At 41.8% G+C, this 115,903-nt stretch overlaps 5 protein-coding genes and 3 long non-coding RNA genes across 17 annotated transcripts; 5 read left to right on the top strand and 3 right to left on the bottom strand.

Annotated features, from left to right (window-relative positions):
- Positions 1-22,112: 22,112 nt before the first annotated feature.
- On the bottom strand, positions 22,113-27,112 carry LOC110488070 (uncharacterized). Its single transcript, XR_002468341.3, has 3 exons — positions 26,967-27,112; positions 23,799-23,884; positions 22,113-23,033 (listed from the first exon to the last, which is right to left on the bottom strand). It is a non-coding gene; the product is annotated as an uncharacterized LOC110488070 (long non-coding RNA).
- Positions 27,113-29,516: 2,404 nt separating this feature from the next.
- Positions 29,517-39,517, bottom strand: cfap69 (cilia and flagella associated protein 69). Of its 2 annotated transcripts, none has more exons than XM_021560050.3 (23): positions 37,186-39,517; positions 36,995-37,054; positions 36,803-36,868; positions 36,333-36,442; positions 36,174-36,250; positions 35,913-36,089; positions 35,645-35,797; positions 35,131-35,308; positions 34,843-34,966; positions 34,653-34,701; positions 34,371-34,492; positions 33,973-34,204; positions 33,531-33,695; positions 33,289-33,404; positions 32,725-32,843; positions 32,552-32,633; positions 32,263-32,455; positions 31,915-32,055; positions 31,086-31,162; positions 30,704-30,901; positions 30,493-30,579; positions 30,291-30,395; positions 29,517-29,909 (listed from the first exon to the last, which is right to left on the bottom strand). In XM_021560050.3, the coding sequence occupies exons 1-23, from the start codon at positions 37,321-37,323 to the stop codon at positions 29,736-29,738; spliced, it is 2,943 nt and encodes a 980-aa protein (XP_021415725.1). In that variant the 5' UTR covers positions 37,324-39,517; the 3' UTR covers positions 29,517-29,735. The 2 variants fall into 2 exon arrangements, with proteins under 2 accessions (XP_021415725.1, XP_021415726.1); XM_021560051.3 differs by having other exon boundaries at positions 35,991-36,089.
- LOC110488069 (uncharacterized) lies at positions 37,578-40,933 on the top strand. Its single transcript, XR_002468340.3, has 4 exons — positions 37,578-37,712; positions 39,409-39,498; positions 39,871-40,007; positions 40,268-40,933. It is a non-coding gene; the product is annotated as an uncharacterized LOC110488069 (long non-coding RNA).
- A 4,843-nt stretch (positions 40,934-45,776) lies between these two features.
- Positions 45,777-51,363, top strand: LOC110488067 (uncharacterized). Of its 5 annotated transcripts, none has more exons than XR_016493539.1 (9): positions 45,777-46,080; positions 46,166-46,294; positions 46,609-46,764; positions 46,885-47,052; positions 49,749-49,856; positions 49,998-50,147; positions 50,259-50,426; positions 50,563-50,708; positions 50,922-51,363. XR_016493539.1 is itself a non-coding variant. In XM_021560047.3 (9 exons), the coding sequence occupies exons 1-9, from the start codon at positions 46,062-46,064 to the stop codon at positions 51,005-51,007; spliced, it is 1,143 nt and encodes a 380-aa protein (XP_021415722.3). In that variant the 5' UTR covers positions 45,777-46,061; the 3' UTR covers positions 51,008-51,363. The 5 variants fall into 5 exon arrangements, 3 of the variants coding, with proteins under 3 accessions (XP_021415722.3, XP_021415721.3, XP_021415723.2); XR_016493540.1 differs by having other exon boundaries at positions 50,891-51,363; XM_021560047.3 differs by having other exon boundaries at positions 50,547-50,708; positions 50,925-51,363.
- A 5,299-nt stretch (positions 51,364-56,662) lies between these two features.
- ccdc127b (coiled-coil domain containing 127b) lies at positions 56,663-59,734 on the bottom strand. The gene is made up of 3 exons (XM_021560045.3): positions 59,436-59,734; positions 58,862-58,993; positions 56,663-58,534 (listed from the first exon to the last, which is right to left on the bottom strand). The coding sequence occupies exons 2-3, from the start codon at positions 58,986-58,988 to the stop codon at positions 57,849-57,851; spliced, it is 813 nt and encodes a 270-aa protein (XP_021415720.2). The 5' UTR covers positions 58,989-58,993; positions 59,436-59,734; the 3' UTR covers positions 56,663-57,848.
- Positions 59,676-73,550, top strand: LOC110488064 (succinate dehydrogenase [ubiquinone] flavoprotein subunit, mitochondrial). 2 transcript variants are annotated; one of them, XM_090227757.1, is made up of 16 exons: positions 59,679-59,808; positions 63,442-63,519; positions 63,717-63,878; positions 65,180-65,323; positions 66,140-66,206; positions 66,511-66,675; positions 66,867-67,015; positions 67,221-67,345; positions 67,719-67,887; positions 68,412-68,607; positions 68,858-69,032; positions 69,183-69,301; positions 71,997-72,108; positions 72,263-72,393; positions 72,686-72,799; positions 73,003-73,550. In XM_090227757.1, exons 4-16 carry the CDS (start codon positions 65,310-65,312, stop codon positions 73,087-73,089), a joined length of 1,623 nt encoding a protein of 540 aa, XP_090083883.1. In that variant the 5' UTR covers positions 59,679-59,808; positions 63,442-63,519; positions 63,717-63,878; positions 65,180-65,309; the 3' UTR covers positions 73,090-73,550. The 2 variants fall into 2 exon arrangements, with proteins under 2 accessions (XP_021415718.2, XP_090083883.1); XM_021560043.3 differs by lacking the exon at positions 66,140-66,206 and having other exon boundaries at positions 59,676-59,808.
- Positions 73,551-74,420: 870 nt separating this feature from the next.
- LOC110488063 (proteasome subunit alpha type-2) lies at positions 74,421-87,518 on the top strand. Of its 4 annotated transcripts, none has more exons than XM_090227760.1 (9): positions 74,421-74,571; positions 76,181-76,396; positions 81,640-81,716; positions 82,004-82,136; positions 82,388-82,510; positions 86,663-86,744; positions 86,842-86,915; positions 87,035-87,092; positions 87,239-87,518. In XM_090227760.1, the coding sequence occupies exons 2-9, from the start codon at positions 76,296-76,298 to the stop codon at positions 87,353-87,355; spliced, it is 765 nt and encodes a 254-aa protein (XP_090083886.1). In that variant the 5' UTR covers positions 74,421-74,571; positions 76,181-76,295; the 3' UTR covers positions 87,356-87,518. The 4 variants fall into 4 exon arrangements, with proteins under 4 accessions (XP_090083886.1, XP_090083884.1, XP_021415717.1 ...); XM_090227758.1 differs by having other exon boundaries at positions 74,560-74,686; XM_021560042.3 differs by having other exon boundaries at positions 74,570-74,686; positions 76,207-76,396.
- An 18,024-nt stretch (positions 87,519-105,542) lies between these two features.
- On the top strand, positions 105,543-109,300 carry LOC149970231 (uncharacterized). Its single transcript, XR_016493771.1, has 2 exons — positions 105,543-106,122; positions 106,296-109,300. It is a non-coding gene; the product is annotated as an uncharacterized LOC149970231 (long non-coding RNA).
- The last annotated feature ends 6,603 nt before the right edge of the window (positions 109,301-115,903 follow it).

Below are 115,903 nucleotides of genomic sequence, written 5' to 3'. Positions count from 1 at the left end.
TAACATAAGAAAAAAATCCCCATCAAAATCCGTCTGTTTCGGCTAGAGATACAGTTGAAGTCGGAAGTTTACATACACCTTAGCCAAATACATTTGAACTCAGTTTTTTCACAATTCCTGACAATTAATCCTAGTAAAAAGTCCCTGTCTTAGGTCAGTTAGGATCACCACTTTATTTTAAGAATGTCAGAATGACAGTAGAGAATTATGTATTTCAGCTTTTATTTCTTTCATCACATTCCCAGTGGGTCAGAAGTTTACATTCACTCAATTAGTATTTGGTAGCATTGCCTTTAAATTGCTTGACTTGGGTCAAACGTTTCAGGTAGCCTTCCACAAGCTTCCTACAATAAGTTGGGTGAATTTTGGCCCATTCCTCCTGACAATGCTGGTGTAACTGAGTCAGGTTTGTAGGCCTCCTTGCTCGCACATGCTTTTTCAGCTCTGCCCACAAATTTTCTACAGGATTTAGGTCAGGGCTTTGTGATAGCCACTCCAATACCATGACTTTGTTGTCCTTAGGCCATTTTGCCACAACTTTGGAAGTATGCTTGGGGTCATTGTCCATTTGGAAGACCCATTTGCGACCAAGCTTTAACTTCCTGACTGATGTCTTGAGATGTTGCTTCAATATATCCACATCATTTTCCTACCTCATGATGCCATCTATTTTGTGAAGTGCACCAGTCCCTCCTGCAGCAGGGCACCCACCCCCACAACGTGCTTCAGGGTTGGGATGGAGTTCTTTGGCTTGCAAGCCTCCCCGTTTTTCCTCCAAACATTATGGCCAAACAGTTCTATTTTTGTTTCATCAGACCAGAGGACATTTCTCCAAAAAGTACCATCTTTGTCCCCATGTGCAGTTACAAACCGTAGTCTGTCTTTTTTATGGTGGTTTTGAAGCAGTGGCTTCTTCCTTGCTGAGAGGCCTTTCAGGTTATGTCCATATATGACTCATTTTTACTGTGGATATAGATAATTTTGTACCTGTTTCCTCCAGCATCTTCACGGGGTCCTTGGCTGTTCTGGAATTGATTTGCACGTTTCGGACTAAAATACGTTCATCTTTAGGACACAGAACGCATTTCCTTCCTGAGTAGTATGACGGTTGCGTGGTTTCATGGTGTTTATACTTGCGTACTATTGTTTGTACAGATGAACGTGGTACCTTCAGGCGTTTGGAAATTGCTCCCAAGGATGAACCAGACTTGTGGAGGTCTACAATTTTTTAATGAGGTCTTGGCTGATTTCGTTTGATTTTCCCATGATGTCAAGCAAAGAGCCACTGAGTTTGAAGGTAGGCCTTGAAATAAATCCACAGGTACACCTCCAATTGACTCAAATGATGTCATTTGGCCCCCTGGTTTGGCCCCCTGGTGGCCATGGGCAGGGTTAGGCACCCCTTTTCAGGGGGTCGGGCCCCCCTCCCTGGGTCATTGTCAGCCCTCTCTGGCCTTCTCCTCCATATCAATGGGGAAGGGAGCTGGCTCGCTGTAGTTGCGCCCCCTAGTTGCCTTGGCGAGCGGTGTGGGGGGGGGGGGGGGGGGGGGGCGACCTCAGAGGTCGAGACTCTAGACAGAGTCTCTGGGTTAGAGCGTTAACATCACCTATAAATGCACACTGGACAAGTGTAATGAACATGTGTAAAAGTTACCTTAACAAGCGTTCTAATCCCCTGTAATGCGCACTGGACAGACAAGCAAAATCACGTGTACAAAAAATGATATTTGACACTTGAATAAAGCAAGTGTAAAATTATCATAACAAGTGTTCAAATCACCTGTAAATGCACACAGGACCAAATACCCCTGACTGCAGTGTGCAATTCGGGGCCGGGCTCAACGTTTGACCCCTCCCACTTTTTTGTCCCACACACTGAATACAAACACACGTTTGCGCAAGGCACATGTTGAATACAAACATATTTCATTTTTGAAGATCATAAGAAATATTATATGAAGTGGTACCAGCAGATGTGTTAACACTTTTTGCTTCATGCTATATTTGAGACAAGCTCCTGATATTGTTGCAGTGAACAGTATGTCATGTACTGTTAAAATTGTGTTGATAAATGTTATAACTTTAATTATATTATTTCATTGAGCATACTGTCACTACCTATCCTGATTTATAATGCTATTTACTTTCCTGATGAGAATGGAGGCTGAATATACCATACTGACAAGCTGAATGTGCTTTGTACATTAATTAAGTTATACCAGCTCCAGTAAAGAGATCAGAGACTCGGGTGACTTCTACGTCATCTTCACTAAACAACACAATTATCAATTGAAATAATTAACACAGCAGACAAAAACCAGGTTTGACCACTCCTCAAAAATGGCTTCACTCCTGCTCCTCAAAAGAGGCAAAGACTTTTCTTGTTGTCAACTGCCTCCACATAGAACATCTCATAATCTCTCTGTAACTGTAATGGCTCTCGTTTGTAGGTCCTGTTAGGTGCAGAAAAACAAAACATAAAACAACTACCCACAAACACCAGGTGGGAACAGGCTACCTAAGTATGGTTCTCAATCAGAGACAACGATTGACAACTGCCTCTGATTGGGAACCATACCAGGCCAAACACATAGAACTATAACACACAGAACAAACATAGAATGCCCACCCCAACTCACGCCCTGACCAAACTAAAATAGGGACATAAAAAAGGAACTAAGGTCAGGACGTGACAGTACCCCCCCCCCCCCCCCCCGGACTCCGGCCGCAAAACCTAAACCCATAGGGGTGGGTCTGGGTGGGCATCTGTCCACGGTGGCGGCTCTGGCACGGGACGTGGACCCCACTCTACCTTAGTCTTGGCCCACTTAGGTGGCTCCTTTGGAGCGGCGACCCTCACCGCCGACCCCGGACTGGGGACCCCGACAGCGGGCCCCGAATAGACGGGAGACTCTGACAGCGCCGGACAGGCGGGAGACTCTGACAGCGCCGGACAGGCGAGAGACTCTGGCAGCGCCGGACAGGCGGGAGACTCTGGCAGCGCCGGACAGGCGGGAGACTCTGGCAGTGCCGGACAGGCGGGAGACTCTGGCAGCGCCGGACAGGCGGGAGACTCTGGCAGCGCCGGAGTGAAGGGAGACTCTGGTCGCTCCGGAGTGAAGGGAGACTCTGGCCGCTCCGGAGTGAAGGGCGGCTCTGGCAGCTCCTGACTGACGGGCGGCTCTGGCAGCTCCTGACTGACGGGCGGCTCTGGCAAATCCTGAATGACGGGCGGCTCTGGCAGCTCCTGAATGACGGGAGGCTCTGGCAGCTCCTGACTGACGGGCGGCTCTGGCAGCTCCTGACTGACGGGTGGCTCTGGCAGCTCCTGACTGACGGGCGGCTCTGGCTGCTCCTGACTGACGGGCGGCTCTGGCGGCTCCGGACAGGAGGGAGACTCTGGAGGTGCCGGACAGGCGGGAGAACCTGGAGGGAGGAGACGGAGAGACAGCCTGGTGCGTGGGTGATTATAAGGATGCAAATGAAAAGTTTTTATAATTTTCAAGACTTAGGGTATTGGAAAGTTCTGCAGGAGAACTAGGCACCACTGTCGCCTAATTTGCTGCATGTTTTCCTTTGAAAAAGAAAATCACTCAATCGGATGAGTATCCCAAAAACATTGTATCCACTAGTGATGATCATTTCATAATTTATACATACCTAAGTGAAATCACACTGTGCTTCCATTGCAATGTACAGAGCATACTGTAAGTTAAGAAAGAGTAGGTTGTTAAGTTTGATAGTTATGATAACAACAATAATAATGATAATAGTAAATCATAATAATAATACCACCCCCCCCCCAAGGAATATTATTATTTCAGGATTTAGCAGACCCCCCCCCCCCCCCAAGAAGCATGTCACAGCATGTCACATCAGCATCCAGCTGTTTGATGTATGAATTGTGTATGTAGTGTAAAATCTCTAGGAAATAGGTCCCAAAAAGTGTCAAGAAGAATAAACAAGAAAAAACATGAGCAATAGTGTTATAATGTCTTACTGAGCATTTCCATAAGTCCACTCAAGTTTCTTCAACTGTCTAATGACTGTGATTAGAGCGATGTTGATGTTGTGCCGTGCTGCAAGCACAGAAATAATAATAACTTTTCATATGTTATAACAGAAAATAGGACTAATATAATATACTGAATAGCATCTTACGATCACAACAAACACCCCACAGTTGTTTGAGAAACCTTGCTTTGGTAGATCCTGTGGTGTGAACAAGGTACCATTTTCCATAAAGGCCTGACAATCAAATGGTACAGTTCAGTGGAATAATTTAAAGGAATATCCAAACTGAGCATCATCCACACCAAAAGTCCTCCAAGGTCCAGGGGACAGGATCCGAGCAATGTTTCTGTGAACACAGTGTATGTGAAAGTAAAGAAAAAGTACAATTCAACAGCTTTTTAATACTCCAGCATGCATAACAGTTTTGAACATAGTTGGAACTGAATTAGCCCAAGAATTGTTCACAACATGTGTGGGTGTTGCTGGACCAGAAAATGTATTTTCGACTGCAAACACACCATTTCTCACATCAATGCACTCACTTGCCAAAAGTCTTTAGATATTTTTGTCAGATGTCAGTATGGAATATTGAAGTATAATTACAAGCATTTCATAAGTGTCAAAGGCTTTTATTGACAATTACATGAAGTTGATGCAAAGAGTCAATATTTGCAGTGTTGACCATTCTTTTTCAAGATCTCTCCAATCCGCCCTTGCATGCTGTCAATTAACTTCTGGGCCACATCCTGACTGATGGCAGCCCATTCTTGCATAATCAATGCTTGGAGTTAGTCAGAATTTGTGGGGTTTTGTTTGTCCACCCGCCTCTTGAGGATTGACCACAAGTTCTCAATGGGATTAAGGTCTGGGGAGTTTCCTGGCCATGGACCCAAAATATCGATGTTTTGTTCCCCGAGCCACTTAGTTATCACTTTTGCCTTATGGCAAGGTACTCCATCATGCTGGAAAAGGCATTGTTCGTCACCAAACTGTTCCTGGATGGTTGGGAGAAGTTGCTCTCGGGGGATGTGTTGGTACCATTCTTTATTCATGGCTGTGTTCTTAGGCAAAATTGTGAGTGAGCCCACTCCCTTGGCTGAGAAGCAACCCCAGACATGAATGGTCTCAGGATGCTTTACTGTTGGCATGACACAGGACTGATGGTAGCGCTCACCTTCTCTTCTCTGGACAAGCTTTTTTCCCGGATGCCCCAAACAATCGGAAAGGGGATTCATCAGAGAAAATAACTTTACCCCAGTCCTCAGCAGTCCAATCCCTGTACCTTTTGCAGAATATCAGTCTGTCCCTGATATTTTTCCTGAAGAGAAGTGGCTTCTTTGCTGCCCTTCTTGACACCAGGCCATCCTCCCAAAAGTCTTTACCTCACTGTGCATGCAGATGCACTCACACCTGCCTGCTGCCATTCCTGAGCAAGCTCTGTACTGGTGGTGCCCCGATCCCGCAGCTGAATCAACTTTAGGAGACGGTCTTGGCGCTTGCTGGACTTTCTTGGGTGCCCTGAAGCCTTCTTCACAACTATTGAACCGCTCTCCTTGAAGTTCTTGATGATCTGATAAATGGTTGATTTAGGTGCAATCTTACTGGCAGCAATATCATTGCCTGTGAAGCCCTTTTTGTGCAAAGCAATGATGCAGGCACGTGTTTCCATGCAGGTTACCATGGTTGACAGAGGAAGAATAATGATTCCAAGCACCACCCTCCTTTTGAACTTTCCAGTCTGTTAATCGAACTCAATCAGTATGACAGAGTGATCTCCAGCCTTGTCCTCGTCAACACTCACACCTGTGTTAACGAGAGAATCACTGACATGATGTCAGCTGGTCCTTTTGTGGCAGGGCTGAAATGCAGTGGAAATGTTTTTTGGGGATTCAGTTCATTTGCAGGACTTTGCAATTATTTGCAATTCATCTGATCACTCTTCATAACATTCTGGAGTATATGCAAATTGCCATCATACAAACTGAGGCAGCAGACTTTGTGAAAATTAATATTTGTGTCATTCTCAAAACTTTTGGCCACGACTGTACATTTAAAACCAAATACTTTTAGACTTTTACTCAAGTAGTATTTTACTGGGTGACTTTTACTTGAGTCATTTTCTATTAAGGTATCTTTACTTTTGATCAAGTACGACAATTGAGTACTTTTTCTACCACTGAAGGTTGCCAACAAACAATGCATTCAAAGTAGCATGATCAATTCACCTAGCTAACTAGCTGCCGAATAGGCATCAACTCAACACATAGCTTATTCTTAATGTTTGTCCATAGGCTACCAGAGTGAGGACAGACATTTTTCAGAATAAACGTGGTGAGTGAAAAACATAATTAAATAGCCCACTTCCTATCTTATTCTGCAGCTTATACAACTTTGTATGTGTTGTTTGTTGGCAACCTTGTTATTTACAAAGTTTTTGGAACAGATTCCTATTGGAACGTTCCACAAATTATACCCACCCTGCCATAGTAAAGATGTCACCCTTTTCTGACAAGTCATTTGTAATTTCATGCAAACTGTCAGCCCAGCAACTTGTGATAGAAATGCATGGCATAATCGTTACTGAAACTCACTTTGCTATCTTGTTAATGCCAGCTACAATGTTAGCTAATTAGTGTGCTAACCCAGCTAGATATTTAATGTTCAAAGGCAGGAATGAGACACTGGATGTACAGTGCCTTGCGAAAGTATTCGGCCCCCTTGAACTTTGCGACCTTTTGCCACATTTCAGGCTTCAAACATAAAGATATAAAACTGTATTTTTTTGTGAAGAATCAACAACAAGTGGGACACAATCATGAAGTGGAACGACATTTATTGGATATTTCAAACTTTTTTAACAAATCAAAAACTGAAAAATTGGGCGTGCAAAATTATTCAGCCCCTTTATTTTCAGTGCAGCAAACTCTCTCCAGAAGTTCAGTGAGGATCTCTGAATGATCCAATGTTGACCTAAATGACTAATGATGATAAATACAATCCACTTGTGTGTAATCAAGTCTCCGTATAAATGCACCTGCACTGTGATAGTCTCAGAGATCCGTTAAAAGCGCAGAAAGCATCATGAAGAACAAGGAACACACCAGGCAGGTCCGAGATACTGTTGTGAAGAAGTTTAAAGCCGGATTTGGATACAAAAATATTTCCCAAGCTTTAAACATCCCAAGGAGCACTGTGCAAGCGATAATATGGAAATGGAAGGAGTATCAGACCACTGCAAATCTACCAAGACCTGGCCGTCCCTCTAAACTTTCAGCTCATACAAGGAGAAGACTGATCAGAGATGCAGCCAAGAGGCCCATGATCACTCTGAATGAACTGCAGAGTTCTACAGCTGAGGTGGGAGACTCTGTCCATAGGACAACAATCAGTCGTATATTGCACAAATCTGGCCTTTATGGAAGAGTGGAAGGAACAAAGCCATTTCTTAAAGATATCCATAAAAAGTGTTGTTTAAAGTTTGCCACAAGCCACCTGGGAGACACACCAAACATGTGGAAGAAGGTGCTCTGGTCAGATGAAACCAAAATTGAACTTTTTGGCAACAATGCAAAACGTTATGTTTGGCGTAAAAGCAACACAGCTGAACACACCATCCCCACTGTCAAACATGGTGGTGGCAGCATCATGGTTTGGGCCTGCTTTTCTTCAGCAGGGACAGGGAAGATGGTTAAAATTGATGGGAAGATGGATGGAGCCAAATACAGGACCATTCTGGAAGAAAACCTGATGGAGTCTGCAAAAGACCTGAGACTGGGACGGAGATGTGTCTTCCAACAAGACAATGATCCAAAACATAAAGCAAAATCTACAATGGAATGGTTCAAAAATAAACATATCCAGGTGTTAGAATGGCCAAGTCAAAGTCCAGACCTGAATCCAATCGAGAATCTGTGGAAAGAACTGAAAACTGCTGTTCACAAATGCTCTCCATCCAACCTCACTGAGCTCGAGCTGTTTTGCAAGGAGGAATGGGAAAACATTTCAGTCTCTCGATGTGCAAAACTGATAGAGACATACCCCAAGCGACTTACAGCTGTAATCGCAGCAAAAGGTGGCGCTACAAAGTATTAACTTAAGGGGGCTGAATAATTTTGCACGCCCAATTTTTCCGTTTTTGATTTGTTAAAAAAGTTTTAAATATCCAATAAATGTCGTTCCACTTCATGATTGTGTCCCACTTGTTGTTGATTCTTCACAAAAAAATACAGTTTTATATCTTTATGTTTGAAGCCTGAAATGTGGCAAAAGGTCGCAAAGTTCAAGGGGGCCGAATACTTTCGCAAGGCACTGTATGTCAGAGACACATACAGTTGTAACCCGCTGTAGCATCCCTGTATGCTTACTTGACATCTACCAAGAGGTCTGGACCTTTATGGCACAGAAAGAATAGGATAGGTCTACACAAAGATACTGGTGATATAGCTATTGGCAAGTGTGTTTAAACTGAACTGGACCAGGGCAAGAAGCCCTGGTCCCACTCCTCTCCCTCAATCACTACAGTAGCATTACACTACAGTAGCATTACTTGAACTTCTATCGCTGCATAATGGCTCTGGTATACTGTAAATACCATCCTCCTGTACCACCAACAGGTTCGAGCGGTGGTCACCACCATTCCCGGTACACAACACTTTTGTTTTTCATTTCAAATCAAATGTTATTTGTCACATGCGCCGAATACATGCTTACTTTCAAGCCCTTATCCAACAATGCTGTTTTAATAAAATACAAAAAAAGTATGAGAATAATGAATAGTTAAAGAGCAGCTGTAAATAACAATAGCGGGGCTATACACAGGGGGTACCGGTATAGAGTCAATGTGTCAATGTGCAGGGGCACCAGTGTCGAGGTAATTGAGGTAATTATGTACATGTAGGTAGAGTTATTTAAGTGGCTATGTGTAGATAACAGAGAATATAAGCAGTGTAGGGGTTGGGGGCAATGCAAGCAGGGGTTGGGGGCAATACAGGGGTTGGGGGAAATGCAAATAGTCTGGATATCCATTTGATTAGCTGTTCAGGAGTCTTAAGGCTTGGGGGTATAAGCTGTTTAGAAGCCTCTTGGACCTACACTTGATGCTCCGGTACTGCTTGCCGTGCGGTAACAGAGAGAACAGTCTATGACTAGGGTGGCTGGAGCCTTTGACAATTTTTAGGGCCTTCCTCTGACACCACCCGGTATAGAGGTCCTGGATGTCAGGAAGCTTGGCACCGGTGATGTACTGGGCCGTACCCACTACCCTCTGTAGTGCCTTGCGGTTCGAGGCCGAGCAGTTGCCATACCAGGCACTGATGCAACCCGTCAGGATGCTCTCAATGGTGCAGCTGTAAAACCTTTTGTGGATCTGAGGACCCATGCCAAATCTTTTCAGTCTCCTGAGGGGGAATAGGTTTTGTCTTGCCCTCTTCACGACTTGTGCTTGGACCATGTTAGTTTGTTGGTGATGTGGACTCCAAGGAATCAGTTATGTTACCAGCAAAAATATTGTAATCAGATTACAGATACTTTTGAAAAACTTGATGAATACTTCTTGGATTACTTTTAAATTCAGAAAGGATGTTTGCAGAAAATAATATATGTTTTCTCAATGACATTCAATTCAGCTTTGGAGGAAAGGCGCAAGTTTAAGTTTGTTCCACCTGAGCGAGTCCGACCACAAGCCAAAGACGTCTAAGATGACAAACTGTTGGGAAAATTATGATTAAATGACTGAACAAATAATTTAAATGGAACTGTAACTAAGTAAACTTATACTCTGTTTTATTATATCTGATTAACAATATGAGTTCATAAGAAGGGATTGTGTGACACGGAAAAGGAGTAATTAAAGTTAATGAACACCATTCCAACTAGGCAGAAACGAATGGGTTGTGGATTAAGTAAGCAGATAAGGTAGTTAACCTATGGTTGAACCGACGAAACTGAGCTCTGGGGTGTTTTATATAAGGCTGTGAGTGCATTCCTAGGTTCTCTGTTAATTAGAACTGTCAGCTAAGTGGTGATCGATAATGTTGATGGGTCAAAAGTTAATTCAGTTAAGTTGTGTGACCTGTGTGTGTGTTAGTAAGTTAGAATGAACTATTAACCTCACTTTGTCCCGGTCGAGAGGAGGGGATTCTGTTAAGCAATGAAATGGCGTCATGTTATTGTACTCAAACTGTTGCTTGTGGTAACGTGGGAGCGCGCTCCGAGAATAAATTCTGTTACCTATTATTGAAATGGCTGGTCTACGTCTATTTTATGCAAACAAGAATCTTACAAATTCTCATAAAATATATAAAGGGTTTTCAATTAATGAAAACACATTGGCATAATTAAATTACAGTAACACAAACCAAATGCATTTGATGGATCCATTTTTTCTTCTTCTAATGCCTCTTAATGGGAAAGCAATCCAAAAGTAAATGAAAGTAATCAGGTTATGTTACTGAGTTTGGGTAATCCAAAAGTTATGTTACTGATGACATTTTTGGACAGGTAACTTGTGACTGTAACGTATTACATATAGAAAGTAACCTATCCAACCCTGATAACAACCGGGCGGCCACGGCCATACCAAACAGACAGACTACTATACCAACCACATTAAAGGTTGGATGAACCCAATGAAAGGCAAAGAGGAAGACACCAGGAAACAGAGGCTCTGTATGGGAGATCCCATCATCTACAGCGGGCACCCAATGTGAGCCGTGTAGGAAAGCTTTGCCCTTCCACCCCCCCACCCCCCCCCCCCCACCCCCCCCACATACACACACACACACACACACACACACTAAACGACATCATAACCGCCATCGATAAGAGACATTACTGGGCAGCCGTATTCATCGACCTGGCCAAGGCTTTTGACTCTGTCACAGCCTTGGTTTCTCAAACGATTGCCTTGCCTGGTTTACCAACTACTTCTCTGATAGAGTTCAGTGTGTTAAATTGGAGGGTCTGTTGTCTGGACCTCTGGCAATCTCTATGGGGGTGCCACTGCGTTCAATCCTCGGGCCGACTCTCTTCTCTGGTGATTCTCTGATACACCTCTACGCAGACAACACCATTCAGTATACTTATGGCCCCTCTTTGGACACTGTTAACTAACCTCCAGACGAGCTTCAATGCCATACAACTCTCCTTCCGTGGCCTCCAACTGCTCTTAAACGCAAGTAAAACTAAGCGCATCACTGAATGCATCACTGATCACTGCCCGCACCTGCTCGCCCGTCCAGCATCACTACTCTGGACGGCTCTGACTTAGAATACGTGGACAACTACAAATACCTAGGTTTCTGGTTAGACTGTAAACTCTCCTTCCAGACTCACATTAAGCATCTCCAATCCAAAATTAAATCTAGAATCGGCTTCCTATATCGCAACAAAGCATCATTCACTCATGCTGCCAAACTGGTCACCATAGCAGCACCCACTCATAGCACATGCTCCACCAGGAATATCTCACTGGTCACCTCCAAAGCCAATTCCTCCTTTGGTCATCTTTCCTTCCAGTTCTCTGCTGCCAATGACTGGAACAAACTGCAAACATCTCTGAAGCTGGAGACTCATATCTCCCTCACTAACTTTAAGCACCAGCTGTCAGAGCAGCTCACAGATCACTGCACCTGTACATAGCCTATCTGTAAACAGCCCATCAAACTACCTCATCCCCATACTGTATTTATTTATTTTGCTCCTTTGCACCCCAGTATCTCTACTTGCACATTCATCCTCTGCACATCTACCATTCCAGTGTTTAATTGCTATATTGTAATTACTGCACCGTCAAGGCTTATTTCTTGCCTTAACTCCCTTATCTTACCTCATTTGCACTCACTGTATAAAGACTTTTTGTTTCATTTTGTTCTACTGTATTATTGACTATGTTTTGTTTATTCCATGTGTAACTCTGTGTTGTTGTATGTGTCGAATTGCTATGCTTTATCTTGGCCAGGTCACAGTTGCAAATGAGAACTTATTCTCAACTAGCCTACCTGGTTAAATAAAGGTGAAATTAAAAATTAAAAACACACACACACACACACACACACACACACACACACACACACACACACACACACACACACTGTGATTTTTCATTTAGGTATCTTTCACCTCTTTCCCAGGTGGGAGAAGGCAGTGTGAAGTCTAAAGGAATGAAAAAGATAACACTTTATATGATTCTGCCATCAAACCAACTGCAACTCCCTTGTCTACCAATGCAGTCTCTGCACTGCTGAGTTCCTCAGAGGAATGTTTAGTATCAGTTAGTCCAGTGATGCATAATGAGGACAGTGCAGGACGGTGTAGTGTTGTGTCCCCCAATGCAGTCCTGGCTCCTGTCTGTTTATCCCGTCTCCTGCTGTCACCCCATGTCATCCTTATCTGTTTGATTGTCTGCCCTGCCCCAACCCAACGACAGTAAAGACAACAGTTCATACCATTAGGATTACTGTTTAAATAGGCACAGTATTCTTCCTCAAACATGGTCGGTTCCCACAGAATCACACTGCTATTCCCAGTATGTGTTCTCACAGTAGACTCTGGCTCACTGACTGACTAACTGACTGAGCTTCAGGCAGATGCTAAGCTTCGAAGCAAGCTCCAGATGCTTCTAGCTCCTAAGCAACTTTGAAGGATTTCGTTTTTTTGTGTGTTATTTCGTACATTATTAGCCCAGAACGTTTTTTTTTGTGTTATTACTTACAGCCGGAAATAACTTTTGGATATCAGAGCGGCGGTAACTCACCAGCATTAGGACCAGAATTACAACTTTTCCAAATTGGATCCTTTGTTCGCACCCCCAAGAGCAGTTGAACTTATTCCAGAGGCTGTTCCAAGATGCCGCCGGTGGAGAAGAGGTATTCGGAGTGGACTTCTAGTCCGACTCAGGAGGCAGGCACACCATCCTCCGCTTTTCAGTATTTTAATCGCTAATGTTCAGTAAAGTAGATGAGCTCAGGGCGAGGATCTCCTTCCAGGGAGACCTCAGGGGCTGTAACATACTCTGTTTCACGGAATCATGGCTCTCTCTGTATATACTGTCTACGTCCAGACAACCAGCTGAGTTCTCAGCACATCCCGCAGACAGGAATAAAGAACTCTCCGGGAAGAAGAGGTGGTGTATTTTTCAGGACTAACCACTCATGGTATGATTGTGATAATGTACAGAAACTCAAGTCCTTTTGTTCACCTGGCCTAGAATACCTCACAATCAAATGCTGACCGTCTTACCTCCCAAGAGAATTATCTTTTTTATATGACACAACCATAGTAGGCCTGATTATCAACATTGATGAGACAGCATACAGGGAGGAGGTGAGGGACCTGGCGGAGTGGTGCCAGGAAAATAACCTCTTCCTCAACGTCAACAAAACGAAGAAAAAACAGCTTCTATCTCAAGGCCGTCAGACTGTTAAATAGCCATTACTAGCACACGGTTACTCAATCCTGTGCCTTAGAGCCTGCTGCCCTACATTCTGTACATAGACATGGAATCACTGGTCACTTTAATAATGGAACACTAGTCACTTTTGTATTTGTGTTTGTATTTATTAGGGATCCCCATTAGTTGCTAACAAGGCAGCAACTACTCTTCCTGGGGTTCAAACATATTAAAGCACAATACATATAAAACAAAATATACAACAATATCACAATGTATGCGTATGTGTGTGTGTCTGTGCCTTTGCGTTTGTCTCTTCACAGTCCCCATCTAATTCTACTGCTTACATCTGTTACTTGATGTGGAATAGGGTTCCATGTGATCATGGCTCTATGTAGTCCTGTGTGCCTCCCGTATTCTGTTCTGGACTTGGGGACTGTGAATAAACCTCTGGTGGCATGTGTTGTGGGGTGTACATGGGTGTCCGAGCTGTATGCAAGTATTTTAAACAGACAGCTTGGTACATTCAGCTTGTCAACACCTCTTACAAAAACAAGTAGTGATGAAGTCAATCTCTGAGCCATGAGAGATTGACATGCATGTCATTAATGTTAGCTCTCTGTGTACTTTTAAGGGCCAGCTGTGCTGCCCTGTTCTGAGCCAACTGCAATTTTCCTAAGTCCGTCTTTGTGGCATTTGACACACTACTGAACAGTAGTCTAGGTGTAACAAAACTAGGGCCTGTAGGACTTGCTTTTTTGATAGTGTTGTTAATAAGAAGGCAGAGTAGTGCTCTATTATGGATGGACTTCTCCCCATCTTAGCTACTGTTGTATTAATATGTTTTGACGTCAACTTGCTCAATTTACATATTATTCATTACGAGATGTAGATGAGGTTTAGGGTTAAGTGAATGATTTGTCCCAAATACAAGGCTTTAAGTTTTGGAAATATTTAGGACAAATGTATTCCTTACTACCCATTCAGAAACTAACTGCAGCTCTTTGTTAAATGTTGCAGTCTTTTCAGTTGCTGTAGTAGATGACGTGTATAATCTTGAGTCATCTGCATACAGGGTTGGGGAGTAACGGATTACATGTAATACGTTACATGCAAGGCATTACAAAAAACTGTAATCCTTTACGTTACCAGCAAAAATATTCTAATCAGATTACAGATACTTTTGAAAAACTAGATGATTACTTTGAGGATTCATTTTAAATTCAGAAAGGATGTTGGCGAAAAATAACTTTGAGTGTGACCAGAAGTCAGAGACCACTATGATGACACAACAAATGTGTTTGATGGATCACGGGAAAAGAGCAGGAACAGGCTTTTGTAGGCTACAGTCCAAGCCATGTCTTCCAATGGTGTGACTGCTGTCGACATTCAAAGATTATCCAACTTGAATAAATGCTTGGAGGTAACAGCAAATAAAATCAAATCAAATGTTATTTGTCAAATGTGCCGAATACAACAGGTGTAGTAGACCTTACAGTGAAATGCTTAATTACAAGCCCTTAACCAACAATGCAGTTTCAAGAAAATACAACAACAAAAAAGTAAGAGTCTGGGTAGCCATTTGATATGCTGTTCAGTAGTCTTATGGCTTGGGGGTAGAAGCTATTTAGGAGCCTCTTTTACCTAGAATTGACGCTTTCCATGCGGTAGCAGAGAGAAAAGTCTATTACTAGGGTGGCTGGAGTCTTTGACAATTTTTAGGGCCTTCCTCTGACCCTGCCTGGTATAGAGGTCCTGGATGTCAGGAAGCTTGGCACCGGTGATGTACTGCACTGTACGCACTACCCTCTGTAGTGTTTTGCAGTCGGAGGCAGACCAGTTGCCATAACAGGCAACCCGTCAGGATGCTCTCGATGGTGCAGCTGTAAAATATTTTGAGGATCTGAGGACCCATGCCAAATCTTTTTAATCTCCCGAAGGGAAATAGGTTTTGTTGTGCCCTCTTCACGACTGTCTTGTTGTGCTTTGGGGATTTGTTTGTTGGGGATGTGGACGCCAAGGAACTTAAAGCTATCAACCTGCTCCACTATAGCCCTGTCGATGAGAATGGATTCGTGCTCGGTCCTCCTTTTCCTGTAGTCCACAATCATCACCTTTGTCTTAATCACATTGAGGGAGAGGTTGTCCTTGCACCACACGGTCAGATCTCTGACCTCCTCCCTAAAGGCTGTCTCATCGTTGTCGGTGATCAGGCCTACCACTGTTGTGTCATCAGCAAACTTAATGAGGCTGTTGGAGTCGTGCTTGGCCGTGCAGTCATGAGTGAACAGGGAGTACAGGAGGGCACTGAGCATGCACCCCTGAGGAGCCCCCGTGTTGAGGATCAACGTGGCGGATGTGTTGATACCTACCCTTACCACCTGGGGGCGGCCCGTCAGGAAGTCCAGACTCCAGACCCGTCAGGAAGTCCAGACACAGTCGTCCAGAACAACTGATGTTCTCATGCATGTTTCAATGTTACTTGCCTCGAAGCAAGCATAGAAGTTATTTAGCTCGTCTGGTAGACTCGTGTCACTGGGCAGCTCTCGGCTGTGCTTCCCTTCGTAGTCTGTAATAGTTTACAGTCCCTGCCACATCCAACAAGCGTCGGAGCCAGTGTAGTACGATTCGATCTTAGTCCTGTATTGACGCTTTGCCTGGATTTCTCATAAGCTTCCGGGTTAGAGTCCCGCTCCTGGAAAGAGGCAGCTCTACCCTTTAGCTCAGTGCGAATGTTGCCTGTAATCCATGGCTTCTGGTTGAGGTACGTACGTACAGTCACTGTGGGGACAATGTCCTTGATGCACTTATTGATTAAGCGAGTGACTGATGTGATGTACTCCTCAATGCAATCGGAAGAATCCCGGAACATATTCCAGTCTGTGCTAACAAAACAGTCCTGTAGTTTAGCATCTGCTTCATCTGACCATGTTTTTATAGACCGAGTCACTGGAGCTTCCTGCTTTAATTTTTGCTTGTAAGCAGGAATCAGGAGGATAGAATTATGGTCAGATTTGCCAAATGGAGGGCGAGGGAAAGCTTTGTACGTGTCTCTGTGTGTGGAGTAAAGGTGGTCTAGAATTATTTGCCCTCTGGTTGCCCATTTAACATGTCGTCATGACTTGGCCCTCTTTGGGTATAGTGAGTTCCTTCCCCCGCTCTCTCCCTATTACACCCAGGCTCTGTTATCTCAGGTCGTAAATTCCATGAGGAGACTATTTTTCCCCTGCTATGCGGTATAGAGGGAGGGTTCACAGTAGATCAAAGGAACTTCTTCTACCTCACAGAACTTGAGAACTGAACAATATCCATGTTTTGGAGAATGTGTAAACGGTCAGTGGAGAATCCAGCTACGACCTGTCCATTTTGTTTAATGTTTGTGACCTCATGAGAGACAATACAGCCACATTACCATAACTCAGTTCTCCGTTATGAGATTTGCATCTAATTCTTGTATAAAATGAATGAGTAAAGATGAAATTATTTGTGAAATTATGTAATGTGATTTTAAACTGTTTAATGAAAGATAATCTAATTCCCTTTAAAGTTTAACTAAGCCCTTGGCCCGCCCCATGAGCATAGACATTGATCTGGCGTCATGGGACAGCCTTTTCTGCTGTTGCGAATATAACCCCCACCTGGAGAAGCCCACTTCAGACCATGCGTACCTAGATTACCGAGAGGGCTAAGGTTTGAGTAGAGACCATGCATTCCTCGGTCATCTGAGGGAGCTAAGGTTGTAATGATTGTTTAATTCCTAACCAAACCACGTGGAGCATTGGCTACACTGGTGGAAATAGTTCAACTCTGAGACTATCGATACCGACAGAATAAGAGCAAATCTTCGATACTAATTACTAGTCTGCAGCTAGAATTTATGTTGACCTGGAATGCGAAGACCGACAACCGTCGAAACATATATTCTACAGGAACATTTCTGAATGGTACTCTGAAGTATCCATTCTAACCATGAACAACTCCAGGGACGCAAAGAGAAGTTCAGATGAACTTTTCAACAGAAAGACTGACGATTCCAACAGAGATCACGACGACACACTGAACGTAAATATATATATATTGATTGCAATTATTCCAGAATAAGTGAGCATTCATGTGCAAATTATTAGTATTTCTATCAATATAATTATCAACTGTGTAGTGTCTTTTGTCTTTCGCGCCCTTCTCAGTCCCTTTGTCTACCAAGCCACCATATCGGTTTAGCACACTCGGGTACATCCCCTATCATTTAACAAAGATTATAACCATTATCCAAAGAAATACATTCTAATAGACACGTATATCACATAAACATATTATGCAATACAGCATCTTAATTATCTATGTTACACAACTAATGCTGATTCAATCACCACACTACCTAGAGAGTTTTCATCTGAATTTTTCGTAGCTGTCTATATACCACCATAGACCAATTGTATCAACATTGTTGTGTCTTTGGCATCATTAAAGTGAAGACTGTTATTTTATCAAATCAATTCTCTGTAATTATTATTACTTGATTAAACAAATCATGTAAATGTAATTAACTAGGAAGTCGGGGCACCAAAGAAAATCTTCAGATTACAAAGTTATAATTTTCCTAATATAACTCTTCAGATATTTTAATATCTGATCAATTAGTCTTCTAATTAATTAATTATTCTTTATCTCACGTTAGTCTCATTTCAAACGTCGGAAATTGTTGGTTATCTGCACGAACCCAGCCTTCACTATGAATCATCCATACATCAATTGTCTTAATAATTTATTTACAAACAAAATAATCACAGAAATGCATAACAAACAAACAGTAGATATTGTAACCATATCTACTGTTTGTTTGTTATGCATTTCTGTGATTATTTTGTTTGTAAATAAATTATTAAGACAATTGATGTATGGATGATTCATAGTGAAGGCTGGGTTCGTGCAGATAACCAACAATTTCCGACGTTTGAAATGAGACTAACGTGAGATAAAGAATAATTAATTAATTAGAAGACTAATTGATCAGATATTAAAATATCTGAAGAGTTATATTAGGAAAATTATAACTTTGTAATCTGAAGATTTTCTTTGGTGCCCCGACTTCCTAGTTAATTACATTTACATGATTTGTTTAATCAAGTAATAATAATTACAGAGAATTGATTTGATAAAATAACAGTCTTCACTTTAATGATGCCAAAGACACAACAATGTTGATACAATTGGTCTATGGTGGTATATAGACAGCTACGAAAAATTCAGATGAAAACTCTCTAGGTAGTGTGGTGATTGAATCAGCATTAGTTGTGTAACATAGATAATTAAGATGCTGTATTGCATAATATGTTTATGTGATATACGTGTCTATTAGAATGTATTTCTTTGGATAATGGTGTTGGCAGTTGCACTTTTCCCTCAGCTGGGGCTCAGTCACTCGGGGCCCAGAGAGGGGAGAGGTCAGGCTTGTATTTCACATGTCCCTGGTGCTATGCAGAATATCAGAAAGGGAAGAGGACAGGGTGGAACATTGTCTTCATAGGTGAATGTATCTGTTAAACAATGTGAAGGGATGGCGTGATTAAGGCGGAAACCAATTACTTGTCTCCACAATGTCTGTGCGTAAGTCACTCCCTCCTTTGGCATTGGGGGGAGGTGTATGGCAGTGTCTGGAACCATTGTATGTCCTCTCTGATGTTACACTTATCCTAGGATAGTGTATGACCTAGAGGCTCACTCCCCTCAGTGAGCTTGTGCAGGAGTGGGGTCAAGAGGGGGTTTAATTGAGATGGGAGTATCTAGAGTTGACAATTGAATTATGCCATTGGAGGAGGTAATGGTTCTGTGCTATGAAGTACCAGGAACGAGATTAGAACCTTGTCTTAGGGACCAAACTGAACGATAATTTATAGCGAATGTTATCTGGCTAAGGGATACTCCTTTCTCAATTATAAAGTCCCTTTGTGAAGTGTTCTTAAGATCTGTGGTTCGTCATGTAGGTTGAGAGGGTATAGTGGCTATAAAAGATCTTTGTACTTTTGTATTGGCACTCTCAACGGTTCATTAGAAATAGCAAATCGTTTGAAAGTCAGTGCTATCTTATTATTATTAAAAATGTAGTTTAAGTATAACTCTGACTGGTGTGTGAAGTTTGTTTCTCCTCATTTGGTAATGCAGAAAATTAGCCACCACAGTAGATAGTGTGGTCTACAGCTTATCATAAGATACTCTACCTCAGGCGAGCTGTTGTTTACATAAATGCATATGCCCCCGCCCCATGTCTTACCAGAGGCTGCTGTTCTGTCCTGCCGATAGAGTGAATAACCCTCCAGCTGTATGTTCTTAATGTCGTCGTTCAACCACGACTCGGTGAAACATAAGATATTACAGGTTTTAATATCGCGTTTTTCAGTTCGTCCCATTTATATTCCAGCAATTGAACGTTAGCTAGCAGGACAGAAGTCATGGGCAGATTAGCCACTGGTCGCCTGATCCTCACAAGGCACCCTGATCTCTTTCCACAAAATCTGCGTTACCTTTTCCAGCGAATAACGGGGATCTGGGCCTGGGCGGGTGTCTGTATTATAGCCCTCCCGTCCGACTCATTGAAGAAGAACTCTTTATCCAATTTGAGGTGAGCAATCGTAGTTCTAATGTCCAGAAGCTCTTTTCGGTCATAAGAGATGGTAGCAGCAACATTATGTACAAAACAAGTTATGAACAACGTGAAAAAACAATCAAAATAGCATGGTTGGTTAAGAGTAATCGTGTAGTCTACAGCAATTGTTTTAAACAGAACCAGGTAAGTCAATTAAGAACAAATTCTTATTTACAATGACTGCCTACCAGTGAACAGTGGGTTAACTGCCTTGTTCAAGAGTAGAGCGACAGATTTTTACCTTGTTAGTTTTTTGGATTCAATCCAGCAACCTTTCGGTGACTGGCCAAATGCTCTAACCACTAGGCTACCTGCTGCCCCGATAGGGATATCACTTATTATTTGTATCTACATAGCGCCTTGATGTGACACTGCTGCTCTCTCATTTAACTATTTGCGCCTTACTGAATGTGGTTGTTGTGGATGGCTGTTCAGAAATCTAAATGTGTATTTGAACCCAATAATGCTTGAATTCAAGAAGTTTAAGCTGCTTATCAATCATTGCTTTTGAAATCAGTGGACAGCCAGTGAAAATACACTCTTGCAATAGCTACATAATGCGGATCCAAGTCTATGGAATAAAAGTGACGTTTTTATTGCTCAATCTAATTCATGCTGATATAAAAAAATCGATAGGCCTAATGGACACATGCTCAAACTTGCACACTTTTGATAGACTTAAAGGTGCAATCTGTAGTTGCTACATCCATTTTTTGACTTATAAATGATATATATAAATATATATATACATTGATTCTTGAAGAATATAACGTATAAATTCCTAACGAGCTTAGTTCAACTGTCACACTCCAGGAGAAAAATATAAACTTGTTTTTCTCAAATGTTTGTAAACATTGTAAATGTAAACAAACACTGTAAAGCATCATAACATGGTTAAAACAATGATTTTCATATCATGGATGGTCAGTCCTTGCATCCATAGCTCTGTCTATTAGTCTGAGATTGGTTACATTTCTCCAAGCCCATCCCTCAGCTTTTTACCAAAACAGAGGCGGGGTGGCGGTGTTGTTAATGTTTCTTCTGTGGATTTGGGCTTTAAACAGCTGCATATTATCAAGATATCAAAGTGTCACCAACAAAATGGTCAAAAATAGGCCTGTAGTAAATGCAGCATATGGCATTAATTAATGCTCAAGTAAAACAATTTGGCTAATCTACACTTCCGTATTATTATATTTTAACAGCATTATTATATGTTGTAGCGATGGGTTAGATTAGGAGAAGCCTACATAACCAACCCATGAAGTTACATTTTACATCCATATGGCCAGCTATGTAAACTTTAACGTTGATTTATCATGCAATAGATGTTGTTCAATTGGTAACATACATTTTTGTCTTCTTCTAATGCCTCTTAAAGGGAAAATAATCTAAAAGTAGCGGAATGTAAACAGATTACATTACTGAGTTTGGGTAATCCAAAAAGGATGTTGCTGATTACAATTTTTGACAGGTAACTAGTAACTGTACCGGATTACGTTTAGAAAGTAACCTACCCAACCCTGTCTGCATTCATAGACACACTTTACTCAAGTGGCATGTTGTTAGTAAAGATAGAAAAAATTAAGGGGCCTACACAGCTACCCTGTGGAATTCCTGATTCTACCTGGATTATGTTTTAGCGGCTTCCATTAAAGAATGGAATGTATTGAACCTTTCTGGAATTTTCCAGCCCTGAATGGGATATCTTATTCATCTAGTGTCAAAACCACATTTTCCTCCTTTAGCTTATTTTCACATGAATCACCCAATACATTCAGTGCAGCTGTGTGACCATATCACTCCCTAACCTAATGTACTGTACCTTCCACATGGATAACCCCATAGAATTAGAAATATTTTCACCACAACACTTTGGTGTTGCATAACTGTTTCAAAGACTTGAATGACAAATACTCAAGTCTTGATAGGTCACATACCACTGACATATACACACATTTATCAACAGAAAAACCCCCATAAAAAAATCAGTGACTTTGATGATTATATTACATTAAATTATTTTTCGTATATGTACTTTACAGCCAAATAAATCATTGAACCTTCTTTGAGTAAATAGTGAGTTTTATTTGGTATTTAAAAATGTAAACTATTAAAAATACTTGTTAATAAAATATACATATAAATGTCATTGAGAGTCAGTTTGGAAGTGGCATACGTTGAGGAGACCACCGATTCTGTCAGAACCACAGAGCTACAGTATTATCATGGCATCCATGTTCAACTGATAAAGCGCTAAAGCAAATACTAAACGCTTACTGGGGTCCCGCATTTGTGATGTGCATTCATGCTATGTTCAAAGACATTCTAGTATGGAGCCTATGTAAGTATGCTAGGCCTACATGTTGAAATCTTTCAAATAAGCAGATATGTGTAGATCACCTCATATCTTCCAAAAAATGTCTTTAGGTAAAAATGTTGTTAGGTCATTTTAATCTATTGGGCATTAGTACTGGTAATTCACATTTCCATTTCCCCACAGTACACTTACATTTTCCCGTTATCATAATACAAAAAAGATAAACGTATGTCAAACCCAGCAGTTGTTTATTAAAGACTGCATGGTCTCACAAGACAAAACGCTCCTGATACCCATCCTCTTCCATCAAACACAGACATTCTCTCGAACAACAACAACAAACACTCAGCCCACAGAACCATCTTGGCATGGCATCTTTGAGTAGGCCTGAATTCTAGTGAAGGTGCCAAACGCTGCAATGCAAGGTGATGGAGTGCAGCACTGCAGCCTACTCTGATTCTCTTCATCTCTCTCCCCCATCTCTCTGGTCCAGTTGAGGGGCCACACTGTCCAACTGTTCAGGGAGCATTCTCTTTCAGATGGAACTTCTCCGCCATCCGCCGGGCGCTGTAGAAGGACACACTCATGCCCACCATGGCCATCATCATGGCGATCTGGTTGATGAATCCTTTCTGCGGCTGTATCTGGACTTCACCTGAGACCTGTCTCTGCCAGGGGGAAGAAACGAGCACGCACACACACACACACACAAACACTCAAACATACACACACACACCCCGACACACACAAGGTTTGGTCAATTTATATTGGCATCAATTCACACAGCCCCTACTGTTTTTGAACTGTGAAACAATCCTGTTCTATTGTTGCCTACTTTCCAAGTTTCCTTTACGCTGGCACTCACTATGAATATTTGAACAAGGAAATTAAGGATTTGAGTTAAGGGCACACAGTGCTCTTTCCACACACATTAGCAATGGCACTGATAATAAAGCCAGTAGGTAGGAAACAGTGTCCCATAGGTTGCATGTCTTTCATATTTACAGCTCTCATAGGACAGATCCACACCACGGTAACAGAATTCTGTTTCCTGATAGGAATAAGTCTTTGGTATTGTTTTATTCACATCTGTGAGGCAGGCATGCAAGATAATACGCTAACATCAAAATGATCCTTTATTTAAGAAAGTACAATTCAGCAAAAGCTTCAAACGACATGAGCTGGTTCTTTCAGTGAGAAAAGACGTCATAAGTGTTGTATTATATAATCACTTAAGGTCTGCATCTGTAGTTCACTATGAAATGTTAATGTCCACTTTTCACTGTGTTGTTATCCATCACAACTAGCCTACAGTACAATGGATCCCTATGCTAATATATCAACTTTCCAAATAAACTCTAAAAACAAACAGTGTGTGCAGGAAATAAACTATAAACCAAGGTTTAAAATCATCCCTAGATAGACAAGGTCACCTGGAGGAGACGGAAGTATCCAGGGGTCAGGCGTCCCAGTCTAATGAACATGTCTTCAACTGTGAGTTCTCAGATTAGTCCAGCACCTGCCAGCAGAGAAAACATAAAATATAAATATAATCACCATAGTCCTCAATAGACACTGAGGCAAAAACATCGACAACACAATGAAAAATGTAGTTTTAACTACAAGACTCAATAAGCAAGCCCTCTTCCCATATCAAGCCAAAAGCACAAACTCAGCCTTGGAGGTAAACAAGCTAATCAAAAATATGTTCCACTGTTAACATAGACGAATAAGGACCAGAATGATATTCTGAGACATTTATCAAAGGACAGTACTACATGAACAAAAATATACATGGATTTCACATCACTGGGCAGCAGCGCACCAGCCAGTCAGACTGAGTTTTTCCCCAGACAGAAATATTCCTCAGCTTCAGCCGTTCGGGTGGCTGGTATCAGACGATCTTGCAGGTGAAGAAGCCAGATGTGGAGGTCCTGGGCTGGCGTGGTTACACGTAGTCTGATGTGAGGCCAGTTGGACGTACCAGCAAATTCTCTAAAGCGACTTGAGGCGGCTTATGGTAGAGAAATTAACATTAAATTCTCTGGCAACAGCTCTGGTGGACATTCCTGCAGTCAGCATGCCAATTGCACGCTCCTTCTAAACTTGAGACATCTGTGACATTGTGTTGTGTGACAAAATAGCATATTTTAGAGTGACCTTTTATTGTCCCCAGCAAAAGGTGCACCTGTGTAATGATCATGCTGTTTAATCCGCTTCTTGATATGCCTGTCAGATGGATGAACCCCTCAACACTGTCATTGGTTGCACTAATTGCACTGTTTGTCAACAACCTGGTTCAAGTGTTCATGACGTTACACTGAATAAGGCAGGCACAGTGTTACCGAAAATTTGGTGTTTTACCCAATAAATTACAGGGAGTTTATGTATATACAGTACAACTGAAGTCGGAAGTTGACATACACTTAGATTGGAGTCATTAAAACTCGTTTTTCAACCACTCCACAAATTTCTTGTTAACAAACTATAGTTTTGGTAAGTCGTTAGGACATCTACTTTGTGCATGACACAAGTAATTTTTACAACAATTGTTTACAGACAGATTATTTCACGTATAATTCACTGTAGCACAATTCCGGTGGGTCAGAAGTTTACATACACTAAGTTGACTGTGCCTTTAAATAGCTTGGAAAATTCCAGAAAATGATGTCTTGGCTTTAGAAGCTTCTGATAGTCTAATTGACATCATTTTTTGAGTCAATTGTTGGTGTACCCGTGGATGTATTTCAAGGCCTATCTTCAAACTCATTGCCTCTTCGCTTGACATCATGGGAAAATAAAAAGAAATCAGCCAAGACATCAGAAAAACAATTGTAGACCTCCACATGTCTGGTTCATCCCTGGGAGCAATTTCCAAATGCCTGAAGGTACCACGTTCAACTGTACAAACAATAGTACACAAGTATAAACACCATGGGACCAAATCAAACCCAGAACAACAGCAAAGGACCTTGTGAAGATGCTGGAGGGAACAGCTACAAAAGTATCTATATCCACAGTAAAACGAGTCCTATATCGACATAACCTGAAGGCCGCTCAGCAAGGAAGAAGCCACTGCTCCAAAACCGCTATAAAAAAGCCAGACTATGGTTTGCAACTGCACATGGGGACAAATAATGTATATTTGTAGAAATGTCCTCTGGTCTGATGAAACAAAAATAGTACTGTTTGGCCAAAATGACCATCGTTATGTTTGGAGGAAAAAGGGGGAGGCTTGCAAGCCGAAGAACACCATCCCAACCGTGAAGCATGGGGGTGGCAGCATCATGTTGTGGGGGTGCTTTGCTGCAGGAGGGATTGGTGCACTTCACAAAATAGATGGCATCATGAGGCAGGGAAATTTTGTGGATATATTGAAGTAACATCTCAAGACATCAGTCAGGAAGTTAAAGCTTGGTTGCAAATGGGTCTTCCAAATGGACAATGACCCCAAGCACACTTCCAAAGTTGTGGCAAAATGGCTTAAGGACAACAAAGTCAAGATATTGGAGTGGCCATCACAAAGCCCTGACCTCAATCCTGTTGAAACTTTATGGGTAGAACTGAAAAAGCGTGTGCGAGCAAGGAGGCCTACAAACCTGACTCAGTTACACCAGCTCTGTCAGGAGGAATGGGACAAAATTCCCCCACCTTATTGTGGGAAGCTTGTTGGAAGGCTACCCGAAAAGTTTGACCCAAGTTAAACAATTAAAAGGCAATGCTATCAAAAACTAATTGAGTGTGTGTAAACTTCTGACCCACTGGGAATGTGATGAAAGAAATAAAAGCTGAAACAAATCATTCTCTACTATTATTCTGACATTTCACATTCTTAAATTAAAGTGGTCAGCCTAACTGACCTAAAACAGGGAATTTTTACTCGGATTAAATGTCAGGAACTGTGAATAACTGAGTTTAAATGTATTTGGCTAAGGTGCATGTAAACTTCTGACTTCAACTGTAGAGTGTGCGACTCTCTTTATTTATTTCTATAGACATGGGATCCTACCACCACATTTTGCTAAAAGGGAACTAAACTCCTTGGCAACAATACCCAGCATAAACTTCTGTAGAATGCACTTTTAGAATCTCATGTCCATGCAATTTGTTCTGCAACAAGGACTGCATTCATGTTGCAAATTAATACAGGAGTTAACCAGCAAATCACAAAAAAATGCAGCCCAAAAGTACACAATAGCTGCCAACATAGCCTCTTTTATCTAATTTTCCACTGAATGGCGCCCTCTTTCTTACATCACAGAGAAACCAATGAGTCCTACATTTCAAACTCAAATTCAACATTTAAGAAAGACATGATCCATTGGAGCTTTTATAAGCCCAGAGTCAAGCAAACTTCAACTCATGATGACAGCAAAATAACAAAACCAGCAATAACCATGACATGAAACCAATACCACAATTGAGAAATAACTTCAGAAATACCCTGAATTTTAGGAGAAGTGTAGAATATAATCTCACGGAGAGAGAGAGAGAGAGAGAGAGAGAGAGAGAGAGAGAGAGAGAGAGAGAGAGAGAGAGAGAGAGAGAGAGAGACAGAGAGAGACAGGACAGGATCCAAAGGAATCCCGGTGAATCCTCACCTTCACCAAGCCCTGCAGCAGCATCAGCCCAGACACCATCCGAAACACTAGAAGAAAGTGAAAGCCTGTGATACTGAGGAAGCTCCTATGTGCCCCTGGTCTTTGTAAACCCCAGTCCCATCCAATTGGCTCAATAGACTCAAGCTGAACACACAGACACAGTCTCGCACAGACAGACACACACACACACACACATAGACACATTCTCTCGCCTTACTGCATAAAAGCCTCAGCCTGTCAGATTTGGTTTTGTCATCCAGTCCAAAAATGGGAGGATGAGGAGAGGGGAGTGTGCTTCTGTGCAGCATGGTCCACGCTTGAAGAAACATGTGTGTTAACACGCTGCAGGGGTGTTATGTAACACTTCGGACTCACCAAAACAGGACCCTTTCCAATAGCATCCACTGTAAGAAGCAGTCAATGATCCCAGCAGGAAGTCATTATAATGACTTCTAATTATGAGAACATATCTGACATTTCTGGAAGACTTCTTGCATTGTATATGTTCAAATTATTGTCTGAAGGCTTGGTTCTAATGTTACATACTAACCACACCACTCGGTTGTGTGTGAGAGCGTTGCAAAATAAATGTACACTTACATGTTTATTCAATCATTGCACCCACACCGCTTGCGAGCGTCAACAAGCATGCGTAGCCATGCGCTAAAATAGAACTTTGTCATATTTGTGATGCTCGAAGCACTGTAAGTCCTGCCTCTCCCATCTCCTCATTGCTTTTTAGGAGTATATACCCACGTGGCATCTTATCATTGGTTTTTAGGAGCATATGCCCATGTGAGTGATTGAAAGACGAACTGAGTTCCACACTCCAGTCCAGGTGGTTGTGGGAATGCACCTTAAAGTTGGTTGCCAACCGCCATATAAAGTCCAAATAAGAAGAAGCCTGAAGGAGGAGAGATTAGAAACAAACTTGGTTTACTGTTTTATCTGTGGATTAATTGTCGGAGTAGAGGACCTTGTGCATTTCAGGTAAAATAACAACCCAATGTTTATATCCCAGGACAAATTAGCTAGCAACAGCAAGCTAGCTAGCTAAATGACCGTAAATGTTTGTTTTTTGACCTGTCCCCAAATTAATATCATTGGTTCAGAGTTTGTTTTGATATTTAAACCTGCGTGTCCTGATCGTGTCTGGTGTGGTTGGACAAAATCAACTTGCTCAATGATGTATATAAACCCTGGATTGCTGATGCTATTTCATTGCCATTGAGAGGCTTTGAAGTCACCAACATATTGGTACTCCCCAGTTGGAGCAGTCCTCCATAGGAATGAATGGAATTCGACAGTATTTAAATTAAATGTTTCAAGGACCAAATTACATGTATTAGTAAATGCATTTATATAGCTTCCAAAATATTTTTTACAACGGTGGGAGAGTGCGATGGCTTCAGCACAGCACTGCAAGATGGTGATGCGCAAGTTGGTGGCAGGACAAGGAGGAGTTCTTATAGTACTCCAGCAAAAAAAGGCTCTATTTACATGTTGCTTGTGGGTGCATTTCACACTATTTTTGAATTATAAATTTGATTTTAAGGCTTTTATAAATGTCATGCTTAATATGTTTATGTCATCATCGCAAATCAACTGCATTATATATATTTTTTAAACACTTCAACCAGTAAAATGTCTCTTTTTCTTTTGCTACAGCCTATAATCAATGAGCGTTAGCATTATAGCTAACAACTGCTGCATCCAAAATAGTTATTTTGCAAAGATCACAACCAAATATAATCTTTGCGACTGTTCAAGCAAGAATCAAAACATTATTGTAAGCGTATGACAACCCCAGAAAGTGATTTTGTTCAGAAGTAATAAAAACATAAATCTAGGCTTTGTTGAATGGGAGTATGATGGCAAAGGCTTTCTCACTGCCGCCAAAAGTCACACGCATCTGTGCATGACGTCAGTGTGTCGTGTACTGGAAAGTGGTATATAACCTTTCATTATGTGGGGAAAAAAAAAATGTATCTTCATCCAACACATCCAGAACTAGTGGCCTGACCACAGCACAACCAAATACATTTCCTTTATGGAAACAATATTTTCAAACCAAAGGAAAGCAGGAAAGCGCCATCTTCCCCATCTTGACACACTAGTAGCCTTGTTTAGTATGGGTCTTTGTCTATAGTCTGCAGAATACAAACATGTGTAGTCATGTTCAGTTTGGCCACAAAAGGCAGTCAATTCGGAGGGGGAGGTAGACTACAGGATGCTGATTGTGGCCTCCTAAATGACTTCATCCGTCAGCCTGCACACTCAGTAAATTGAAACATTATTGCCAAAAGCAGATGCTGGTAACATACTGGTCTTGATGTAAACTGCTAATCACATCACAAAATAGTTTATACCATCACGAAACATGTGAGGAAGTAGAATATTCATCATAAAAAGTATCTCTGACATCACAAATGAAACACCTTGTGCACTGAAGGTCAAAATGAGGTGATGTCCTCACAAATGATTGTGAATTCTGTCGATTGCTACATCAATATTTAAATCAAAAAATCAGTCCTAGGCACAATGACAAAATTCAGTTGCAGCACAATTTTAATAATTTCAAATCTGTTTAATCCATCCATTAATATCTGTCCCTAGTAGATACTAGTAGTCTAATTTTGGTTGTTCATGCTGGATTGATGAATTCCTGTCTGTATGTTCACTCTGAAGCTAACACACCAAATTGTACATGGAGACCTGTAGTAAATAGTGAACAAACACTGAGCAAAGCTATAAGAGGAGGTGGGGTATTTATTTGACTGATACTGTGTTGAAATACTCTGGGTCCTCAGTGGCAGTGGGGAGTTTCCTCAGGGCTCCACCCTGGATGGGCACCCTCTCCAGTGCCAGCTCTGTATTGGCCAGGGGCCCTCCTGTCAGGTGGGCTGGAGTGCTCTCTACAGTCATCACCCGCCCACAAAATTTCTGAAACACACACACACACACACACACACACAATTGTTTTAAGGCGGTGGGGAAATCAGAGCAACAAATTAAGCATGGAAACAGGGGGTCATGGTATATGGCCAATATAGCACGGCTAAGGGCTGTTCTTAAGACAAGATGCAATGCGGAGTGTCGTAGGTCGTGGTATATTGGCAATATACCACAAACCCCCGAGGTGCCTTATTGCTATTATAAACGGGTTACCAATGTAATTAGAGCAGTAAAAATAAACGTTTTGTCATACCAGTGTTATACCTTTGATATACCACGGCTTTTAGCCAATCAGCATTCAGGGCTTGAAGCACCCAGTTTATAATTATCAATATAGTACAGTACAATATCTGCATCACAATGACTTACTGTAATTTGTAAGCCATGAATTTGTGTAGGATGGAATATAGCTTCCTTATGCTTTGGTTTAGGTCTGGAAGAGTCAATAGATCTCTCCTGATGCTCTTTTGTCTCCTGAAATAGACATTGATAAAGTAATCAATCACAAAGTCTTCCCTACAAATAGCACTTTCAAATAAAGATTAATTGCTTGAGGCGGACATAGGACAACCTTTAAAATCTTGTAGTTTGATGTCTTTGCCACAAAATGCTCCCAAGACTGGGCTGTAAGCTCCTGCTGTTTCCAGTTGGAACGTATCTGTGAAATTAAGAAATAAACAGAATAACTTAGTCAGACCTTAATTATTTTAGAGCCCTTACACACATTGGGGCCATTTGACCCCAGCTGATATAATGTCACGGGCACGGGCACGCACGCACACCTCTGTATACATGCGTTTCTCCTCACTGACGTCCTCCTTGTCCCGTTGCTCCAGCATGCTGCTCTGCTGTGTGATGACTCTCCTGGCTGTGTCCTCTGTCATCTTAGCAATGGTATCCAGGGCCTCTTCGTCAGGGGTGACTGGTCTCACTCCCTCCAGACTTAACTCTTTGGAGATCTCATCCCACACCTCGCCAACCTATTGAGATAGCTTACCGTTCAAAAAAAAATGTTTTTCTTCATGATTTGACATGGTCTTTTTTTCTTTGTCAGTTTGACACTGTTCTGACTGATACGGATATCATATCAAGCTTATTTGTGTGTGACTGACCTGTTATAAATGTACATTCTAGGATAGGCTAAGAGAGGACACAAATGTTCACCTTAAAGTCCAGATATCTGGTGACAATGCTTAGGGTGATATAATCTTCCGTTGACAATCCAGGCAGGGCTTCAAAACCTGGAATCAGAAGCATTATTTTACCCAAGGAAACAACTCACAAACACACATTACTGTAAAGCATACACTTGTGTTAATTTCAAAATTTCAGGGTGTTGGTATGGCAACTGCTCGGCATCGGTAAGGTGCTACAGAGGGTACTGCGTACAGCCCAGTACATCACTGGTGCCAAGTTTCCTGCCATCCAGGACCTGTATACTAGGAGGTGTCAGAGGAAAGCCCAAAAAATTGTCAGTGACTCCAGTCACCCAAGTCATAGACTGTTTATTCTGCTACCGCACGGCAAGTGGTACCGGAGTGCCAAGTCTAAGACCAAAAGGCTCCTTAACAGCTTCTACCCCAAGCCATAAGACTGCTGAACCTTTAATCAAACGGCCACCGGACTATTTACATTGACACCCCCCTCTCTCCATTTGTTTTGTACACTGCTGCTACTCACTATTTATTATCTATGCACACCCCTCACCCCTACCTGTACAAATTACCTCGACTAACCTGTACCCCCCCGCATACTGACTCAGTACCCCCTGTATATAGCCTCATTATTGTTATTTTATTGTGTTACTTTTTACATTAGTTTATTTGGTAAATATTTTCTTAATTAACTCTTCTTGAACTGCACTGTTGGTTAAGGGCTTTTAAGTAAGCATTTCACGGTAAAGTCTACACATGTTGTATTCAGCAACATGTGACAAATAAAGTTTGATTTGATTTAATCTGTCCCTTGAAAATAGTAGTCAATTGTCCTTTACCAAGTTTACAGAAGACAGAGTAGATCTTGGAGCGAAGGTTCTCAGACACATCCATCACTGCAGCACTAGGCCTGTTAGCAGGCAGTGATACCTGGGAATCCTCCTCCTCTTGGTAATAACACAGAATAGGCTTCTTGGGATCTAGCCATAAAACAGAAAAAAAAGAAGAAAAAGTTCTAGCTTTAGTAGTTTTAGTAGTAGGATGTTACTGTAGCTCCATTATGAAACAGAGGCAACATTTACTGTATTATTCAAAGAGTATTGACCTCACTGCATAGCATTTCACTGTCCTTGTGTGATTGTTAACAGCAGTAATCCCACTTAATTTGAATGATACCATGGACCCACCTGAGATCCTTCCATAGAGGTCTCTGCTCACCCCCAGCTCTGCCTCTTCCTGCCTCCAGAGCTGTAAGAGTAGCCCCGGGGTGGTCAGGCTCTTCTGCCCTCGCCAGGCCAGGATGTGAGACATCGTCTTGGGGTTGTCACACAGCTCCAGCAGGGTTCCAAGGACCACGTTCTGCATGTTCCTAGGGCTCGACTGCAGGTAAGATGGGTTCAGAAATTCAACATGGTGCAGCAGAAAAAGTACTGCTTGAGCTACACCTAAGGATGCCACACCAGATAGTGTACTTACATGAAGCAAGTCAAGCAGAAGGAAAATGCCTTCTTTTTCCAAAAACACATCTTCTGTGGTGTAGCATCCAACAATACAGGACCTACAGTAAAACAACAGCCCACAAATGAGAACATACAGTACAAGAGTCACAGGTGGAAGAAGTAAACTGATGTATTGGTAAGTGAACTGACCAGACACAATCCACGGTGGAGAGGATGAGTTTGTTGTGTCCCAGGCCACTGTAGAACTTCTCAGTGCTCATCTTGAGGAAATGCACCGTCATCTCAACTCCCTCCGATCCAAACAATTCCTGAGGCATATAATAGCATGGAGTTAAACCCATTTTAGTCTCCATTTAAATTCAATGAAAGCGAAAACATCATAGTGCATTGAGGCTTTTTAACTGCTGTTACGAGGGTGAGTAACACATAATTCTCCAATATCCTCTTTGAAGATGCTGTATTTGTATATATTAGGGATCCCCAATACCTGCTGCCAAGGCAGCAGCTATTCTTCCTGGGGTCCAAACACACTAAGGCACTTACATAACGTATAAAACAATATATCATATAACATTATTACACCACTACATATCTATAATACAAAATGTATAATACCACCATACAACAATATTACAATGTATGTGTGTGTAGAGTGCGTGTGCTAGCGCTTGTGCACGTATGCGTGTGTCTGTACCTTTCTGTGTGTCTCTTCACAGTCCTCGCTGTAATCAAGGTTCTTGACCTTAGTTTTACCTTTCTGTGTGGATTGTTCTCGCAGAGTGCTGACAGGATCAGCTGAATGTCAGCCTTGATCTCCAAGGTAATAACGTCCTCCTCCTCAGGACTCCCCTCCATCTGCATAATGATCACTGGGAAAGTTGTGCTCAATATTATGGAAAAACACAGATACTTTGAGAAGCTTGCATTTGGAATCAAAATCCAAATATCCATAATAGCTGTAATATTCCAAAAGGGGAGGTAACGCCTGTCATTACCAAGCAGCTGGCTGATGGCTCCTTGATCAAAGAGGTCCTGGTTGATTGCTTCGTTGCCTAGAGACACCATGGATCTCAGCAGCCTCACACAGTAACGCATCTGAGCCTTCTTACTGCCCCTCCCTCCAGTGCCATGGAAACTATGGCCCTGTCCAAAGTAGGCATCTGTTGGGCATAAACAATGTGATACAAACAATAGTTGCAGATCAAACTAAGTGACCAATTTCAAGTTCCATTAAATTCATAGCTATGTCATCATAAGTGGCCAAACAAATGTGAGGTACCAGTCTCTGAATTACTCCCACCATACAAGCCAATATATGAAATTAAGAACATTGCTTTGGAGAAGTCCATCTGCAACTAACGTTGTCTACACACCACTACATCTGTTCAACTCCTGTCCAAGTTCGTGGTAAGTTCCCAGGGTGCCCCCTCTCCTCACCTCGCTCAGTGCACCACTCCAGCAGCAGCAGAAGGCAGGTGTTTCCCTGGCAGATCATATAGTCATCCAGCATCAGTGGAGCCACGGTGGCCAGAGTGGCCAGAGCCTGCAGTTGCAGCTCCTCCTGCTGGACAGGGGTCCAGTTGCGTGGCCCTGACTGGCCTTCAGGAGGAGCAGCAGTGGGCTTCACTAGGTGGAGCAGGGCCAGGACAACATGGCCCTCTTTGAACAGCTGGTAGACACAAACATCATGTATGAAGTTACAGTTTATAACACATCAGAGAGTATGAATAATTTGTATGTACTCTGGAATGTTTTTCAGACTATCAATGGCACACTAACATTAAATAATGCAGCTAATCGATCGTTCACATTACGGAAGTAAAATACTCATTCACCTGCAGAGCAGATAAGTCTTTTGACATGACAACAACCAGATTTAGTAGCAACCTTTTCATCTCAAAATCTTCATTGTTATAGGATAGCTTGAGGTTGCGGACCAACGGGTTGTGACTCTTGACTTGGATACAAAGAAAAATAATATCAAAATAGTTCATGACCATTCAACTTCATTTGGAAGATAAAGTAAATCTGTTACATGTTATAATGCATCAAACATTATCACTACTTACAAACACATCATTTATTTATTTATATATGGCAAAAAAAAAGAGGCTTACGTTCTGGAAATGTAACAAAAAGAATGAGTTGCTTGGCAAATAAACTCTCCTGTAAATGAGGACAACCACTGATGAGAAGACAAACAAATATCAATAACATGTGATGCTTGAAGTGTGGTATGATTATTGACAATTGATGACATTCCTGTGATTTACTTCCTGCTTTGATTTAGTAATACAATTTGCTTACAATGAGTGGAGATTTGGGGTTTTCAGCTATGAGAGTTGTGATCACCAGTAGATCATTCCTGAGTTGGAAGTCGTAATGTCGAAAGCCATTCAGCAGCTGGTGCAAAAATGCCTCTTTCAGAGCCCTATGTTTGAGACGATAATAATCATTAGTACTTCATTTCCCTTCACATATTACACAGTTAATTTGTAATGGTTGTAAACACTTTTTAATGTGAGTACAGTTTATTGCACTCACTCATGCAGAATGTGAATGAGCTCTTAAAAAATGTAGGTAAAAGTCACATACATAATACAGTCCATGTTGCTCAATTGAGCTGTAACCTCCTCTTTGCAACCTCTCTCCAGCAAGTTCCATAGGATCTCCGAGGAGCGGAACAGGACTTGCCCTGAAGGGTCTGGCTCATTCATATGGAAACAGATCTGCTGTGCCCCCTGTGCCTTTAATATTAGGCTACAGTTCACATCTGTGTACAAAACATACATGTGACTGTATGAGGTGGATTAAATAGAGAATGACTCCTTGACATTGACAGAGGTAAACTGTAAGTTACTGCTATGATTGGTCCTTCTTTAAAGAGCTACATTATCTCAAGAGCTACTTTCTCTGATGAAGGATGAAGGGCTCCAATCCAAAGTAGTGCACTATAAAGGGAAATAGGGTCCCACACAACCAATGTTCTGACTTTCTCTAGGTCTGGGATTTCTGAGACTATGCCAGTTGGGAAACATACAGAAACTAATTCATACAGAAACTAATTCACCAGTCCTTTATAGCAATTCATGTTTGAATTGTTATTTACCAGATGAGCTGGAGAGCATCTGAAGAGTCTGTAGGACCTGGAGCTTGACTGCAGGCTGGTTCTCCAGGAGGGCCATGGACAGGACCAGAGTCTCAGCCAGCCCACTCTGCTCCAACAGCTGCACCCTGTAGCCTAGGCTGGTAGGGTGGAGTCCTACAGAAAATAGGATATTACAACGGAAGACATATTTCTATGAAGTGGTACACCATTTCAGACAGGTGAATGTCTTACAACGAACACAACCTCAATATCATTTAAAATGGCTCACTCATTGACTGTTTAGAGAATCTGTGAGAGGCAACAGCTGGCTTTGAGGCAGCTGCAGGCTTTGAAAGACTGTCCATACCATCCACACTGTGTTTTGATGTCACAGAGCTGTACACGGATATAATAGAGTGGCAGATTTGGTTCCTCACTTCAGCGTTTGGCACCCTCATCAGGAACCCTGCAAACATAAAATAAATTGGTATCACTTTTGGATGACAATAGATGCTTGTATGACCACAGCAGTACTGCATGCGTTACGTACCCATCTGAGAGAATGATTCTTTGACAGTCTGTGCATAGGTCACTTCATCAGAGGTCTTTTCCTTTAGAAAAGGAAGCCTAAGTAATACAAGTTATAGTCTGTAAGCTTGTATTTGGTTTGAATAAGCAAGAATAACCGATTAAACAAGCAACAACTTACCGACAAATCTTCAGTAAGTCACATAGCACTGAAGTATATTCAGGATGATCTTTGGACTTCTCAGCACAGATATATAAAATCTTAAAAACATCTGCCAGCTCTTTCAAAAGCTTGAAAATGTAATTTTAAGGACAAATAAGCACATGAAGAAGTAGCCTAACTATGGAAATAATGATGTCTAAAAATACCCCATGGAGACATACAATATCTCATAAGTATAATTATTTCTGGGCAATAAAAATGCTGAACCCAAAAATAATTAGCTGGTAATTGGGATCTAGGGAATTCAATGTGTCTACATTTGGTACTCGGAGGACATGACACTGCCTAACAACATAGGCTTATCTATTTCCAAAACATCATTAGGGGATATGAGTCAGAAGAGTTTACACCCTGGCACAATTAGTTCTGAACCAGAAAATAATCAATCAGCCCAATGAAATCAAGAAAAAGTCAGGTAAGAAGGATACAAAGCCTTTTTGACATCTCTTCACTACTTTCTTCAAAGCAAAAATCTGTCTCTCTTTCAAAGTAGCCTGAAGCAGAGATAGAAATGTTTGATTAACATTTGGCATTTCCATTGAATTAATAGCTTAGTTTATGATTTCGTTACTAACCTAGTAATAGTTTAATGATTATGTTGACAAATATTTTCCACTTACTGCTAAAGGATCCTCAAGAAAATGTATCACACGACTGAGTTCAATAGGTTTAGTGAGAACCTGAAAAAACACATGAACGCATTTGATAAATTCACATGAATCCAGATTCCTAAGACAAAGTGAACTTTTATTTGAAATGCATGACAAAGTAGTTTAAAACATGTCAAAGTAGAAAAATATAAACAACTTACCTCCTGTTTCTCTTGATCATTGTCTTTTGCTATATGTTTGATAACTGGGATCGCATGTTTTCTTCGATGCACTTTGGCTTTCGATCCAGTTGAAGTTGTCAAATAACTTTTAGTCATTGCAGCCTCCGATGCAAGCATTGCAAACGCGTTTGTGCAAAAAAATACCTGCTTTACAGAGTTCCGCGTGTACAACTGAAATGTTTCAGTTAGTTGACATAACAAATATTACAAATACATGGAAGAAAATAACTACAGTCGATGCCTCACAAAAACACCGACTTCTGTGTTGGCCTCAGACCTACCTATGTGCGCTTGTATCCGTTACTATGGTTATCTCCCTACTACCACAAACAGAAAATACCACATCTCGAAACGCCTACTTTTCCCGTTCTGACACACCGGAAGTGGGGTTTTGGTGACAGCATTCGCTGGCAGATTGTAAGAATTAATTGTTATCAATCGTCTCAAACAAATTAATAAACTCTGAATCGGAAAAAGAGCACAGTCTGCCGTGCTGCCAGATGCAGGTTAGTGCGTATATATCCAAATTGCACGCATCTGTTAGTTGTGGACAGCTGATTAATGATCAATTGGGCAGCAGGTTAGCTTCATGTTGGCAATCTCTATTACAATCATTAAATATGTTTTATAACTAAACCTCATTGTTCTATCAGTGCTATAATGTCCCTGTGTTTTCATATTAAAGCCGATAGTATAGCCGCTAGATCTGCACTATAATCTAGGATTGATGTGCCCAGCCGGTAATACCAAAGATTTGTATAACTAAACCAATATTGACCATAGCCTGTCGTTTCCAATGGGAACAAATTAGTCATAATGGGCAGAGCCAAGCACGAGCTAGCGAGATCCTATTGGCGCGTTTTGGCATCATCTGCATATTGCCATTAGGGAACGCCTCCTTTGTGAAGTGCTCTTGTGCAGTAACTCAATTCGCCTTTGCACTCGTTCTAAACAACGCGTTTTTTATTTCATTTTGCAAAGGGTAAAGTCGACAAAACTTAGTCCACTCTGTTTATAACAGATTGTATTGAGATCAAATGTTTAATCGATGAGAAAATGTGCAGAATCTCGGCCAAAATCCATCTCGTTCCATCTTCTTCCACTGCAAGCCAGTGAGCAGCTTCTTCTTCTACTTCTATGGTATAATGGCGTAACAATCAAATGTACAGTCGGCCACCAACTGTGCGGGTGGGTAATAAGGATCCGTCCGCAAAAATAAAACATTTGCGTTAAAATAAAAGATCAAACTACCAAAAAAAAAATATGAAAAAAGACAAAATGAACCTGCTTTTCTGTAAAAAAAAATTAAAAAAACGTTTTTTTAAATCAGGTCCCAACACAGGTTCAGAAGCCTCCTGTGAGGGCGGGACATTTCCTAGCAACAAAAGTCCTTGTAGTGTTTCTGCCGTGAAGGCTTGGAGCCCCAAAAACTTCTCAGTTGCAGATATAACGATATCCAGGTTATTTGACTTCTTAGACACTTGTGCTGTACAATTAATCACTGTGGCTATAAATGCCACAAAAATCCACCTTCACAATGAGTGTATCCAGATCACCCGATTGACTTAAAACACTAGCAACTGATTGCCAGGACTACCTGGCATGATGACGCCTTGCTGTCCCCAGTCCACCTGGCCATGCTGCTGCTCCAGTGTCAACTGTTCTGCCTGCGGCTATGGAACCCTGACCTGTTCACCTGTCCCAGACCTGCTGTTTTCAACTCTCTAGAGACAGCAGGAGCGGTAGAGATACTCTTAATGATCGGCTATGAAAAGGCAACTGACATTTACTCCTGAGGTGCTGACTTGCTGCAACCTCGACAACTACTGTGATTATTATTATTTGACCATGCTGGTCATTTATGAACATTTTAACATCTTGGCCATGTTCTGTTATAATCTCCACCCGACACAGCCAGAAGAGGACTGGCCACCCCTCATAGCCTCGTTCCTCTCTAGGTTTCTTCCTAGGTTTTGGCCTTTCTAGGGAGTTTTTCCTAGCCACCGTGCTTCTACACCTGCATTGCTTGCTGTTTGGGGTTTTAGGCTGGGTTTCTGTACAGCACTTTGAGATATCAGCTGATGTAACAAGGGCTATATAAATACATTTGATTTGATTTAAAAGAAACTGGTTTATCCTGTCACCAAAAACAGTGTCTTGACACACCTAATCCGCAAATTGCCGTTCCCATACCGCTTTTAGGACGAGAAGATCCAAGGTGCAGACTACTTTGGCCACAAAGATGTTGCTGGTCAGTGCATGAAGGTCCTGCGTGAAGTCTTCAATGAGCAGGTAATGGAATAACCCTCTACTAGGAAGAGAATATTGCGCAGATGACATTAATACACAGATTATATTACATTACTACACAGATTACGTTAGTTACTACACAGATTAAATTAGTTACTACACATTACATTACAACACAGATGGCATTACTACACAGAGGACATTACTACACAGATTATAGTACTACATTACATTGCTCCACATATTACATTACTACACATTAGATTTTCAAGATATTCAAGGTCTCCCTTGTAAAAGAGGTCTCCTATCCTCAATGGGACTTCCTGGATAAATAAAAGGTTAAAGCTGCAATATGTACCTTTTTTTGTATTATCCTGTACCTTATCCTCATTACTTTTCCATTGTCTTGGCCAGGAGTTCCTAGAGAAAGTGAAGTACTTTGATGTGGTAGAGCAGACATGTGGTCTCAGATGTCATATGTCTTTGTGAAGACTGGAGGCCTATGACATCGTCGCTGAAATGTCCAAGGAAAAGTGTTCTTTGCTGGGGAGGTAAGATCCATTTTATCATTCTAACCCAATGTATCACACTATAGGGCTCATATTCATAAAGTGTCAGAGTATAATTGATAATCTAGGATCAGGTTCCACCAGTCCATGTAATCTTATTCTAAAAGGCACAACCTATCCTGGATCAGTACTCCTACTCTTGAGACACTTCATGGATATAGGCCCAGGTCTTCACAGCAAAGATAATATCCGTGAGAGTAGATTTTCAATGCATTTCATTCTTTGTCTTTTTCTCTCCCCAGGAAACATTCCTATTTGAGTGGCGTCCGTGAAGCAAGTAAAATCGCCTTACCTGTGAGCAGTCAGTCACACAATACCAGCATGACTACATCTCAGTCGTACAGAGCAACGCTTCAGTTCCTCACTCAACTGAGTCACTACGCTTTTAAGTGGTGTTTTCAACCAGTGTGTCCTGTACCTCGAGTGTGAGCAGAGATGACCAATGCTGTTTGTAATGCGCCAATGTTATGGACATTGAATCAATGTGGAAAACTGATTGGATTTGCACAAATTAACATAAGGGAATTTCATAATTTTCTTACCCAGCTTTTAACCTAAATGTAATGACATTACGAAATGTTTTGTTGATTTCACGTTAATTGACAACTAGACATGGAACTGACATCTGTGCCCAGTGGGACACCTCATGTTGGTTTAGTTGGAGATCACTGTAATAAGAAATTAAAAGATTGGCAGCGCCAGTATGCTTCTAAACAATTAATTTTGATGTACAAATGGACATACAGTATTTCTGTTATATGTGGATTGTTTGTCAATAACTATTTAGTGAGGTGCATGCCAATGTCGTGCACACATCATCAATAGCTTTCAAAGTTCCAATGTGTTGGTACAATGAGCGCTTAACTGTTGAAGTAATAAAAGTTGATAACTTAAATGGATAAATGAGTACTTTTGCAGTAGCACGTTTGTGTTTTATAATGATGAATTAATTATAATTTCTGTTTTCAGAACAAAACTGGGCCTGAATATACTTTAAATTAACAAGATAGAACTGCCAAAGGGGAATGAGTTGCAATCTACTGCAGAGATAGCCTGCAAAGTTCTGTTATACTTTCCAGGTCGATGCCCAAACAGTTAGAGCTTCTAATTTAAAAAAATAATCTCTCCAGAAATAAGTCTCTCACTGTTGCCACCTTTTATAGACCCCCCCTCAGCTCCCAGCTGTGCCCTGGACACCATATGTGAATTGATTGCCCCCAGTCTATCTTCAGAGTTCATTCTGTTGGGTGACCTAAACTGGGATATGCTTAACACCTCGGCCATCCTACAATCTAAACTAGATGCCCTCAATCTCAAACAAATCATCAAGGAACCCGCCAGGTACAACCCTAAATCCATAAACATGGGCAACCTCATAGATATTATCCTGACCAACTTGCCCTCCAAATACACCTCTGCTGTTTTCAATCAGGATCTCAGCGAACACTGCCTCATTGCATGCATCCGTTATGGGTCCGTGGTCAAACGAACACCCCCCATCACTGTCGAACACTCCCTAAAACACTTCTGTAAGCAAGCCTTTCTAATCGACCTGGCCCGGGTATCCTGGAAGGATATTGACCTCATCCCGTCAGAAGAGGATGCCTGGTTGTTCTTTAAAAGTAATTTCCTCAACATCTTAAATAAGCATGTCCCATTCAAAAAATGTAGAATAAGAACAGATATAGCACTTGGTTCACTCCAGACCTGACTGCCCTTGACCAGCACTAAAACAACCTGTGGCGTACTGCACTAGCATCGAATAGTCCCGCGATATGCAACTTTTCAGGGAAGTCAGGAACCAATACACACACTCAGTTAAGAAAGCTAAGGCTAGCTTTTTCAAACAGAAATTTGCATCCTATAGCTCTAACTCCAAAAGGTTTGGGACACTATAAAGTCCATGGAGAATAAGAGCACTTCCTCCCAGCTGCCCACTGCACTGAGGCTAGGAAACACTGTCACCACCGATAAATCCATGATAATCGAGAATTTCAAAAAGCATTTCTCTACGGCTGGCCATGCATTCCTCCTGGCTACCCCAACCCCGGCCAACAACTCCGCACCCCCCGCAGCTACTTGCCCAAGACTCCCCTGCTTCTCCTTCACCCAAATCCAGATAGCAGAGGTTCTGAAAGAGCTGCAAAACCTAGACCAGCTGGGCTAGACAATCTGGACTTCTCGTTCTAAAATTATCCACCGCCATTGTCGCAACCCCTATTACTAGTCTGTTCCACCTCTTTCGTATTGCCCGAGATTCCTAAAGATTGGAAAGCTGCCGCGGTCATCCCCCTCTTCAAAAGGGGGTGACACTCTTGACCCAAACTGTTACAGACCTATATACATCCTGCCCTGCCTTTCTAAAGTCTTCGAAAGCCAAGTTAACAGATCACTGACCATTTAGAATCCCACCGTACCTTTTCCACTGTGCACTCCGGTTTCCGAGCTGGTCACGGGTGTACATCAGCCACACTCAAGGTACTAAACGATATTATAACCGCTGTCGATAAAAGACAGTACTGTGCAGCCGTCTTCATCAACCTGGCCAAGGCTTTCGACCCTGTCAATCACCGTAATTCTTATTGGCAGACTCAACAGCCTTGGTTTCTCAAATGACTACCTCGCCTGGTTCTCCAACTACTTCTCTGATAGAGTTCAGTGTGTCAAAGCGGAGGGCCTGTTGTCCAGACCTCTGGCAGTCTCTATGGGGGTACCACAGGGTTCAACTCTTGGGCCGACTTTTCTCTGTATATATCAATGATGTCGCTCTTGCAGCGGGTGATTCCTTGATCCACCTCTACGCAGACGACACCATTCTGCATACATCTGGCCCTTCTTTGGACACTGTTAACAAACCTCCAAACAAGCTTCAATGCCATACAACACTCCTTCCATGGCCTCCAACTGCTTTTAAATGCTGGGAAAACTAAGTGCATGCTCTTCAACCAATTGCTGCCTGCAACCTCCCTCCTCTGGACGGTTCTGACTTAGAATTTATAACTACAAATACCTAGGTGTCTGGTTAGACTGTAAACTCTCCTTCCAGACTCATTAAGTATCTCCAATAAAAAAGAAAATCTAGGATCCACTTCCTACTTCACAACAAAGCCTTCTTCACTAACCCTGCCAAACATACCCTCATAAAACTGACTATTCTACCGATTCTCGACAATGTCATTTACAAAATAGCCTCCAACACTCTACTCAGCAAATTGGATGCAGTCTATCACAGTGCCATCCGTTTTGTCACCAAAGCACCATATACCACCCACCACTGCGACCTGTATGCTCTCGTCGGCTGGCCCTCGCTACATATTCATCACCAGACCCACTGGCTCCAGGTCATCTAGAAGTCTTTGCTAAGTAATGCTCCGCTTTATCTCAGCTCACTGGTCACCATAACACCCACCCGTAGCACATGCTCCAGCAGGTATATCTCACTGGTCATCCCCAAAGCCAACACCTTCTTTGGTCACCTTTCCTTCCAGTTCTCTGCTGCCAATGACTGAAACAAATTGCAAAAATAACTGAAGTTGGAGACATATCTCCCTCACTAACTTTAAGCATCAGCTATCTGAGAAGTTTACTGATCACTGCAGCTGTACACAGCCCATCTGTAAATAGCCCATCCAACTACCTACCTCGTCCCCATAGTTATTTACTTTTTTTGCTCTTTTGCACACCAGTATTTCTACTTGCACATCATCATCTGCACATATATCACTCCAGTGTTAATTTGCTAAATTGTAATTACTTCACTTCTATGGCATATTTTTTGCCTTACCTCCTTATTCCATTCGCACACATTGTATATAGATTTTTCTATTGTTGTCACAATCGTCATAAGGAGCAGACCAAAATGCAGCCTGGTATGTGTTCATGATGATTTTTTAATTAAAGAATTCACTATTCACTGAATAGACTATACAAACCAATAACAACCTTGACACTATAATGATAACTATGCTGACACAAGCAACTAACATAGACACCCACAACCCAAAATGACAAAACAGGCTACCTAAATAAGGCTCCCAATCAGAGACAATGACTAACACCTGCCTCTGATTGAGAACCATATCAGGCCAAACACAGAAACAGACAAACTAGACATCCAACATAGAATGCCCACTCAGATCACACCCTGACCAAACAAAACATAGATACATACAAAGCAAACTATGGTCAGGGTGTGACAATTGTGTTATTGACTGTACTTTTGTTTATCCCATGTGTAACTCTGTGTTGTTGTTTATTGTCACACTGCTTTGCTTTATCTTGGCCAGGTCGCAGTTGTAAATGAGAACTTGTTCTCAACAGGCCTACCTGGTTAAATAAAGGTGAAATAAAAAATAAATGTAAAAATTTGGCTTTAATTATTGACTGGTTCTTGTAAAGACAGTTGTGTATTGGTTGTACTTGCATTGTTTTAGCAAGTAACTTGGACTAATGTCTCTGTAGGAAAGGGATATAATATCCTTTTCATACACAGATCAGATTCCAAGAAATTTACCATGGATGCTTTTTTTATGTTTTTTCGTATATCTGATACCAGTACCCATTTCAGACAAAATATGTGGTATATTACCTTTCAAACAGACCCTTATTTACCACTTTCTTGCAGGTATATATATCCCTTTTAGGGTTGTCAAACCATGGGGCTGTTTACATTTCAAAGTAGGGAGATGTTTTTAGCAACAAAACCGAACATTTCTCTCAGATTGTTGACAACATATAAAGTATATTTTGTATCCAATGTTTATTGAAAACATTCCTACATTTGCACAATGAGCACTTGTCTCTCAAATACATCGTTACAGTTGTTGGTTTGCTAGCTAGAGAATTTTTGCCATATTAGCAAAGACGTCAAAACAAGACATGGTATCAAGAACAAGATAAAACTAGCTGAAACGCGAGCCACCTACGATTCCCCACATTGCAGCTCTTTGTCACTAGGGCCGGTAACCCGAAAGGTTGGTGGAACGAATCCCTGAGTTGACTAGGTGAAATCTGCCGTTCTGCCCCTGAACAACACAGTTCCCCGGTAGGCCGTCATTGTAAATAAGAATTTGTTCAAAACTGACTTGCCTAGTAAAATGTGAGAACGTTTACATGCACCGTAATAATTCGATATTAAACTGATTATGGAAGTAGGGAGATTATGCAATAGTCATGTAGACACTTTACTCTGCTGAGCTTAATCGAAGTAAACATACATTTATTAAAACACCTGGTTTTCTGAGCAATCTTTCAAATTATTAGAACATGTAAACCCCTTACATGTAAACCCCTAGTAGTTATATATGTCCCAACTCGGAATCAAATACGTTTAACAGTATACCTTCTGTCCCCTCGCCCCTACCCGGGCTCGAACCAGATACCCTCTGCACACACAGACAACTGAAACCCACGAAGCATTGTTACCCATCGCTCCACAAAAGCTGCGGCCCTTGCAGAGCAAGGAAACGCTATTACCTCGCACCACCGCTAACTAGCTAGCAATTTCATATACATATGCTTACATATGCTTCACAAAAATAACATGATTTCTGTAGTATAACGTTTATTTTGATTGTCTGCATTTATTAGAGTAGCCAGATTTCAGATGTGTCCATGTAAACAGGATTATTAGCGACATAGTTTTTCCTAAAACGTGCAATACCTGTTAACATTTTAATCTAACTAGTCGTTGTGTACACGTCTCCTCGCCCATACCTGGGCTCGAACCAGGGACCCTCTGCACACATTGCCACTCTCGAAGCATCGGTACCCATCGCTCCACAAAAGCCGTCCCTCCCCGTTTCGTTCTGTTTGCTTCCGTTTAAGAAACGTTTTTGCAACAAAATCGGCGTAATGAATACGTCCCACCAAACGCTGGACGTCATGACGTCATCAAAAAGGACAGCGGGCTATCTCGCAATCGTAAACAAAAGGAAATTTTAACCTTGCAGTTTTTCTACTCCTGGAAAGTCTCTCCGCACATAGACCTTTGCTTAAACAGCTAGCGACATTGTCATAATATTACAGGGCGAAAACATGGTGGATATACGCACAGGTGAATATGCCTTTTGAATCTACACAATGACCGATATTGGTTTTATTCTTTGTGTTCACATCTAACATGTTTTTTTTTTTTTTAGCTGTACGGTCCTTAAAGTCCTTAAATAAAAGCTCCGATTATGAACCTGTGATTACATTAATAAACAAGAAGCACCAGCCCAATGAGACCCAGTGTAAAAATAGCCAGAATATCACTAGACACGATTCAGGTGAGAGAACATGTGAAATGAAAACGTTTATAAACACCTATTCAATAAAGTAACACGTACAAAAAAAGATTGCAGTTTTCAAACTGCAGTAAAAGTGCAGTAATTGCAGTTAACTGTGGTATTTTGGACGCAATAACTGTAGAATATACTGCAGTTATGCTGCAAAACTACTGCAGTCATTTTTTTGGGATGCAGTATTTGCAGCATACTGCAGTTATACTGCACTCTAACTGCAGTTATACTGCAATCTTTTTTCGTAAGGGAATTTACCTTATTTTGAGTAATATGTTGATATTTGCTGCTTGTGTGATTAGGTTTAGATGACACTTCAGATGATGAACCCTTGACAAAGTTGGAGAGACTTCCCAGACCTAAAAAAGCCACTGTACAAGCAAAGGGGCAAGGGACTACTTCTTATATCAAAAGAGGAACAGGTAATGGCATCCAGAAGACAAAGAACAAGATCGCAGGTGAGAACCTCTCTCAAGCCTCTCTGTCCTGAATACTGTAAAATACACACACACTACTACTATTCTGAATGGATGAATGGAAGGTGGCATCAATTTGTTTGGTCTTTGTTGTAATTCTAGGTTCAACCCAGGATGAGGACTCCTATGACAGCTCAGACAATGAACCCTTGATAAAGATGGTTAAACAGACATCGTTGCCATTCAAAAAGAGACCCTTCAACACAGCCAGAGAGGTTAACGATGTGAAGAGCAGAAATAACGTCCAGAACACTCAAAACATATGCACAGGTGAGACTAGTTCCTCAATTCTTGTATCAAGGCCATATTTCTAAGATACAGGACAGTTTCGCTAGCACAGACTGGAATATGTTCTGAGATTCATTCGATGGTATTGAGGAGTTTACCACATCAGTCACCGGCTTCATTAATAAGTGCATCGACGACGTAGTCGCCATAGTGACCTTACGTACATATCCCAACCACAAGCCATGGATTACAGGCAACTTCCGTCCTGAGCTAAAGGCTAGAGCTGCCGCTTTCAACGAGCAGGACACTAATCCAGACACTTATAAGAAATCTTGCTATGCCCTCTGACGACCAATCAAACAGAAAAGCGTCAATACAGGACTAAGTTTGAATCCTACTACACCGGCTCTGATGCTTGTCGGATGTGGTAGGGCTTGCAAACTGTCATAAATTACAAAAGGAAAACCCAGCCGAGACCTGCTCAGTGACGCAATCCTACTAGACGAGCTGCCGAGGAAGGACGGCTCATAATAATGGCCGGAACGGAGCGATTAGAATGGCATCAAACACATGTTTGATGTACAGTGCCTCCGGAAAGTATTCAGACCCCTTGACTTTTTCCACATTTTGTTACAGCCTTAGTCTACAATTGATTAAATTGTTTTGTCTTCAATCTACACACAATACCCCATAATGACAAATAAAAACCGGGAATATGACATTTACATAAGTATTCAGACCCTTTACTCAGTACTTTTTTGAAGCGCCTTTGGAAACGATTACAGCATCGAGTCTCTTGGGTGTGACGCTACAATCTTGGCACACCTGTATTTGGGAAGTTTCTCCCATTCTCTGCAGATCCTCTCAAGCTCTGTAAGGTTGGATGGGGAGGGTCGCGACACAGCTATTTTCAAGTCTGGCACTGGCTGGGCCACTCAAGGACATTCAGCTACTTGTCCCAAAGCCACTCCAGCATTATCTTGGCTGTGTGCTTCGAGTCGCTGTCCTGTTGGAAGGTGAACTTTCGCCCCAGTCTGAGGTCCTGAGCACTCTGGAGCAGGTTTTTATCAAGAATAACTGTGTACTTTGCTCCATTCATCTTTGCCTTGATCCTGACTAGTCTCCCTGCCCCTGCCACTGAAAAACATCCCCACAACATGATGCTGCCACTAGCATGCTTCACCGTAGGGATGGTGCCAGGTTTCCTCCAGGCATTCAGGACAAATAGTTAATTATTGGTTTCATCAGACCAGGGAATCTTGTTTCTCATGATCTGAGAATCTTTAGGTGTCTTTTGGCACCTACTCCAAGCGGCGTGCCATGTGTGTTTTACTGAGGAGTGGCTTCCGTCTGACCACTCTCAACCATAAATGCATGATTGGGGAAGTGTGGCAGAGATGGTTGTCCTTCTGGAAGGTTCTCCCATCTCCACAGAGGAACTCTGGAGCTCTGTCAGAGTGACCATCGGGTTCTTGGTCACCTCCCTGACCAAAGCCCTTTTCCCCCGATTGCTCAGTTTGGCCGGGCAGTCCAGCTCTAGGAAGTCTTGGTGGTTCCAAACTTCTTCCATTTAAGAATGATGGAGGCCACTGTGTTCTTGGACCTTCAATGCTGTAGATGTTTTTTGGTACCCTTCCCCAGATCTGTTTCTCTACACAGTCCTGTCTCTGAGCTCTACGGACAATTCCTTCGACCTTATGGCTTGGTTTTTTGATCTGACATGCAGTCAACTGTGGGACCTTATATAGACAGGTGTGGGCCTTTACAATTGATGTCCAATCAATTGAATTTACCACAGGTGGACTCCAATCAAGTTGCAGAAACATCAAGGATGATCAATTGAAACAGGATGCACCTGAGCTCAATGTCAAGTCTCATAGCAAAGGGTCTGAAAAATAAATGGAAATAAGGTGTATATATATTTTAATACAATTGGAAACATTCTAAAAAACCTGTTTTCGCTTGGTATTGTGTGTAGATTGCTGATGATTTTTTATTTATTTAATCCATAACATAACAAATTGTGGAAAAAGTCAAAGGGCCTGAATACTTTCCGAAGGCACTGTATTTGATACCATTCCAATCATTCTGCTCCCTTGGTGTCCCTATCACTAAGAACCATGGACGATCTTAAAGGATTTGTCATGGGCCCTCAATCCTCAAAAAGTTATACAGCTGCACCATTGAGAGCATTTTGACTGGCCGCATCACTGCTTGGTGTGGCAACTGCTTGGCATCCGACTGCAAGGCGCTATAGACAGTAGTGGGTACGGGCCAGTACATCACTGGGACCGAACTCCCTGCCTTCCAGGACTTCTATACCAGGGGGTGTCAGAGGAAGGCTCTAACTATTGTCAGACTTCAGCCATCCAAGTCATAGACTGTTCTCTCTGCTACCGCACAGCAATTAGTATTGGAGCTCCAAGTCTTGGACCAACAGGCACCTGAACAGCTTCTACTCCATGCCATGAGACTGTTAAAAGGTTAATAAAATGGGCAACCGGAGTATTTACATTGACACCCTTTATTTATTTATCTTTTATTTAGTAAATAATTGTCTTACATTTTTAACTCTGCATTGTTGGGAATGGGCTCGTAAGTAAGCATTGCACTGTGAAGTCTACACCTGTTGTATGCAACGCATTATACCAATAAAATTGGATTTGATTCATGTACTAAATGGCTTTAGCGGGGAATAAACTTGCTTTTCCTGTTCATCTTATTGTCTATTTAACCAGACTCATCAGGTGACAGCTCCGATAATGTGCCACTGATCAAGATGGTAGACAAGCTGAAGACACAAACCCGAACAAAGACACTCCCTACAACAGCCAGAGAAACACCCAGTAAAGTTCTTAAAAACCACAACAGGAGGATAGTTGAGAACACACAGCATCTCTTGTCTCTATACTTTCACTATGGCATAATATGTCTGACAGTTGTATCATTGATTCTAATCCAATAGTCTTTTCTGATTACATGGCCAGAATCCTCCGATGACAGCTCAGAGGATGAACCATTGATTAATCTAACCAGGTCTCCATCTAAAGACACTGTGAGGACAATACTGAAGAGCTGTGTTGCTAAAGAATCCAACAGCAACAACTGTAGTGAAAGAAAAGGCAAAACCAGCAGAGGTAATTTATCCTACAGAGCACATTTTTACAAATGTTGCTGAGTATGTATGCTGACAGATCATTTTTTGATGGGTCTATAATGTTTTTCCTTTATCCTGTTTGAATTGTCAGAGGAAGAGGTGAATTCTGATTCTGATGACGAGCCCTTAATAAGCCTAGTTAAAAAGCCTCTTAAAGCTGTAAAGAAGACCACGACACCAGCGAAGAAGAGTGTGCCAGGAAAGACAAACAAAGCAGTCAACAGATGGAGCACCAACATTGTTCAAAGCACAAGTGAAGGTGACAATAATTTTTCAGCACATGTCAAAGCATGGATTTAAAAACATCCAAAATACACCCTAGAAGATTAGGTTAGGGTGAGTCTTGTTATGCAACGGTTGATTTGTATTGCTTTATCAGGGTCTTTGGATGATAGATTAGATGATGAGCTGTTGATCAAGAAGATGGTGAGGAATCCATCAATGAAGACCCTGATGGTTATTCTGGAGAGGTGTGAAACTAAAGAAGCCTTGGAAGATTACTATAGAGCCAATGTGGGAAACGCAGGCGAAAGAAGTGCAGGTAAGAATTCCACTTATTGTATATTTCCCTTCCCATTTGGATTATCTTTGACATAGTCGAGAGCTGCACTGTTTGATAAATCACATTGGAATCTGTCAGTGTCTACCTATTATGCAGTACTCATAGTTTTTTTGTGTATTTATTTGGAAGAGGAGAACTCTGATGATTAACTCTTGTTAAAGATGCTCACGAATCCCCCTCATTCTTCACCAGAAGCTATGGCAGAGAAGAGAAATCGGTCACAAGACTGCTCTGACGATGAACCTTTGATAAAGATGGTTGGAAACCCAGAGTCATGATTATGGACTTGTATAGATACCGGAATAGTATTTCATTTTAGGATTTTTTAAAAATTGTACCTTTATTTAACTAGGCAAGTATGTTAAGAACAAATTCTTATTTTCAATGACGGCCTAGGAACAGTAGGTTAACTGCCTGTTCAGGGGCAGAACGGCAGATTTGTACCTTGTCAGCTTAGGGGTTTGAACTTGCAACCTTCTGGTTACTAGTCCAACACTCTAACCACAATGCATTACAGCATTCAGTAACAAACTTGTCGAAGATGGCACAATAGTTACTGACACAACCACTTTTTTTCTTGCTTGAGTTTACTGTGTTATGGTGAAAATAAATGTGTGTTGTCTAACTATTAGGTGATTTGGGATAACTATTTTCATTTTTTAACCTGTGTTTTTCTAACTTATTTATTTTTGTATCATGTTTACCACATGGACGTTCGTGGTAGCATGTTTTATAGTATATTTATGGCCATGCAAAAGTTCAACAATAGGCCTGATTATTTTTAATTGTTGCCAATTATGGGTCTCCAGCTTAATGAATTAGAGTACATTTGTGATTAATAGGGAGGAGTCAGGTACTCAATTTCTTTTGACTAGAATGTACCATCAAATAGGGAGCAGTACTATTCATTTTCAAACACTGAAACTGTAGATGTGCTTGTCACAGTCCACACGTAATTTTGTGAAATTACGTTCTAAAAAAAATATTCATGAATTGTTTTCACAATTTTAATTAAAGAACAGAAGTTTCCCATTTGTCTTAGTCATCAACAAAAAACACACCTTCATTTCTATGGGAGATATTAAATTGGCAAAGGATTCCAGCTTCTAAACTGAGACGTCTGTAAAATGAGGCTTTTTTTGCAACTCTAACTAGAAGGCCAGCATTCCAGGCGTCGCCTCTTCACTGTTGATGTTGAGACTGGTGTTTTGCGGGTACTATTTAATGAAGCTGCCAGTTGAGGACTTGTGAGGCGTCTTTCTCAAACTAGACACTCTAATGTACTTGACCCACTTGCTCAGTTGTGCCCCCTCCCACTCCTCTTTCTATTCTGGTTAGGGCCAGTTTGCGCTGTTCTGTGAACGGAGTAGTACACAGCGTTGAACGAGATCTTCAGTTTCTTGGCAATTTCTCACATGGAATAGCCTTCATTTCTCAGAACAAGAATAGACTGACGAGTTTCAAAAGAAAATGCTTTGTTTCTGGCCATTTTGAGCCTGTAATCGAACCCACAAATGCTTATGCTCCAGATACTCAACTAGTTTAATGAAAGCCAGTTGTATTGCTTTAATCAGAACAACAGTTTTCAGCTGTGCTAACGTAATTGCAAAAGGGTTCTCTAACATTACCTCCTGAATAGCTAATCAAATGGCTACCCAGACTATTTGCATTGCCCCCCGCCCCCTTCCACGCTGCTTCTACTCTTTGTTATTATCTATGCATAGTCACTTTAATAACCCTACCTGCATGTACATAATTACCTCAACACCAGTGCCCACGCACATTGACACATTGACTCTGTACCGGTACCCCCTGTATATAGCCCCGTTATTGTTATTTACTGCTGCTCTTTAATTATTTGTTATTCTCTTACTTTTTTGGGGAGGGTATTTTCTTAAAACGTAATTGTTGGTTAAGGGCTTGTAAGTAAGCATTTCATTGTAAGGTACCTGTTGTATTCGGTGCATGTGACAAATAAAATGTGATTTAATTTAATGCCATAATATACAGTGCATTCGGAAGTATTCAGACCCCTTGACCGTTTCCACATTTTGTTAGCCTTATTCTAAAATGGATTTTTAATAAAGTCCCTCAATCTACTCAGAATACCCCAAAATGCAAAGTGCAAAGTATTTTTTTGCCATTTTTGCAACATATTAAAAAAGCAAAAACAGAAATGACCTATATACATACAGTTGAAGTCAGAAGTTTACATACACTTAGGTTGGAGTCATTAAAATCAGTTTTTCAAACACTCCACAAATTTCTTGTTAACTATAGTTTTGGCAAGTCAGTTAGGACTTCTACTTTGTGAATGACAAGTAATTTTTCCAACAATTGTATACGGATAGATGATTTAACTTGTAATTCACTGTATCACAATTCCAGTGGGTCAGAAGTTTACATACATTAAGTTGACTGGGCCTTTTAACAGCTTGGAAAATTCCATAAAATAATGCCATGGTTTTAGAAGCTTCTGACTAATTGACATAATTTGAGTCAATTGGAGGTGTACCTTGGATGTATTTCAAGGCCTACCTTCAAACTCTGTGCCTCTTAGCTTGACATCATGGGGAAATCAGCCAAGACCTCAGGAAAAAAATTGTTGACCTCCACAAGTCTGGTTCATCCTTGGGAGCAATTTCCAAATGCCTGAAGGTACCACGTTCATCTGTACAAACAATAGTTTGTCTTAATAGCTTCTTAATAGCTTCTACCCCCAAGCCATAAGACTGCTAAACAGCTAATCAAATGGCTACCTGGACTATTTCCATTGACCCCCCCCCCCCCCCCTCTCTTTTTTTTCACGCTGCTGCTACTTGCTGTTTATTATCCATGCATAATTACTTTACCCCTACCTACATGTACATATTACCTCAGTTACCTCGACTAACCTGTACCCCCGCACATCGACTCGGTATCGGTAGCCATGTACAGTGCCTTGCGAAAGTATTCGGCCCCCTTGAACTTTGAGACCTTTTGCCACATTTCAGGCTTCAAACATAAAGATATAAAACTGTATTTTTTTGTGAAGAATCAACAACAAGTGGGACACAATCATGAAGTGGAATGACATTTATTGGATATTTCAAACTTTTTTAACAAATCAAAAACTGAAAAATTGGGCGTGCAAAATTATTCAGCCCCTTTACTTTCAGTGCAGCAAACTCTCTCCAGAAGTTCAGTGAGGATCTCTGAATGATCCAATGTTGACCTAAATGACTAATGATGATAAATACAATCCACCTGTGTGTAATCAAGTCTCCGTATAAATGCACCTGCACTGTGATAGTCTCAGAGGTCCGTTAAAAGCGCAGAGAGCATCATGAAGAACAAGGAACACACCAGGCAGGTCCGAGATACTGTTGTGAAGAAGTTTAAAGCCGATTTTGGTTACAAAAAGATTTCCCAAGCTTTAAACATCCCAAGGAGCACTGTGCAAGCGATAATATTGAAATGGAAGGAGTATCAGACCACTGCAAATCTACCAAGACCTGGCCGTCCCTCTAAACTTTCAGCTCATACAAGGAGAAGACTGATCAGAGATGCAGCCAAGAGGCCCATGATCACTCTGGATGAACTGCAGAGATCTACAGCTGAGGTGGGAGACTCTCTCCATAGGACAACAATCAGTCGTATATTGCACAAATCTGGCCTTTATGGAAGAGTGGCAAGAAGAAAGCCATTTCTTAAAGATATCCATAAAAAGTGTTGTTTAAAGTTTGCCACAAGCCACCTGGGAGACACACCAAACATGTGGAAGAAGGTGCTCTGGTCAGATGAAACCAAAATTGAACTTTTTGGCAAAAATGCAAAACGTTATGTTTGGCGTAAAAGCAACACAGCTCATCACCCTGAACACACCATACCCACTGTCAAACATGGTGGTGGCAGCATCATGGTTTGGGCCTGCTTTTCTTCAGCAGGGACAGGGAAGATGGTTAAAATTGATGGGAAGATGGATGGAGCCAAATACAGGACCATTCTGGAAGAACCTGATGGAGTCTGCAAAAGACCTGTGACTGGGACGGAGATTTGTCTTCCAACAAGACAATGATCCAAAACATAAAGCAAAATATACAATGGAATGGTTCAAAAATAAACATATCCAGGTGTTAGAATGGCCAAGTTAAAGTCCAGACCTGAATCCAATTGAGAATCTGTGGAAAGAACTGAAAACTGCTGTTCACAAATGCTCTCCATCCAACCTCACTGAGCTCGAGCTGTTTTGCAAGGAGGAATGGGAAAACATTTCAGTCTCTCGATGTGCAAAACAGAGACATACCCCAAGCGACTTACAGCTGTAATCGCAGCAAAAGGTGGCGCTACAAAGTATTAATTTAAGGGGGCTGAATAATTTTACACGCCCAATTCTTCAGTTTTTGATTTGTTAAAAAAGTTTGAAATATCCAATAAATGTCGTTCCACTTCATGATTGTGTCCCACTTGTTGTTGATTCTTCACAAAAAAATACAGTTTTATATCTTTATGTTTGAAGCCTGAAATGTGGCAAAAGGTCGCAAAGTTCAAGGGGGCCAAATACTTTCGCAAGGCACTGTATATAGCCTCGTTATTGTATTGTTGCTCATATTTTAAAACTTTTGTCTATTTAGTAAATATTTTTCTTAACTGCATTGTTGATTAAAGGGCTTGTAAGTAAGTATTTCACGGTAAGGTCTACACTTGTTGTATTCTGCGCATGAGACAAATAAAATTGGATTTGATGTCAAGGCTTAATTCTTGTGACATCAATAAAGGATCTTACCTTTCAAATGGATTCATCCGGTCAGTTTTTCATGGAAAGAGACTAATATTTTGTACATTCAGCACAGGAGGTTGGTGGCACCTTAATTGGAGAGAATGGACTTGTGGTAATGGCTGGGGCGGAATTGGTGTAATGGTATCAAATACAGCAAACACATGACAGTCCATCACTTCGTTTCATCCATTATTATGAGCCATCCTCCCCTCAGCAGCCTCCACTGACACTCATTGTATGTCAGGTGTGGATTTGCCATGCCAGAAGGGTTTTCCCCAGGTTAATGAACAATGAGGATATTTAATGCAATTTTTTTGTGAGAACCTATGTCCAAATGCTCCAGACAGGCTTGATGCAAACTAGTGCCTGCTAAACATGGTTTCTTTCATTTATTTTCATTTGATTACATTGTGAAAGATGTCTTCAATGATCACACTTGGGATAGAAATGTAATGCTAAGTCAATTTTAATGGGTTGTGCAAGTTTATTGCCTCTTGAGAAATCAGTGTAATGTACTATAATTTACAGTACTGTAGCATACTATATTCAAAGGCAATTTTGAAACATGTATCTTACATTTTTTGATATTGGAGTAACTGGTTGTTAAAATAACTAAATTGAGAATATCATTATTTTGTGTTTGTGATTAAACTCATTTCACAGATCAATTGTTCTGTGAAAGATGTCTACAAACAAAATGAATGCTCAATGAAAGCTTTTGAATGTAAGACTGGCTGTGTTAAGTGTTACCAGTTTGGAGTTTTGTCCTAAGAGTTTTAAAAATTCATCAAACTTGTGAAAATAGGATCAAAGCGATATAAAAACCTGTAATGAAACATGTTCAAATAGTTTGTATGCTCCTCAACGTAGCTCCCCAGCAACTGTTCAATCCATACACTGTGTCGTGTCTCTTCTTTAATGTGATGACAAGCTATTTTGTTTGATTGATTACGTGATTGAATTAAATCATGCAACAATGAACTCGTCAATAACCTGGAGCACCACGGAAGAGTTAGTTGATATAGAGCGGTTACTTAAAGACCCCTAGATCTTTTATGTCAATAGCAGTCAGTCATTAATTATTCTTTACCTAATATCAGTCTCATCTGAACGTCGTAAAATGATTGGTTATCTGCACGAACCCAGCCTTTACTATGAATCATCCATACGCAAGTTGGCTCAATTGTTTATTTAACTAATTAAACAATTACAGAATATACAATACATTATACAGTAAATACCGTCCCCAATGGACTAAACAAAAAACAATTTGGTTATAACATGACAGATTCAGAGTGGAAGGGGGGGGGGGGGGGGGGGGGGGGAGGCTCTGGTTTGCCCAGTCGAGGTCGCCATTGTCCTTTGTAGATTCTACCGGGTCGTCTTAGAGTGAGATGTGATTTTCTGCTTCGGTCAATGTTCTTACTAGATGTGCTACCTTTGCAGCTGCAGTCTGTTAGACTGTAATCTTGGACACACTTGTTCTTGAGTGATCAATAGTTCAGAGTTTATACCATTTCACGTGTGGCGCAAGGTCTCACGTTTTCTGGCCTGTAGAGTTGAAATTAGAATTAGCCCTTTTTAAACAAGTGACTTTCGTCACGGGGGCTTTTATTCTAGAGTGGAAAAGGGGTTGGTTCATTATTTCCAACCAATTTCTACTCACTTGGGCGGGGCCACTGACTGGGCACACATTACCATAAAACAAACACTTTTCATTTTAGAAGACTAAATCACATTATCTTTTCAAAAGTATTCTTCTACTTCGTCAAACATTTTATCCGACATTCACATGCAAGCCTCATAACTGAGGAACCTGTATAAACAGAGTTAGGGTAACGTGCCTGTATTGTCTTTCATTAGGTCACAAACATGAAACAAAACGTTGGCTTCTCCACTAACCGTTTCCACTTTCTCTAAATTAGGAACAATGTTTAATTAGGAGTATTTGGCGGGAGAGTTCCTTTGTTCACATCTCTGCTAACTTATTCATTGAAAGGGCTAGCGTCATGACAACTGATATACACAGTGCAAGTGCGGTACTTTATTTGCATACCCCACAAACACAGGTTTGAGATGAGATGTACTGTATGATGGAAACATTTAGTTTAATAAAAAATAAAACACTATAGGATTCTATGAATAGGATATTGGTCATGCAAATAACATTTTAGGTTCAATAAGTGCTTTACAGGGTTAACCATATTGTTTACAGTTTTTATTTTTACTTTCTCTTTCAGATACACATTTTTAGATTATCAACAATAATTTGCTGTACTCATTTTAAATGCTTGTCCTTCCTCATAGGACATATTACACATCATTAATAAATATCACTTTGGCTCATAATCCCAGCGACATCATAGATTGCTAGACTGTGTTCCCAACAACGTGGCCTCTGCTCTCCTGTGTTTCTGTAGTGTGACCTGCAGCTGCCAGTATCTGAGGTAGATCCACATCAGACTACCGTTCTTGCGCTTGTCAGTGTTCAGGTACTGTGCACAGTTGCGGTCATTTTTAAAGATGTCCTTGAGGCCGGTGTCCATATCCAGCTGGGCGAGAGCCCGTTCTCTGCCAGCTCTGACCAGCAAGTCCTTCTCCATTTCCAGCCTCTTCTCCCGGGGCACCAGGATGCTGCAGAAGGCCCCCTGCCTCTCCACCAGACCCTCCTCCACCTCCCTCAGAGCAGCTATGGCTCCCCGGTGCCACTCGCTCTCCCTCTCCAGAGCCGTGTGGAGGAGGGCCCCAGCTCCGCCAGCCTGCAGCAGTCGGCTCTTCTCGCCAGTCAGGGCCTCCCGCTCCTGGCTAAGCCTCCTGCGTTCCTCCATCAGCTGCTGGCTCTGGGAGGCTATGGCCTGGCGGTAGCCCTGCACGCGGTTCTTCTCCTTCTCCAGTTCCAGCTCCAGGTGGACCGTCTCCCGTCGGTTCTCTCTCAGCGTGTCCTTGTACTTCAGCTCCATGTCATCACGGATGGTCTGCATGCTCTTGTCAAACGTTTCTTTCACCTCCAACACTTCCCTCTGTGACTCTCTGGACCATATCCACCCTGAAAGATGTTTGCATTTAGCTTGCTATCTACCTGTGCCTTACAAGTTGTGGATGCACAACGTTGCCACTTACTTAGACCTTATCTTACCAAATGAAAGTAAGGAAAGTTTGTCATCAGACATGCCAATCTTGGATTTCAGGATGAGCATTGAGAGTTAATGCATATGGTAAGACATCAACAGTATAGTACATTTACATTGGCCTAACATTTATGTATGTAAACTGAGCACAGTGGCCCTCTGATTGCCCAGTAATGCAGTCAGTAACATTGTTATTATGTCTAGTCATAACAAGCAACGTGCAACTTGTGTAATACAGTACTTACGGAAGGCAGCGAGACCAATCATGGGCACCAGTAGGGCATAGTTCCACTTGTTCCCATCGCTGCCACCACCACCCCCCCTCTGCTCTGGCCTGATGTTCCATTCCTGGGGGTCATTCAGGTTGTTCATCTGGCCTGCAGAGGTAGCATAAATGTAATGAGTGACATCATATCTGCATATTAATAATGTGCATGAACTGCTCACAATCTTGGCTAAACTGCACTGGTGAAAACACAACCAATAAATTATTTATTGACGCAAAAGCATTTAAATATGGGGTATTACAAATGAGCATATTCGTCATGATTCTGAAGGGTGCGTTTCTACTGTTCTTCCTTACTATCTACATGAACTACAAGTTGACAGAAAGGGCTCGATGGTTGACTGTCAAACTGGAGTTTTTTATAAGCTTGAATCAGAGCTAGTTTGTTAGCTAACTAGCTTTATTTACTGATCTTGGATCGATGCATTCTGAATTCAGTTCCGTTCAAACTTAGTTAATAGGACCTGATACATAACCTGCAGAAAGTGTTCGCGACCAAAAGGAAAGCATGGTTTAAGTAATATTGCAGATACCTTCTGTTAAAGAATGATAACGTCTCTTCAATCGAACTGCATTCGTCTCTCTTCCGGGTTAAACATAGCGTAATTTCCCAAACTAGACTTTGCAGAGGTGAGTTACATTTGAGTCAATTTATATATTGTCAATATAATGACGTAAACCGAATTATGAGTTGTGAAATATCAAAACAGTAATAAAAAAAGTTATTTGATGATTTAATAAATATATAAATGAGGACTATTTATTTTCCTTTTGAGATGGTATGCTCCGGCACGTGTCAGAGCAGTTTGGTGACGTAGATTTCCCCAGACGAAGCGAGCACCCACCATGGCCGTGGTGTGTACTGCCTCCCGTGTCCTCACCAAAAAGATCCTGTCAGCTAAGGCGGCAAGTATTTGGAGATAAACTGTTGCTATCGAATATCACTATGAACTAATTTATATTTTGGACTCATGAATGTGTTCATATGAGCTGGTATTCGCAGAGAATTGAACTTTAACCCACCCTGTTTTGTAACATCAGCTTGTCAATGACGTCTCACCATTGACGGAGTTTCGTAGCTAGTTACCTAACTATAATTTGCTATGCAATACTGGGAGCTAGTTTAATTTGTCACAGCTTAAATAGTTTTCATAATAAATATCCATGGCAATTCGATTCTGAAGAATAGCTTAATAAATATAATTGGTGCTGCTCGTGTATGACGAGTGAATTAAACCTTGCAGTAGCCATTACCATTAGTGTATTGAAGGTCAATCAAGGCATGTTAGCTAAAAAGCTGTTAACGATGTGGCTGACCAAGCAGGAGGCTAGTTCCCAGTGTTGGCTGAATCTGTGATGAGTTGGTTTGTGTTGTCTGTCAAACATTGATTTATGTTTGATGACAAATGTCTCTCGGCTACCTTTTGAATGCGTGCTGTGTTTTAAGAGGAGATGTTGAGACTGGCAAATATTGATACCTTTGACTGCTTGGCCAGCTCTTAATTGTAAGTGTGCAACTGCAGCCTGGAATTTGGGGCGCCCCCCCCCCCCCAGCACCCCATTGGTTCGTGCATGAACGAGCACAACATCGTCATGCTGGTGACACATTTGGATGTGGGTCAAAAGGGAAATAATACTTATGAGGTTTTTCGCCCCCACCAGGTGTGTACCGGAGTCATCTTTGCTGGCTAACTATCTCCCGCCTGCTCTCTCCGTCGTTAACATAACTGTGGGAAAACAGTTCCTGAAAGGCAGGGGAAAAGGACATTGTATACCGGTTGAGGCTGGAGCTACACTGTGTGTTAGCTAGAACACTGTGTCGCTCCAACATACTGGGTACCGTAGAAAATTATACCGTCAAGCCTTCCGCTCGCTAATCCGGTACACAGTAGGCGGGGGCGACACTGCTAGCTAACACACGATGTCGCCTCCAACTGCTGTGTACCGGAGTCATCCATAAGCTAGCACACAGTGTCTTTCGTTCGCGCCTGCCAAACACCTTCCCTTGCCATCGTTAACCTCTCTAGGGTATGTGGGAAGCTAGCGTCCCATCTGGCCAACATCCAGTGAGGTTGCAGAGCGCCAAATTCAATTACAGAAATGCTCATTGTAAAAATTCAGAAAACAAAACATTTTTTACATATGTTTAAAGATTAACTTCTTGTTAAACCAACCACAGTGTCATATTTATAAAATGCTTTTCGGCGAAAGCATACCTAGCCCAGAACATAGCCCTGTTGACAAATTATTAAACAGTAACCAGCCAAGCAGAAGGGCTACAAAACTCAGAAATAGAGATTCATTTAATCCCTTACCTTTTGATCTTCATATGGTGGCAATCAGAAGACATTCATTTACTCAATAAATGTTCCTTTTGTTCGATGAAGTCTCTTTATATCCTCAGCTCAGAAGATAGATGGGGGGCAATCAGTTCACATATAGTATCAAGGGCACAGCTGGGGGCAGAGGGAGGTCTATAGCAAGCGGCAACAGTGAGAGACGTCAATGGATACTGTAATGGCATTGAATAGAAAACTACAAAACCAACAACAAAAAAACTACTTCTTGAATGGATTTTTCTCAGGTTTTCGCCTGTTAAATCAGTTCTGTTATACTCAGACACTATTTTAATAGTTTTGGACACGTTAGTGTTTTCTATCCAAATCTACCAGTTCTATGCATATCATATCTTCTGGGCCCGAGTAGCAGGCCGTTTAATTTGGGCATGCTTTTCATCCAAAATTCCGAATGCTGCCCCCTACCCTAGAGAACTGCGGGATAACAGTACTCGACAGGCAGGGGCGAAAGACATACTACCGGTAGCTGTAGCTAACTCCCGTTTTCGGCCCGGCTTCTGTGGGATTTATTGACGGTTGGCATCCAACATTATGGTGCATTACCGCCATCGACTGTACTGGAGCGCCCCTGCTTCCCGCCTATGTACCGGAGTTATAGCTCAAAAATGTACCAACAAAGGTATAAAGATGGGTTCCTGCAGATGCTGAAATGCCCACATGCAGGAATGCCCTGAAATGCGGGCTGCTGTTACACCCTTCTCCTGAATTTGGGACTGGGTGTGTTTTGAGGATGTTTGCTGGATAAATAAGCAAGGAAGTTATTTGTTTAGATTGGAGGACGTGAGAGAAAATATGTTCCTAGAGAGCATTTACCTAGTTATGATTTTAAATAAATCTTTGTCGCAAAATATGTAAATGTTTAACACTTTACACACCCACACGTGTATCTCTCATATCAGACATATTGGTTGGGATGCTGCTAAGCACTAATGCATGTTGTGAAGTTATTTTTAAAACAATTACGCGGAACCCAAACCGGCTGCGTGAGTGCGCCATCGTACATAAATGTATTTTGTCCCCCTACACCAAACGTGATCACTACACAGCAGGTTAAAATATCAAAATGAACTCTGAACTAATTACATTAATTTGGGTACAGGTCGAAAAGCATTAAACATGTATGGCAATTTAGCTAGCTAGCTTGCTGTTGCTGGCTAATTTGTCCTGGGATATAAACATTGAGTTGTGCATTTCAGGTAAAATAACAAGGTCCTCTACTCCGACAATTAATCCACACATTAAACTGTCAACCGACTCGTTTCTAGTCATCTCTCCTCCTTCCAGGCTTTTTCATATTTGATTGGCATCTAAACTTGCATAGTATTACCACGACCACCGGCAACAAAGTTAGTCTTTCAATCACCCACGTGGGTACCTGCTTCTATAAACCAATGAGGAGATGGGAGAGGCAGGACTTGCAGTGTGATCTGTGTCAGAAATAGGAATGACTTCTATTTTAGCCCTTGGCAACACAGATGCTCGTTGACCTGCGTGAGCAATAATTTAATAACAGATTCCTAAATGTATTTTGCATGCGATGTGAGCGGTGTAGTCAGGGTATTATAGGTAGACCACACCGCTCGCGTATCTTGCGCAAGCGTTGGATGAAAAAGCTTGGAAGGAGGAGAGATGACTAGAAACGAGTCGGTTGACTGTTTTACGTGTGGATTAATTGTCGGGGTAGAGGACCTTGTGCATTTCAGGTAAAATAACGACCTAATGTTTATATCCCAGGACAAATTAGCTAGCAACAGCAAGCTAGCTAAATAGGACAAATTAGCTAGCAAGCTAATACCATACATGTTTAATGCTTTTCAACCTGTCCCCAAATTAATGTAATTGGTTCAGAGTTTGTTTTGATATTTTAACCTGTGTGTCGTGATTGCGTTTGGTGTAGGGGGACAAAATAAATGTAGGCACGATGGCGCACGCACGCAGCCGGTTTGGGTTCCGTGTTAGGGTACATGTTGCTGCAGCAGTCTCACCTTAATTAATTATGTAACCATCAGCTGGCTGTGTTTTCACTGCATTTTAAAACATTGAGCAAACTACACTAATGTTAGAGGCCTATAGACAAGTCATAAATTGACTTGACATTTTGTGGATAAGTCTAGTTCTTGCAATTGAGTACATTCATCAATAGCTATGCATAGCCTATGTTCTATATTCTTTCTCCATTTAGCTTCTGGCAGTATCCCAGAGCTCCAGGAAGCTCCACTTCTCCATCTACGGGAAGAACGAGGCTAAAGTGTCAGATGGCGTAAGTCTGCGTACTCCATGTTCATCTTTGACATTACTGTATGAATGGATTCAATATGTTTGCACAAAATATATTGTCTTTTAGATGTATTTAATTTGTGTCGGTGCTTGTAGAGACAATTTGTATTATGCAACTCTAGCTAGAGAAAATACTGAAATGTTAATGTTTTGTGCTTGTGTTTTTACTGGTTTCTACAGATCTCCACACAGTACCCTGTGGTAGACCATGAGTTTGATGCCGTGGTTGTGGGTGCCGGTGGGGCAGGACTACGTGCTGCTTTTGGCCTGTCTGAGGCTGGCTTCAACACAGCTTGTGTCACAAAGCTGTTCCCCACCAGGTCGCACACGGTGGCTGCACAGGTATATATCAAGTTATATATTCTACAAGATTCAATGGGAAATGACCATGTAACAGCAGGAAATATCCCAGATTGTCCCCTTAAACTTCTTTGGGGTAGCCCCCTTTTTAATTTTTCTTTGCCTAAAATGACATACCTAAAACGAACTGCATGTAGCTCAGGCCCTTAAACAACGATATGCATATTCGTGGTACCATTTGAAAGGAAGCACTTTGAAATTTGCGGAAATGTGAATTGAATGTAGGAGAATATAACACAGATCTGGTCGAAGAAAATACAAATATATATATTTTTCTACCACCGTCTTTGAAATGCAACAGAAAGGTCCCACATCTAGCCATCACTCTGTAATTCTGATGGTGTCCATAAGATGGCAGCAGTTTATGTGCAAAGTTTCAGACGATTAACTTGAAGTATGAGCAAACTACATGACATTTAGTGTGAAGTCACCCAGGTACATTTGGGCAAATCGTGATGGAGACATTTACATTCTTCTGCAAGAATATTGTCAAATCTGTATACTTGGACTTTGATTTAGCTTTCCCAGTATTAGTAGCCATATTATAAGTTCAACATTTGCAAAACACCCAGTTTTCATAACTTCATAACTCTCCATATTCTTATAATTATTGTCCAAAAGGAAAAGGCTTACTGTCGCACAAGGTTAGCAGCTAAATTTTGCGACATACAGGGTTTCCCCGATTGGTGCTTATTTGTCAAAGTTACAGTCGATCAAGTGAAGACCGCCCGCATTATCGGTGTGCCATGAAGGCGTCGCTCTCTGACCCAATTTGGTGTTCTATAGGATATACTACACCCCTAATGATATAGTGAAGTCTGGTTATGTTCTAGGATCTCTGAGGAATTAATATGAACGTGATTTGACTGGTTGAAACAACGTTTAGGGTTAGATTTTCACAGATTCCTTTCTTTGCAAATTGAACAAGTGGAAATACAAAATCGATCATGCATGCTATATGGACCTTTTTTAGGACATGAAAAATGATTTTATCTAACAAAACGACACTTCATGTTATCTCTGAGACCCTTTGGATGATACGCCTATCCCCAAGAAGTTTTTAAATTCCTGTGTTGCATGATAACAAGTCTCATCAACTCTGTTTGCATTATACACAGAAGGCAGCAATGCCATTTTTTAAATTCACAATGAATTAACCATATCCCACTGCAGTGGCTTTATCAGCCAACTTAATGTTTTACACTTGTATTAGGCCTATCTCCATGTAATATCTACAAAAGAAGTCCATAGTTCAAGTCCTGAACAGTTGTTTTTGCATTTAGGGCGGGATCAATGCAGCCCTTGGAAACATGGAGGGAGATGATTGGAGGTGGCATTTCTACGACACAGTGAAGGGATCTGATTGGCTGGGAGACCAGGACGCCATACACTACATGACAGAGCAGGCCCCACATGCCGTTGTGGAGGTGAAACACACACACAGCTTTTTAGATATGGCAAAGAAAACAAAATGGTAAAGCAGGATATTCACTAACGTAAATTAAACTATGCTGCTGATGGTTCTTTGTGGAAAAATAAATGTATTGAAAGGTAACCAGCCTCTTGAAAGCGGAGTTGGTAGAAGGGTCCAGTAGGGGAATGTGGCAAGCGTGGGGCAGCAGGTAGCCTAGTGATTTAAGAGCGTTGGGCCAGTAACCAAAAGTTTGCTGGTTTGAATCCCTGAGCCAGCTAGGTGAAAAATGTGTATGTGTCCTTGAGTAAGGTACTTTACCCTAATTGCTCCTGTAAGTCGCTCTGGACAAGAGCGTCTGCTAAATGACAAAAATGTAATGTAAAAATACATGCTAGTGGTGGTGTAAGCAAAAGTCCCATGCTTAAAGGTGCAATATGCAGAAATTGCTCCGCCATTTCCTGGTTGCAAAAATTCAAATTCTAGTTGGCCTTTCAGTTTGGGAAAAAATCATTGTACCATCAAAACCGCTGGGAAATTTATTTTCAATATCCAAAAATATTGTATTTTCAGCTGTTCGAAGCTGGTATAGAGAACCGGATGTAAAAGATGCAAAACGAAAGTTAAGAATAGGAAGCATAGACTTAGAAATAGCGTACATAGAACAGATCTACTGCTTCTTACGCTTGCATTCAATTAGTGACAGATCTATAACTCACATTTCTATGTGAATTTGGTTGGGTTGCCCTACATATTGCAGCTTTAAAAGCGCTGCAGCAGAATTCAACGGCCCCTCCGACTAATGAATTAATGCTGTGTCCTGTCCTTTCAGCCCTTCTGATGTACCAAAACGAGTGAAAGTGCCCTTTCAATGCCCTTATTCTTCTCTGCAATGTTGTGTAGGTGCCTTTACATAGACTCAAACAATTTGATTTAATACATTCTGTGTAATTTAATAATTGGCTAAAGTGCAAGCGTATTAGTGTATTATGTAACCTATAATTATTTTGGGATTAAGTTGAACCCCCTCTCCCTCCCAATCAGAAAGGATTGTCACAACATCAAAACAAGCACTGATAGGCTGGTAAAATGAAAACATTCATGTATTATTTATTGGCTACCTTACTATTTCTAGCTTTCTGTTGTGAAAATAACTGAAAGCTGGTGTGCCAGTGATTTAACAGGTCTTCTTGATGTCCCCAGCTAGAGAACTTTGGCATGCCCTTCAGCCGAACCGAGGATGGCAAGATCTACCAGAGGGCTTTTGGTGGCCAGAGTCTGAAGTTTGGCAAGGGAGGCCAGGCCCACCGGTGCTGCTGCGTAGCTGATAGAACCGGCCACTCCCTTCTGCACACACTCTACGGACGGGTACGTCACAATGTCTTGACTCAAAATTCCATAATCCACCACTTGCAGTCGTGCTAAATTTCCATACCCTTTCTCTGCTGTTCCTCTGAATTCCATTTTACTGACAAACTCTGCTTTTAGAATCTCATGTTCTGTCCTGTTTTTGCTGGATTCACTAATCTATCACTCTTCTACCCTTCTCACCTTTTTAGTCTCTGAGGTATGACACCAGCTACTTTGTGGAGTATTTTGCCCTGGACCTGCTGATGGAGGAAGGAGAGTGTAAAGGAGTGATTGCTCTGTGTATGGAGGATGGATCCATCCACCGCTTCAGGTCCAAGAACACAGTCATTGCCACAGGGTATGTAGATGTTTCTGTAGTGAATACGTTTACAGTTAGAAGGCTTGTTCCAAGTAATCTGGGAGCTTTGTCTTACCTATTATACCAGTTGTAATGTTAACTTTTTAACATTCTCACCCTGGGCAGAAGGTGCCTCCTTGATGACGATGTAAAGTTCAAATATTTTGCCCTGATTCTTACTCCTGCCACTCTGCTCAATCTGCAGTGGCTACGGCCGTACCTACTTCAGCTGCACGTCAGCCCACACCAGCACAGGAGACGGTAATGCCATGGTGACCCGTGCAGGCCTGCCCTGCCAAGACCTGGAGTTTGTCCAGTTCCACCCCACAGGTCAGTGTCAGATTGGCAATAGAGGCCTGTCTGCTAGGGAGTGAAATTAAGAACATGAAATAAACATTTATTTGAGAAGAGTTGATAAACACTCAGAATAAGCCTATCCATTGGAAATGTAATCTTGAAAGTGTTTCTGTCCTTAGTCTGAAGGTAACTGAATTATCATGCGTGTTTCATGACATAGTTGGTGACAATGGCTAGTATCGTTGGTGACAATTAAATCATATGGTCATAGAAGTCAGAGGGCTGGGAGACATGTCTGTTTACATACTGTGGATACATAATCATACTATAAATATCATTGGGAGTGAAGTGGAGTCCATCGGTGCCCTCAGTGCTGGTTTCATATGACGTAACGTAATCCCTCTAGGTATCTATGGAGCTGGCTGTCTGATCACAGAGGGGTGCCGTGGTGAGGGAGGAATCCTCATCAACAGTGAGGGCGAGCGCTTCATGGAACGATACGCCCCCAACGCCAAGGACCTGGCCTCCAGAGACGTTGTGTCCCGCTCCATTACCATCGAGATCCGAGAGGGCAGGTAAGATCACCACCAAGGCTCTGTCTTCCCTGAGCACCCATAGAAGTATTGTGCTGATGCTGGATAACTGATGTGTGACTGCATGCTCTATCGATGTCAGATCATTGATTTAATATTGGCATGCACATTTTTAAAAACAGTGTCAAATAGATGGTCAATCTAGAATCCATCTATTCATGCTTTGGTAAACTAAAATCGACCTCAAGAATGTTACATTTTAGTCATTTAGGAGATGCTCTTATCCAGAGCGACAGAGCGACAGGAGCAATTAGGGTTGAGTGCCTTTCTCAAGGGCACATCGACAGATTTGTCACCTAGTCTGCTCAATGATTCGAACCAGCAACCTTTTGGTTACTGGTCCAACACTCTTACTCTTAACCGCTAGGCTACCTGCTGAATGACAGGAAATGGAATTCGCATGGAATCTACCCACAAATTCTAATTGAGATGTTTCCACCTTGCTATGAGTTTCAGGTGTGAAAGACAACTGTCATGCTAACAGACTTTTATCTGTGTGTTCCTAGGGGATGTGGCCCAGAGAAGGACCATGCGTACCTGCAGCTGCACCATCTCCCGCCACAGCAGCTGGCCACCCGTCTGCCCGGCATCTCTGAGACTGCCATGGTCTTCGCCGGTGTGGATGTCACCAAAGAGCCCATCCCCGTCCTGCCCACCGTCCACTACAACATGGGAGGAATCCCCACCAACTACAAGGGACAGGTAACTAGCAGCATCCGTTGAAAAGAAATGTCATATATTTGTATATTTTCTTATTAAAAGTCCTATGAAATAACCCTAATATAGGTAAGCAAATCTAATGAGACAGATATAGTGAGTCTTTAAACTGGACCTCTCTTAGGTTTAATGTATTCAAACGATCTTATCATATAATCTATATATTACATCACAGATGACAATACGTCTGCTGTACCGCAGATCATTTTATGATTTACTGTCCTGTTCTCCACAGGTCCTCACCTACACGCCTGAGGAAGGGGACAAGGTGGTGCCAGGGTTGTTTGCCTGTGGTGAGGCTGCCTGTGCCAGTGTCCATGGTGCCAACCGCCTGGGAGCCAACTCCCTGCTGGATCTGGTGGTGTTTGGACGTGCCTGCGCCCACACAATTGCTGACATCTGCAATCCAGGTACCAATTCTCTTCTTTAACCCTTACCTGTATGTCAAGACAAAAGCACATGCAATAATGCATTGTCCCACAACTTCTTAATGTAATGGCCAGGCCAAGGCTCCCTTGGAAAAATAGATAGACAATCCTGGCAATGTGGTGTTTCTGCAGGAGAGAAGCTCTCCCCCCTGAAGCCCAACGCAGGAGAGGAGTCTGTGGCCAACCTGGACAAGTTGAGGTTTGCTGACGGCAGCATGAGGACCTCCGAGATCAGACTGAACATGCAGAAGGTATGGATTAAAAACAATTTTGTGGGGGGAATGGAACTGATATGCCTTGGATGGTCATCAAATCTACTGGTAATGAGCGTTAATCTGTAGTGACGCCCAGCCCGTGAACGGGACCGTTATCATCATCTGACACTAATTAGCATAACGCAACGGACATAAATCTTCCTAGTCATGAAAATCACAAGTGAAATATATTGGAACACAGCTTAGCCTTTTGTTAATCACCCTGTCATCTCAGATTTTCAAAATATGCTTTACAGCCAACAAGCATTTGTGTACGTTTATCATAGCCTAGCCTAGCAGGCAAACTTGTCACGGAAATCAGAAGAGCAATCAAATTAAATCGTTTACCTTTGAACTCCGGATGTTTTCACTCACGAGACTCCCAGGTAGACAGCCAAAGTTCATTTTTTCCCAAAATATTATTTTTGTAGGCAAAATAGCTCCGTTTGTTCTTCATGTTTGGCTGAGAAATCGCCCGGAAATTGCGGTCACCACCACACAGAAAAATATTCCAAATTAATATTCCAAATTAGCTCCATAATATCGACAGAAACATGGCAAACGTTGTTTAGAATCCATCCTCAAGGTGTTTTTCTAATATCTATTTGATAATATATCAGTCGTGACAATTCGTTTTTCACTCTGACTGATTGGAGTAATGGCTACCTCTGTATTTTACGCGAGAATCTCTCTCGGAGCCACCATGTGACCACTTACGCAATGTGGCTGCCTACGGCTATTCTTCAACAGAAATGCGTAAAACTACGTCACAATGCTGTAGACACCTTGGGGAATACGTAGAAAGCGTAAGCTCGTTGATGGTACATTCACAGCTGAATAGGGAGTCATTGGAACGCAGCGCTTTCAAAACCTGGGGCACTTCCGGATTGGATTTTTCTCAGGCTTTCGCCTGCAACATCAGTTCTGTTATACTCACAGACAATATCTTTACAGTTTTGGAAACGTTAGTGTTTTCTATCCAAAGCTGTCAATTATATGCATATTCTAGCATATTTTCCTGACGTTTTTTTTTCCAAAAATGAAAATACTGCCCCCTAACACCAAGAGGTTAAATACACTGCTCAAAAAAAATTAAGGGAACACTAAAATAACACATCCTAGATCTGAATTAATGAAATATTCGTATTAAATACTTTTTTCTTTACATAGTTTAATGTGCTGACAACAAAATCACACAAATTATCAATGGAAATCAAATTGATCAACCCATGGAGGTCTGGGTTTGGAGTCACACTTAAAATTAAAGTGGAAAACCACACTACAGGCTGATCCAACTTTGATGTAATGTCCTTAAAACAAGTTAAAATGAGGCTCGGTAGTGTGTGGCCTCCACGTGCGTGTATGACCTCCCTACAACGCCTGGGCATGCTCCTGATGAGGTGGCGAATGGTCTCCTAAGGGATCTCCTCCCAGACCTGGACTAAAGCATCCGCCAACTCCTGGACAGTCTGTGGTGCTGGTGGATGGAGCGAGATGTGATGTCCCAGATGTGCTCAATTGGATTCAGGTCTGGGGAACGGGCGGGCCAGTCCATAGCATCAATGCCTTCCTCTTGCAGGAACTGCTGACACACTCCAGCCACATGAGGTCTAGCATTGTCTTGCATTAGGAGGAACCCAGGGCCAACCGCACCAGGATATGGTCTCACAAGGGGTCTGAGGATCTCATCTCTGTACCTAATGGCAGTCAGGCTACCTCTGGCGAGCACATGGAGGGCTGTGCGGCCCCCCAAAGAAATGCCACCCCACACCATGACTGACCCACCGCCAAACCGGTCATGCTGGAGGATGTTGCAGGCAGCAGAACGTTCTCCACGGCGTCTCCAGACTCTGTCACGTGTGCTCAGTGTGAACCTGCTTTCATCTGTGAAGAGCACAGGGCGCCAGTGGTGAATTTGCCAATCTTGGTGTTCTCTGGCAAATGCCAAACGTCCTGCACGGTGTTGGGCTGTAGTAAGCACAACCCCCACCTGTGGACGTTGGGCCCTCATACCACCTTCATGGAGTCTGTTTCTGACCGTTTGAGCAGACACATGCACATTTGTGGCCTGCTGCAGGTAATTTTGCAGGGCTCTGGCAGTGCTCCTCCTGCTCCTATTTGCACAAAGGCGGAGATAGTGGTCTTACTGCTGGGTTGTTGCCCTCCTACGTCCTCCTCCACTTCTCCTGATGTACTGGCCTGTCTCCTGGTAGTGCCTCCATGCTCTGGACAATACGCTGACAGACACAGCAAACCTTCTTGCCACAGCTCGCATTGATGTGCCATCCTGGATGAGCTGCACTACCTGAGCCACTTGTGTGGGCTGTAGACTCCGTCTCATGCTACCACTAGAGTGAAAGCACCGCCAGCATTCAAGTGACCAAAACATCAGCCAGGAAGCATAGCAACTGAGAAGTGGTCTGTGTTCACCACCTGCAGAACCACTCCTTTAATGGGGATGTCTCGCTAATTGCCTATAATTTCCACCTGTTGTCTATTGCATTTTGCACAACAGCATGTGAAATGTATTGTCAATCAGTGTTGCTTCCTAAGTGGACAGTTTGATTTCACAGAAGTATGATTGTCTTGGAGTTACATTGTTGTTTAAGTGTTCCCTTTATTTTTTTGAGCAGTGTACTTGTACAGTACCATCACTTCTTTGCTAAAACTTTGTTCCTCTCTCTGTCATCAGACCATGCAGAACCACGCCGCTGTGTTCCGTACCGGCAAGGTCCTGAAGGAGGGATGTGACAAGATGGATGCTGTCTACCAGACCCTGGACGACATCAAGACCTTCGACAGAGGTCAGCATCTCATTCCCTCTGCTGATGTGAATTGTCTTTCAATTGCCCCATCTCGCAAGGGCAGAAGGTCTTTATTGTCTCATTGTTGGGCTTGATTGCAACAGGGATTATGTTCTGAAGCAGTGTTAAAGTTCCCTCTGTCTCCTCCCCTTAGGTATTGTGTGGAACACTGACCTGGTGGAGACCCTGGAGCTGCAGAACCTCATGCTGAACGCTGTGCAGACCATCAACTCTGCCGAGCAGCGCCAGGAAAGCAGGGGAGCCCACTCCAGAGAGGACTTCAAGGTAAGAACTGAAGAGACAGAAACCACTGCTATACTAGCCTGGCCTGCAATGACAATTTGTTGTCTGGCAAAGTGATATTGCTCGTATGCATACAGTTCCATTTTGTTTCATGGTAGGGGCCTCGATGTGGACATGTTTTTTTTTTTGGAGCTGAAAGTAATGCATATGAACAGACACTGCTATTGTTATCACACAAACAACCACTATAAACTATAGGAGCTCTCTCCAGTTGTAGTTTGACCAGTCTGTAGACTGATGTTTCATTCTGAAAGAGTCCTTTGTACCATTGCAGGACCGTATGGATGAGCTTGACTATGCCAAGCCTCTGGCGGGACAGGTGAGGAAGCCCATTGAAGAGCACTGGAGGAAACATACCATGTCCACTGTGGATCCTAAGACGGGAAAGGTAAGTATGCTCACAAAACACAAAAAAAGTCCAGTGCCTAATGTTTGTTTAACTACAGATTTTTTTTTTTTTTCTAAATATAAATGACAGGATTAATTGTAACCTTTTTAATTCTTAACAACACAATAATAGCAGAGTCTGTGCTTGCCAATTTTAATTTGCTATCACTAACCCATCTCTCCCTTTTTGTGCTTCTGTTATAGGTAACTCTGAAATACAGACCGGTTATTGATAACTCGCTTGATGCAGAGGACTGTGCTGCTATCCCTCCCGCCATCCGTTCCTACTAAGCTCATAACTATCTGATGCTGACTCTTTTATTTATGATCAAGATTTATGCTTTTGCAGTTATCCTTTATGAAGTTTCAACATGATTCTCATATTGCTGCTAATAAATACTATAAGTGGAATGTTTGATATTTTCGATAATAAACCTTACTTGTGCAAATGTGAGTTTTGTGTATTTTAAACTTCTAACACATTTGCTATTGTTCTTTTTGGCAAATAAATACATTTCATTTTAAAATATTGAATAATTGTAGAATTCTGTGCAAAAAATAAAGTCACGGTTTGAAAAAAAATTAACCCCAATTTTTAAGATATCTACACAATGCCAATACAATTTCTTCACTCAGTGGCTATGCTTGGTTAAGGAAAAACTAATTTCTAATTTGTATGTCGAGTTCTGTTTATCTTGCGTGCTTCCTGTTTTGTAGGATTTATCTTGAATAAAGATGCTGAAATAACTCAATCCCTCCTGTCTGTGTAGTGTGTCAGTTCTTCCAAATACCATGTCAATGTTCCATCTGAAATACAATAATCAGTCGCTGGAGGAAGCACCAGCAAGCACCCTGTAATTGGAAGATGTCTTTGATTACAGAAAATAACGATGGTTTAGAAACTCTCGACTTGTGTATTTTAAAATGTAGGCTTTGTGATTAACTTTTTTTGGAAGGGGGAATGGTATGCAACCGGCTACATACTGGTGTGGACCGGTTTATAAAACATTCTCCATTGAGGCTGCTAAGGCGTCAATTTCCTCAACACAATTTAATGGCAAAAAGGTGGGGGAAAAAACAATATACGTACTTTATGAAGTACCATTTTCCACTACCATGCTACAGTGGCTAGTCCTGGTCCACATTAGTGTTTTAAAACTATATGACTATAAAAAAATGACTGCTGCAACAAATACAGGGTCCTTGCTATCTGGGTTCCTTGGGACATTACAACTCTGACCGTTGAAATTTAAAAAGTTTAGGGTAGAAAGCTATAGGCAACATCCGGGACTAGCATTAGCCACTGTAGCACAGATGGTTGTAAAACATCTTTGACTGTAGCATGTTGGTGGAAAATAGTGTTTCATAAGGAAAGTAGCTATGCATTTTTCCCGCCATTCGCTTTTGACTAAGATTAAGCAACTCTATATCGCCATCTGCAGGCCTTGGGCTTTGTTGGAAACATCCACAGACAGACAAAACCCCAGTACCACAAGAACAGAACAACTCAATATAAAAGCCCAATCAATTGTATTAATATTTGTAAACAAAAAATAAAGTATATTTTATTAATTCAGAGGATCATCTGAAAGTTATGTGCATGTTTCGCAGAGAAATTAGTAGGTTGTTAAAATGCAGTCTCTCGAGAGGGCAAGAACAATATGTATGTCAGAATAAGTGCAGTATTACCATAAGGAGACGTATACTTGGAAAACGGAGGAGGAATGTGGAGAAAATGCGAGGCAGAGGAAGTTCGAGATAAGGAGGAAGAGGGTGAGCTTGAAACGGTTACAAATGGCGGGGAAAAGGGAGATGGTTTGTTAAAGAAGAATGGTAGAAAGTGTAAGCAGGGTGAGCTGTACACCGGATCGAAGACAGGAGGAGAAATGTGAGTGAGGGCGAAGTATCGGAGGGGCTAGGTGTGGGTGGTGAAGTTCTCGGGAGCCCGAGGCTTGCACCGATGGTCAGGATAAAGATGAGTCTGACAGTGGGAGTGACATTTTTGGAAAAAGTAAATCCTTACCTTTTGGCTGATCCATTTGTGGTTTCATGTTGGGTGAAAAGAAAGTTGGGTACTTTGGAACCGGTGAAGGTAACCAGATATGGTCTTGTGATAATTGTTTGTGTTTCTGCTGGTCAGAGGAAGCAGGCGCTCCGCGTTAAACGACAAGAGGTGTGAATTGTTTTGCTCTCAAGACAAGGGCGCCATTGAAAGGAGTGATTACTGAGGTAGCGGTAAATGTGAAAGTTGACCAACTGAAGGGAATGATTCCCGGTGTTTGGGATGCTAGTCGTTTGGTGCTACGCAGACAGTGGCGTGAGTGGTCAAACAGAAGAGTCGTTGCCTGTTCTTTTGAGTTTTAATATTGAGTCTTTGACCGCAAAAGTGGTGTTAGGATATATAGAGCATGAGTCAAAGGAATGTGTAGCTTTGGGGGAAGCAGTGGTATGTGTTAATTGTAGGGGTACCCATGGGGATCAGAAATCTCCGGTGCGAGAGAGGCAGGTTGAGGTTTCCAGGCTTAGAGTAGTGCAGAAGTTGTCGTATGCTGAGGCAGTGAAGAAAGTAGCGGAAGATAGGGCGAGGGACCCTGAGAGGAGTGGTGTGAGTAGTAGATCTGTACCAGTACAGGGGAATAGGCCAACAAGTGATATATGCTTCAGTAAGATTTAATTTGTAGTGTTTATTGCAGTGGTTATCAACTGTACTGCAGGGATGGAACGCAAGTCGCAGAAAATTGGGGTTGTGGTGGCAGCTGCAGAGAGGTATTTGGGTGTACGAGACTTGAAGTCAGAAGTGTCCAGTCCTTTCAGGCTGTTGGCTTAAGGGATGACTAGATATATTTAAATGCCGTTTGAGCATGCTTTTGCGGCACAGTTGATAGCGCGCTAGACTTCGGGATAGAAAGTCGAGGGTTCGAGACCTGCTCCCTGCTGTTTCATCGCAATACCTACAGGACTCAAGTAAAAGTCACCCAGTAAAATACTACTTGAGTAAAAGTCAAAAAATATTTGGTTTTAAGTATCAAAAGTAAATGGAATTGATAAAATGTACTCTCCAATACGTAGACATAATTTACAAACAAAGTATTTGTGTAGGTAGGCATTAGGGATGACCATTGATGTTATCTTGTTAAGTGAATTGGACCATTTTGAATTGGACCATTTTCCATTCAAAATGTAACGAGTACTTTTGGGTGTCAGGGAAAATGTATGGAGTAAAACGTACATTATTTTATTTAGGAATGTAGTGAAGTAAAAGTTGTCAAACATATAAATAGTAAAGTACAGATACCACAGAAAACTACATAAGTAGTACTTTAAAGTATTTATTTTACCTTACACCACTGGGTATTTGTTTATTTTATTTTTTATTTTCAAGGAAAGTTTAAGGGAGTTATACTTCAGTCCGGTAGGTGGCGGTAATACATTATTTATTGGATGCCAATCGCGGTTAAACCTCATCGAAGAACAAACAGCGCAATGAGCGGAACTTCATGAAGCTCATTTCCGCCATCTGGTCCGTCCAGCAAAGCTTTCCCCAAGACAGATCAACAATGGCTGAACGAGGATACAGCTTCTCCCTCACTACTTTCAGGTAACTTAAAATAACAATATATTTCTGCGTAGCAACACAAGACGTAATCAATTAACACCTTACTATGAAGCCATTTTCCGCGATAGTTGTGATCTTTCTCTTACTATATGGCCATTAAATGCATTTGAGGCAACACTTACAAGAGATGCAGTGTCACGCCGATGATAGCTAACGTTAATGCTTAGCTAACTAACGTTATCTTCCTACCGCTAACTGTTGAGTTGAAGCCACTGATGTATAGCTTGAAGCGGGTTAGTTAGCGTAAGCTAATTCATCTCCAAGATGGTTAACATGTCTAATGTAGGCTATCTAATGTCAGAATATGTGTACTGCAGTTGCTGTTTTGGGTGTTAGCAAGTTAGATACAATTCCCATAGCTTCTGTGTAACGTTAACTGGCTGACGTTAGCTTGCTAACGTAAACTCACCCCATTCCGTACAAATGTGCGCAACCGCAACATTCAAACGAGGCTACAAATAATACTAATGGGACTGTAGCGACTGTGTTGACTTCATAATCTGGGGTGTGAACTAGGTTTCTATTCCAGCGTTGATCGACATGGTAATGGCTCTATAGTATTGGAGAAAAGTAGAAAAAAACGGACCCTCCGTTACACCGGGACGTGTCATGTCCTAACGTACAGCAAGCGTAAAGCAACTATTTCTGTCTTACAATCTCTCTCCACCTGGTGTTGCACTACTCTCATCCTTTAAAAACAAGAAATGGACAGTGAGGGGGGTAAGGGGGATGGATACCTAGTCATTTTTTGCGTCGTCATTGCATGTGATCATTCTCAAAGCTGCTGTTTATTCACGGCCCTAGATTCAAATTCGACACAAACCTTCAAATAGGTATGTAATGACACATTATATAAACTCTTTATAGTGTTTTCTTTACATTTTAGAGGCGATAAGGTGATAAGTTGGACAGATCGAGTGGGGGGAAAAAAGCAATTTTCCCACACATCTTGTAATATTCATGTGTAAACATACTGAATTGTAATTGGATGCATTTTACTGCCATATCATACTGTGCTATGATTGGTTAAGACCACCCAAATGGTTAGGCCATCGGCAGTTTGATCCTGGTTGGCGATACGTGAACATGCCAGTAATAGCTAGCTAATAAAGAGCTACGTTAAGAAATATCCTGTAGTACTGCATTTTATTATTTTGTACAAAGTGTGCAAAACAAGACATGGTGTCAGAGTAAAAGGTCTTAAAAGATGAATTTTTCTGGAGTTCCTTCACCTCGAATGGACTGGGAGTTTACAAACTTACCCGATGCATGGCGTAAGTACAAACAGCATGTAGAGCTAATCTTCACAGGTCCTCTGAAGGACAGAGGAGAAGAGGGAAAATGCAGCTACTTGCTACTCTGGATCGGTGAAAAGGGGAGAGATATTTACAACACATGAACACTTACCGAGGCTGAATCAAAGGTACTGAAAACATACAACGATCGTTTTGAAGCATATGTTGTGCCAAAGACCAATACGATTTTCGCTAGGTACAAATTCCATGAGAATGTACAGGGAGCTAGCGAGTCTTTTGAACAGTTTGTGACAGAGCTGCGTCTGCTTGTGAAAGACTGTGATTACGCAAACAAGGATGAGATGGTCAGGGACCGTATTGTATTTGGAATACACTCACCGCGAGTGAGAGAGAAACTTTTGAATGTTGGGTCTGAGGTAACGCTGGACAAAGCTATCGACATAGCCAGATCTCACAAGCTAGCACAGGCTCAGATGAAAACCATTTTGCACGGTAGCACGAGCGCATCACGTGAACAAGCAGCCAGGCAGACCTCAAAGCACACCTCCGGTGCACAGAGAGCGGGTTTTAGAACGGAGAGAGACATAACTCCAAAACAGAGCGACACAGACTCAAAATGCCACAAAACGTGGATATTGTGGATACAAAGTGCATGGCGAACAAGGAAATTGCCAAGCTAAATGCAAACAGTGTACTAAATGTGGAAAATGGAATCACTTTGCAAAAGTGTGCAGAGCTTACCGTGGAAAAACAGTACACACAGTGAGTGGAGATGAAATGTCAATCAAAGAGTCAAACGCTGATGAACTGTTTATTGATTCAGTGACACAGAAAAGTGAAATATCAGAGACAGCAAGCCTTTGCTGACATTGAGATAGGAACACAAGGCACAAAGCTAAAGTTCAAACTAGACACTGGTGGACAAGTAAACATTATTCCTCTGAATAAGTGCCACAGCTTGACATCTGAGTGTGAGCTAAAGCCCACCACGCGCAGACTGACTGGTTATGATGGTGAACAGCACCCAGTAAAAGGCACATGTACTTTCAAATGCAAATACAAGGAAAGTGACATGATGTTGGACTTTTATGTTGTTGACACTAGAGCACCTGCAGTGCTAGGTCTTAAAGCATGTTTAGACATGGACCTCATCAAGCTAGTTTTATCTGTGACAGCACCAGTAGAGACAGACAATTTACTGGAGGAGTTTGCTGATGTTTTTACAGGAATAGGATTATTCCCAGGAGAATGTACCATTCACCTTGACCCAGACGCAACCCCTGTGGTCTACCCACCGAGAAAGATTCCCCTTGCTCTCCGTGCCCATCTGAAGAAAGAGTTGGAGAGCATGGAGCAATCTGACATAGTCACCAAGGTTACAGAACTGACTGACTGGGTAAATGCGTTAGTGGTGGTAGAGAAACCACGCACAGGCAAGCTCCGAGTATGTCTCGACCCAAGAGACTTGAACGCGGCTATCAAACCCCCATTACCCTTTACCGACGCTATATGGCATCACACACAAGCTAGCGGGAGCACACTACTTCAGTGTCATGGACGCTAGATCAGGCTACTGGGCTATCAAGCTCACAGAAGAGTCATCTAAGCTCACAACATTCAACACACAGTTTGGACGCTACAGGTTCCGTCCCCTGCCTTTTGGGATTATCTCAGCCCAAGACGAGTTTCAGTGAAAGATTGACGAAGTGTACGAAGGCCTCGACGGAATTGTGGCCATTGTGGACGACATCCTTGTCTATGGTCGAACCAAAGAGGAGCACGACCGAAACCTCTGCGCAATGCTGCAAAGGTCCCGTGAGAGAGGAGTCCGGCTCAACCCCCACATGGGCATGGAAAAGTGCAAACCGAGAGCACGGGACATTTTGTTTTGGCCCGGAATGTGCAAACAAATATAGGACATTGTTGGTAAATGCGCCATATGTCTTGAACGACGCCCCTCAAACACCAAAGAGCCAATGTTACCTCACTGTATCCCAGACCGACCCTGGCTGGTCGTGGCAACTGATCTGTTCAGCTGGAACAACGAGGACTACATCGTAACAGTGGACTACTACAGCAGATACTTCGAACTCGACAAGCTTCACAGCACCACATCTGCAGCTGTGGTACACAATCTGAAAGCAGCCTTTGCCAGGCATGGCATTGTAGAGACTTTAATATCTGACAATGGGCCCTGTCACAAATCAAATGAGTTTGAACCCTTCACAAAAGCATGGGAGTTCACACATGTCACCACAAGCCCACATTACCCTCAAAGTAATGGCCTTGCTGAAAAATCAGTGCAGATTGCTAAATCACTCATGGATAAAGCAAAAGCAGACAAGAGAGACCCCTACCTCAGTCTCCTTGAATACCGCAACACTCCAGTTGACAACTTCAAATCCCCGGCCCAGCTATTTATGAGCCGCAGACTTCGCTCAATCCTTCCCAGAACCAACCAGCAGCTGCAACCTGAGGTCGTCAGCCACAAGGAAATGCATGGAAGACGTGCACAGAGACAACAACAAAAGTGATACTACGACAGGTCAGCTAGACCACTGCCACCACTGATCGACGGAGAGTCAGTTAGAATCCAGGAGCATGGCCTCTGGAAGCCAGCATTCGTCATCCAGCCAACTGACTCTGAAAGTTCATATCACATCCGCACCGCAGAAGGAGCGGTGTACCGCCGCAATCGTCGTCACCTACTGAATCAAATCAAATGTATTTATATAGCCCTTCGTACATCAGCTGATATCTCAAAGTGCTGTACAGAAACCCAGCCTAAAACCCCAACAGCAAGCAATGCAGGTGGAGAAGCACGGTGGCTAGGAAAAACTCCCTAGAAAGGCCAAAACCTAGGAAGAAACCTAGAGAGGAACCAGGCTATGTGGGGTGGCCAGTCCTCTTCTGGCTGTGCCGGGTGGAGATTATAACAGAACATGGCCAAGATGTTCAAATGTTCATAAATGACCAGCATGGTCGAATAATAATAATAATAAGGCAGAACAGTTGAAACTGGAGCAGCAGCACGGCCAGGTGGACTGGGGACAGCAAGGAGTCATCATGTCAGGTAGTCCTGAGGCATGGTCCTAGGGCTCAGGTCCTCCGAGAGAGAGAATTAGAGAGAGCACACTTAAATTCACACAGGACACCGAATAGGAAAGGAGAAGTACTCCAGATATAACAAACTGACCCTAGCCCCCCCGACACACAAACTACTACAGCATAAATACTGGAGGCTGAGACAGGAGGAACACAAAAGAACAACACACTGATGAGATGAACTGTTCCCCTGAAAGAGAACTTGATGTACTAAACACACACAACATACACCATACTTACCTGCAACACCACAAGAACTGTTGACTGACACAGAAGCATGCTCAGCATCATATCGCACAAGGTCAGGAAGAGAGGTCAAGCCCAGAGCTGTCCTAGACCTGTGAAATGTCAAAGGGTGTAGGCGGATCGCTGCCCTAAAAGAGTTCCAGACTGTAAACTTGTTATTGAAAGTTCACTTGAAATGCTTTGGTATTGTATTTGTTTGAAATGTTAAGATGTTATTTCTACAGTGAAAGCTGAGTTGCGGAGAATTCCTTGTTTGAAAAGTAACAGTATGTTGGATTATTGTTTCAGTCTGTTGATTCAGTTGGTGTAGAATGCAATATAAATGGTTACTTACCTTGAGTTCAAACTATAGAGCATGTATTCAAAAGAATCCCTTAGAATTCCAAAACAAGACATCTCCGTCTCACTATCACGCATTAGTTTCGCTTCCCCACTCTGCATTTTTAAAAAGACCCGACGGGGCTCATTGCGTGCTTGAATAATGAGGGCAATTGTACGGACGTTACATAGACACAACTATTCGGGTTTTGACTACACAGCTAACTAGTTAGTGAGATATTTAGCTAGTTAAGTTAAATGGTTGTAACTAAGATTGAATACCTTCCCTTTTTCCAACAGCCCCTCTGGGAAACTGGTCCAAATTGAATATGCCCTGGCAGCTGTAGCCGCAGGTGCTCCCGCTGTGGGAATCAAAGGTAAGTACCTAGCTAGTAAAAACAGCAGTTTGATGCAGGTAGTTTACATCCACCCTGTCTATTAAATTGTGTAACACTTTTAAAGCCACTTTGATACCGAAGTGACTTTTTCGTAGCAGTTTAGTGGAAGTGTCCCCTGTTTATTCAGTGTTTCATTCATCACTACCCACCCAATTAAACACATCAACAGGGTTGTACAAGTCACTACTCAACATCACCTTCTTAAGTAGCCTAATGAGAGCTGATTCCAAGCATTGAATTTTCATGTATTTTTGTTCCCCTTCCAGCCTCAAATGGAGTTGTCTTGGCAACAGAAAAGAAACAGAAGTCCATCCTGTACGACGAGACTAGTGTTCACAAAGTGGAGCCCATAACCAAACACATCGGCATGGTGTACAGTGGTATGGGACCTGACTACAGGTAATGAGACCTTCTGCTTAATGGAATTTAACTTCAACACAACATGTACTATTCGTATGACACTCCCTAGGCGCTCGAGTATACTGGCCACTTCATAGGCACATTGTTGTTTTTCATAGAATAGGCCTATTTGTAAGATGTACGATCTCTTAGTGTACATGATCAAATAAGGTAAATAAACAAAGTGAACTAAAGCTACAGTCCTTGACTGTATTGAGTACTCAGAGAGATGCTTTTTGTTGTGTTGACAGGGTGCTGCTCCGGAGAGCCAGGAAGTTGGCCCAGCAGTACTTCCTGGTGTACCAGGAGCCCATCCCCACAGCTCAGCTTGTTCAGAGGGTGGCCTCTGTCATGCAGGAATACACACAATCAGGGTATGGAGTAGGTTAAAAGTCAACTGTTTATTCAATGTTTGTTTTCAGACTGTTGAATAAGAATGGTAGAAAAACTATATTAAAGCCCAATTATGATAAGTGTACCATATTAGGTATTAGATAATGTAACATTTTTGTAGTTTAACTATCTTGTAGTTTACCAATAAAATGGGCTGGTGGTGACTTAGACATACTTGGTATTCATATTCCTAAAGATAAATGAACTTACCCCAACCAATTTCAATAGAAAGTTAGCAAAAATAGATAAGATTCTATAACCATTTATGAAAAAATCACCTTGATTAACTCTAGTGCCATCAGATTACTTGTTTTTTAATTCATATGAGCAAAGAATATTTACATTAATATACTTTATTTGGCACTCTAAGCTAGAAAATGTAAACGTACCTATTTATATAATGAATATGAGTTTGGGGGGCTGAAATTTTTCAATTTTAAAGCATTAAACCTGTAACTAAAAGCTTCACTGATACGCTTAAACCTGAACTGGTTCTCCAGTAGATTACTAAGAAAGGCTCATCCTTTGTTAAAAAGTGATTTATTTTGCCTTTAGGTAACTTCTCATTTTCAATTATTTGAAAATGAAACTGTTCAAAGTCGCTGTTTTTAAACAAGCCATACAAAGTTAATTTCAATTTTATTCTCCAGAAAGACAGAACAAATATAATTGTTAAACTGAAATAAGCTTCTTTATGGAATACATTTTATTTTTATTAATGATATTATGAATAGGAATGGTGGAGTTATGTCATGTGCAGCTATGGAAAATATATGAGAATGTTTGCTCAATCCAAAGTTAAAACCAACTGATTGAAGCATTACTGTGAAAAATGGAGGAGGAAAGTAGAAGAGGGAGAAGGTAGGGAACTTTTTGGTCTGCCATATATCAAAGACAAATTGGCTGAAAAATATAGTCATACAGTGGCTTGCGAAGGTATTCACCCCCCCTTGGCATTTTTACTATTTTGTTGCCTTACAACCTGGAATTAAAATAGATTTTGGGGGGGTTTGTATCATTTGATTTACACAACATGCCTATTTTTTAAAAATTGTGTAACAAACAAGAAATAAGACAAAAAACAACAACTTGAGTGTGCATAACTCTTTTCCCCCCCACCCCAAGTCAATACTTTGTAGAGCTAACTTTTGTAGCAATTACATCTGCAAGTCTCTTTGGGTATGTCTCTATAAGTTTGGCACATCTAGCCACTGGGATTTTTGCCCATTCCTCAAGGCAAAACTGCCCCAGCTCCTTCAAGTTGGATGGGTTCTGCTGGTGTACAGATTGGATTGAGGTCTGGGCTTTGACTAGGCAATTCCAAGACATTTAAATGTTTTCCCTTAAACCACTCAAGTGTTGCTTTAGCAGTATGCTTAGGATCATTGTCTTGCTGGAAGGTGAACCTCCGTCCCAGTCTCAAATCTCTGAAAGACTGAAACAGGTTTCCCTCAAGAATTTCACTGTATTTAGTGCCATCCATCATTCCTTCAATTCTGACCAGTTTCCCAGTCATTGCTGATGGAAAAACATACCCACAGCATGATGCTGCCACCACCATGCTTCACTGTGGGGATGGTGTTCTCAAGGTGATGAGAGGTGTTGGGTTTGTGCCAGACATAGTGTTGTTTTTGATGGCCAAAAAGCTACATTTTAGTCTCATCTAACCAGAGTACCTTCTTCCATATGTTTGGGGAGTCTCCCACATGCCTTTTGGCAAACACCGAATGTGTTTGCTTATTTTTTTCTTCTTTAATAAGCAATTGCTTTTTCTGGCCACTCTTCCGTAAAGCCCAGCTCTGTGTACGGCTTAAAGTGGTCATATGGACAGATACTCTGATCTCTGCTGTGGAGCTTTGCAGCTCCTTCAGGGTTATCTTTGGTCTCTTTGTTGCCTCTCTGATTAATGCCCTCCTTGCCTGGTCTGTGAGTTTTGGCAGGTTTGTTGTGCTGCCATATTCTTTTAATAATGGATGTAATAGTGCTCTGTAGGATGTTCAAAGTTTTGGATATTTTTTTTATAAATCAACCCTAATCTGTACGTCTCCACAACTTTGTCCCTGACCTGTTTGGAGAGCTCCCTGGTCTTCATGGTGCACCTTACTTAGTGGTGTTGCAGACTCTAGGGCCTTTCAGAACAGCTGTGTGTATACAGTTGAAGTCGGAAGTTTACATACACTTAGGTTGGAGTCATTAAAACTAGTTTTTCAACCACTCCACAAATTTCTTGTTAATAAACTACAGTTTTGGCAAGTCATCTTTGTGCATGACACAAAGTAATTTTTCCAACAATTGTTTACAGACAGATGATTACACTTATAATTCACTTATCACAATTCCAGTGTGTCAGAAGTTTACATACACTAAGTTGACTGGGCCTTTAAACAGCTTGGGAAATTCCAGAAAATGATGTCATGGCTTAAGAAGCTTCTGATAGGCTAATTGACATAATTTGAGTCAATTGGAGGTGTACCTGTGGATGTACTTCAAGGCCCACCTTCAAACTCAGTGCCTCTTTGCTTGACACCATGGGAAAATCAAAAGAAATCAGCCAAGACCTCAGAAAAAAAATAGTTGACCTCCACAAGTCTGGTTTGTCCTTGGGAGCAATTTCCAAATGCCTGAAGGAACCACGATCATCTGTACGAACAATAGTACGCAAATATAAACACCATGGGACCACGCAGCCGTCATACCGCTCAGGAAGGAGACGCGTTCTGTTTCCTAGAGATGAACGTACTTTGGTGCGAAAAGTACAAATCAATCCCAAAGCAACAGCAAAGGACCTTGAAGATGTTGGAGGAAACAGGTACAGGTACAAAAATATCTATATCCTCTGTAAAACGAGTCGTAATCGACATAACCTGAAAGGCCGCTCAGCAAGGAAGAAGACACTGCTCCAACACCGCCATATAAAAGCCAGACTACATTTTGCAACTGCACATGGGGACAAAGATTGTACTTTTTGGAGAAACATCCTCTGGTCTGATGGAACAAAAATATAACTGTTTGGCCATAATGACCATTGTTATGTTTGGAGGATAAAGGGGGAAGCTTGCAAGCCAAAGAACACCATCCCAACCGTGAAGCACGTTGTGGGGGTGCCCTGCTGCAGGAGGGACTGGAGCACTTCGCAAAAAAGATGGCATCATGAGGCAGGAAAATAATGTGGATATATTGAAGCAACATCTCAAGACATCAGTTAAAGCTTGGTCGCAAATGGATATTCCAAATGGACAATTTTCCCAAGCATGCTTCCAAAGTTGTGGCAAAATGGCTGAAGGACAACAAAGTCAAGGTATTTGAGAGGCCATCACAAAGTCCTGACCTCAATCCTATAGAAATTTTGTGGGCAGAACTGAAAAGGCGTGCGTGAGCAAGGAGGCCTACAAACCTGACTCAGTTACACCAGCTCTGTCAGGAGGAATGGGCCAAAATTCACCCAACTTATTGTGGGAAGCTTGTGGAAGGCTACCCAAAACATTTGACCCAAGTTAAAGAATTTAAAGGCAATGCTACCAAATACTAATTGAGTATGTAAACTTCTGACCCACTGAGAATGTGATGAAAGAAATAAAAGCTGAAATTAATCATTCTCTCTAATATTATTCTGACATTTCACATTCTTAAATTAAAGTAGTGATCCTAACTGACCTAAGACCGAATTTTTACTCAGATTAAATGTCAGAAATTGTGAAACTGAGTTTAAATGTATTTGGCTAAGGTGCATGTAAACTTCTGACTTCAACTATATGTATGTATGTACAGTACCAGCCAAAAGTTTGGACACCTACTCATTCCAGGGTTTTTCTGTATTTTTACTCATTTCTACATTGTAGAATAATAGTGAAGACATCAAAACTATGACATAACACGTATAAATTAATGTCGTAACCAAAAAAGTGTTAAACAAATCAAATATATTTTAGATTTTTCAAAGTAGCGCCCTTTGCCTTGACAGCTTTGCACACTCTTGGAATTCTCTGAACCAGTCTAATGAGGAATGCTTTTCCAACAGCTATTCTAATCTGATATCATTAAATTAATGTAAAATATATATATTCCCAATGAAGGCTTTCGCAAGGGAGTCAATTTGTTTCATATAGGCTTAAATGTTTTGTCTATTGCTGCAGGGGTGTCCGTCCTTTCGGAGTATCCTTGCTGATCGCTGGTTGGGATGAGGACAGACCATACCTTTTCCAGTCTGATCCATCTGTAAGGGCTCGTTATCACATTTTGCTATCTGAACAAGTTTACCTTCTGTATTTCTTGTGAGATTATGATGACATCATGGTTTGATTTCTCTACACAGGGAGCATATTTCGCCTGGAAAGCAACTGCTATGGGGAAGAACTACGTCAATGGTAAAACATTCCTTGAGAAAAGGTATTTCAATCTATTTCTCCCCCAGTCCAATTGGCACCATACTCACAACAGTTGAGGTTAAACTGCAGCTGTTAGTAACCCTTTGTATACATTTGAGGTAAATTTAATGTCTTGCTCAGATACAATGAGGACCTGGAACTGGAGGATGCCATTCACACAGCTATCTTGACTTTGAAGGTGAGTTACTCTCTTGAAAGCCTCTCCTGCTGGGCTTCTATGCGTTGATGTCTGATGTCACACACGTTTATTAAGAGACCAGCCTCTTGTGATCTTCTTGCATTTGGGTCATGAGCAGAATCCTGAATGCTATATTTTATTCACAGGAAAGCTTTGAGGGTCAGATGACCGAAGACAATATTGAAGTGGGGATCTGCAATGAAGCCGGCTTCAGGCGACTGTCACCCGCAGAAGTGAAAGACTACTTGGCGGCTATCGCTTAAAACAAATGTGACTTGTGTTAGTGTGATTTGATTGTTTATCTTTGGTTATTGCAAAAATAAATTGACTCTACTGTATTTTCAACACAACAGCATTTATTTGTTTGTATTCCAGTCCCTCCCTTCTGACAAGCTCAGTAACTTTCAATAAATTCCAGAAAGTAAAGAAGCTATCATGTCTTTATTTTACATCTATAACTTGAGCTTCTCACAAAATAAAAATAAACATTTCACACAATAAACAAAATACACTACATGGCCTTGTCAAAAATCTCATTACAAAATTATGGGCATTCATATTTTTGGTATTTTATTAGGATCCCCATTAGCGGTTGCAAAAGCCCTTCCTGGGGTCCACATGAAACATAATACAGAACATCATTGGACAAGTTGTCATTGAACTGTTCTTATCTCAGCAAAAAAATAAATGTCCTCCCGCTGTCAACTGTTTATTTTCAGCAAACTTAACACGTAAATATTTGTATGAACATATCAAGATTCAACAACTGAGACAAACTAAACAAGTTCCACAGACATGTGACTAACAGAACTGGAATAATGTGTCCCTGAACAAAGGGGGGATCAAAATAAAAAATAACAGTATCTGGTGTGGCCACCAGCTGCATTAAGTACTGCAGTGCATCTCATGGACTGCACCAGATTTACCAGTTCTTGCTGTGAGATGTTACCCCACTTTTACACCAAAGCACCTGCAAGTTCCTGGACATTTCTGGAGGTAATGGCCCTAGCCCTCACCCTCTGATCCAACAGGTCTTAGACGTGTTCAATGTGATTGAGATCTGGGATCTTCACTGGCCATGGCAGAACACTGACATTCCTGTCTTGCAGGAAATCACGCACAGAACGAGCAGTATGGCTGGTGGCATTGTCATGCTGGAGGGTCATTGTCAGGATGAGCCTGCAGGAAGGGTACCACATGAGGGAGGAGGATGTCTTCCCTGTAATCCACAGTGTTGAGATTGCCTGCAATGACAAGCTCAGTCCGATGATGCTGTGAAACACCGCCCTAGACCATGACGGACCCTCCACCTCCAAATCGATCCCGCTCCAGAGTACAGGCCTCGGTGTAACGCTCATTCCTTAGACGAAAAGCATTAAACATTATGGCAATTTAGCTAGCTAGCTTGCACTTGCTAGTTAATTTGTCCTGGGATATAAACATTGAGTTGTTTTACCTGAAGTGCACAAGGTCCTCTACTCTGACAATTAATCCGCACATAAAAGGGTCAACTGAATAATTTCTAGTCATCTCTCCTCCTTCCAGGCTTTTTCATCTTTTAATTTATATGGTGATTGGCATCTAAACTTTCATATTATTACCACGACGACCAGCAACACCGTTCATCTTTCAATCACCCACATGGGTATAACCAATTAGGAGATGGCACGTGGGTACCTGCTTCTATAAACCGATGGGAGAGGCAGGACTTGCAGTTCGATCTGCATCAGAAATAGTAAGGACTTCTATTTTAGCCCTTGGCAACGAAGACACTTGTTGACGCGAGCGAGCAGTGGGTGCAATAATTGAATAACAGATTTCAAAATGTATTTTGCAATGTGTAGTCAGGGTAGAGTATAACACGGAACCCAAACCTGCGCGTGTGCACTATCGTGCATACATTTATTTTGTCCCCCCACACCAAACGCGATCACGACAAGCAGGTTAAAATATCAAAACAAAATCTGAACCAATTATATTAATTTGGGGACCGGTCGAAAAGCATTAAACATTTATGGCAATTTAGCTAGTTAGCTTGCACTTGCTAGCGAATTTGCCCTGGGATATAAACATTGAGTTATTTTACCTGAAATGCACAAGGTCCTCTACTCCGCCAATTAATCCACACATAAAACGGTCAACCGAATCGTCTCTAGTTATCGCTCTTCCTTCCAGGCTTTTTCTTCTCTTGACTTTATATTGCGATTGCCAACTTTCATAAATTAGGTGCATTACCGCCACTGACCTCGTTCATCTTTCAGTTACCCACGTGGGTATAACCAATGAGGAGATGGCACGTGGGTACCTGCTTCTATAAACCAATGAGGAGATGGGAGAGGCAGGAGTTGCAGCGCGATCTGCGTCAGAAATAGAACTGATTTATATTTTAGCCCTTGGCAATGCAGACGCTTGTTGGCACGCGCGAGCAGTGGGTGCAATTATTGAATAATATAGATTTCTACATTTATTTTGCAACGCAAGCGGTGTACTCAGCCTGTAAGGCACGTTCATGCAGATGAGCAGGGACCCTGGGCATCTTTCTTTTGGTGATTTTCAGAGTCAGTAGAAAGGCCTCTTTAGTGTCCTAAGTTTTCTGAACTGTGACCTTAATTGCCTACCGTCTGTAAGCTGTTAGTGTCTTAACGACCGTTCCACAGGTGCATGTTCATTAATTGTTTATGGTTCATTGAACAAGCATGGGAAACAGTGTTTAAACCCTTTACAATGAAGATCTGTGAAGTTAATTCGTAAAAATCCAAATATCTTTGATAGACAGGGTCCTGAAAAAGGGACTTTTCTTTTTTTGATGAGTTTACATACATCATAGAATTGGTCACCCCTTTGCTGCTATAACATCCACTCTCTGGGATTGCTTTCCACTAGATGTTGGAACATTGCTGCGGGGACTTGCTTCCATTAGTGAGGTTGGGCACTGATGTTGGGCGATTATGCCTGGCTCGCAGTCTGGGATGAATTGGAATGCAAAGGCGTTCCTTGGTTGAGGTCAGGGAACTGTGCAGGCCAGTCAAGTTCTTCCACACTGATCTCGACAAACCATTTCTGTATGGACCTCACTTTTGCACCCTAAACTGTTGCCACAAAGTTGGAAGCACAGAATCGTCATCACTCCAGAAAACACATTTCCAGAGTGGTGCCGAGCTTTACACCACTCCAGCCGACGTTTGGCATTGTGCATGGTGATCTTTGGCTTGTGTGTGGCTGCTGGCCATGGAAAACAATTTCATGAAGGTCACGATGAACAGTTCTTGTGCTGACGTTGCTTCCAGAGGCAGTTTGGAACTCTGTAGTGAGTGTTACAATCGAGGACAGACAATTTTTATGCCTTTTCGGCTCTTGGTGGGCCCGTTCCGTGAGCTTGTGTGGCCTACTACTTCACGGCTGAGCTGTTGTTGCTCCTAGACGTTTCCACTTCACAATAACAGCACTTAGTTGACCAGGGCAGAATTTTGACCAACTGACTTGTTGGAAACGTGGCATCCTAAGATGGTGCCATGTTGAAAGTCACTGAGCTCTTCAGTACAGGCCATTCTACTGCAGAGGTTTGTCTGTTTGCATGGCTGTGAGCTAACTTTTATACACCAGTAAGCAACTAAATGGCTGAATCCACTTATTTGAAGGCGTGTCCACATACTTTTGACCATGTAGTGCATATTAATTGCTTGAAATTACATTAGGATGGATACATTGTAAAACTGTCGTCTCCGAACACAGTTTTTGTTGCTTCATTAAAATGGATTGTTTAAGACCCTGATCAGTCTGAAAGGCTTCTTTTGTGTAAATATGAAAATAACAGGAGAAAGGTAGGACAGTATCCAGGTCATAAATAAAGCTTTGTTCCTGCTGATTCTGATGTAGTAGAATAACGTGATAATCCTACAGAGAATGATGAATCTTATATAGCGACCATTGTAATAGTTGACAGTTAACACATTGCCATTTGGCCTTTTGATAAATCTAAAATGTCTATTTCACAATGCTAAAAGGGCAAAGGTGGCTTCATCCGGTTTTCTAATTCTGGATTTCTATATCTGTGTGATAATGAAAGCCAAGGGACTTGATGACAGTGCCTACCCAAACAACAGGTTAATCTCCATGACCGGACTTCTATTTCCACATAGGGATCTGAGAGGAATGGAAATTCATAAGAGTGAATGGTTATAGATTCACATTTCACAATCACTAGGCAATTTGATGACCTAGCAACAACTCACCATTCTTTCATTTGATATAAAGACTGCATGCACATCGTCCAAAGGTGTTTTGAATCTTGATGTGTACACATAGTTTCCAAACATTTTCCTCACTGAAAAAGCAATATTTTTTAAATGTAATTAATGCCCCCATTGTGTGTATTTTGCTTAATGTTGATCATGCATGCATTGCTGACATTTATTAGTAGCAGCTTGTGTAAACGCATTCATCCCCGAATGGAGTTATGCTGGCATACTTTAAGGAAACGTGTTCTGTATGCATATCTTCCCAGCAATTACAACAGACTGACGCTACAAAACAATTGCATTTAAAAACCTCAGACAACGAGCAGTCGATTTTGCGCCAGTCGAAATATTTTGGTGTTACATTAAGTGTCCGGCAGAGGACGAGAGTCATCTGTACATGTCGCCCGACTTTGACGTTGCCACATCGTTCATGCTACACATGTTTTTGTCGGTATGGGGGGACATCACATTGCAAAATGTGAACTTGTCCCTTATCCATTTCCAGAATTTGTTTAAATTGGCTTATTGGCGTTCATAGCCATGGTTATCAACTGTACCGCGGAAGTGGAACGTAAATCACAGAAAAAACATGTTATTGTGGCAGCTGCAGAGAAGTACTTGGGTGTACGAGATTTTACTGCAAGATGTAGATGTTTTGAACAATAGTGTCTTAGCCCCATTTTGCCTGGCAGCCTGGGAGGACAAGTAGTGGAATAGTGGTGAAAAATATATATTTTTTAAAATTAATGTCAAATGTATGATAAAAATGAATGACCGTTTATTGTGACGTGTAGCAATATTGATGTTACTCATATTGATGTTACACAGGAAACAGAAACCAATTGTTACTTACAGTCTTCATGTACTTGATGTGGTGGTTAACAACATGCATAGTAAAGTTTGCGTAACTATATATCTTTCTTTTGTGACTACAACACAAAGCATATTGAAACATGGTGGGAGTGCCACTTAAACGAACCTGGATCTCATTTATGTAAAGGAAGAATACATTCCAGGCAGCAGTTTGGAAAAGTGTCACATTTACGAGCTAGTCATCGCGCCGAACATCAACGCTAGCTGGCTATCGTGAGTGACTGCTAAAAGCTAAATGGCTATTGGACACAAGCAGATTTGTGAGTAGCTAACATTCCATTTTACAACTAAATCTCCATGGAAAATGCCTTGGAATCTCTGGGAAAAATAAACTTTGATGATTGGAATTTAGCACTTACCTGGAAAGGATGGAAAGAGGAATTCAATTTGTACACAGCTCTTACAATGAGAGAAAAACCTGATGACTACAAAGTGAAGCTAGTGTATTATCTCATTGGAGAAAAAGGCAGAAATGTGTGAGACACTGTGTGGGCAGTACAAAAGACAGTCTCTTTGTTGAGGAAGTAATTGCAGCAATGGATGCATTTTGTGTTCCCAAGAAAAATTAAACAGTTGAGAGATTTTTTTCATGCGCAGTGGCCACCTGCAACTTTGGAGTAATCACAGACTCTTATCAGGGACAGGATTGTGTCACACTTAAGAGAGAGCTTACTCAGAGACTGATCTCAGTTTGGAGAAATACATACAGATTGGAAGAGCTGCAGAACTGTCCAGACAGAGCTAAAGTCATAAATGTGCAGGGCCCTGTAGCATTGCATGCAGTAACACAGACAGAGGGAGAGGAGACCCAGAGGGACAGAGCATAATACCATGCAGATACTGTGGATGGACACATGAGAGAGAAAAAATAAATCATGCCCTGCATATGGACAAAAATGTAAATCCTGTGGAAAAAAACTATCACTACTCGACAGTTTGCAAAAGTGTAGGGACCAGCAATGGAAAATGCGTCAGCTTACTCAGAGCGGTGAGGATACATCACACTAGGGCCAAAGTCAGAGAGCATCAAAATAATAAAGGAGAACGCCACAGACCCCAATGCAGCTCTTTTTGCAACCATGCTGGTCAACAAAACAGTCAGATTTCAGCTAGATTGTGGTGCTAGTTGTAATGTTATCCCTGCAAACCTTCCAAAACACAGCCACCTAGAGCCCTGCAGTCAGGTATTGGTGATGTATAACAAGAGTACTCTGACGCCACTGGGGAAGTGCACACTTAAAGTGATCAATCCACGCAATAAGAACCTACAGAATTGAGTTCATCGTTGTCAACAAAGTGCACAGGCCCATTCTAGGCAATAAGGCCATCCAGGCAATGAAGTTGATTACTGTGCAGCATCACAATATCTGGCCATCGAGAAAACGACAGGATCCTGGACTAAAGAGCAAATAAAGTACGCTGATGTATTCCAGGGAGACTGATGCTTACCCGGCAAACTAAAGTTGGAAGTGGATGAGCAAGTGGAGCCTGTCCAGCTGCCAAAGAGAAGAGTGCCAGAGTACTATATAAACCAATCAAAGAGGAGCTTGTGGAGAAAAGAAGGATGATAAAAGCAGTTGAAAAAAAGCACAGATTGGATTAGCAGCCTGATCGTAGTGCAGAAACCGTCCGGAAAACTAAGAGTGCGTATTGATCCAAAACCTCTCAAGGCGCTCAAGAGGAGCCATTACCCACTTCCCACTATTGAAGACGTGCTGCCAGACCTGAACAGAGCACGTGTGTTCTCTGTTTGTGATGTAAAAACTGATTTTGGCATGTGGAACTGGACGAGGAATCGAACCACGTTCTCTGCTCCGATGGGATGCTAAAGGTGGCTGCGCATACCGATGGGAATCAGTCAAACCCAGAGATCTTTCAGAGGAAGTTGAACCAGGAAATGGAAGGTCTTCCAGGAGTTAAAATCATTGCATATGACATACTGATTGTGGGAAAAGGATAAAACAATGAAGCAGCGACTCTGGACCATGACAAGAACCGTTATGCTCCTGGACAAATGAATGAAGGTCAATATCAAGCTGAATCCGGAGAAGCTGCAGCTCAGGCTGAAGGAAGCGCCCTACATTGGCCACCTGCCAACAGAGGGGTTGAAAGCGGACCCAGGGAAAGTGACAGCCATCAGACAGATGCATAGACCTACAGATGTGCAGGGGGTGCAGCGCTTCCTGGGCAAGGTAAACTACCTAGCCAAGTTCTGCAGCCTACGCCACGGAGCTCTGCGAGCCACTACGACAGCTAACACAAAAGGACTCACTATGGAAGTGGTCAGAGAGACATAATCTGGCTTTCAAGAAAATAAGGGATACTATTGCACAGACCCCTGTGCTGAAATACAACCCAACAGAGCAGATTGTACTACAGTGTGATGCTTCAAAATGTGGGTTAGGAGCAGCCATGATGCAGGGTGACAAATTATCATGGTTATCAGTATTATCGTGGTATTGTTAAAATGTGCTGGACATGTCTAAAAAGTACTGATAAACACACTGAAATCATTTCACCAAGTTTTGTATTGTAAAACAACAAATTAAATTAGCAGCACTATGCACTTTTTGTGTGCATAAACATTAAAATAATAACATTAACATTAAAGATGGCACCATGTGGCCATGAGAGTTATAAGTTCCCCTAGTGCAGGTTTAAATGAACACAACTGTAAATGTGCATATAAAAGCAACACAAGTAAAGCAATGTGCAATTAAGAACAATACAACCATATGTAAACACATCCAATGTGCAGGTGTTGACATTAAAATAACAACACGAAATATGTAAACAAATCAAATGAACAGCACTGATTGTATGTCCGTTCTCTCCTTCATAAGGAAATAAGGTGCTGCTGGCCTAACATCCTGTATGTATGCATCTTTGTTCACTTGAGATTGAAATGTGAAAATGTCAGCATATTTACTTTGTCCGGTTTAAGTAGTGATCTGCGAGGGGAGACAATGTGCCCGCTGGCACTGAACACTCTGATGGCATGCTGGTTGCTGGGATGCACAAAATCTTTCTGGCAACCCTGGCAAGGTGAGGCTGCTCTGATGCATGGCCCCTCCACCACACCAGTGAATCCTCTTCTGCTGGAATGGGTGGCAGAGACAGGTAGACCTTGATCTCTTCTTTCACTCTGTCTTCTGGGGTGGTCGGAATCTGACCCTCTTCACCTCTCTGCTGACTTAGTCTTAGTCTAATCTTTCTCAGCAACCCAGCCAGGCCTTTCCCCTCCGATGCCGCTGTGGGGGTGGTGGAGGTGCTGTTGGTGCTTTGTGGTTCATCCCTGACTTGTGCAGCTGCCAGCTTCAAGGCTTCCTGGACACAGCTGTCAGTGTCAACTTTTGCAGCCTCAGGCTCATCTGAAAAGTTCATTTTGAAGCGGGGGTCAATGAAACAAGCCATGTGCATGACTCTCTTCGCCTTCTCTGTGTATCTGTTAAGGTCTTCTCTCATTACACTTTTTATCTCCTTGGTCAGGGATGGCTCTGTATCCTTTTCCACCAGTACATCACGAGTGATGTGGTCCAGGACAGGCTTGATGGCTGTCCTTGTGTCTCTGAGGCAAGTGCATCTGTAAACTTGCTCAGAGGTTCAAGGAGTTGGCACAGTTACTCCATGACACTTATGTCAGCATCCTTGTGCATCAGATGCCATGTTCCTCTTTCTCCAGCCAGTGTCACACAGACTGGCTGCTGTTGGCTGAGGAATCGCTCAAGCATCTTGTGTGTAGATCCCCATCGAGTCACCACATCATGGATCAGAGCCTTCTGTGGAATGTTATGGGCAGCTTGCTTTTCTCTCAGTTTTCTCCTTCTCTTCCAGCTCTGTGAGAAGCCTTGGACCAGATGACAGCAGGCCTTGACTGCTGTGTCAACTCTGTGAATTTTCAGAGCCTTTGAGATGGCCAAGTTCAAATTATGGCCAAAGCACCCAAGTCACAGATCTGGGAACTCTTCAAATGCCTTGATCATGTTTGTTGCGTTGTCTGTGGTTATGCAGACCAGGTCTTTCTGGTTGATCTCCCACTCTTCCAGCATATTCTCAAAAAACTCTGATGTTGTGAGCTGAGTGATCTTCTGGGAAGAACTGTGTTTCCAGGCAGTTTGATTCCAGTAGCCAGTCTGGGGTGAGGTAATGGATAGTGAAGCTGATGTATGGTTGACCACCCCTGCTTTCACTGGTCCAGAGGTCAGTAGTTGCAGCAAACCATGTGCCTTTGAGCCAAACTTTTCCAACATCAGCTTTAACCTGGTTGTACAGGTTTGGGATTTCAGTCTTGTAAAATAATGTTGGTGATGGAACTTTGTAGTGAGGCACGGCAACCTTCATCAGCCTCAGAAAGTCTGGCCTCTCAACAATTTGAAATGGCATCATGTCCTTTGTAATGTATTATGAAAGGGCTGCAGTGAGGTCTTGAGCATTTTTTGATGTGGGCGCATACGCAGCCTTTCTTTAAAATGCTTGAGTGTCTGTGTCACAACTGTGGATGAGGAGGGACCAGTAGCATCACTGGGTTTGTCTGCTGCACGCCCACTCTGTAAACAAGAGAACAGGAAATGTATTATTATTATTAGTGTTACATTATAATTATTCACACACAAACACACACACAGTCTATCTTCTGTGTTGCATGAGTATATGCAATGACCCCATGCACAATTTGCATAAATACAAATGAGTCTTAAGAAGACTGATAGTAATTGCAATGATCCCAACAATTTATATAAATACAGGAGTCTTGTATAGGACTCTAGTGTTTCTCCTGTTGCAACACTTTTACAACCACTTCGACGACTGCCGGATTTTAAATGAACTAAATATGTTGATTGGGTGACTAAACTAGATAGCGTGTTATCGTGTGCAATGGGAGAATAGAGTCTGCAGACACACGACGCATACAGCAGCAGAACAAGTGTAGTGTTTTTACAAGAGTAGGTAACACTGAAAGCTTCAGTTTACATTATTGACAAGCTATTAGCAAGTTAGACAGACAAACCATGACATTTTCCCCCATCCCGAAGTCCCCACATCATGCATTGAGCTAAAAGTTAACTTACCTTGCATTCGCTATAAAGTTATGGGAGGTGGTCACGAAGATGACTCAAGAGATTTGAAGTGTTGCCCCCTTTGGTCCTCTTAGAAGGCTGAAAAATCTCCCGAGCACTGTCGCTGCCTTCCCCCATGTTTTCACACAAAACAAAACCCACATTGCATGCTGCGCCTGCGTCAGACTATTGCTAACTTTGGTTGATGCTGGACAGTATTTGCCATGAGTTTTTCTATCCGTGGTAATCAAACACGGTTTTAATGATAATAAACAATTGAAACGGTAATACTAACTGTTGGGAATTTCACAGCGGTTTATCATGAAACCGGTAACTGTTTCATCCCTACTCCAAAACTACGAGGTCAGTCTCCGACACGTTCCTGGAAAACATTTGGTGCTTTCGGACACCCTGAGCAGGGCGTACCTCACACAGAACAAGAAAACAAAGGCCCTGTGGAGGTCGAAGTGGAATCAATCAACATGATACACTACCTGCCTGTGTCAAGCGAGAGACTAAAGGCCATCCAGAGAGCCACTGAGCTGAACCGGGAGCCCCAGACACTGAAAAATGTGATCTTGCAGTGGTGGCCTAAAGTGAAAGAACATGTACCCTTGGAAGTAGCCATGTATTTTCACAACAGAGATGAGCTGAGTGTGCAAAATGGAGTTATCATTGTGCCTGCTGTCCTCGGGTGAGAGATAATTGTAACGGCTGTTGGAAGGAGTGGAGGAGCAAGGTGCAGCGTGGTACATGTTCATCTTTATTATTTGAACTGAACACTGATTAACAAAAAACCAACGAAGAGAACGAACGAAACAGTTCAGTTTGGTGCAGAAAGACACAAAACAGAAAACAACTACCCACAAAACCCATGTGGGGAAAAAGCTACCAAAGTATGGTTCCCAATCAGAGACAACGATAGACAGCTGCCTCTGATTGAGAACCACACCCGCCAAACAACAAAGAAATACAAAACATAGAAAATGAACATAGAATGCCCACCCTAGTCACACCCTGGCCTAACCAAAATAGAGAATAAAAGCCTCTCTATGGCCAGGGCATGACAATAATGCAAAGAATCCAATCCTCACACATAGGAATCGAGAAATGTCTGAGGAGAGTTTGTGAGTGTGTCTACTGGCCAGGCATGAATGCACAGCTGAGAACATACATGGAACAATGTAGCACCTGCACTGCATGTGGTGTGAAACAGCAGCTAGAGATGCTGAGGCCACACAAAGCACCAAAGTGTCTCAGGGAAAAAAAATAGGGATTGACCTGTTTCAGTTCAACGACAGAGACTACATAGTCACAGTTGATTACATTTCAAACTTCTGGGAAGTGGAGAACACACCATTTGTAGAACACACAGTCGAAAATGTTCATTTGAAAACTAAAGACACACTTTGCACGCTATGGGATACCTGACATCCTGTACTCAGACAATGGTCCCCAGTACTCTTCAGATGAGTTCTGAAGTTTCAGCAAGGCTTTAAACGCAAAACATTGTCTCTAGGATACCCGTTTAGTAATGGGAAAGTAGAATCGGCAGGGAAAACAGCCAAAAGACTAATGGCAAAAGCAAAGATAGCAGGTCCTGACCCATACCTGGCCATGCTGGATTACAGAAATACCCTTCACAAGGAACATACAGCAGCCCTGCAATGGTGCTCATGGGAAGATGTATGAAGACACTACTGCTAATGAGTGAAAATCTGCTGAGACTGGTGATGACAAACTGTCAGCAGGAGAAGTTCAACAAAAGACAGTAGAGACAGGCAAAGTACTATGATACCTCCGATAAGGATCTCACAGAGCTGCAACGAGATGACAGGGTGAGAGTTCAGCCACTCACAGGACAGAAACAGAGGTGGCAGAGGGCCACAGTAGTCAGACCCGTGTAGCAAAGGTCCTACGAGGTGAAGAGAGAACAGGGACAAGTCTTCAGGAGGTACAGGAGACACCTGAGGAAGAGCAGAGAAATAGACAAGGATTTCCCCACTGTTGAGGAGCCTGGCACAGAGCTAATAAAAAGAGCACCAGCTGATGCCCAGCAGGGTGCGGAACACAAGCTAGAGGTGGACGCTGCACATCAACAGGAAGATCCAACCATCTCAGGTCAAGCCCCTCCTGATGTAATCAACACTCCCCACACAAGGCCTGGTAGGGCCATCCGAAGACCTATACACCTGAAAGACACTGTGTGAATGTACACTTAAAATAACAATGTAATGCACAATCAGAGACATTAAACAGAAATTCAGTTCACATTTAAGTTTATTGCAGACATGGACTACAAGCCGAAGATGGGTGGAGTCTGCCTTTGTTGTAAAAAAAAGAACATGTAGAAATATTAATGTTACACAGGAAACGGATACCAATTGTTACTTAATGTCTTCATGTACATGATGTGCTGGTTAACAACATGCATAGTAAAGTTTGCTTAACTATATATCTCTGTCTCTTGTGACCACAACACAAGCATATTGAAACAACATGAACACAACCAGTCATGATATTTTCATCAAACAAATCACTTCAAATAGTAGGCTACTTGTACATGTTTGTCCACTCCAAAATAATTCCAGCATCCAAACTGCATGTATTTTGGCGCCATTTGATGAATGGAAAAAGACATCTGTTACAAAACACCATAAAGTGTTCCTATTGGCATTCAGTGATTGCCATTGATTAGGCCTACATTAATTGATGCGTCTTGCTGACAAATGTACCTTTTTGTAGCTTGAAAAGTAAGGACACAGCTGAAATGGGGCTAAAAATGTCCTGGGGAAACGTGATGGTCACCCTAACACACATGATAAATGTACTAGATTAGGCTGCAATGTGTATTACCAATAATGTATTGCAAAATCAAATGCTTCGAACCCAACGTTAAAACTACCTCTAACAGAAAGAGTCACCTTATAGGCCTACTGTCATTAACTATAGACTACTGGATGGATTGGATGCGTATTGGTGTCTAGCATGTCGGCTAGTTGTCTAGTGATATTGTCAACCATAATCAGGTGATCCAGGAAAGACCAAATATTGATAGAAAATAAAAAAGCTAAATAAATGTTCTACTACCCTCAAACTCAACTCTGGACCTCGAAGTCCGTTTCACTGCATTTTGTCATTGTTCCACTCTAATCAGGCACTAATTTAGACCTTTGACACCCATAGTCGTGGGAAGTAGGGGTGCTGAGAGTGCTGCAGCACCCCCTGAAAAAAGTGGGCCTTTACTACTCCTGTATTATCGGACAGATATAGCCATCTGTAACACAGTCAATTTGTTTTCTTCATTCGGGTAAATCAAGTCTGAAATTTAAATGTGGAAATTCCAAAAACATTAATTCAAGCCTTTAAAAAAAAAACGTTCCTAAATTATGCGCAACAAAAGAGTGATCCTACATCTGCACAACTCTGTTTTTATTCAACTGTTTTAGAAATCATGAAACACACTTCTCCACTTCGACTTGCACTCTCCCTTATTTCAATTTATGCTCTGATGTGCCTCGCAAGTAGTAGGCTATAACAACAACTCTGACCAGTGTTATCATATAGCCTAGCTTGAGACTTGAGTTTTGAAATATAAGGGGCTCTACGTTACTTATAATAAGAGATAGGCATACATGGAGAAAATCAGACCTTTTATTTATTTAACTAGGCAAGTCAGTTAAGAACAAATTCTTATTTTCAATGACGGCCTAGGAACAGTGGGTTAACTGCCTTGTTCAGGGAAAGAACCACAGATTTGTACCTTGTCAGGTTGGGGATTCAATCTTGCAACCTTTCGGCTACGCTGCCGCCCCAGACCTCTCTTATATATGAAAAGAGGCAAATGAGTGAAACAATTTCTTCCCATTTAATGTAAATAGCCTATCATTTTTAGGAATTTAAATGAATTGGAAATTTATATTTTCTGTGCTTCTCCATCCATTCACTATAGTTAGGCCCTAGAGGCTACTGATCATTTAATTGCTATCACAGAATAAATTGTAGGGACACTTGATCTCCAGGGCCCAGCAGAGAATTACACTAAGCTTGCAATTTGATTTCGTAAAGGGATCTCATCTAAGAAAATGTTGGTGACCAGTGTTCAAGCCTATATAGGCTATGGCTGCCTATTGTGAATATTACTGTTCATTTTTATTTTATGTTTTATTTCACCTTGATTTAACCAGGTAGGCCAGTTGAATACAAGTTCTCATTAACAACTGCGACCTGGCCAAGATAAAGCAAAGCAGTGCGACACAAACAACAACACAGAGTTACACATGGAATAAACAAACATACAGTCAATAACACAATCGAAAAGTCAATATACAGTGTGTGCAAATGAAGTAAGATTAGGGAAGTAAGGCAATAAATAGGCCATACTGGCGAAATAATAACAATTGAGCAATTAAACACTGGAGTGATAGATTGCAGAAGATGAACGTGCAAGTAGAGATACTGGGGTGCAAAGGATCAAAAAAAGATATTTAACAATATGGGCATGAGGTAGTTAGGTGAGCTATTCACAGATAGGCTCTGTACAGTTGCAATGATCTGTAAGCTGCTCTGACAGCTGATGCTTAAAGTTAGTGAGGGAGATATAAGTCTCCAGTTTCAGTGATTTTTGCAATTTGTTCTAGTCATTGGTAGCAGAGAACTGAAAGGATAGGCGGCCAAAGGAGGAGTTGGCTTTGGGGGTGACCTGTGAAATATACCTGCTGGAGCGCGTGTTACTATGCTGCTATGGTGCTGCTATGGTGACCAGTGAGCTGAGATAAGGCGGGGCTTTACCTAGAAAATACTTATAGATGACCTGGAGCCAGTGGGTTTGGTGCCGAATATGAAGCGAGGGCCAGCCAACGAGAGCATACAGGTTGCAGTGGTGGGTAGTATATGGGTCTTTGGTGACAAAACGGATGGCACTGTGATAGACTGCATCCAATTTGCTGAGTAGAGTGTTGGAGGCTATTTTGTTAATGACATCGCCGAAGTCAAGGATCGGTAGTATAGTCAGTTTTACGAGGGTATGTTTGGCAGCATGAGTGAAGGATGATTTGTTGCGAAATAGGAAGCCGATTCTAGATTGAATTTTGGATTGGAAATGCTTAATGTGAGTCTGGAAGGAGAGTTTACAGTCTAACCAGACACCTAGGTATTTGTAGTTGTCCACATATTCTAAGTCGGAACCGTCCAGAGTAGTGATGCTAGATGGGCGGGCAGGTGCGGGCAGCGATCAGTTGAAGAGCATGCATTCAGTTTCACTTGCATTTAAGAGCAGTTGGAGGCCACGGATGGAGAGTTGTATGGCATTGAAGCTCTTCTGGAGGTTAGTTAACACAGTGTCCAAAGATAGGCCGGATGTATACAGAATGGTGTCATCTGCGTAGAGGTGGATCACAAAATCACCAGCAGCAATTGCGACATCATTGATGTATACAGAGAAGAGAGTCGGTCCCAGAATTGAACCCTGTGGTACCCCCATAGAGACTGCCAGATGTCCGGACAACAGACCCTCCGATTTGACACACTGAACTGTGGCTGAGAAGTAGTTGGTGAACCAAGCAAGGCAGTCATTTGAGAAACCAAAGCGGTTGAGTCTGCCGATAAGGTCGATGAATACAGCTGAACAGTATTGCCTTTTATCGGGGCATTATGTTTTAGTATCATAGTCTATTAATTATAGACCTATAGTCTCTGAGAGAAGGTCTATGAGAGTTGCATGTTGAATGCAAGAGTCATGGATTTACGTAGGCCTATAAGACTATTTGGTCTGTAATGCGAAATCACATGTAAGATGGTTTGTTGTGTGTGTAATTGATTACAGTAGGGTATAGGGTAGGCTATGATCATTTAATAATTATTTGAGTGCACATTTTGGCCCACCTACATTTTTGCTGGCCCTGTCATCAACGGATGTCTGCCTACACCACTGACACATGCAGACACAAGTAAGTCAGCCTGTCTGTCAGTCCATTGTAGCTTAAACAATGTTGAAACCGCAAAAATACTCTTAAAGGTCATGTTGTAATCTTTCATGTTCTAATGTAGCCTATAGGTTGCCCCCAGGGTCATATTCCCCTTTAATCAAATCATTATGATGCAAAACCAGGATGTCCTGGGAAATGAAGGTTGAGTAAATAATGCAATGGGTTAATGATGATTGCCAATGTAGGTCTCTGCATGTTCACCCCATACAGAGATCTTTAATCACAGTACAGAGAATGAAATGTAGGCTGAGTGAGAGAGAGAGACAATAGAGAAAGCCCTTTGAAATTAAATTGAATTGAATTGAGAGCGAGAGAGGGGGGAGGTTGAGAAAGAGAGATAAAAAAAAACAAGACAAAGTGAACGAGAGAGAGAGAGAGAGACCTCTCTGCATTATTTCGTTGTTGGGGGTCTGGAGGGGAGTGGAGAAAACAGCTGCAGGCAAAAGGAGCCCCACATGACTGTGATGAGCATGGTACCAAGTCAAGCAAGTCCGAAGCCTGCCAGAGTCTTACAGGAAAATTGTATTCATCCCAGGCTTATAGTTGGAGCAGAGATGCGATTCTGTCAACAAAGCACTATTGATTTCTATGCCCAGAAAAGTGTTATTTTCATAAACAATAACTAAGATGAAAAATATTAAAAATCAATTTTTCCAGACCAAAACAAATGATGATAACGAGATGCCATGAAAAACTGTAACAAATTACTGTAACAAATTAGTTTTAATTTTAGTTTAAGAAAATATGACGAGACGAGAATTCCAAGTGAGACTAATGGACATTTAATTTGACACGAAGCTCCTTTTCATCTCCTTTGTCCAATCATAAGCAAGCACACTTTTTCAGAATATGTAATGCAATCCTCTAATTGGAAGAATTAATGTCTTTCAGTTGTGCAGTCTGATTGAGCTGATCTGCCTGGCTCTCCCACACACCTCCTGGGCAGTCACTTCAGTCACTCTTCAGTCTTTTAAACAGATGCGCAGCCAGCAAGCCAAGACATTTAAATTGTAAATAACCTCAACTAGAAACAATAATGTTTACTCTCTCTTACTTCATGTAGGCAATTTTTTCTTTGATCAAATGAGACTCCGGTAGTTTTTTCTGATTGGAAATATTAAAGCTATTTGTTGAATATTAGGAGTACAGTATTAATTCTGGAATTGTTGTAAAGCTCAGATTCTCCCATTTTCAAGGGAAGCCCTGTCATAGTCGCAGGACGTATGGGTGCTCAGGGTGCTGCAGAACCCACTGAAGAATATTTAAATTTTTTCTCTCACCAACGTAGTGCGCTAGGCTTTTACTAATCCTGTATTAGCGGAACCATATAGCCGTGTGTAGCGTGAGCATTAGTATGACACATTTTCACCCTTTTTACATTTTTCTTCCATTTTCACCTTCCCTGTTTGAATAGTAGCCTCACACTCCAGTATTGTAGGTGGCGGTCTATGCACCTCTTAGTTGGATGCGAACCGCTAAAACCATTTAAAGAAGTCCAGGGGAAAAATTAGGTGTTTTAGGATATTGGAATGGTCCAAAGAATTGGTTGCATTTCCATGACAATATTTAACAACTTCCCATCCAAAAAAACAACAACACATGGCTCTAGAGGTAGCCCTCTCTGAGCTCTGTTACAAGTCTGTGGATGTCATCATTCCAATATATGTGACAGAGAGACAATTTTTACTTTGCAGGTTTGCGATACAGTGTGAACTCACTACCATGTAGGCCTACATTCCCAGAGTCTCCCCGAGCATCAGATAATTCTCTCTCTCTCTCTCTCTCTCTCTCTCTCTCTCTCGCTCTCTCTCTCTCTCTCTCTCTCTCTCTCTCTCTCTCTCTCTCTCTCTCTCTCTCTCATACATAGACATCATTATCTCCCTCCTGTTCCCAGAGGTTACCCTATAAACTAAATCCCTCCTTATTTGCAGAATAAGCATCTCTGCCCTGCTATCATAAACTGAGTATGACTCAACAGCATCCATTCTTCAGATGCTTCCTTCTTCTGCTGCCCTGGGTGCAAAGTATGCCGAGCTCATTGTTAGGGCCGACATAGACTTGTTTTGTTTTGTTCTCAGCTCACTCAAAAAGCCGGTAGGTACTTTGCTCAGTAAGCATTAAAAAGTGGGCTCCTCACTGTTCCTGCTCCAAGCAAAAGCTTCTATTGTTAGTCTCATAGATTTTTATTTGGGCTCTCACTGCTTGCAGCGCACCGTGTTTTCACTCTCATATAAGGATTTTTCTTTGTGTTTGTCTTTATCATTGTGGGTAAAGATTGTATTTCTCATAGTTTTATCAAAATGTTCCTACCTCAAGTTTGACATACTGTAGGTGTTTGTTTATCACAGTTTGTAAGCCTTGTAGAATCAGCTCTTTCCATCAGGGGTGGTGTCACGACTTCCACCGAAGTCGGTCCCTCTTTGTTCGGGCGGTGTCGATGTCACCAACCTTCGAGCCATCACTGATCCATTTTTCATTTTCCATTGGTTTTGTCTTGTCTTCCTTTACACCTGGTTCCAATCCCATCAATTACATGTTGTGTATTTCACCCTCTGTTTCCCCTTATGTCCTTGTCGGAGATTGTTTGATTGTATGTTTTGTGCAAGTCATGTGTCGGTGTGCGACGGGTTTTGTACCCACGTTTATTATTATTTTTTAATATTTTGGTTTTTGGAGTTTTATGAGCACTTATTAAACGACTCCGTTTCTACCAAGTTCGTTCTCCTGCGCCTGACTTCTCTGCCACCAACGCGCACCCATTGCAGGTGGTTAAAACAACATACCCAGGTGGGGTCCTTGCTCTGGAGAATACCTATCAGTTTAGAAGGCCTTCAGAATTCCTGTGGGTTCTTAACCAAAGGCAACCTCCTCAAGGGTAAGAAATAACATTGTTTCACCTAAATGACTTACTTTGTCTTTTTTTGTGGGGTATGAAGGAGGGGACAGGAGAGCAGGGAGACAGTTTCTAACTTTTTCCTCCCCCTCCTCCTGACTGTCTTTATCTCCTCTCGAATAGCTGCAGATTTTTAACCAATAATTTTGCTTCAGATTCCACAGTCAGATCAGGCTGTTCAGAGAACCACAGACAGGATAAGAACATGCTGTTCAGAGAACCACAGACAGGATAAGAACATGCTGTTCAGAGAACCACGGACAGGATAAGAACATGCTGTTCAGATAACCACGGACAGGATAAGAACATGCTGTTCAGAGAACCACGGACAGGATAAGAACATGCTGTTCAGAGAACCACGGACAGGATAAGACCATGCTGTTCAGAGAACCACGGACAGGATAAGAACATGCTGTTCAGAGAACCACGGACAGGATAAGAACATGCTGTTCAGAGAACCACGGACAGGATAAGAACATGCTGTTCAGAGAACCACAGACAGGATAAGAACATGCTGTTCAGAGAACCACAGACAGGATAAGAACATGCTGTTCAGAGAACCACAGACAGGATAAGAACATGCTGTTCAGAGAACCACGGACAGGATAAGAACATGCTGTTCAGAGAACCACGGACAGAATAAGAACAGGCTGTTCAGAGAACCACAAATAGGCACTGGATAACAATGGAGCTTCCACTCAGTGTAAATGATCTCCTCTCTCTCTCTCTCTCGTTGCTGAATGATCCTACTTCATACTACCACTACTAATCCTCTTCAGCACGTCTTCCTATTCTCTGCCACACTGGTTGTATGATATCGAGATTCATCTACAAGCCGGTGATGCCCAAGCCAGTAAACTTGAAGTGGTTGGCATATTCAGGACACCACTCAAGTCTTGATCACTGCAGCAGTGGCGATACATAGACTTTGGCGCATTGTCTCAAGTGGTTCAGCCAGGGCCGAACGCCACCACTCTGCCAGCTCCTTCAGGACTGTGTGTGGGTGCAGGACCAGCTCTATAATCAGCTCTCTTCTTTGGGTTCTCAGAGAAATATGAGTGAGAGCGAGAAGACAGGTCGTCGTTTTTGGATGTTCCTGTGCTGCGGTGCTGTGTGTCAGGGTCACCTAGGTTGCCTCCCTCAGTAGAGCTGCTTTTATCCCCCGTGTGCGCGTGTTCTTGTGTGTGATTTCTATCCCCGCTCTGTGGCCATCTATCCCCCCCGGCAGTCACTCCACTAATTGGTTGCTCCTCTGAAGTGCCAGTGCCGTTATCTTTCAATATCACAGAACGGTTCATTAGAGAGAGGTAACATCTCGGCAAGGATGAACTTTCTCCATATTTCTTAGACTAGATTAAAACATATGACTGGACTGGTTCTGGCATGGTTTTATATTAGGGTGCTGGTATAGTATACTGAATATAGTTATAGTCGTAACATTACATAGAAGTAGTAATATGGTTACATAGGGTTTTTCTATAGGCCTATTAGTGTATGGTTTGTACAGTGTGCAGGGCAGCGTTTCCCAAACTCAGTCCTCAGGACCCTAAGGGGTGCACGTTTTGGTTTTTGCCCTAACACTACACAGATGATTCAAATGATCAAAATTTGATGATAGTTGATTACTTTAACCGAAAAGAGCACCCCTTGGGGTCCCGAGGACCAAGTTTGAGAAAGGCTGGTGTAGTATATGGTATTGTGTTAGTGTTGTCTTATATTAGGGTCTGGTAAAGTGTAGACCGGTTCGCTCAAAGACATACATTATGTTGAGTCATTTTGTACTTACAGCATTCACAATGTTTTCTTGTTGGATCAGAGATGAGTTCTTAGGCTCTGTTGCTTTGTGTGTGGAAAATAAAACCAAGGGGATACGAGACATTTATTGTTGGATTTAGGATTTTATTAGGATCCCCATTAGCTGTTGTGAAAGCAGCAGCTACTCTTCCTGGGCTCCACACAAAACATGAAACATGACATAATACAGAACAACAATAGACAATAACAGCTCAAGGACAGAACTACATACATTAAAAAATAAATAAATATACATATAAATGTTCTGTACTGACAAAACACTGAGAAGACAGAGATACCTATACACTCTTAGGGAAAAAAGGTGCTATCTAGAATCTAAAAGGGTTCTTCGGCTGTCCCCATAGGAGAACCATTTTGGTTCCAGGTAATAATACCCCTTTGGGTTCAATGTTGAACTTTTTCCACACCGTGTTTCATTTGAACAGACACCCACCCGCTGGTTTCATCTGAAGTTTCAGAGTTCAACTTCCTCGTCCATTGTTGTTGCTCTTTAAGCCGACGAGGGCAGCCGCGGCGGCACAGCTAAACATTTGTGTCTGTTTAATGAATGCTTATTGTAAATAAACATACAAAACATGTGGACGATGGATTAGGAGTGCCTGGCTGCTTTGGGTTGCTTAAGCTGCTTAAAATAAGAGCTCTCTCTCTAGAAATCCTTGCATGGTAGGGTATAATATGTATCACAAGTAAATACTAACCCTCTCTTTTTGCCTCTTTGTACTTTTCCTCTCTGCTACTGCAATGTGAAGCGTTTACAGTTTTCGACCTCTGTGGAAGAGACCCAATGCTTCCCATCGCATTTCACACATTATGTGGTGACGTTTTCTGTAGAGCTGGATGCTCTCTTTGATGTTTTGTTACTCAGATGTTTGTTTACATGTTACATATGAGAAGCACTTATTTCACAGAAGATTTCATTTCTCTTAGAGAGATATTTAGTGAGGTCACAGACTAGGCTTGAATGCACGCACTCTTGCTTCCCCACCCTTCAGACTTAAACTTTTAGCAGCACCTTTCTTTCGAGGGTAAATTGAATGAAATCACAGCCAAGTAAATGAGCCATAGATCTGAACTCTGCTTGGTACAGCAAAAAAAGTGTGTACTAGTCAATTAAACTCCAATTACTCTAGCCAAATAGATTTTGGTTCAATTGACTGCACATTATGTGACCAACGTGCTGATCATTTGGGCATGGTTTGCCCTTTTCACACTCAAAGTTACCAAGAATAAAAGGGAGACAAGTGGGTGTAGCACTGCAATAGCCAGTTCCATTGGAACTAGGTCCCTGTAGTCCTTTGTGTAGACCAAAAGGGGGCATAAGTGGTCCACTCAAAAGGGTATTTAACAGTACAAGTGTTTGCATGTAATGTATGAAGGGGTTCTAGTTAAACATAGCCATGCACTGCAAGTGGTTCAGGTCATAGCCTGGAGGGCTGTAGAAGAGAAGGAGGAACCCACACCTACAGAGAGGAGAGGTCCCTCTTTCATTCATAAGGTTTCAAGGGTTGGTTCAGGCAAAAAATACAATTAAAGTCAGACAGACTCTAGAGTTCTCCTATCGACTTTTTAACTCAATTGTTTTACATCGGAGGCTGATGGAGCTGCTGCTTGAGTATGTGCTATCCATCACCATATATTTTTCTACCATTAAAGATCTGCCTAAACAGACACTACTGCTTGAGTATGTTCTATCCATGTTTCCATGTGCTTTACTGTAGGCCAAAAGCTGAATGCATGATAGATTAGCCCCTATCAAGAGCTAATGGGTTGTGATTGGTAATGAACTTGGTGAGAGAGAGGAAACCTAACCCTCACTATTACACCTGCCCAAGCCCCATCCTGCGACCTAAGAGGTATGTATCAGATGTTCAACATGCTCTGCTCACACCTACACACTCTGCTAAAGAGCAGGAACCCAGACTTTATCAAAGAAACATGGTTATAAAGGAGATGGGCCCACTGGTTGCCCTCTAGGTTACAGAGAGTTGGTAGCACTTTGAGATATCTGCTGATGGATGAAGGGCTATATAAATACATTTGAATTGATTTGATTTAGCCCCATCCACCAAACTATCAGGTGTGAAGCAGGAAAGAGACTCTGGGGCTATGCTAATTTGGTATAGAGCAGACCTAACCCACTCTATTAAATTAGTCAGAATATGAACATTTTACATCTGGCTAGAAATGAATTAGGACTTGATCTCAACAGAGAAAAATGTCATCATGTGTGCTACCTATATCCCCCCACTAGAATCCCCATACTTAAACAATGACAGCATCTCCATCCTAGAGGGGGATATCAACCATTTCCAGGCCCAGGGACATGTACTGGTCTGTGGCTACCTAAATGCCAGAACACACACCAGGACACACACCTACCTGGAGGTGACAGAATTCCCTCCCCCATATGCCTCCCAAGACACAACTACGACTACATAACCAACAAAAATGGGTCAAAACTCCTGCAGCTCTGTCAGATGCTGGGTACGTACATAGTCAATGGTAGGCTTTGAGGGGACTCCTACGGTAGGTACACCTATACCTCATCTCTTGGCAGTAGTACTGCAGACTACCTTTTCACTGACCTCAACCCAGTGTCTCTAAGATCGTTCACAGTCAGTCCACTGACACCTCTATCAGATGATAGTAAAAATATACACTCCACTTGAACAGAGCTAGGCTCAATCATGAGGCATCAAAGCCAAAAGAACTGAATAATATTAAGAAATGCTTTGGATGGAAGGAAAGTAGTGTGGAAATCTACAAGAAAACAATTAGGCAACAACAAATTCAATCCCTTCTAGATAATTTCCTGGACAAAATGTTTCACTGTAACAGTGAAGGTGTAAACTTGGTAGTAGAAAACCTAAACAGTATATTTGACCTCTCAACTTTCCTATCAAATTTCAAGCAGACAACGTAAGAAAATTAACAACAATGACAAATGGTTTGATAAAGAATGCAAAAACCTAAGAAGAAATTGTGAAACCTATCCAACCAAAAACATAGAGACCCAGAAAACCTGAACCTACGCTTTCAATATGGTGAATCACTACAATTTTACAGAAATACCCTACGGAAAAAGAAGGAATAGCACATCAGAAATCAGCTCAATGTAATTGAAGAATCTATAGAATCTAACAACTTCTGGGAAAATTGGAAGACAAACAACAACAACAAGAGTTATCTATCTAGTACGGAGATTAATGGATTAACTACTTCTCCAATCTTTTAGGCTCTATGACAAAGAACAAACAGCAAAACATGTACATGATCAAATACAAATCTTAGAATCAACTATTAAAGACTACCAGAACCCACTAGATTCTTCAATTTCGTTGAGTGAACTATAGGACAAAATTTAAACCCTTCAACCCAAAAAAGGCCTGTGGGGTTGATGGTATCCTAAATGATAAAATATACAGACCACAAATTCCAATGGGCTATACCTAAACTCTTTAACATCATCCTCAGCTCTGGCGTATTCCCCAATATTTAGAACCAAGGACTGATCACCCCAATCAACAAAAGTGGAGACAAATTGGACCTCGATAACTACCGTGGGATATGCGTCAACAGCAACCTTGGGAAAATCCTCTGCATTATCATTAACAGCAGACATTTCCTCAGCGAAAACAATGTACTGAGCAAAAGTTAAATTGGCTTTTTACGAAATGACCGTACGACTGACCACGTATTCACCATGCACACCCTAATTAACAAACAAACAAACCAAAACAAAGGCAATGTCTTCTCATGCTTTGTTGATTTCAAAAAAGCTTTCTACTCAATTTGGCATTAGGGTCTGCTATACAAATTGATGGAAATTGGTGTTGGGGAAAAAACATAGGACATTATAAAATCCATGTACACAAACAACAAGTGTGCAGGTAAAATTGACAAAAAACACACACATTTCTTTCCTTAGAGCCGGGGGGTGAGACAGGGATGCATCTTAAGCCCCATCCTCTTCAACATATATATCAATTAATTGGCGAGGGCACTAGAACAGTCTGCAGCACTCAGCCTCACCCTATTAGAATCTGAAGTCAAATGTCTACTGTATGCTGGTGCTTCTGTCACCAACCAAGGAGGGCCTATAGCAGCACCTAGATCTTCTGCACAGATTCTGTCAGACCTGGGCCCTGACAGTAAGTCTCAGTAAGACAAAAATAATGGCGTTCCAAAAAGGTCCAGCTGCCAGGACCACAAATACAAATTCCATCTAGACACCGTTGCCCTAAAGCACACAAAAAACTATACATACCTTGGCCTAAACATCAGCGCCACAAGTAACTTCCACAAAGCTGGGAATGATTAGAGAAACAAGACAAGAAGGGCCTTCTATGCCATCAAACGGAACGTAAAATTTGATGTGCCAATTAGGATCTGGCAAAAAATACTTATAGAACCCATTGCCCTTAATGGTTTTGAGGTCTGGGTTTCACTTACCAACCCAAAATATCCTCTGTGTACTACGTAAAACACCAAATAATGCATGCATAGCAGAATTAAGCCATTACCTGCTAATTATCAAAATCCAGAAAAGAGACTTTCATTTCTACAACCACCTAAAAGGAAGCGATTCCCAAACCTTCCATAACCAAACCAACACCTACAGAGAAATGAACCTGGAGAAGAGCATGCTGGTCCTTGGGCTCTGTTCACAAACACAAACAGACCCCACAGAGCCCCAGGACAGCAACACAATTAGACCCAACCAAATCATCAAATCAAATCAAATTTTAATTGGTCACATACACATGATTAGTAGATGTTATTGTGGGGGTAGCGAAATGCTTGTACTTCTACCTCTGACAGTGCAGTAATGTCTAACAAATTACACAACATATACCCAATACGCATAAATCTAAGTAGGAATGAATTAAGACTATATACATATGGAAGAGCGATGTCAGAGCAGAATGGACTAAGATACAGTAGAATAGTTTAGAAACCAGTATATACATATGAGTTGAGTACTGCAAGATATGTAAACATTATTAAGTGAATGAGAATAACATAGAATACAGCACATACACATGAGATGAGTAATGCCATATATGTAAACATTAAAGTGACTAGTGTTCCATTGCTTAAAGTGGCCAGTGATTTCTAGTCTGTGCCTATAGGCAGCAGCCTCTAATGTGCTAGTGATGGCTGTTTAACCTCTTCGATATAGGGGGCGCTATTTAAATTTTTGGATGAAAAACGTTCCCGTTTTAAACAAGATATTTTGTCACGAAAAGATGCTCGACTATGCATATAATTGACAGCTTTGGAAAGAAAACACTCTGACGTTTCAAAAACTGCAAAGATATTGTCTGTGAGTGCCACAGAACTGATGTTACAGGCGAAACCCAGATAAAAATCCAATCAGGAAGTGCCGCATTTCATTTGCGATTTTCATGAATAGGAAAAGTTGCGTTATGCTAATGCATTCCCTCATCAACTTTAAACATCAGCCATCTGAGTAGCTAACCGATCGCTGCAGTTGTACATAGTCCATCTGTAAATAGCCCACCCAATCTACCTACCTCATCCCCATACTGTTTTTATTTACTTTTCTGCTCTTTTGCACACCAGTATCTCTACTTGCACATCATCATCTGCTCATTTATCACTCCAGTGTTAATCTGCTAAATTGTAATTATTCACTCCTATGGCCTATTTATTGCTTACCTCCTCATGCCTTTTTCACACACTGTATATAGGCTTTATTTTTTTCTACTGTGTCATTGACTTGTTTATTGCGCTATTGGCTTGTTTATTGTTTATTCCATGTGTAACTCTGTGTTGTTGTCTGTGTCACACTGTTTTGCTTTGCTTTATCTTGGCCAGGCCGCAGTTGTAAATGAGAACTTGTTCTCAACTGGCCTACCTGGTTAAATAAAGGTGAAATATATATATCTTTTTAAACCACTGCCCACAAAATGAGGTGGAAACTGAGCTGCAGTTCCTAACCTCCTGCCAAATGTATGACCATGTTAGAGACACATATTTCCCTCAGATTACACAGACAGACCCACAAACATTTTGAAAACAAATCCAATTTTGATCAACTCCCATATATATTGGGTGAAATACCACAGTGTGCAAGCACAGCAGCAACATTTGTGACCTGTCGCCAAAAGAAAAGGGCAGCCAGTGAAGAACAAACATTTTAAATAAAACCTATATTCATGTTTATGTTTATTTATTTTCCCTTTTGTAATTTAATTATTTGCACATCATTACAACACTGTATATAGACATATGACATTTGAAATGTCTTTATTCTCTTGTAACTTTTGTGAGTGTAATGTTTAGCGTTCATTTTTGTAATGTTTATTTAACTTTTGTTTGTCTATTTCACTTGCTTTGGAAATGTATAAATATGTTTCCCATGCTAATAAAACCATTACATTGAAATTGAAATGGAATTGAATTGAGAGAAAGAGAAGAGAAGAGAGAGAGGAGACAGAGAGAGCAGAGAGAGAGAGGAGAGAGAGAAACAAGCTGATAAATGACTATTTAACATACTGATTATCCATTCAACCAACGTCCGTGCCAAGCTGACGGAGGTCAGAGGCAGTCCCTCTCAACCCCATTAGGCAGCCAGCTGTTGGTGTTTATCTTCACCCCTGAGACTGGAAGTTTACCACGATAGCCCTACTGAGGGGACAGAGTGACAGAGAGCCAGCGAGCCAGCGAGCTAGGTGCAGGGGAGAGAGGGGTTGTCTCCTCAGTGCCAGTTGGATTGTTTAAAAATAATTTTGTATTCTCAGCTGGATTAGGCAATATCTAAGTAGCTATAATCTGACAACTGATTAAGCGGTGAACATTTTTTCAGGGGCGATTGTTGTTGTGGAGTCAGAGCACCATGCTGACCAAGTGGCCAATCGATCAGGTTTTTAAATAAGCATCTGCTCTGTTTTGAAATTGAAACTCTGTTAATTACTACTCTGATCAGCAGAAGCTGGTCTCTCTCTTTCTCTCTCGCTCCCAGAGCGACAATGCCCTGCCCTGGAGAGGAGCTAATTTAAGGAAGGTGGTTCAGAACCACGCTTGCATGACAATTAACGTTGTTTGAGACCTGAAGACTTGTGTTAGCTCCCCAAGCTATGCATAGGCTTCAGCTCAGTGGGCTAACACAGTATTGTGGTACTCAGGAGATCTGGGTTTGAACTCTGGGAATTCACACTACCTACCCGGCATCCCCTGTGGGAGACGTAGCCTAACACACCACAATTTAAGATGGATGACATGGGAGCCCCTGTTCTTTATTCAAATGTCCCTGGTGTTATTTTAGCCTTCTCTTTGGACTACAGAAGGCTCAGAAAGTAAAGATGAGGTCCAGATCTGAGTGTGCACCATGCAGCCTGAGGGTCACTGTAAAAAGCTGGAGAGTTCAGGGACGATTCACCCGAGACCCAGATTAATAGTTGGGATGGAAGACTTGATTTGGCTGTAAAGCCCTGCACACATCTGAAGCCTGTGTAAAATAGATTGATGTCTGTAATGCTGAGCGAGGAGAGGATTCTGAAGAGAGGAGAGGCTGCCTGGCAGAAGAGGAAATAGACTAAACTCAAATTTCTCTGTGTCCTTGAACGGCTTCTGTAGCGTCTGTTGGGCTGGGTGCGTCTGAATGTGACTGCATGAACGCGTACTGTTCTGTGTGTGTGTCTGCACAGTGTATATATATATATATACATGTATTTGTGTTTATCTGTATATGGAAGAGTATTGCCATTGGCTAAACAACCCAGACCACCTTCCCTATAGTCATAGGTTATTGAGAGGAATTCATAACTAGTGCCACTAACAGTCTAAGCAGGGAATGTCTTACAGCAGCAACATTATGAACAGATACTGTTCCACTGCTCTCTTACTCTGTTAGCCCTGCTGTCTCTCAGTATTCACATTGTTTTCCTGTGTGGATGGAGCTGTGCAAGACAGCCTGGTTGAC

The sequence above is a fragment of the Oncorhynchus mykiss genome, chromosome 30 (genome assembly GCF_057628025.1).
Source record: "Oncorhynchus mykiss isolate SJ-2025 chromosome 30, ASM5762802v1, whole genome shotgun sequence".
In the NCBI taxonomy this organism is placed as follows: domain Eukaryota; kingdom Metazoa; phylum Chordata; class Actinopteri; order Salmoniformes; family Salmonidae; genus Oncorhynchus; species Oncorhynchus mykiss.
Note: the sequence above shows the minus strand (reverse complement) of the source record. Positions and strands in the feature narration are given on the sequence as shown.

Excerpts from the sequence above, each read along its gene's own strand:
- LOC110488064 (XM_021560043.3), top strand. The coding sequence starts at position 59,749 with ATGGCCGTGGTGTGTACTGCCTCCCGTGTCCTCACCAAAAAGATCCTG. Across the intron at positions 65,324-66,510 it reads CCCCACATGCCGTTGTGGAG|CTAGAGAACTTTGGCATGCC; the intron begins GTGAAACACACA and ends TGATGTCCCCAG. Across the intron at positions 72,109-72,262 it reads CATCAAGACCTTCGACAGAG|GTATTGTGTGGAACACTGAC; the intron begins GTCAGCATCTCA and ends TCCTCCCCTTAG.
- LOC110488063 (XM_090227760.1), top strand. The coding sequence starts at position 76,296 with ATGAAGCTCATTTCCGCCATCTGGTCCGTCCAGCAAAGCTTTCCCCAA. Across the intron at positions 82,511-86,662 it reads CAGGAATACACACAATCAGG|GGGTGTCCGTCCTTTCGGAG; the intron begins GTATGGAGTAGG and ends CTATTGCTGCAG. Across the intron at positions 86,916-87,034 it reads AAAACATTCCTTGAGAAAAG|ATACAATGAGGACCTGGAAC; the intron begins GTATTTCAATCT and ends TGTCTTGCTCAG.
- cfap69 (XM_021560050.3), bottom strand. The coding sequence starts at position 37,323 with ATGCTTGCATCGGAGGCTGCAATGACTAAAAGTTATTTGACAACTTCA. Across the intron at positions 35,309-35,644 it reads GATGCTCTCCAGCTCATCTG|ATGTGAACTGTAGCCTAATA; the intron begins GTAAATAACAAT and ends TTTTGTACACAG. Across the intron at positions 33,405-33,530 it reads AGCCATCAGCCAGCTGCTTG|TGATCATTATGCAGATGGAG; the intron begins GTAATGACAGGC and ends CAACTTTCCCAG.
- LOC110488067 (XM_021560046.3), top strand. Across the intron at positions 50,148-50,258 it reads AAAAGGCAAAACCAGCAGAG|AGGAAGAGGTGAATTCTGAT; the intron begins GTAATTTATCCT and ends TTGAATTGTCAG. Across the intron at positions 50,709-50,921 it reads CGCAGGCGAAAGAAGTGCAG|AAGCTATGGCAGAGAAGAGA; the intron begins GTAAGAATTCCA and ends ATTCTTCACCAG.
- ccdc127b (XM_021560045.3), bottom strand. The coding sequence starts at position 58,988 with ATGAACAACCTGAATGACCCCCAGGAATGGAACATCAGGCCAGAGCAG. Across the intron at positions 58,535-58,861 it reads GATTGGTCTCGCTGCCTTCC|GGTGGATATGGTCCAGAGAG; the intron begins GTAAGTACTGTA and ends AACATCTTTCAG.